This window comes from Lepisma saccharinum, chromosome 25 (assembly GCF_977018435.1).
Source record: "Lepisma saccharinum chromosome 25, izLepSacc3.1, whole genome shotgun sequence".
Lineage (NCBI taxonomy): Eukaryota > Metazoa > Arthropoda > Insecta > Zygentoma > Lepismatidae > Lepisma > Lepisma saccharinum.
Window position 1 is genome coordinate 3530194 of NC_139253.1, and position 144179 is coordinate 3674372.

The following is a 144179-nucleotide window of genomic DNA, read 5'->3' on the forward strand; positions in this document are numbered from 1 at the left end:
AGTGATCACCGTAGAATTATTTTTGGCTATTACAATTGGATCTAACTCCCTTTTTGTTATTCAATAAATATTTAATTCATTATCTATTTAACATTAATTTTCTTGCCAGGACCGTTGTTTTTATACACATTTTGGCAATCTTAACTACACGTAAGCTAGATAATTATTACATGCTGTTATATCTCTATTCTATTAACTTCTTTTTACGTATTCGTGTAATAATAATACAATATTAATTACTACACATATTTAATTAATATTATTTAATGTGATTGAATATAACAATAGTTATTATTATTATTATTACTGCGACATTTATTCGGACCCCCCGAAATGATTTGAAGATACGTGCCTGGACGATATGGCCTGTTATTCAATTCTACGATTGCGGGGAGGGGCGGAATAGATGAGAAAACAATAACAGAGAAAATTATGTACTGTGGGTTCGGAAGGGGGGGGGGGGCGAAGCGTCGAATGAGGAAAGTTGGGATAAAGTTAACATCGTAGCGCCCTGTTGAACCAATGGCGCTCTATTAAACTAATGTTATTGTAAAAATAGTTCCAAAAATTTTCTAGCTCGCTTCGTTCGCAATACAACTATTTCTATGAGTAACAGCAACTATCAGTGGCGCTGGAACGTTTTTCAGTTGGGGGGGTACAAAATTCACCCTCCCACACACACACACACACACACACACACACACACACACTACTTCAAACCAAGAGTCACATTATTATTATATTTAATTAAATTAAAATATTAATTAAATATGTAAATTAATTAATAATGAATTATTATTATTATTACATGGATAGGTAAAATATAGTAAAATAATATAGATATAACAGCACGTATTCATTATCTAGCTTACGTGTAGTTAAGATCGCCAAGATTTGCATAAAAACAACTGCCCTGGCAAGGAATTTTGTCAAATAGAAAAATAATTTAATATTTATTGAATAACAAAAAAGGAGTTGGATCCAATTAATGAAAAGTAAAGTTCCCTGATTAATATTTTATGGATGATATTAGTAGTGTACATAAATCTTTGGAACCCTTCAAAGCCGTATGCGCCAACTTCCTTGCCTTCCAATAAGTTCAACGGAAATAGCCATCGATTATATAACAAATGCTAAACAATATTTTGATTATTTACTTTTACTACTTGGTAAGTCTCGGGGAGGGGGATCAGGAACCCCCCCTTAAATACGTCCTTGATATCTAGGTATAATGTGAAGCCGTGGGAAATATTATATTTTAGAACACACACGAATGTCCTGTTATTTAATGCATATTTTGCATAAATATTTTTTTCTTTGTTTTTCTTATAATTAAAAAATAAAAAACAGATTTTAAAACCAGATAAAAGTTCTGAAACATATAAAGCTCTGGACCTCGTTCTAGGTTTATTTGAATTTAACGGAACGGAAAATCAGGAGTTTGAAATGTAAAAATTGCGAACAAAGATGCATCTATTCATTTTAATGCAGGTTGAGATTAAAGGGGCTGAGGAGGATCTTGAGCCACCCCAACCAGAAATAATCATCTCCCACCCACTGGATATAGAAACCACATGTATAATACTTATGTAGTTCCACTTCAGTTCTTTTCATTCTAATTTTAAAGTCCCATAGCTACGCAAAAATATCTTTAAACAATTTATGTCAGATGTGTACCACATCCAATGCCTTTTAGAAGTCATGTATTTGGTATTTTCTCAGACATCTAAAGTCCGCCCGGCCAAAGAATGGACTTGAGGAAACCCAGACTTTTCGCCTCCAGATCAAGGAGGCAAAAGCGGTGTTGCTACCGGTTGCTACACGCGTGATTTTTGTCCAGTCATCCACGACACATCTTCCTATCAACAAGCTTCCTTCGATCGCATTTCAGGGAGAGGCAGGGAATCGGAGACCCACTCGCTTGCTGCGCTGCGTCAACCATTAGAATTTGCCGTGCTTGGCCTTGTTGAGAGTGCCACCTGTTTCGAAAACGGCTCGAAACGAAAATTTTGGCAACGACTCACCACGTCAACTGGACAAAGCCGATTGGTTCAGCGACTCATGTGACCCTCCTTGACTTTCGACAGAAAAGATAAGAATATAATTTCCAAGTCCATTCTCTGGCCGGAACAACTGTATAGGGCGTTGTATTAAAAAATTAAAAAAAAACTCGAGTTGAGATGGTTCCCGATCAACTCGTAAAAAGTCTAACTTTGAAATATTTGTGAAACATTTGACAAAGCATGTATTTGTTATATAATTAGCTGTACCTAATGACACTCTTCAAGCACTTTATCATTACATATACAAAACAGAAATCCTTCAGATCTCAGAGGAAACAAGGAAAGTCATACGCTCAAGACTTTATTTTTTCTTTTCAATCGTTGGTGGACAATATGAAGAGCCGGCTAAGGTTTCTTTTCGTATGTAGTGGTATTAAATGCAGGTACATGCGTGTGGTTTTGGGTGACATGTCAATTTCTCGTTTATGTGAAAAGGTAAACTTTAATGTAAGCAAAAGCATGTGCGCGTCACAGTTAAAGATTTTCGCATCTACAAATAAAATCCAAAACACATTCCCACCTCACCAGCATCCGTGGCGGAGGGGTTACCATAGCGCGCTATGACGTCAGAGGTCCCAGGTTCGAATCCAGGCCTGGGCATGGGTGTTATTTGTGAGTGTACTACATCAATTTCATCATATCATCACTCTTCCTCATCTTCGCGATTAGTCAAAAGTGGCAGAAATGCGAAGTAATATAAACTAAATAAATCAATCAGACATCACTCAAAGACCTTGTGAATCCATCCAATCCAAAATATACCAATAGAACCTGCAGCGAATCTCATGTAGGGTAAAATCGGGTAGCCCCGGACATCGGGTAACATCGGACAGTGTGAGTTCCGAAACTGCGGTATGAGCTAGGAACACTGTATCAGCAGAAAAGGAAAGGACTTTGTTCTCCCCTGCACGTGCAAGTAGTAGGAGTTGGTCGGTGAAGAATAGCGGACGTGCTGCAAGCCGCTCTGTTTCTGCGTATGCGGTGTTCGTCCCGAAGTAACTTAAGGAAGGTCATTGCTATTATAAAGGTAAGTAAATGAAACACAAATAGTTGTCAGTGTACTGGTTAGGGTTTGAACAAATCGTGTGTGAAACCGCAAGTATATATTTGACTGTGTGTTAGTATGAGGCATGTTATTGTCGAATGGTGCGTGTCGGGTAGCCCCGGACAGGCAATTGGAGGGTAACACCGGACAAAATGTAGCAGTTCTTGACACTGTGTGATAGCGTTCCAGTTCTGCTAGTTGATGATGGACATTGCAGTCATAAGGATTTGAAAGTGATCCAATATGCGAGGGATCACAGTATTCATATGACCAGTACTCCTCCACATACCACGCACAAGACTCAGCCCCTTGACAGGTATTTTATGAAACCGTTTAAAGGAGCATACAATGAAGCTTGTTCGATGTGGATGCGCAAGAATGCTGGAGTAAAGATAACCGATTATGATGTAGCGCACCTTGTTGCAGAGACATACCGTAAGGTGTGTCTCATGGACATTGCTCTCAATGGATTTGCGTGCACTGGAATATATCCATTCAACCGTAATATATTCACAGACATTGACTACCTGCCCGCAAACGTTATCCGCGTTGAAAGATGTTACACTCCGCAAACCTGTGAAGACCCAGAACCTTCAACTTCAGCAGCGCTGGAGGCGACGAGGGCTGCTTCTTCTCCGTCGTCTGCAGTGGATCCACGACATGTCACCGAGGAACCTGAATCTCCTCGTCCATCAACTAGCAAAGGGCTCTCCATTATTGAAAAGTTATCACCATTACCAGAAAATTGTAAGAGACGTTTAGCGTCACGAACAAGAAGAACTGTAGTGAGTGAGATACTAACATCTTCAGCATATAAGAAGCAACTTGAAAGAAAGGTGACCTCAACACATGTACTAGCAAAGAAAGGTCGCAAGAAGCTAATCGGCCACGATCAGCTTGCTTGTGACAATAACAAAGAGGACATACGACCAGACGAACAGGAAAGCACAACTGAATGCATCATTTGCGGTGAAACGTTCAATGAAGGCTGGATTCAGTGTCAATCCTGCGATGGCTGGGCCCATGACAACTGCACCGATATCGAATCAACTGATATCCATTACACATGTGATTACTGTAAACTTCCTGGGTAGGTGTTCTTATTGTTCCTTCCAAGTGTAGAATATGATTTTTTTTTCAATTATCTTAAGTGTCCGGTGGTACCCGCCAATATGTGAAAATATGTAAAACGTAGCGATCTGTATTGTCATTTGTTTATGTACTTCTTTCTGCATTTCTTTCGATAACTTTGCTTTGTCAATAAAGATCACATTCCAAATAAATATTTCAGGCTTGTTTTAAAACAATTTTGCATCTTCTTACCAAGAAGCACATCACTGTGTGAACATGTCCGGGGCTACCCCATTTTCCCCTATGTCATTCATTCATCTGACTAATGTAATTTTCTTACAGTTTGACTTTAGGGTTTAACTTAAAATGGCGTTGTGTTTGTGTTACATTCGATATCACAATTAGATTATAAGCAATTAATGTCCAATTATAAGTATACGCTAATACATAGGTAAAAATAAGTCCCCTTATAAAGTCGCTTCCACTGAAGTTCCTAAAATTTATTCTAGATTCACTTCATGTTCAAATAGGCTAATCGGGACTCTATTTTAAAATAAAATCTTAAAATATAGGTTTAAGTATAGTTTTCCGTACACCATCTTACAAAGTTATGAAAAATATGGGTACAGGAGTACATTGTACCCCCCAAGTTGGTCTGTCGTGTCTCGTCTCGTTCGTGTAAATATTTCGTTTCGGAAAATTACATTTTAAACATTCAAAAGAAAATGGAGTCAATCATATACTCTTTTGATGAAGATTTGTATCTTATCTTCGAATCGACGCGACCACTTCTTTAGCAAAGTGTACCCTCCTTACGCAAAGGAGCATTCGTCTGCAGCATGATTTTCTGAGAGCAAATATGGTTCCATCGTTCCACACACATTTTAAACAATTTTCATCTCCTTAAGGAGGTTACCAAGAACACAGGGCAATGAATTAACTAGTAGCAAGCACAATGTAGTAGAATGAGTTTGCAATGGATTGAATTTCTGTGGTAAGAAAGATAATGCTCATAAGTTATAAACAATATACACTTTTTTTTACCGGGTGAATTGAAAATATGTTATTTTAACAGTAGCACCTTCCGTCTGCTGTCAAATTACCAAAGGGGGGTACAGGGGGTAAAACTAGATTTACGGATTTACGGGGGTACAGTACCCCCTTTCAAAAATTGGGGGGGGGGGTACAATGTACCCCTGTACCCCCCGTTCCTGCGCCACTGGCAACTATTAATCAAAAACAAATATTGCCTGCAATTCGTTCATCATGGTGATGTGATACGCAAGGTACCAATGATGATCACTGGCGTGCAGAGAGGGGACTGATGGGGCTACAGCCCTCTCCGAAATTTTGAGAAAATGAACATTTTCGAATGAAAGCAGTGAAGACCTTGGAAAAGAACAGAGTGGTAAATGCAAACTTCCCTTAAAATGCCCCCCTTGTCATTTTTGAGAGTGTAAAGTTCTAAAAGTACGAAATACCTTATTGTGTATGTAGCCCCCCTAGGAAGGAGCCATGTACTTACCCATCTTTACAATTGCAGACCCTCCCGAAAACTAATCCTGCGTACGCAAATGATGATGACTAAGTAGGCAGAGTGGAATGTATTCAAGCAAATTGTCCATCACCATGTTTATTCGCTTTGTTTTACTCAACGAGAGTTTCAAGAATTGAAACAAAACGCCAAAACAACTGCTGACAACTTCTCTGCATGAACATACGTAAAAATCCATTCCTTAAAAAAAAAAAATATAAAAAACAGGACAAGATAAAAATTAATGAAAATAGTAATGGACAATTTGCAAAACAATACTTGTGCATCCAACTCTACATGGGCGCTTAGTGACAGCCTCAGAGGGAGGTCATACACAAATAATGGCTATTTTAGACTATAAATGCATTTCTCTATAGCATTTTGGTAGTGGTATATTAAATGTTACTGCTCCCAGAAAATACTCACGCCCCCAGCCTGCCCCCTTACTTATTTCTTTTTCTGATGCCGTAACAGAGGCGGTTTGAAAATCGAAAAACACTATAATCGGCAATGTGTGAAAAGATATTCTCAACAATAATTAATGTACACTTCGTCATGGTGTTCTATTAACACAAATCAAATATGCATCATTGTTACAATCTTGTTCTATTAGAAATTGAGCTTTTGATATTTTACGTCGCTTTTCTTCCACTTTTGGCTAATCGCGACCATGAGTGTTCATTGGATGAAATTGATGAAGGGGCACTCACAAAGAACACGCATGCCCAGGTCGAATCTGTTGTGGAAGCTATGGATGTTTTACGGGGCGGTGGGAGGGGGGGGGGTTGTGCACAAATCTTAAAGAAGGGCAGGTTGGGTGAAAACATTTGTCCAAAACAGGAGGAGGGGTGCCAAATTCGACTGAGAGACAGCAAAAAAATTATTTTCGCCCCAGGCAACGAAATCTGTAGGTTAGGTATGGTGGCTCTTTTGGGGGAATTTATTATTTTGCAATAATATAATAGATACCATGTTGTACTTGTTTTGGGGGGGAGATAATACTTATGCTCTATTAGATAAAAACAATATAAACAGGATAAAATATAAATGATTACATTCCAACAACAAAGGAATGCAGAATTATGTAAAATAAAACAATGTAGTGCGTTACAGCACAAGGAAAATACATAATAAAAGATATCACGTGCTGCTTTCCGATTGTGACGTGAATCAACTACGAGACACAGATACGCTTGTCTGGCCTTGCAGACAGAGGCAGACGGTAAATTAAATACATGACTCAGCACAAAATGGCTCTGATGCACGGCTGAATGCACGTTTATTCGAAGAGGGGTGGACATGAAAGAGGAATGCCTGTCGATTGAACATAATGCACAAGTTCTTGAAGAGAAGATGCTTTAGCTGAGGTTTTGTGGAACAAAAATTACACGACGCGTGTTAATAGCAATTTCATAGCTCTCTCAATGTTCTCTTTCTTTCTTCTCAAACATAAGCTTGTACGATTTGTGCATCTATCGACCCGAAGTATCGATTAAGAAATTCAAGGTTAAAGCGATTGTTCAACTCATCCTTTTGCGTCCAATTTGATGAGTTGCAACTCTGCTAAAACACCTGACGTAAGTCAAGTGAGTTTAACCAAATGTTTCGTGTTGGGAAATGCAAAGCTTACAAAACGATGTAAGCGATCAACTGTCGGGATTATTTTAGCGGAACAGAAGTTGCATGGTCAGTAATTTATAAATGGGGACAAGGAGGTGCGATCGTTTTCAAACTAAAAGCAGCGATAAAAGCATGTATACAACAATATATAAAACGCTACAACACTACCGAAACTATTATTGTACTTACTTAACTGATAAACACAGGCAAAATTCCGTTGTATCCCGAATCAAAAAGCAAAATGCACAATCCACCACAGCACATGAAACTGGAAGTATCGCGCCAATGCTGCAGAAGCAGTGTTGGTAACTGAACAATGTTGACAAATCATGCCTTTGATTTGATTTACATGCACTCAAACAAATATAACGGTGATTAAGCGTCTTGATTTTCAAAAAACAGACTTCTCATGAACAGGAGATTATATAGACCTACATCTGCGTGATGTAAAGTAGCTTAGGAAGTTGTTTTGTACTTCATCACAAAGAATAGTACACGTGAAATGTTATGCCAAAAAAGCACAGCAAGTTCTTTTTACTTTTATACAAACATACATACGTACGCGCACAGAAGCAATGTGTGTAGAGGGAGCTGATGGGGCTACAGCCCATCCCGAAATTTTTAGAAAATCAAAATTTTCAAATGAAAGCAGTAAATAACTTTGGGGAAAAAGAAACAAAATTGATAAACGCAACCCCCACTTAAAATGCTACAGGTTTACCATTTTTATATTTGACAACACTGAAACTGAACGTGGTAATTACGTAATATTTTATTGTGTGCTCCCTATAACGTACCTATGTAATATCTACCTTTACACTTCGAGGCCTATCTGAAAATAAATCATGCATTCACTAGTGTGTGTGTAGGTCTACACATAAAATTTCTGAATTATATTTTTGCAGTTCTTAGTTTTGTCTTTTTATTTTCATATTTATCTGTATTTTCTTTCGATTTATTTTATAATGTATTTATATTCTATTCGTAGTTTATATATGTAATCTGTATCCTGATAGGGTTAGGTGGGAGAATAGCAATCCACACACACCTGTAACACTCCTCCAATATTTCCTCAATACTCCCTATAATTTTTCATAAGGCCCGATTTATGGTCAATGGCTATAAATATACATTTACTCCCCTGAACTTATAACCCCCAGCAAGGGTCCCAGGTTCGAATCCCGCTCGGGCTTGGTTTTTTGTGAATGTCCATTCATCAATTTCATCATTTCATCACTCATCCCCATCTTCGCAAATTAGCCAAGAGGCACAAAACGAGTAGTAAAATAAACTAAATCAATCAATCAATCAATTATAACCCCCAGACGAAACCTTGGGGATAAATTCCTGCAGAACAGCATATGCCGAATCTCACCCACTGAATATGAATATATTATGTGTGTGGGTGCGCGCGCGCTTGTGTGTTGAATAAAAATTAAAAGCAAGTTTGTATTTGCTTCTTCGTTATTTAACGTGTCGCTTGAGATTTTCACCAATCGAACACAGGCTTGTGCGTCCTGTCATGCCCCTGCGGTATGACGTTGATTAGTTCCTGCTCAAGTGAGTCTGCTCAAGTGAGTCTGTCGCATCCCGTGTGAAATCTCCGTAAGAATGAATATATCTGCCTAACAGACAGCGAAGGAATGTTACGAAAGAACGACATCATAGAATGTATATTAATATCGACGGTTCAACTCAACTGCCTCAGCGTTCACCGCTCGCAACCAGCCAGGTGGGGACCATCAGAGTGACACAATAGCTTAATATTTCAATTATATGCCCCTGGTAATCTTCCCGGTGGGTGCCTGTGGTGGGAGCATAGATGAGTCCTTCAATCACTTACGCTCACCTCCAAAGGCAATCTTCGATTCCTGCTCTTCAGCGAAACGTAATGGTGCAGTGTTGCCAACTAGCTACACTAAAATTTCCCCAGTTCACTATAGAAAAGTTTGTACGATTTAGATTCCTGATGGTACTGAAACGAGATGAAGTCTTGTGCTTGTCCGATTCTCGGTTTCGTCTCGAATAGCCTGTTTGGAGGTGACGGTGCTAGAAGGTTGGGGTGGGGAACTAATTCCTGTTGACCAGTCCCCCCACTCCCCATTTAAAGTTTGATTTGATTTTGATTTAGTTATTTTATGTCGCTTTTCTTTCACTTGTGACTAATCGCGACGATGAGGATGGGTGATGATATAATGAAAGAACACTTACACAAAAACATCCATACCAAGGCCGAAATTTGAACCCGGGACCTCTGGCGTCGAAGCGCGCTGTTTCGTGCTCCACGAAGGCCAGTAACTTACATAGCAGAATCTTAGTGGGAATGACAAAATGTGTAAGGTCTATTCACTTATAAAACAAGGGGTCCTGGGTTCGAGGCTGGCAGGGGACTCGCACTTTAAACTGCACGAGGACCTCCCCGATGGCGTAGTGGTTCAATACCCGGTAGAGGTACATAGTGGTTCGGATTCCACTTTAAACTGTAGGTGCAGTCCCAAGTAGCCTTACTGTGCATAAAGTGAACTTAAAACACCAACCCAATCAAAATCTTACGAATGCAACTAATAAAGTCCTTAAATATAGGGCGCAGGATACAAAATTTGAGGGTGGATTCAGTTACGCTTACGTTCCCTTGAGTAACATGAAGACATGCAAGGGTCTATCAGTTTTGAATCATCCCAAAATTTGAAAAAAAAATCTACTTTTATTTCTGTAAAAAATTATATTGTAGAGCAGTATAATTTGGAATATTTAGGGAGGGTCCCCCACCCGCTCCGTCCATGCCTGGCTACGTCAATCACAACCGTAACAACTCACAAGAAAACGTAGTGGTAACGTTGTCGCCTTGTAATCAAGGGATCCAGGTTTTGATACCACATAATGGTTTGGGTCCCACTTTAAACTGTAGGCCCAGTCCCAATTAGCTTATCTGTTCCTAAAAGTGAACCAGAACCAGACTAGCCTTTCGGAATGCAAAACGATGCTCTGGTGTCAATTTGTCGCAGTTGGCACCACTGCGGCTGAGTCTGTGGCAGCTGAGGCGAACGAACATCCACCGCAGCAAAGGAATGGGATGTGAAAAAGAGGGAAGCAGGACATTGAGACAGAAAACGGCTCTCCCCGCCCCACTCCTTCTTTAGCTTGAACCTCCCCTAACCAGAAAGTGAAGCAGAGAAGTGCAAAGCACCAGCATGGGACAATACCACACGAAAATTGGCTTTAGAAGAGCAAACACGAGAATGTTTTTACCCACACTCGCTCCCCCCGCCCACCTCTCTCTCTTTTGCCTTGTACCTGAAGGATTTAACTCTGGAAGCACAAACCAGTGGGCTTTGGGAGGAACGGTACATGACCAGCTCAACATGCTTTATTTTAGAGTAGGCGGGTGATAATCTCACTGGCGATAGGTCATTGTTATTCGTTCTTGAAGAATAACTGTTCCTAAAAGTGAGAGACCAAATTTTATTTCTTATTTGTAGTAAGAAATAACCTTCCTGTAGTAGTTCCTGAGGAATCAATAAATATAGAATGTACCTCGCTTCAATCGAAGATTGAAAAGATATTCAGTTTTAAGAAACGTAATACAAATAAACATATGTCATTCCAAATTTACGTGGGTAAAACTTACTGATTCCCAAAACACCTTAAACTCAGAAATATAAAAGTAGTCCATTAAGTAAAATGTGTAATTTGTATTAATACGCTTTCAATTAATAACCAGAGCTTAACTTTCTCATTGCTTTCCAAATTTCATAAAAAAATGATAGAATCAAAAGTATAATGACAAATACATTGTAATCATTTCGGTACAACTATTATATCTCCTAGTATATTCTACAAATCTATGAATATATTAATTATATGTAATTATTATACACTCTTTGTTCTTGTATCGTGAAAGACAAGTGAAAGATCCCGATTGTTTAATTTAATTATTTGTGATTAGATTATGTAATTGATTACTTGTATTATCGGTCTGTGCATGCTTGTATATATGTTAATTGTATTGGTTCCAAGTTTATGTTTTGTGTATAAACTTATATTTTGTGTGATTCCTTATCTGTATTCTGTAATTGGAGGCAGTAATTAAATAAATAAATAAATCTTCATATCTTAAATAAAAAAAATAGGAAAGCATTCTCTGTTGAACCAGGTTGGACCTTTTCTTGTAATTAACATTTATTGTGTGCACTTGCACCTTTTCTGTTCAATACACACTTTTTATAAATACATAATATGTAGTATATTAATTTAAGAATCAAGCCGTGATATCATATTATACATTGACAATCCACATTAATATGTTTCCGAAATGAACACAACAACGATTCCACATGTATTGCAAGAAGAATATTAAAATTACTAATGTCATCTTGCATGAACAGGACATTCAAAATGTATTGTGTATCTTAAATAAAGTGTATATAAGTTTGAAATGCTACACCACATGTATGGCATGTTCATTGTTGGTTACAAAAGACAATATATAAAATGAAATAATACGGTGAAATCCTATTAAAGGCAACAGAAAAGTTCATAAAAGTTTGAATTAGAAGTTTGAGAAATAAGATTTACTTTTATACATTTCGTTACGACAAACGTTCTTTTACTTGAATGTGTAATGGTAAATATAAGGAAGTTCATCTGAAGCAAATCATAATTTTCATTGTAAATTATTTGACTACTGTTAAGGTAGGTGTTAAAAGTAACAATATAATTCGTTTACAATTCACTGTCGATATAGTCGTTGCTACGAGTTGTTTTGATTATTAAAGTACGTCGACCTCCGTGACGCAGTGGTTAGACAGCGCGCTACAACGACCAAGTCCCAGGGTTCAAATCCCAGCCTGGGCATGGATGTCCCTTCATCAATTTCATCATATCATCACTCATTCGCCATTAGCCAAAAGTGGCAGAAAAGCGTAGTAAAGTAAACCAAATCAATAACATTGTGGCACCCTATACATCCACTCCTTATGCCTTATTTGTATGGTTGTGCACTGGATACAGAAAAACGAAATAAAAATTAGTATAGTAGTGCTTTTGTTTATTCAAGGCAGGCAGGGCCCAGGGTACAAACCTTGTCCTTATATCCAGTACGCCCCTGGCTTGATGTGTTGAATGCCGTTCCACCATTACAGTTTCGATGAAGTAACTTTTGCGTGTACCGCCTAGAGGAGGGTGGCAGGTGTTTCCTCCGAAGTGCGTGATAGATTCTTCGTTCCACTTCAAATTATAACTTTTTCTTCACCCTGGCGTATCTGACTTTCCCCAGCTGGAGTGTCACTACAATGTGGAGACCTAGGCCGTTCCTAAACTCGTATAGCAACATCTGTTCGTCAATCATCATTCATCACTCATCCTTACCGTAGCAATTAGCCAAAGGTGGCAGAAAAGAGACGCTACATAATAAAAACACACAACACGTGTATACATGTATCCCGGTACGCGGTATCGGGACCTTGCAATAGGTGAGAATTAAAAATGGTGTTTTAGGAAAGAAGTGTGTGTTCAATGCAATGTGTAACTACATGCACAATAATGAACATAGCACAATATTTTGACTGGTTTTTACATGGGTAAGTTAGATTTATATCGGCACTATGTTTACAAAGGCATCATAAGGAAGAAATTTTTAAGGGAGTTTTTTATTTATTTATTTATTTATTATTATTAAACACAACAGGCGAATCCCCAATTACAGTTTTCTACATTTCTTGCTTTGAGTTTGTAAATTTACAGTTTGGTAAGAAATATTATTGTGCAGAAATGTAAATAAACATAAAACATGTCAACGCTAAATTATATGTGTATACAACAGTTAACAAACCGAGTTATAATAACACATGTTAATTGAAGAGAGTGGAATAAAATATCTAACTATTATCTACAAAAATAGCCTACATGAATACAATATTTCAATTATTAAGTACAATGCACAACATATTTGTCTTTACATTCAGTATTTCAGATCATTACCAATTACCACCATGTACAATATATGAATGGCTTATTGCAGAAAGGGACCTGAGTCACATTTTTGAGGTATCGGAGTTAATTTTTTCATCTCCACTGTGTCTAGCAGCATACTGCAGGGGGGTGCATTGAGGGTTGCAAAATTAACTATTCATTATGTTGAATATTTGAGCCAACAACGGCAAATTTCTTTCTTACACTATTAATATTATACGATTTTTCATTGTTTTTCTCAGAATTGTGCAAAAGTGACTCAGGTCCCTTTCTGCAATAAGCCATTCATATATATATATATATATATATATATATAAGGAAATAGTAATATAATATATTATAAATTACATAAAATATGGAAATAAAACAAACACAGTATAAATCAAGGATAGAAGTTATTTACCTTGAAGAAATACATTAATTATGTGTGTAATAAAGGACCTGTAAATAATTGACACTCTAGAAAGTACGTACGTAGTTGAGCATAAACTACGAAAGAAATATATACGAGGGTCGCTATTTATATTTTGAGCCTTGGCAACACTGATTGAAGTTAGGTGCGATTTGACGTTTGCACGGAATCGTCTGGCATTATTGACCATAACGTACTTCAAATGTTTTGTCAATAGCTTCATTTGTGTTGTTTATGTTGCCTTGGAGATTGCGCGACAACAATAAAATGGAATTAACTCGTGAACATTTTCGTGCGATGATTTTTTACCATTTTCGACGTGGATTATCAAGACAAGAGTGCATCGATCAACTTACTTCCACATTTGGCGATGAAGCCCCATCCTTTGCCACTGTGAAACGCTGGTATAACGAATTTAATCGTGGCCGCCATTCGCTCACCGACGAGATTCGCGAAGGTCGTCCAAAATCAGTTGTTGTTCAAGAAAACATTGATGCTGTGCAAAACCTAATACTGCAAGATCGTCATGTGACATACTGTGAGATTGAGGCAACCATAGGCATTAGTTCCACCAGCATATATAAAATATTACATGATCATTTAGCTGTGAGAAAGGTATGTTCTCGTTGGATCCCACACAATTTGACAAAAACTCAAAAAGACGCTCGCGTCAATTGGTGCAAACAAATGCTCAATAAATACAATCGTGGTGCTTCAAAAGACGTATATAAGATTGTAACAGGTGACGAATCATGGATATATGCATATGAGCCGGAACGTAAACAGCAGTCGACTGTATGGGCGTTTCAAGATGAACCCAATCCAACAAAAGTTGTTCGCGCTCGAAGCACATCGAAACAAATGATAGCCTGTTCTTTCGGGAAAACTGGTCATGTGGCATCTGTGCCTTTAGAGGAACGTAGAACGGTCAACTCTGAATGGTACACAACAATTTGCTTGCCAGAGGTCTTCGGTCAAATACGGAAAACAAACAAACGCCGTCGGATCATTCTTCATCAAGACAATGCCAGCTGTCACACATCTCGTCTAACAACCGACTTTACGAACAGTCAAAAAATCGAATTGATGGGTCATCCACCGTACAGTCCTGATTTAGCACCCAATGACTTCTTCTTGTTCCCGAATGTCAAGAATAAATTGCGTGGACAACGATTTTCGTCGGCGGAAAACGCCGTTGATGCGTTCAAAAACCATATTATGGAGGTGTCTCAAGAAGATTGGAAAAACTGCTTTGACAAATGGTTCGAACGAATGCAAAAGTGTATTGACCATAAAGGAGAATACTTCGAAAAACAATAAAGCAGTTTACAATGCCAAATTCCTGTTTTTTCATTGTTAGGCTGAAAATATAAATAGCGACCCTCGTATTTACAAAAATTGCGTTTATGTCTACATTGTTGACATTTATTCTTCCATTCCTTGAATAACTTTTTTGAATGTCCCAATAGGCATGTGAAATATATCTAATTTTGGTTCCCTTTCGGAACATCTGTTGTACAGTTCACACATTCTCCTGATAGGTGATTTATTTATAATGTTCGATCTTCTGTTACTACAGTAAAAGAGGCCCCCTTTGGATCGTGTCTTGGAGATAGGAACACGTAGGAAAAAGGGAGATCAAAGAAGCGGAGAGAATGACAGAAAGGAAAAGAATTAATGAAGAGACAGAGAGACAAAAGGAAAGAGAAGATGAACATGAGTGAGAAACAGATAAAGTAAGACAACTGCCCATAATAGAAGCAAGACAACACAGAGAGAGAGGGAGAGAATGAAAGAGCAAGAGGGAAGCGAGAGAGAAGGAAAGAAATAGAGAAGAGAGAGAATGAGAAAGAAATAAGAAAAGTGTGAGAGAGAGCGAAAGAAGGAATAAAAGCAAGACGTAAAAAAAGAAATATAGAAGAAAAGGCAAAAAAGAGAGAGAGCGAGAGAGAGAGAGAAGGAAGAGGAATAGCAGAAGATTGATAGAGAGAAGGAATAAAGAACCTGACAGAAAATGGGAGGGAAAATATATGAAAAGAAATGGTCAAGAAAAGATGAAGTAAACACAAACGAAAAACTGGGAAGAAGATATAAGGACAGAAGAAGACAAAAGATTTAGAAATAAAAGAGAAGAGCAATGCAATTTTTCAGAGGACGCCCATGGGTTGTTATGATGAACACAATTGCAAACCAAGTTGAAGAGTACCGGAAATATTCTTCGCAGAAAAGAAGTACTGTATTCATATCAGTCTATAGGCTATGTAGCTATGTATTGTGCACATTATATGTATATGTGCAATTGTCCATGCGCGTGTATATATATATAATATTTCCAAGTAAATTATTATGTTATAAATAAATTATAGGCATTACCAAGACAATGTCTGTACAATTAAATAACTATATTGTTTTCAAAAAATGAAAGTATGTACATGCACTGGAATACATAGTACAATATCTGTATATGTAAAAATGGATGTGTGTGTGTGTATATTTGTTCCGGCATAACTCTCGAACGCCTGGAGCGATTTCAACCAATCTTGGTACACATAGCTATCACTTGCAACCTGGAAATAAATACTGTGGGGGTGAGACACCGCTGTCACTCCTCGGGTAGGGGATGGGAAGGGGGTGACATGTAAAAATAATCGGAAACGATCGATATTAGTGTGGAATCCATGGTTTTCGAGGTCGCTAAGATGAATAATGACACTCCCAATGCCGCTCAACTCCAAGTTCATTTTACACTATAGTTAGAATTCATTATTTTCCTGTCTAATAGAAGATTGGGATAAATAAATACTCGGGCAACGTTGGGTTTGATTGATTGATTGATTTAGTTTATTTTACTTCGCGTTTTGTGCCTCTTGGCTAATTTGCGAAGATGGGGATGAGTGATGAAATGATGAAATTGATGAATGGACATTCACAAACAACCAAATCAGACCGGGATTCGAACCCGGGACCCTTGGCGTCGCAGGGGCAACGTTGGGCAATCAGCTAGTAGTATAATAAACAATTTAATGAACCATCAATATCTTTGCCAAAACTCTTTGAAACATTGTAGTATAACTAAATTCTTGACTCTAGTTTGTTAAATAGTTAATGCATAATGTTTACTAAAACAGGTGGGTAAGTTTTAACTGTTGATCCCTTCTCTTAAATATGGTCATGCTACCCTGATTGTGATTCGAACCTGGGGCCCTGACGCTGTAGCACGCTGCGCTAACAACTGCATTTATATATAATAGTAGCCTACAGGCAACCGAAAAATTCAAAATTTCACTCAGAAAAATTCTTTGAGGACTTGACAAAATGCGTTGAGGATATAACAGATAGCGACCCAACAGCAGGCATTATAATATTAGGAGACATGAACGCCAGAATTGGAGACGAAGAAGTCATATCGGAAGGGGAGGGGGGAGGGGGAGGGGGGAGGGGAAGAAAAAGCAAGGATAAAACTATCAACACGGACGGCAGGCAGCTATTACAAATGTGCGAAGCGATGAACCTAGAGATATTAAATGGGAAATATTTTGGAGATCGGGAGGGGGAGTATACATTTGTAGCTCAATCGGGGAAAAGTGTCATTGATTATGCTATTTGTTCGAGGGAAATAATAGGGGAGCTGAGGGACTTCTATGTAGGAGACAGAATAGATTCGCACCACTTCCCAATCATATTGTCACTGAGATCAGAACCACATGAGGTGAACCTGGGAGAACAGAGTGCACAGAAAAAGGGAAAAGGGGTACAAACTAGGAAAATTCCGAAATTTAAATGGAACGAGGCGGAAAGGGAAAGGATGGGAGAAATCATGGGGGACGGGCTTACGTTGATGATGGCAGAGCAAATAGAGAGGGAAATGGAAAATGGGGAGGTGGAAAGAGCCGTAGACTTGCTGCAGCACACTATTACAAGAGCAGGGAGGCACATGCGAGTGCACAGAATAAAAGAACCAACGAAAAGAGGGTGGTACAACGGAAAATGCAGGGAAACAAAAAAGACTTTGCAAAAAGCACTGAGAGATTTTAGGATATTAAACAGTGAAAATAAAAGACAGCTGTATGTAGAACTCAGAAGAAAATATAAGCAAATCATAGAACAGGCGAAGCAAGATTGGAAAGTAAAAAATACGGAGATGCTAGAAGCAGCAATGGAGACAAAAGACAGTAGAGCGATATGGGGGGTGATAAAGAAGCTAAGGGGAAGTAAAGGGACCAACAGTACCATAGAGCCAAAAACATGGGATATATATTTTGCAGAACTATACAAAATACCAAAGGAGGAAGGGGGAAACAATGGCGTAAATGGAATTTTCCAACCAATCCTGGGGACACATATTCCTGTCCTAGACAATGAAATAACGGAGACGGATGTCAGACGAGCAATACAAAACTTGAAAAGCGGGAAGGCTGCAGGGGCGGATGGAATTTTGGGGGAAATGGTAAAAACAGGACTACAAAGGCCCAATATGGTGGGAGTAGCTACACGTTTGTTTAATAGTATGTTCAACAGGGGATCATTCCCCGAGTGCTGGAGCCAGTCTATCATCTGTCCCATTTACAAAGGAAAGGGGGATATGGACAATCCAAACAACTATAGGGGGGTCTCGTTACTTCCAGTATTAAGTAAAGTCTACACGAGCATACTGTACTGGAAAATTAAAAAATGGACTGACATATTCGACAGAATAACGTCATTACAAACCGGATTTAGAGATAAGAGCACCACGTTGGACAATATATTTACACTCCAAACATTGATGGAAGAAAAACTAAAGAAAAAGAGAGGGAAGCTATATACCTGTTTTGTCGACTTCCAAAAGGCGTTCGATACTGTAAATAGAGAAAAACTTTGGGACAAATTGTGGGAAATGGGAATGTCGGCCATGATGATAAACGCAATAAAGGCAATATATTCAAAAGTAGAATTCTGTGTACGGTGTCAAGTGGATACCGTGACAGAGAAACGAAAATCGGAAGCGGGGGTAAAGCAAGGATGTGTTCTGTCACCCCTGCTCTTCACTCTCTATATAAATGATATAGTGGCGTATGTAGAGGGTGAAGAAGCCGACACCCCCAAGGTCGGGACGACAAGGGTACCGGCGCTCTTGTTCGCAGATGATGTGGTTCTGATCTCGGAGACAAATGCCGGCCTACAAAGGGCTCTGGACGGGTTGGAAAGATACAGCAGAGAATCCAAATTGCAAGTAAATCTTACAAAAACAAAAATTATGGTGTTCAAGAACGGATATGTATATGGAAAAGACGAAAGGTGGACTTTCAGAGGGCAAGAATTAGAAAGGGTAAAAAGAATAAAATACTTGGGATTAGTTCTCACTATGGCAGGGACGTGGACAAGACATATGCAAACGGTACAAGGAAAGGCTGGGGCAATAACAAACGAAATAATGCGGACAGTATGGAAATTGGAGAAATACGATATACATTTTGTGGGAAAACTGTATCGTACATTATTAATAGGGTCAATAGGGTACGGGAGGGAGATATGGGGAGCAAAGGGGGGCGATGCACTAAACAGAATCCAATGCACATTTTACAAGAGGGCTTTGCATATCAGCATGGGCACTGCAAACTGCGGCGTACTACGGGAACTTGGATTTGTAAGGGAGAAAACGTGGGGTATGTTGAGAAGGGTTAAATACTGGGCGACATTAATATCGAGAAGGGAGAACTCGGTAAAAGGGCAAGCGCTGATGCAACAGGTACAAGGGGAGGAAATGGGAACGTGGGCGAAAGAGATCAGAGGTAAACTATACGAAATTGGACTGGGATGGATCTGGGAGGGGGAACACGTCGACCAGGGGACATTGCAATTAGTGAAACAAAGATTAGAGGATATAGATAGGCAGGAAATAATAGCGGAATGTGAAACCAAGAGATCGCTCGAACTACAAAGAAGGGGACCGCGGGAATGGGGACAGGTACCGTACATCAAGAAGGTGAGCATGGTGGCAAGAAAGGGGTTGGCATGGATCAGGCTAGGGGGATGGAGACACAACACAGTAAAAAATGAGGAAGGGATATATAAATGCGTATTATGCAATGGTGATGATGGGACAGAACATTTATTCTTATGTCAGGACACGCGCGTTCTGCAGGAGGAGAAGCTACGTAACATCAGCTTGGAAACTGTGTTCAAATCAATCGTAGTGCAGAGGAACATGGAACTATTGGAAAAAGTGGGGGTTTATTTACAAACAGTTAGGGGAAAAAGAAGTGTTGCACAGAGACGGGATAAGGAAGAGGAATAAGTGTTAGTTTAAGTGAGATCAGTTAAAACAACCAGAACTGCTATTTTACACCTATACGAAATGTAATGGAAAGTGTAGTGTGTAAGAAAAATCATAGTTGTGTAATACGAATAGATGTAGTGCGCATAGCCGATGGCTCGCACATGAGATGAGCAATAAATACTAACTACATCACAGGGTTGCAACATCAAATAAACAAGAGACTCTCCAAGAGACTCGTTGCAAGTAGTTCCTTGTTTTGAACTCAACCCGCTCGTCGAGAGCATAAAGTGTTAGACGAGGGGGGAGGGTTTACAGGTGCCTCGCCTGGAGTCCTGCGTGTTCCATAAATCAGGCTCCAGGACCAACAAGAGAAGCACTGACCTAGGCTAACGCACTCTTACTTGACTCTTCTTTACTTCCAGCCAGGGCGGTTGGAAGCGTGGAAGTCACGTGATGCAGGCAGATGTTCCCTCTTCCATATCACGCAATTGTAATGTTCTTGCTAGAATCCTTAGCGAGCTTATCTTTTCGTTGATAGTTTTTGTCGACAAATAGCTGTAGTTTACTCACTTTCTATGTTGTTGTTTTTTGCCGAAATAAGAGTTTTTAGTTTTTTTGTGGATTAATTTATGCTGGAACAATTTACAAGCGTATTCATGGTGTTTGCTAGTAAATAACCATTCTCATTCGTTTTATCATGTAAAGAATGCCACGTTCAGAACATGGCAAATATTATAAGATAACAGTTGGGCTGAAACGTTAGTAGGCTGACTCATAGATGGCGTTACTAGAATTAAATCCATGTGATTTTTACTTAGTACTAACCTTCAAAAGATACGTGTATAAATTTCACAGCTGCCGGATAATTAGTTCGTGAGATATAGCATTGTGAGTGAAGCAGCTTTTGTTATTGTGAAAAAATGGATAAAAAAGAATTTCGTGTGTTAATAAAGCATTGCTTTTTGGCGAAAAAAAATACTGTTGAAGCCAAGGCTTGGCTTGATAAACATTATCGGACTCTGCACCAGGAAAATCAACCGTTGAGAAGTGGTTTGCTAAATTTAAACGAGGCGAAATGAGCATCGAAGACGATGCACGCAGTGGACGCCCCAAAGAGGCTGTTACCGACGAAAACATCAAAAAAAGTCCACAAAATAATTTTAAATGATCGTAAAGTGAAGTTGATCGAGATAGCTGAGACTTTAAAAATATCAAAGGAACGTGTTGGACATATTGTGCATGAATATTTCAACATGCGAAAGCTGTGTGCAAAATGGGTGCCGCGCGTGCTCACAATCGATCAAAAGCAACAACGTTTTGATGATTCGGAGCAATGTTTAGCGATATTCAACCGTAATAAAATTGCTTCCCCATCCACCATATTCTCCAGATCTGGCCCCCAGTGACTTTTTTCTGTTTGCAGACCTTAAAAGAATGCTCGCTGGAAAGAAATTTAGCACTGATGAAGAGGTAATCGCCGAAACTGAGGCCTATTTTGAGGCTAAAGAGAAATCGTACTATAAAAATGGCATCGAAAAATTGTATGACCGCTATAATCGCAACTATATTGAATAATAAAATCGAATTTTGTCAAAAAAATATTTTTTACTATGTTAGCCTACGAACTTTTCAGCCCAACTGTTACTTTCAAAAAATTAGTACAAGACTCGAGGAAAACCGGCATAATAATAAATAAAGCTAAAACAAAATATAAGAAATGTTCAAGAAACCCTTCAGTTGACAGATCAGTTACAATCGAAGAAAATAAAATTGAGAATGTTAATGCTTTTAAATATCTAGGTTCAGTAGCAAATGGAGTGCTTTCGCTCGAACGCCAGAGTTCACACGGACGACGCTAGCGTATGGAATCGAGAGCTTCTTGGCTTGAGCGAATAACGCTCGAACAGGCAAAACGAGCGGTACACACTCGAAGCCCAGTAGTACAGATATAACCGTAATTTGTCTGTGGTAGTGGGACCTCAAATATGGATTGTGAAGTGAAAAACACAGTCATATTGAAACTCAAGTGAACATACTCATCATCTCTATGTTAAAATGTAGCTTAGTCTACCTCACCAATACACAGTGATATATGAAAATGAAACATCATTGTGGGCTGAAACTGCCTGGACCGATATTTTGTCTCTACGATTATTGTCACATTAAAATGATTCGATTGTATACGCTCGAGGGTGGGAGATTCGAACGATTACGATAGAGGGAAACTGGTATGTTGTACAGTTGTAAGAAATTGTTATTTTATAAATGAAGTGTCTATTGAGGAACATGCAGAACAGGCGATGGAAAACAATTCTCTGCGCAAGTAGTGACGCGAGTCGGCTCCAAGAATGAACACGTGAGAGGAACGGATTGCATGGAGGGGAGAAAGCAACTGCAGCTACCAGCCTTCCTAGCAGGGTGTACTGGCTCGCTCTGGCCACTCGATTTCCTCCCCTTCTCTGCCGCTACGAGCGGCCTTGCTCCAGAGATAGTTGGGACAGGGTATACATTCTCGTTCTTCTAAAGCACGCTCTACTAAATCTATTTTTACCTCTGATGATTTACCAAATCTTTTTCGTAGTGGGAGGATAAACTATAAAAATATTTTGCAATTACCATTTGTAACGCGCAAAAGTAACCGTTACTTCGGTTACTCGTTACAGTAGCCAAGTTACAGTTACTCGAACAAGTAACTTGAAAGTGCATACTCTGAAAGATTTAACTATTTCCAAAGCGATTTTTTTCTCAGCAAATCTTGTCCCTCAGACACCTGTCGAATAAAAGTTAGTTATTTACCTGACGGTTATTCTTCAAAAATATTCATTCATTCGGAACTTTTCTCCATTTCCTAACACGGGTTCGAATTTCATGATGCGTGTTGCGGGCCCGGGAACGTGGATAAGAACCGAATTGAAAATTGAGTGATTGTGAAGCGGAACCGAAAAATATGGACGCAAAACTCTCATATGTATACATCCTACAAAACCCAATGCCTACACCAGCGTAGCGTGTAATCGGAGACCCTTTAAAGTAAAACCAGAGAGTGAATTTCGAGACACTACTAAAATCAGTGTTGCCAACCGTTGCAGGTAAAAAAAACCCTATTATGCGTTCGAATTTTTTTTTGTTTGGTTTGATTCTTTATGTTTTCCTTTTCTGCCACTCTTAGCTAATAGCGACGACGAAGATGAGTTTTGATATGATGAAATTCATGAAAGGGAACACACAAAGAACATCCATACCCAGGCCGATATTCGAACCCAGGCCCCCTGGCGTCGTAGCACACTGCGCTAACCACTCCGCCACGGAGGTCGGCTATAATAGTTTCGGAAATGGTATAGTTCGGATTATGGAGCCACGGTGAGGCAATTGGTATGGTTCCTGACTGCCACGCGGGATTCGATTCACTGGATGGGAGATCTCTGGTGGGAATTTTCCACCAATATCCCGCATAGAGAGGCCTCCGGCTCAATCGAACGAATGAGCTAAAGGGAAAAGGCGACCGGATCGTGGTGCTGAGCACATCACTTCCAATATTGCCGAAATCGAGAATGTGTAGGACACTACCTCTACACTCACGGCACGGTGCAATGCACAGGGTATAACTTATTATTCCCCTTATCAATAGTGTCTTATGGAAGTTTGGTAAACAGTGGTGTGCCTGGGATTTGCTAGTAGGGGTATAAATCCCCTTTCCACGTTTTTCTAGAAAAAATTAACATGGCATACATACACTGTTCTCTAGTTATTTTTTCCTGAGGTTGGCACCACTGCACTAAGGTTGCTAACTGCCAGGTGCGTCTTCAGTCGTCCGTCAACATTGGCCAGAAAGCTCTTGGGAAACCAGTAGTAGCAGGCATTTCCCTAAGCGTCAAGGAAAGACAGACTGCTGTAATGAAGGTGGATAGGCGGGGAAGAGGAACATCCGGATAAAGGACGTTATTTGAATGCATTGTTAACATCCAGCTTCCCAACAATGCAGCATCCTTCCCCCCTTACCATTCTTGTAACCGTCTTCCATTTTGGAGATGCGCGCCAGTCTCCACGTGAAAGAACTATTGTCGAAAACGCCGAACGCATGTAAGGCTAGGAAGAGGTGAAAAGGGGGAGGTTTAACTCACGAACGGGTGCACGGAGGGGTGCTTTTCGAACCCCCTCCTCCCCCCTTTCCACCATCGAAAGTTCACCTGTTATGTAAGCCAATATCAGCCAAGGTGGGTAAATACAGGTGAGTACGATCAGGTACTTCTTGTGTTCAACGGTCATACATGTATGCAAATCGTGAATGGGAAAGACACAATTTCCAGAAGCCGAAAGTTACTAAAAGTTGGGGTTGGAATACCTCCTGGATAGGGTTACCAGATCGCTGTAAGGGAAATGTAGGACATGCTGTCCCAAAATGTAGGACATTAAGTCAAAATGTAGGACACAACACATTCTCAATAAATAAAACATATTTCTATAGAACACGTTAGAAAATAGTTGAAAAATTACACTTTTCAGTTTAAAAAAAAATTCTTAATGAATTTTTAAATGCAAAATTTCAAAACTTGCAATCTTACTAATCAATGCACCTCTTACTACATGATTTAAGTGGTACTTCTCAGAGGAGACAATTTTTATCAAAATTTCAGGTTTAGTGAAACTATATTTATGTTAGAGTCGACAGTCAAACTCTTTGAAATTATAGGACCAGTAAAAAAAAAAAAAAGTAAAGTGCTCCCCTGTGCTATGCACCACGCCATGAAGGCGTATAGGCTGATGTGCGGTTAGGGCCCCCTCATTTTCTTGATCCAGAAGGTGGGCGTGATGTGATCAGCACCATGCCCCTGGCCGCCATTACCCCACTGAGTTTCCTCCAGGTACCCACTTTATACGACGCTCGGTGGGCGCCGGAGCCGCTTGAACAGGTGGAAAAATCCCGGTTCTCCCTCGCCGGGGATCGAACCGGGTCTCTCGCATGGTAGTCACATGCCCTATTGAGCTACCGCGGCTGTTATAGAGACCAGTACCAAACATTTTACAGACTTTATGTAAAAATAATTATTTCGTGTGTCTGTGGTGCTGATGGTAATGAAAGTAGTCTCTCAACGTTTGAATTATGACCTGTAATGGTAAACAAATATTCAGCAATTACCGTAATTTAAAATGGTTCCAGAAGTTTCATCTTGGGTAGTTTTTAGTTCAATAACAGGCTGTCTACCAAAATAACACATCCAGAATTCTTGACTTTTTCTAGACCCTTTTTTTTTCGTTTTTCTTAACGTTTATTTAATCGACCCCTACAAGGCAAAGTTGGAAATAAGTAATGAAGAAAATAAATATTTACTTAACGAAAACTCCTACAGAAGGGTCAGTTAAGATGAAAACTGAAGCTGAATTTAAGAAGAGAATTAGATCTGCTTTTTCGTATTAATGCATCCTGAACTGTGTTTGGCAGACAAGCGAGGCTTTGGCGTCTGGACTGACAGTCAGTATAACGCCGGCTTTAGACGAAAGCATTTCCTTTAGCATTTTTGCTAGCATAAATGCTATGCAAATGCTTCAAACAATATAATAGCAGATAGTACTTTACTTTACACGCAAACATTTCATGTAAGTTTTCGGCTAGCTTTTGCGATTACAATGTACAACATATACAGCATGAAAGGCACGTCGAGTTACACCATCTATGCTGAGTGCACGGTGTTTACATTTGAAAGAACTGAAATATTCTTCCATACGTGTACAGTAAACGTTGTAGAGTATGTATGTAAGCAGCGCCATTGTTTTGAACCTAATATGTGAAAAATGTGAAGTGATACATTGTTTACATCTCACTCGGCCTCCATTACAACTTCACCCCTGACCTAGAGGTCGCTTCTGATTGGTAATGCTACGAAATATGTTACAGAAATAGGACGGGTTCTATCCTTGAGAAATGCCATGAAATAATCCATGGCATCTGAAATGCCATAACATGTCTCACTTTACACGGTAGCATTTTGGTCATGGCACGAATGTTAAGAAAAATGCTAAGGAAAATGTTTCGTCTAAAGCGGGCCTAAGCCAGGGGCTTATGTCGGTTGTCCCTATATGTTTGTGACTGCCCCTTCATCCATCTTATCGTACCACCATTCATCCTCATCTTCGCAATTAGCCAAAGGGACAGAAAAAAGTGAAGTAAATTAAACTAAATCAACCAATCAATAGCAAAAATTCTTGACCAGAAGAATAATTTATTACTTTTTATTAACTTTTTGACCTACTTTTTGATTTCTTCACTTTTTCTTAACTTCCATGACTTTTTTGACTGGCAGATACCCTCAATAACTTTGCTCTCTATACCCCTGCTTTACAATCAAACTATATTGAATAATAATGGGCAACACCGTGTTTCATCAGTATAAACCCAAAGGCAAGAAATTCTGCTCAGGTATTGAACAGTGACGTTATCAGAAAGTTGTCCTAAAACTTGATTCATTAATTGCTTTCGTTTTCCCATTTGTTTAATAGCAGGACAAACTTTTTTTCTTTTTGGGCAATGCTGAATCAAAATAAACTTCACTATTGAGTTTGGAAGCGCAGTCCATAGACTTGTAACTTGCATGATTTTTTTCTGTTACCTATTTTCCTAATTAATATTATGGGATGCTCAAAATGTAGGACATTTATGATATTTTTCAAATTCCTCCCGGACGCCGGACATAAGGCTAAAATGTAGGACATGTCCGGGGAAATCCGGACGTCTGGTAACCCTACTCCTGGATATTCCAGAGAGGTGCCGGAATATAGTGCTTTGTGCCCGAGTCACGAGGTAGGTTTGCAAAGAAAATAGAGACACGTTAAAAAATAATATGCAAATCTAGTTTAAAGTGTAGCTATAGTTGGTATCAAGACCATACGAGACGAGACTTTACACTGTCTCGGGTCATCTCGAGTTGTAAACGCTTGTCTCGTTCTCGGTCTCGTCAAATTCGTAGAGAATAACATTTGTATGTAATAATAAAAAAGTCTCTCGTAACCATATATTTGTTTAAATAGGACAGTTTTTATTTTATTGAGTTGATGTTTTAAGTCCACTGAGCAAGATACATATACTCTTTTCCATCCCTACCGATTTCCTTTAGGTCCACCTAAACCTTATCCCTCCATCTTCGTCTTGGTCTTCCTACTGGTCTCTTACCATCAGGTTTCCCAACAATAATCCTGTAAACTCCTCTTTCCTCTCCCATTCGGGACATATGGCCTGCCCACCTAAGTCTTCTTGATTTAATCATTCTAATAATATCTGAACATGAATACAAATTATGCAGTTCCAAATTATGTAACCTTCTCCACTCACCCGTCTCCTCATCCCTTTTAGGCCCAAATATTTTCCTAAGGATCTTATTTTCAAATACTCTCAATTTACGTTCCTCTTTCAATGTAAGGGACCAAGTTTCGCATCCGTATAACACTACAGGCAAAATTACTATTTTGTATATTTTAACTTTTAGTTTCTTAGATATTAAAGTAGAAGACAAACGTTTATGAAGAGAAAAGTAACATGCATTTCCTGAATTAAGCCTGCTTTTTATTTTCTTATTTAATATCATTTTCGTGAGCCTGCCGCCCGGTAAATTAGTTTGTTTTTTTAAAGTAGATGACCCGGTCCCAAAAATATTACTGGAAAATAACTTTCTAATTATTCTTAACTTTATACGTTAATTAATGTGTAGCCTTGAAATTTAATATTAATAAAAAAATATGGCATGATCATATTAGTTCGATTGTGTCTAGGCTTTCTGACAAATGTAAAATTTGGTTAATATTAATTGAAAACGACTGCATCTAATGGAATCTTTAGTTTCCTCTGAACAATATCACTAAATTTATTTGGTAAGTTCTGATTTTCATTCGCATGTTCCATTTCAGACACCGATAAACTCTATTTAATCAGAATATTTTCACTAATGGTAATAAAAACTGCTGCGTAAAATAAATTGGACGTAGTGCGCCTGCGTCAACCTCCAAATTTGGAGGCGGGAAATTACGAGCGCCCCGGTTACATCGTTTGATCTCTCACCACCACAGTCACGAAAATATTTTCTGTTATCGTAGTGGAAACCCGAAATCCAGGTGGTTTACAGCTCGGGCTGCAAGTGGCTTCACTCTTTCTGCCCCAACGTTTGTCAACTCTCCTGGAGTGAGTGCTACGATGTCCCGGGTTCGAATCCTGGCCTGGGCATTGATGTTTGTGAGTGTCCATTCATCAATTTCATCATGTCATCACTCATCCCCATCTTCGTAAATTAGCCAAAAGTGGCACAAAAAGCGAAGTAGAATAAAACAAATCAATCAATCTCCCGGAGTGAGTCTCTCAGAGTCGACCTCTCTCTCCCTGGACAAACTTTGTTAACTTCAGGAATGTGAAGACTCGTGAATTGGTTGAATTGTTGTCTTAAGTCCACTTTATGCACAGAAAGGCTAATCGGAATTAGACCTGCAGTCGCAGTTTAAAGTGCGATCCGAGCCATTGTGTCATGTGCCTCCACCGCGTCGTTGTTTAAGTAAGTAAATTGAAAGAGGGATTTATAGAAAGTTAGAGGTACATTTCCCCAGAAGTGTCGCCTGACGCAGAAGGAAAGAAAGCATTAGACAGAGAAACAGAAGATAAATAAGATAAAGTACGAGAGATAGAGGAAAAGGGAGATACGGAAAGAAGGAAGAAATACCGAGAAATGAAGAAACGATAGAGTGAATGGTGGTAGAGACAGATAAAGAAAGACGGAAACAGTAAACGGAGAAAGAGAATGCAACAGACAGAAGAGAGAGATAGAGAAACAGAGGAAGAAACAAAGAAACAGAGAGATAACCAGACTGAGAATGATAATTGAGATAAAAAAAACAAAGAATAGGATAGAGAAACAGAGTAACAGCTGTAGAGAACAAAAACTAAGGAAGATATTGTCGCGTCAAAGCAGTACCTCGAGACTTCTTTCCAGCCAATTTTGCTTCATTACATAGATTTAATTCGTAGTAAGGGATTAAGTGCATTTCAGTGTTCGTGTTGTCATAGCCAGTTCTGAGTCCAGTTTCAAGTTCGTAGGGATTCTATAACTTCGAGAACACTGTGAAAACTTAAAATTTGAGGTTAGTCCTCCAGGACATGTAATTTAAAGGGTTGTTTGAAGGATGCAAGTAAATCTTCCTGAATTTCATTTTTTAAAGTTGGCAAGCCTGGTTGTAATTCAAATTTGGAGGCTGCTCTCCTCTCAGAGACTTTGATTTCTCGCCAGCAATGGTGAGAAAGGATCCCCCTTTGGGCCTAACTTTGGGGGGAGGTGAGGGGGTAGATTCGAACTTGTAGATTAATTTGAAGGGAAGCAGGATCTAAAAGTTTTTTCCATACCATAAAAATTGTTTTCTGTATTATTTGTTAAATAACTGTTACATTTGCGAAATCACACTTATTAATTTTTATTACTTTGCGTCTATGATTGGAACCAACGTATCAGTCCAGTGTATCTTTACCTTTGTTCTTTCCGTAGGATGAAAGAAACCAGCGGTTTCGGAATTAATATACATTAAGCTGACCTCCGTGGTCGAGTGGTTAGCACGGCGGGCTACGACGCCAGGGATCCCGGGTTCGAATCCCACAAATCCCTTCACCAATTTCATCATATCATCTCTCATTCCATTTTCGCGATTAGCCAAGGTGGCAGAAAAGCGAAGTAAAATAAACCAAATAAATAAATTAATATGCATTAAGAGCAAGTTCCATTGCTTTAGATCTCAAAACCTTATTAGATTTGTGTATTATGTTATATAGATAGGTCTCTAGTTCTCTATGAGGAACTCTGAAGGCAATAGATTCGAAGCCTGAGTTCAAGATCCAAGCCTGCGTATTACGGGGTTGTTCAATCACACGACATCGAATAAAGGGAGAGGAAAACGGAAGGGTGCTTGGTGTGAGACTAGTAAACTGCGAGAAAAAGAAGAACGGAAGCTACAATGTATCTGCGGAACTGGCAACTATGATTCATTTAGTTTCTGACTTCAATAAGTGATTTATACTTTCCTTTCTTCGCTTTTTACACTTCAAATCCTTTATTAAAAGAGAACAGAAAGAACAGGTTTCCTTCATCGTTCACCCTTATGCAACTCTATAGCACAGAGCAGATAAATGTAACAGAATAAATCGATTTTAGAGATTTAAGATCTTGATGATCAAGAACGACATCTGATCTACGTTCCCAGGTGGCCAAGATTCGATCCGAAGTGCCAAGGGCAAAGACTGTTGGAATGAACAATAGAATGGAAACTGATAGAAAATTCAAACGAAAATCACATCTTTAGACATTCTTTCAAATCAACATGTGTGTGCTATTTAATAGCAATGGATAATTTGCCTACTATGTTCTTTGTACGGAATGTACAGAGTCGTGTTCTAAGCTATTCATGAACAATCTCACAAATCTATATCGTAATTATTTTATACATCTTTATGAGGATGGTAAAACATTATAAACAGGAAAGCTATTCATGAATATTGTTTTGAAATTTCCATTTCCACCATATTTGTATTTGTGAAAAACCTCACATATGCAACAAAGAAAAATATGACGTAATGTATATTATCATTAATGTACCCAAAATTATGCCTTTTTTCACAGGAGAGAATTGTACTGAAACAGATACTGCACGTTTCAGCCCGAAAAGGCCTTTCAGGTCAACTTTAAAATAAAAATATCAAGCAGGTGACTCTATAATGGTCCACGAGAGTACTATTACAAAAAAAATATGTCCTCCATCACCCTCGCCGATATAAAATAATATGCACATAATGACATAATATGTTAGAGTATCCACTTTGATGGTAATAAAAAAGATAGAGGATTATGATGAAAAGATTATCATCGGATTTAAATTACCCGCTCTTAATGCATTTTGAATTTGCAGGGACGAAACGTTCCTGCAAATAATGTAATAAAATTGTATCAAAATTGGGAGTGACTTTGCCACAAGACTTGGGATTAAACTAAGAATTAACCTTGATGTTAGCAAACCAACGTAAAATGGAAACTAGATACAATGAGCGAATCTAGGACAATTGCGATGAAGCCAAAATCACGGACAATTGCGATGATTTTGACGGTGAAGGTTATTTTACAAATTAATGGTATAGGACAATTGCGAACCTAACCTAACCTAACCTAACCTTACCACAGGTGCCACAGAACTAATAATGCTGTAGATGGTTGGAACAACAAAATGAATAGGTGGCTTGGAAGAACGCATCCAAAAATTCATAATGTTCTGGTATAAAGCTGGCATGATGTGGTTGTAATGCAAGTACGTTTACAAGCTATCTTGCCAGTCTCAAGCCTGGAGAAAGTGTGAGAGGAATCAGGGTTCTATTTGAAAGTATCAATATTTCACATAATTCTCTTGTAAGAGGTATTGTACGGGGTGTTAAGTCACAATTCAATTTGATAGAAGATTTAAAATGTCATCGAAATTCTCCACCCGCTCTTTCACTTCTAACTATCCATCGCAATTGTCCGCCATCGCAATTGTCCGGCTATTCAAATTCAAATTCTTTATTTGCGTGAGAGAGGTTCAGCCTGAGGCTGTTCTGCCACCTAACCTGTGTCATCGATTACATTTAAATTTACATTTCTTATACATATGTTATTACAGTATGAATACAGTGTGCAATAAACTGTATGATTTAGTTACAAAATCTATTGATATAGTAATTGTAATAAATGTATGAATATGAGCAAGTGGCAAGATTAGACAAAATATGATAAAAAAATGTAATGAAGTGAAACAAAATGTTCACCACTTATAGTGCCTTCTGATTTTTCTTTAATTCTGGTTATGTTTAGCGTTTGAAAAGTAGAAAAATATAGTTATCCAATGTCCAATTCCCCATCCTCAGAGAAAATACCAGCAGCTTTTTGACATTAATGAGAAGAAAACTTAATATTTAGAATTCCTTTCTGATCACCTGTTGCTCAATTGAATCATTTTGTAAGGAAAAGAGAGGGAGAAAAAAGATATCCGCTCTTTTTATCTTGTCGAGAGGGAAGCAGAAAAAAGTGGCTATCTGTTGGATCCCTTTACGCTTAATCCAAGTTTCATTCGTTTTTTTCCTCTTTACTTCAGCTTCTCTTCCCCCTCTCTTCATACTTGTTCCCACTAACCTTCTTCTCTTCCCTCAGTCACCTTCTCAAAGAATCTGCGCAGGCGCAATTGCCAGATTTTTCGAGCAAAAAGAAGGCGAGAGGAAGAAATGTGGCAGCGTAACTCGTGGTATTTTTCGGGAAAGAGGAGGGGTGCGGAGTCCTGCTAAGTTACAGTAATAACTTCCGTATTGCAGCGTTGGTTGGACACACAAAAAAGTTGTCTCACAACTTCTTCAGTCTTTCCTTCCGCCTTCCTTACTTGTAACAAAAAAAAAAATGCCTGAACAAACCTAAAAATCCCCTCCCCCTTCTTTTACAATCTATCCACTTCACCTCTTTGCTTTTCATTCTTTTCTGGCCAGAAAAAAAGGAACGAAAAGAAACAAAACGAGAATGAAGAACTTGGAAGGGGGGGAAGAAGATAAACACCCTTGCCCTTCCACAAGGAAGAGTCAATGTTGGCAGATTACTACACTTGGCAACGTGGCCTGTAGATTCCCTCAACTGCCACATGAAGAAATGGTGGCAGCACTTACGCGGAACGGTAAGCGAGCAGTAAGCGTAGCGAAACAACAGATGGCTTGGAAGGCAGCGAAATAGTGCACGCAACGTTGCCAACTCCTGTGAAATAAAATCGCTAAGCTCCACATAAAAGTAGCCAAAACAAACTTCCAACAACTGGGATTCTCAAAATTGTTCCAGTTCTCGAAGTGGAAATTCCTAGCTGGTGGAGATGCTTGGTCGAGTTTTGGAATATGGATGAACATGGAAAAACAATGCAGTAGGTAACTAACTAACTAACTCTCTAGCCTTCTTAAACCCGAAGGTTCATGGCTGCAGCTGCAGCAGTAGGTATGGGGAATGCTATTGCAAATGACAGCATCCAAGCAAAATTTCCATTTTCGAAAAAAATATTCCCACAATATTATACCACGATATCAGTGCAATTACCAAACAGCCCCATTAATTGCATTATTTATTTGCACTCCTTCCCTTCATTGCACCATTTTGTTTTCTTGAGGATCCAATTACTTAGTGATTGTTGTTACCTACGTATTTCAAAATGTTAGATCTGAAATGTGATATGTGCAGTGGTATCCATATTGTAATGTCAATATAATGATCCATGCATGACGTATTATTTTTTGTATACAATTATAAATAAATCTTTTGAGTTGAGCTCACCTGTTGGTTTTCAACAGTTAGTGTCACAGGTCAGTCTAACAAGACGCTTTATCTTAATATTTTAATCTTTAGGTTGCATGGAACTCAATTCAACTGTAACCTGCTTGGAAATTATAATTCATTCTTTTATTCAGATTTCTTACATCATTCCTGTGTAAGGTATTAATATAGTCTACTTCATATTCACCTTTTGTGACCCTTTTCACTATTATTTTTCGCAGTCAAATTCAGTATTTTTTCTTTCTACTACAATTTACATGAGAACAGCTGACTGTGCAGATGTTCTTTTGAGCGTAGCGGTTGACCACGCTCCGTCGGTCACTGATGATATATTTCACTCGGCCCACCAAGCTGACGTCATCCCTATAAGGTTGTGCGAAGCTAAATGAGAAATTCGACGCTTGATGTCGCTAGTGATCCAGAACGCCATCGCAGGAAAAGAGGCACAATGGAACATTTAAGTAATATTTAAACAGTGAGAATCAAATTTATTCAATGTAGCTGTACTTCATTTACACTCGTGCCAGATACCCTGGTCTTGAATTTATATGCATGTATCTCATAATGGTCTGTCGTTTGAACAGTTATAATTTCGATGAGTTGAAGTTTCCATCGTTTTCCAAATCTGTGACAAAAACGTCTGCATTTTGCCGCGTTTCAATGCGTTTAAGGTGAACAAACAAACTTTGACTTCTTGTTTTCCTATGCCTTACTTTTCAACTTTTCGTCATAAGTAACACAGACATTCGTGTTTTACCCAAGAATCCAACCCGGAACCCGCAGAATCGAATCGTGCTACACTCACCATTTCGCCATATATAGACAGGCTACAGTGACTCTCGCAAAGATATTATGGGAACTTTTTATAAAGTTATACCAGAGAGTATACTTCACATAGAAGACATAAAGTGTATTAAAAACCAAGTGCTTTGTGTCGTTGATTCACCGTGTCACTACAAAAGGTTCCGGGGTCGAGCCCCCCCACCCCCATTCTAGTGTTATTTTGTGAAAGTCAATTCATCAGTTATATTTAATCATACTTTATCTTCACCATCCCGAGTGACGAAAGCGACTTAAAATAAGTTAACGTTCGCTATATTTACGTTACACAAAGGCGGAATATTTGCTGAAACTTGAAAGTTTAATTTTCTTACAGAAACATCTGCAAATACATGCATGTACGTTTACATTTTCATTCAGTTTGTACGTAACGAACTGTGAAGTTCGTGGGATCTTACCAAGAATGTTAACCAATTAATCAATGGGTGATGTAGCTTATTCATCATTCATCCTCGATGATGAGATAATTTGTCATTAACATGCCGAGTTAACGCTTGGCAGTGCGAAAGGTACAAGTAAGATTTAGGAACTTAACAAGACAATGGTCACTCATTGGGTTTTATGAACCTTTGAACCTGAATCATTGCTGGGTTAGGATAATTACCTGTCTATCTGACGAATGAAGACAATTTCGAAGAATAAAAATGAACTAAGTCCTCTGTTGGTTTCGTTACAGGTTGACCAGCGCATTGCCTCAATTTTGCTCCACTCTCTCCTAAGCTCTTCTCTCTCCTCAATCCCAATCCAAAGTCAGTCCCCTCTCAGCCTGTCTCACCTCTATATTACCCAGGCCATGGAGACTTTCCTCCATGCCGAAACGTGATTTTAACTGCAACTATGCAAAACGCTGACTCCATAGGCAGATGGAACTTCATATTTCCTGAATACCTCAGGAGGTTTACATAGCACAACACTGTGCATTATTTACATGCCTCAGAGGTTGAGACGACTGAGATAAACAAGTGAATGCCCTGGTCAACATGAAGCATTCAGAGAGGCTTTTAAAATAAAATATAATCTTATGGATTGATACGTTCTACCGCCGCGGAAAAAAATTTCCATTTTGAAAATTTAAAAATCAAATCTCAAAGCTTGACATGACCCAGGTTCTCCAGTTTGGTATATTTTCTTTTTTTTAAAAAAAATAAAAAAATAAAAATTAAATAACAACATATAGCTTTCTCTTTGTTTTCCTGACCCCCCCAAAATAAAATAAACACTATTTGTTGCTAGCATTTCATAATTGGCGCAACTGCTGCTTGTTGCGTCCTTGTATTATGGTGCATGTTAAGAACTGGCTAGCATGCATTCATTTCTTGTTGCTAATATAAGTATATACACCTTGTTTTAACTACGAACGAGCACATAGAGTACCCACGGTCATTCTATGATGCTAGGTCACAACTTTGGGAGCTTTGTTTTGACCTTAAAACAGGAACATCGTAACGGACAAAATGAGGTTGGGTTGGTTGACGATAAGCTAAAGAGCGTGTTAGCTACTGATTTTTATAGTATATATATACTGTGGTAGTTTTTTCAGCATTTGGTGGGTGTTCACTGTTCAGCATTCTTTTTTCAATGTGGTAGAGTGGTTGAACGGGGAAAGAATGTCAGATTCGTCGAAGGCTGGTATTATCGTTCGCTTCCTTCGAAAATTCTTTAACAATGTTCATAAAAATATAAACAATTTTGAAATTTTATGTAGAATTTCGTGCACATTTTCAAATTAAATCCATGATTTAAAAAAAAATGACGGCACTCCTTTCGTTTCTTTAATGTTACTGAAATGTAATGTAAGATAATAAATAATACATAAAATATATGATAAGTAAATATAATAGGCGGACAATCTACCGTAAGCGCATGTCTTGTAATATAAGCCGACGTCCATGACGTAGTGGTTAGCATAGAGCGCTTCAACGCCAAGGTTCCCGGGTTCGAATCTCGGCCTGGGAATGGGTGTTCTTTATGAGCAGGGAACGGATTAATATGTAGTAAGAATGTGCTAAATATGTATTTACTTACTTTCGCCATAATATGGAGTTAAATATGGACCTAGAATTGTAAAGATTTACCTTTTTAATAACATAAGACACTACACGAGCTACATAAAATACAGTACGCTTAAATTGACATTATTTGTAAAACAAACAACACAAAATAGGTTTTTCATTTTCTATTTCCAAAACAATAAATAACAAAATTTTATTGTAAGTGTTAGAACGTGAATTTTCTCCAGTTGTCTTTTACGATGGATTTATATTGACCAAAACTGCGTTCAATATCGCAAGAAGTAATAGGAGTGCATTTCAAATTTGTCAGCTATTCGCAAGAAATAATCAAATTCTTACGGTCACACGGGACATGTAGTTATTGCGCGAATATGTAATACACATATGTTAAGAAATGTTCTGAAATATGGATATAATGTGTATATATAATAATTAAAATATGTAAAATATTATCCAAAACTTACAAATATGGAAAATAAAAACAGAATTTTTAGAGTCTACATACCATGATGCGCAAAGATAATACAAATTATAACTGATTTCAGCTTCATACATAAATATGTATTAGGCCTACCCGATGTCGCATCGTCGCCTTGTAACCAAGGGGTCCCGGTTCGATACCCGATGGAGGCACAGGTGGTTCGGATCCCACTTTAAAAACTGTAGGTTCAGTCCCGATTAGCCTTACTGTGCATAAAGTGGACTTAAAACACTAAATCAATCGATAAATATGTATTTACATATATATCCGTTCCCTTTTTATGAGTATCCATCCCATCGTCACTTTTATCATCAGTCATCTACATCGTCGCATTAGCCAAAAGTGAAAGAAAAGCAACGTTAAATAACAAAAATGATATCAAATCATAACTTGTAAAATAAAATGTAACGGAAGTAGTGAAGGACCATTTGCATCTACGTAACTTTGAACTTTACCATACGTTGAACCATAGAGTTTCAGTGCGACGTGCGACGCAGACGCGACAGAATGCCACCACATTCAGATTCGACAAAGTACACAGTCGCATGTCGGGGGTCTTAGTGGAATTGCACTGTACGACTTGGCAATCTATAACTGTACGAATAGATGTCTTCTATACATCATGATTGTTTCGAAGGTAAATCTCATATTTACACAAGAAAGAAGTCACAACGCTTTTAATGTGCTCGTTATTGAAATTCTAGAGTAATGTACATTCTTATTTATTAAAAATGACACATATATTATGAGAACGATATCTTCTGACAATCATAGTGTATCAATCCAATCAGAATTGGTTTGTCAAATTATGGTGGATTATGCGTACGTCTGCAGTGATTGCTTTTTGATGTAAGTTTTTGTGTACATGTTTTGGTTTGAATGGGAAACAACATGTATGTCACATGTGTTTATTATGCTAGCCTGTTGTTGTTTTTCAAATTACTTGCGAAGAATTTTAAGGTGGATTATGACAACGTGTGGTATAAGTTAATTTACACCAAGTAAATCTTATCGAATATTTTCTAGTCGACATCAGTACAAGAATTATTAGCTCAAGTTCCGATTGTTTAATTCCGAAATAGTCGCGGTGTGTAAGCATCTTTAACATGGTTCGATTTTTATTTGTCTGTTAACATACATTACTTCAAAGTCGTCGTATTTACTTATTGATTGTTTTCTAGAGGATTTTTCCCGTCCCCACACTGCTGTATGATTTTACGTGCGGTGGTGCGAAGAGGTATTACTTCTCTAAATGCTTTTGTTGTTAGGTTAGGTGTGTTACATTTAGTGCTCTATGCTTGTTGGATTAGGCGTAGAGTTCCTAGCATTAAAATACTAGCTTCCCCGATTGCTTCCAATATCTGGTCTGAAGCACCCCCCTCTTCTTTTCGAGCTTCGCATGAATGTACTCCCAAGTGCAAAAGCGTAATATGCACCTGAGCATGATGAGTTTTACTAAATATTAAACTGATCTAACAATTATGCGTCATTTGAGATTCCCAGAACCTGGGCTCGTGTTTCTCCCAAGGCCAAACTCAATTCACACAATCTTCTGATTTGCTACACCTAAGACACCACACCAAGGACGTATTTAGGGGGGTCCATGGGGTCCGGAACCCCCCGAAAGATTTATCAAGTACTAAATTAAATAATGAAATATATATTCGTTTATCCGTTGTTGTATAATTTCCTCTGAACTTATTGGAAGACAAGGATTATATTGGGAGTATACGGCTTTAAAGGACAGGAATGATGTATATAAGGAGGGGTCCAGGGGTCCGGACCCCCCGAATGACTCACCAAGTACTAAAAATAAGTAATGAATAGGGCCTGGATTTATAAACACAATCAAACAATAAAATAAGCAAGTTAATAAGCACAAAAAATGAAAAAAATAAGCATAAACAAATACAGGAAAATCTGAAAAAACATTTGTTTATTATATCTCTTATCTTATTCAAAGCTATTACAGTATGTAAGGAAGGTCATCCTGAGATTTTCTTGTGTAAAGCTCCTGTGTCTGTCAGTGAAGAATGATTTGTACAGTGAAAATGTTCTTTCCACGTAGCATGCCATCACAGGCACATGTGGAAAACACCACAGTTCTTCTTCGGTGAATTCCTCTTCAATGTCTTGTTTCTTTGTTTCTTCACCAGAAATATTTTTATAAATTTGACAGTGTTTTGTAACCGGGATTTTTCAGTAATTCCTGACTGAGCTTGTCGGACACAATTGTAGCAACACCATGAGTTTCTGAAGACAACGTTACTGAAATTTCATCAATGAGAGAAAGCGAATGTTGCAATGGATTATTTTGAGCTTTCAACTGTGTTATAATATCAGGTAATTTGGAAACATGATTTTGGATGTACTGCAGGCGCGGTTGGCCCTATAGCGCACAGGATCAGTGAACCCCCAGTAATATACGATAATCACCTCGAGAATGAACAATAAACAATGTCTTTACATTTTCACATTATTTCGCTAAAAAATCTACACAATAAGTCATGTATTTGTGCCCGTAATACGGCGAACTCCTTTGCTGAGAAGAAGAAACCGCGAATCGGCCGCCCTGATACAGACCCTCAGTTGAACCCCCACAGGACAGCTCTTGCCATTGTGAAAGCTTCGTGTGGGAGCAGTAGCTCGAGAAGGGTATAGGACAAAATACATGGAAGATGATATTGCAGAACCTATGTCTCCACCCAACGGTCATGCGCAGTTCGTTCTCTCGAAGAAGCCGTGGGACAAGGCTCCGTTCTCGCTGCTTCCTCCCTTCCAGTGTTGCTGTGTGGGGTTCAAGTTTGAAGCGTACACATTACATATTCAATCTTCTCTTGAATCATTTTTGCACCGAACTTCTTGGAATAAATGCAAGATTGTGTCAGAGATGGATGAGTGGAAACAAATAGAAGCTGGAATTAGATGCGATGAATTAAAATAAAGGAGATACATTACCAAAATACCTTGTGCATGCATTCAGAGGTTTTTCCTTAAAGGTGGAAACACTTCGGGTTCGCGAAAGAGAAAGAATGGCACAAAGACGTCGCTCGGTGTCAATCGTCTCAAGTTTGTTAGTTTTTGAAGTGCTTGGATACTTGTTGGAAAGTATTAAGTGATGCTGCGAGTGAAGCGAGGGATTTACTTTAGCTAGGTTATGTCATTTGATGCAGTGTAGGCGTTGCTGTCTGCGCAGGTAAGAAATGACCGATACAAATGCACATAATTAACGTAAACAAACTTCCTTGTCCACTGAAAAAAAGCGTGTGCTGGTCGACCAGCCCCAAATTTGAAGAAACCTGTCGCGTATCAATGAAAGGGTCTCAGGTTCGATTTCGAGTATGCACATGCCATTAGTTGCCATTTCCCTTTAATAAATGTAGGACCAGTTCTGATTAGTCGGCATGGAAATTGAATGTAAACCAAAAATTATATATTATACGCATATAATTTAATTTCAGTCACAGTAATTTTTGGTAATTATTATAAAAGTGTTGCAGTAACTTCAGACTGAAGGAGTTTTTATTGCTCCTCCTGGGGAAAAAAAAAATATTACTTGCCCCTACTTGAGGACATCCATTCCAACAAAACTCAACTTTTTTCATAAAGGCTCAATTTATTGTAGTTTCAGCCCTAAATTTATTCGCACACCCCTAATACAAAACCTTATACTCCCAGATAAAAAAAATTCTGGACAAATCTTTTAATCCCTTCCCCCATCCTTTTGTTAGGCGAAGGAAGTTTATTTTGCGGAAACTGAATACATGTCACATGACTTCAGTGAACCCCCGGGTAAATAATTTACGAGCCGCGCCTGATGTACTGTATCTTTTCTTGGATTCCGTTTCTCCCGTGCGGCTATTTAGAAGCATTGATCTCATCATCCCAATGCCGTCGTGTGATTGAAATATGACAGATTTGAGTAAAATATGCTATTTTAAACCAAAATCATAAAATAAGCAAGCATAACCGTTCCCTGCAGAAATAAGCATTTATAAGCACTTTCAACCTTAGTTAAATAGCTCATCAAGGTATGTAATAAGAAGTATAACCTTTCTCCTTACCATTAGAAGTCTGGAAAAGAATATGCATTTCGCTTACAAATCCGGGCTCAAGTAATGAAAATATTAGAATTTGTTGCATAATCGGTGGTTATTAATTTCCTCTGAACTTTTTCAAGGCAAGGATTATATTGGGATCATACGGCTTTGAATGACATTACAAAGGAGATTTATATGCTACTACTCAATATGCATAAAATATTAATCAGAAACTTACTTTCCTCCAACTACATGTAACATCATTTTTGTTATTCGATAAATATTCAATTATTCATCTATTTGACATTAATTTCATTTGCCAGGTCACTTGTTTTTATGTAAATTATTCCAATCTTAACTGCAGGTAAGTTATGTAATGAATATGCACTCTTATATCTGTATTCTTATACAGTCTTTGTACCTAATCGTGTAATAATAATATAATATTAATTTATATATTGTAATTAGTATTAATTTGATTTATAATTATTTTAATATAAACATTATTATTATTATTATTCCTGGAACACTTGGTTTGGACCCCCTGAAACATTCTAGATACGTGCCTGCACCACACATAATGCATTTCATTAATTTCTAGCATGCCACCAACTGCCTTCCATCTACTGTACTTTTTGTGATGATGATCTATGCTTGTTGAATGTAACTGGATTTTTTTTTTTAAAAAAAATGTTGCTTTATTGTTCACTTGCAAGCAATTTCTAAGTCTTTTAATTGTTAAATTTCCCATTTTCAGATGAAGAGAGACTATACTTTGAAGCAGGAGGTATAGTGTGAAGAATACGGGATCATGGAGGAAACAGAGGAGCTACTTCAGACAAATGAAAATGACAGAGAATTCTGGCCACCAGCAGTCAGATTGTCATCGGAGAGAGTGCAGTTTTTTGTTACCGGACTTTTGTTAATTGTGTCATCATTCCTGTTGCTGATTCTTCTTCCATTGTATATTGAATCTGTTAATGTGAAAGGTGATGTATACACAGCTCTCGTTTTTATATGCACTGTGACCGTTGTGGTGTTTGGAGCTGTGTATGCTCTTGGCCGAATATACGGATATTGGACTACCATGCTACCACCACTCCCGATTAATGGACTGCTTCGTGCTGGAGTCCTGAATGGACTGGGTGGGACTCTGGTTCTGTATGCCCTGGACAGGAAGAGGGTGTTGTGTCACCTGCAGGATCCTATAATGGGACTGGTGCTTGTTTTCTCGCTCATGTTTTATTTCTTCTTCTGCCAGAAGAGTAAGTATGTTGGTCATGTTAAGTAGCTTAGATTTACTTTCAGATAATTTTTATTTATGAACCAAGTTTTAAGAGGTTAACATCATTATTGTTTTCAGGACCAAAATTCTAGTTTAATGTACCTGTGCTCCTTATTTTTTCTTTATAAGTGCCTAAAAGGGTAAAACTTCGGTATGGTCCCAACACCTCTCACTCGTTTCTTTCGTCGTTTTTAACATTCGTACTTATGTATTCTGCATTACGAAAGATTCCTCAAGGTGTAACACCATTAAGCCTTGTTTCCATGATTATGAAAAACTAAATATGCTGACCAAGGCAGTAATTTATTTTATTAAAAACATAAACAAAACGTAACGTTTCAACCTTCTAGCAAGGTCTTCTTCAGACTCTGTATCAAGTACAAAAGGCTTTTGTACTTGATACAGAGTCTGAAGAAGACCTTGCTAGAAGGTTGAAACGTTACGTTTTGTTTATGTTTTTAATAAAATAAATTACTGCCTTGGTCAGCATATTTAGTTTTCCTCAAGGTGGTATTTTGCTTTCATGAAAATAATTTCAATTTGTGACATGACGAGTAATTATTGTTGTTCCTTATTTTGCTACCGTAAGACACAATATGGCGAGACAGCTTGACTAGCGTGGTACATCATCATTGGGTATGCAGTGTTTTCAACCTTGTCAACCGAAAAATCCCCACGAACCATTCACGGATAGCCCCAATTCATGAATAGCCCCAGAAACCGAAAAATCCCCATGAACCATGCACGCTTAGCCACACAAACCATTTACAAATAGCCCCACGAACCATGCATGGATAGCCCCACAAACCATGCAGGGCAAAGTTAGGTTAGGTTCGGTTACGTTAGGCAAACATAGTTAAAATTGCCATGTTCTTGCAAAAAACGGCGTGGTTGGAAACACTGACAGGGAGTTACGTCAACAAACATTCGCAACATTTGATTCACGTAGTGCAAGGAAATGAAAGGAACTACAATTGTGCGTTGGAGAGATATTTCTGTTCAAAAATACATGGTTTCCCGGTGAAATAGATTTCACGATGAAAGCAAATACCTCCATGAACTTCTAAATGCTACAGAAACTCATTTCCGTAAATAGTGTCTTGTGTAAAAATGAAGAAATCCGTTGGGACTGTATCGAAGTTTTACCCCTAAAAGAAATAATTACTGATAGTGCAGTGTACCTGATGGTCACAATCAAAAGTTTCCCATCTCGGAGCCCTCTGGAGCCGATTGAAAGCATTGAATTTAGGTAAAACTTGATGTAGTGAGTATGAAAACCATGGGGTAGTAAATACTGAAACAAGAAAGTTCAAATGTTGGCCCAAGTTCCTTTTTGTTTTATGGCAATTTCATCATGCTACGAATGCAATTTTTACATCTTTCGAGTTCGATGCTTTCATGGTTAGGTTAGGCATGTCAGGTTTGCCTATCTTAGCATTAAACATTAAAATTAAGTCCCTAAATGCATGCTACAAAGGTTCCAATGTTCTTCTACATTCATTCCTGTAGAGTCTACAATATTTACTGTTGCTTGTCAATGGAGAATACTTTGTCCATGGGAAGCACGTATGGATGCGTAAGGTTTAAGTTCTTTTTTTCAACATAAATACCTTTTTTCCGAATCCAAACAGTGCTCATTACTTCAAGGAAAGTTCAAATTTCATGTGACAATGATTTCCAAAATTCTACGATACATAGTCTTTCTGCTAGGAGAATTTGCAAAAATCATAAAACAATCTGAACTGTTACCCAAATGTTTACCACAAGGTGGAAATGTGGCACTGAATTCTGGTGAACAGCATCCCAGGAAGCATTTCGTGCAACCATTGGTCACATTGTCTGAACTGAAGAAGAGTCATTCATGTTGACAGCGTGCATATGAACACTGCTGGACTGTCATGAACTAAAAATAAAATGTCTGCCTATACATTAAATTTTAAAGATGGTGGCTTCCCCGACTTGTGAAAAAGGAAACTCCCTAGTGGGTCTATGTTGCTATTCTCATTATTTTATTCTTCCAGTGTTGTTGTGTGATGAAAGAAGCCTCCTTGACATTAAAATCTATGACTTTTTTTAAGTGTATATTTCTCCTCAATGGTGTGAGCTGACAAGCCCCTTTTTTGGTGCATTCCAGCATTTCATGTGAGACATGAAATTCTAATAAAATATTCATAATGAACCAAGGTGGATTGATTTATATTGCAATTTAAACCACTTTCAATAAATAATTTACCAACAAGAACTTCTAAATGCTACAGAAACTCATTTCGGTAAGTAGTTTCTTGTGTAAAATGAAGAAATCCGTTGAGACGCTATCAAAGCTTTACCAATATTTTAAGTTATAATTGTAGAGTACATCCAGAATGTTTTATTTTCACTGGTAGAAAACTTACTGAAATTATTATAGTTTCATTAACACACTCAACAAACATTTCCATAGTAGGTTCATACATACAGTACCAGAAACTGAAAAATGTGTATTTACGTGACATTTCTTATTTGCTTTAATCAAACTGTTCAAATATTTTACAGGACAGTTTACTAGTTAAAGTCTTTCAATAAAGAAACGGTGGCTCAGTTGGTAATGCGTCTGACTACCATGCTAAAGGTCCCGGGTTCGATTCCCGGCTGGTTCAAATCCGGGAACTTTTCTAACTATGGAAGCGGCCCCGGCGCCCACCCAGCGTCGAATAACATGGGTACCTGGGGGAAACCCGGGGGGGTAAAGGCGGTCAGGTGCGTGATGCTGATCACATCAGCCCCACTCATGACCGGATCAAGAAAGTGTAGGGCCTTACCCCCACACCCCCTATACGCCTTCATGGCATGGTGCTATGCACAGGGGAGCACTTTACCTTTTTACCTTTTATATCTAGATGAATGGTTCCAAAAACCATACAAGCAATTTTAATCATGTTTAAAAAAAAATCAATGTAAATAAAAAAAAATGATTTAACTTTAAAAAATTATCAAAAAATATTTTTATTTCATAGAACTATGATGTACTTTACGGTGTCTGCTAAAAACTGTAAAAAACTTGATCCTGATGAGACAGCCTAAATACATGTAAATCACTAATGAAAATGCACTGTGTGTGATGCTTTAAAAATGTAGGAAAATTTGACTTCATTTGCATGTGAAGCATATAGGCTACAGATGCTGATAATTTTTGTTGACAAAATATGTAAATTATATGCATTCACAAACATTTAAACCTGAATGTAATTAAAAATTAACAATTTTCAGATGAAATCATTTTGATATTTACGTGGAGTAGCACCACTTTTTGTGAAATACACCCCTCTTCGGTTTGAATTTGTAATGTCAAAATCACGTTCATGCCATTGTATGGTTATTTTTCATGACGTTTGTCGTGCATAATTTTTAGAGTATGAACAACTTTTGCAATATATGGATTCCACATCTGGAATTGATTTTCTAAGTTTACATTCATTAAGAAAAAAAAGCTGCAAAAAATTAGCAGCAACTACTACAGAATCAGTAAATTCTTATTTTGTCACTTCACTATAGTGAATGCATTTTTTTCTGGGGACTGGCCTTGGGATCTACAGTGCGTTTCCCAGTCGGTTATTACAAGCATAAGAAAACAGTTTTTCGTTGTGACGTTTCAGGAGAACACACACTCTCTTCATCAGACATTTATTTTCATTTTGACTAAAGATGCAGTTATAAAAATGGTTAGCAATTTTTTAAACAAAAAGAATCCGTAATATAATGGATGTTGTTAATGTTACGTTGTTGTAATATAGCAACTTAACTGTGAAAAGAAGCAGTCTGTTCTATTTTTATTTCAATTATTGTAATAACCGTAAACTACAGGAAAATAATTCTACAATGCAAGCAATGCGTACATACAAGAAAAACTATGTTAATTGTTACAGGGGATGTTGTCCTCATGCATCCACTCATTTCTGGCATTTTTTAAAGGAAATTTGTGGGCTGATCCCGGAGATTTGCTTTAAATTTTATACAATAATAGGCTAAAGATTTGCCCTAAAAATGCCTTTTTTTTGTTCCTTGGCCAGGTAATGTAAATGCTTTTTTTTTTGTTCCTTGGCCAGATAATGTAGGCGTTTATGCTTAATAACCATCTGGTGCCATTTCTGAGTGTAATTCATGTTTTATAATGTTCTTTTGTACCCGTTTTAGTTACAAGTGCTTCTTTTGAATATAACTGCTTTTTCAGTGTCTAAATCTGCGTCTAATCTAATTAGTGCCAATTTTGTATTTTTTGCTTATTGTGAGGGTTTTTAGTGCCTATCAATCCTCACCCTGTTTATAAGCCCTTACTTTCATAATAACGATGTGACCACGGATGGTGTAAATATAATAGGACACTAAAAACAAATTATGAAATATTTTTAAAACAGCCAGTAATTAAGTTTTTGCGAATTCTTTAAGTGTATAATGATGAAAACTTTTGTTTTCTTAATCACAGAGACTTTATTTCTAAAATAAAATATAACAGGTAAGTTATTGGGTGTGCTCCAGCTCCACAGGCTCATTTAAGTTGGCGCCACTAGCAGTGTCTCTTATTTACGTTTCACTAAACTACGTATAATCATTTCTTTACATTGAGTGTACTTCAGGCTTCATGGCAACACTGGTGTCAAAGGCATATGGACGGGAGGGCACGGCTCTTTAATAATTGAGAAAAATTATTTTGGAAGCAGAGATGCCAATTTTTACTGTTCCTACGATGTTATGATAATTATTGCAAAATCATGCCTGCAACAAATAGTTACAATAATTAAAGTGTCAATTACATTTACAATCAAAATAGGCATGTACCTTGTCACAAGAGATGCTGGAAATGATTTCTTCCTGCCCACACATTTCTGGCATCTTTTCAGGAAATTTCCATTTACACACAACAGTTCAGCTTCTGAAATTGCTTCAGTTTCTCTCCTGATATTCTCCTTCCTTTTAATGTGTAGGGGTTTGTTTCATATACTTTCTTTTCCAATGTCCCCCATAGATAAAAATCACATAAAGTGAGATCTGGGGACACAATCCTTTGCTAATGACTAAAGTGTAAATCACCAACCCTGAGACCTTCTGTAAACAAACAGTCTCACCGATACGATGTATCACTCCGCGTCAGCTGATTCATGACCGCAATCATCTGCTGTTACACTCATAGTTCGCCGCACCTGTTCATTTTATATAAGAGCCTCTGAATGTGAGAACCCGCTCTCAAAACATCAGATGAATATGCAGCTGCATACATTGTTACTCTCCCGGTCATTCTCTCTTTCATAACCCTTAAAACTGCAGACACTGACACACCACTGCACTGGGATACCGACTTAACCACTTCATTTACTGGTTTCTGAGGATACCATTGACAGAACGTTACATAAATATTGAGTAGAATCTGTTTCTCCCCCTTTTTCAAAGGCTGTCCTTGCTGGTGTTTTGAAAACAAGCTCGGAGAACACATAGACCTTCCCGCACGCATAGAACTCGGCATGTTATTTTTCTAAGGATAAGTCAGGCAATATTACTAAGTTGCACTACTTCCTTGCTGTTCACATGATTATTTTTAGGAAATAACCAATGTTATAAAATATCATTATGTACACAAATCTCTAAGCTCATTGAAAGTTACAATGCATATTACTACAAAATGTTCACACTTATCTTGCCTTGCCATGTCACCAAGTTATTTTATGAAGTGCACTATATTTGGTGGAACAAAAATCGTTATTAGGATGCTTGTCAAAGTTTCCAACCGCAATAAATTTACGAACTTTCTTTGTCTTGTTTTGATCATCATCATCAATATATTTATTGGACTTACAGCATTGCATATGGCTGTTTATGCCAATCATATATTTTATTTACATAAGATACAATTTACATAAAATCTACAAACAAATTTCAAATACACTCCTATCTATATCATCCTTAGAAATATACATTACCATGTTATATCATTTTGTCTAAAAATATGCAAGTAAAATATATTCAGTTCACATGCAAGAAAGAAGCCAAATTTATGGGAAATGATTACTGGTGCAAAGAGTTAACCATAAAGGTGAAGCAATAAGTAAAAAAAGAAAGAGCATTGGGTTTAAAGTGAGACGTCATTTGCGTGCGGCATCATATCCCATACTACAAATTGGCCATTGTTTAACCGTACGTAATGAATCCTGTAACAACGCTGGATTTTCGTGTGGATTATTTTACTTGTATGAGTTTGCAATGCTTTCTGCATGCAGGTGGTTTTGTTTACAGAAGGTCTCAGGGTTTGTGATTTGAACTTTAGACCTCAGATTTTTTGGTTCTCAAAACTGAGCTTTTAGGTTCTTAAAATATGTTCGAAAAACCATAAAATAGTTCTAGAAATCCTGAAAATAATCTTTCAACAAAAACAGTCAGTGATGCAAACTTCATTGCTGAAATGTTATTTTGCAAGTTGTGAATGGCACAAAGCACCGAAGTGAAGCGAAAGTGAGCAAGACCACCAGAGCAAACCACTTTGGATTGTACAGGTAACAGTGGCACCAGACATTTTGCTTTGTTTAGTTTTGAAAAAATCACCGTGGACTTGAAGGAAGGGAAATCGACAGAGAGTACGTTTCAAACACGTTAGTCATTGAATTTTCACGTTAGTCATTGAATTTTTTCGTGAACAAACAAAGCAAATGCCTCTGTGTGACGTAAAACCTTTAAAAATATATAAAAACCTAAAAAAAAGGCTCGATTTAGGTGCATATACCTAAAATAGGTTCTAACAAGCAAAATCGGTTTTTTAGGCACTATGAAACTTCATCAGTTGTTGCATTTTTACATACTACTAAATTGTTTTGGGATCTTCATATTATTAATATTAATTTATAACAAAAACATAAATATAAATTCGAATGGTTCAACCAACGGCATGGGTTCGACGTTATACGTGAAAAGTTTGAGAGAATTGAACCACAACGAAAAGTGTCCCTCTTGTTTTATTTATATCCCCAACTTACAAATGACTTTTTAAACTTGTACGAGATTTAGCACCATTATGCTTGGGTTGGCTTCACTGAATATGTGCCAGCGAGAGACAGGTCTTGCAAGAGGAGGGGCTCCAGCATTGTTGGGTATGAATGGTTGACTGCAAAGGAAATTTGAGCCGGTGGTGCTTCAAGGAGTTTTTTTTTTCCAGGAACAGAGAATTCTGAAGCAAAAATCTAACAGGAAGGGGGAAAAGGAGAAACCTAGAAATGAGCAGGATACGGGAAAATTAGACACACATTGATGTGCTAAATTCTTGTTGTTTCTGTTTTTCGCTTGTAGGAGAGCATAAACATTAGACATATTAAGATCTCTGTTTTCCGTTTATGTATGAACTCAGCTGGTAATAATTGAGCTAAAAAAAAAAAAGTTAATGAAAGCTGAAGATTGAACCAATTTTACAAATCTCATGTCAAATGTGAATTATATTAATTACATAGTCCGTGATTCAAACACTCTTCGAACAATGTACGAAAAGCGTGTTTATAATATTTTAGGTGCTAGATTTGCTTTTACTCTATCTTAAGAAAGTACTTACATGTCCTTTGATAGAAATTTCTGGATATGTCCCTACAATTAGTGAACATTTCTTTTATATTTTATATTGTATTTTTTTTTTTACTAAATATAGGGAATTTTAAGGCAAGAGAGGGAATTTATTTATATCAGAAAGGGATATTCCATTCACAGTCCGAAAGATCACTGCTTCGAGCAGTGATCGATTTTGGATCTGGTTTCTTTTCTTTTTGTTTCCCCCTTCTTGTTGTGTATTTGTTCAAGTCTGAGGTATTGTTTTTTGCGAATTCCATCTATTGAAAAGCGGACTGTTGTCCCTGTGCTGTGGTGTGATAGTGAAGTGCATTATGAAATAAAATGAATGTGAGGTGGAGAACTTGTTGAAGACGCTGTTGTCCAGCAAGGATTTTGCTGCCAAGAAGAAACTTGTGGATGTAGGTAGGCCCACCCCTGCTTTCTCTAGCAGTGGTAGTAACAGAAACGAAAAATAAAGTGCGCCAATTTTGTGATTCAGGGTACGAAGCTGATACTTGGTTATGCGGTTGTAAAAAGTATTCAGCACTTTTCTGTTTCCTTCTTTTTTCATTTCTTTATTATTATTATTCATTTTATCTAACTTTGGATATTTTTAACTGTTACGTTACTCATTGTGATAGGAATGAGACTGACTTAATTATCAGTTGAAATGTTGGAGATACACAGTGTAGCAAAGAAAACACCAATCCCAGGAATTTATCCAGAATTTTTAATTTGGTGAAAAATTCCAGGGAAGTCTTCTGAAAAAATGTGGGGAGGTCGATGTGTGTGGATAAATCACTAACCATGTCAGTCCAAAAATAACCACAACGGGAAATAACCTTCATCATGATAGGCTTACACTGTTGGAAAGGTCACGCTCTGCCACTGGGTGGCAGTGTTTTGTTGGAGAAACCCTGACTGATATTCAATGTCAGTTAGTTGTTTGAAAAATGGTGCAAGTATGCCATCCCTGTATTTCTTGTCATTTATGGTATTTTTATGCATTTACTGCATACCAAACACCAATTTTCTGGTCATGCTAAGGAATTTCGTGTATAAAATCGGGTTTATCTGAGCTCAGTCATTAGTATCCGACTACCATGCAAGGCCTGGGGACCTGAGATTTTTTCCACCTGTTCAAGCAGCTCTGGCGTTCACCCAGCATCATATAAAGTGGGTACCTGGAGGAAACTGGGGGGTAAAGGCAACCAGGGATGTGGTGCTGATCACATCATCTCACCTTCGGCCGTGGTCAAGAATAAATGGAACCGTGCTTCGTCAGAGAAGAATTTTAAACGTGGATCTATTACCCCACTATTACCATTCCCAAAATCCAGTTACAGAAATTTACCCAACTCTCGTTATCATGTGGTAGCAGTTCCTGGACAACAGTGACTTTGTACGGTTTCAGTATTTAAAAATTTGATAGTTCGCCATGCTGTTATTACAGAAATTTTTGTTTCCTGTGCAAGATGTCAGAACAATTTTTGAGGAGTATGTTCTAATCTTTCTCCAACTTTGTCCAATTTTTCCTCAGTAAGTAGATGTCATTTTACCATTCACTTCATATTGAGAATAGATCTTGTTTCCCTCAATTTGTTCACATGGTTTCACACTGTATTTCTGTGTGGAACAGGCACACCTGGGAATTTTGTTGAAATTCATCTAAGAACATTCCTGCAAGAATTTGTAATCACATACGAATCGTACATAAAAACTTTTTGTTGTAATGTGTGCGAATGTGCCATTATTTAAACTATAGCAAAACACTTGGAATGCTAAACACCTAATAAACACTTTATGGAACAATAGAAAATCACAAGAACACTTGTAACACGTATACACTTTAAAAATACGACAGAACTGAAATTGCGAAGTTACTGAAATGGAATGGGGTTAAGGAATTCACAAGTTATGCACAAAGCCATGTGTTTCAGTTGGACTGTTAGAAAACTAAAGTGCCCTTTTAGCATATCTTGTTACCAAAGCTTCGCAGAATTTCCTAAAAATATGCCAGAAATATGTGGATGCATGAGGACAACATTCCCATCTCCTGTGACATTTAATGTCCTTATTTTGATTGTAATTATAACTGTAATTCTGAGAACTTGAAGTCATTCTGAAGCTACCGGTTTCCACAACAGAGATATTACATGTGATATGCTGAGAGTTGCTGGCTGCCGACAGGTGGACTAAGTGACAGGGAAACGTACTGTATTTCCATGGGTTAGTCATCTTTGGTGTGTATGCTACAGCAGGGGCAATATCAGTTGCAAGGTGGGCCCAACTTACCTTTACCCAAGATGGATTGATTTAATTATGTTATAAAAAAGTCACTGATTTATATCACTTTAAATAAATAATTTATAGAATAATGTACATAAGAAATTTGTAGATATCAGAATCACTTTTGGTAAAAGTACATTAATCTCGTAATCATCGAATGGGTCTTTTAGACCTTCTTTTATGAAGTAAACAAAGTATATGTACTGATGGGATGAAGCTCATATAAAAGGTAATGTCATATGTAAACACTAAACATGCTTAAATTTCTCTTGAAATAAAACTCAATAATTTTCATAGGCAAAAATAGCAACAATTTTGCGTAGAATAATATGCAAAATGCTAAGCATGTTAAACGGTAAATAGTGTTATCATCATTAAGCTGTAAATAAACTATCATTAAAATTCAGCTACAAAGACTAAGAGAAATATTTAAAGTTACAATTATATTGTACATCCAGATGTTTTATTTGCTTTAATCAGACTTTTCAAATATTTTACAGGGCCATTTTCGAGAAAAAGACTTTCAACAAAGAATGATATATATGTGTATGCATGATGCCAAATATAAACATACAAGCAACTTTTAGCATTTTTTAAATATGAAAAATAGATTTAAAAAAAATCATCTTTATCCACCCTGCCTTCCCGTGTTTTAAACTTTGCCTGTTCATGTCGTAACTCCTGAAGAACGCATGATGTGGCAAAAGCTTGAGTAACTGAAAAAGTAAGTGCATGTCGAAACTGGTCTTGAGCTACTTAGATGTATCTTTGTTGTACATTTGAGTATTAGTTACCCTTTGAGTACATATATTATTCCTAATTTGATAAGGATGAACAATTATATAAATGCTGTTTAGTAGATACCATTACTTAATTTTTTTTTTATTACAGTGATGGGACTTCAGCGGATATTCTGTGCCACAACTGTGATTGTGGGGTTGTTTATTAGTGTTGACTTTCAACTGTGTGATGAGTTCCATTGCCATGGGAACTCGAGAGAAGTGGAGACGGACGATTCAGGAGTTTGGACATGGGAAACGCACTCCGCCTGGACCTTGGTGTATATCTTAGGTTTGGGTTTGTGGACTCGCAGTTTTACTATACTGGAAGGAAGTGTGTACCGTCAGATGGTGAGTAATTTGTCTCGAATTGTTGTATTGAATGTTCATTATAGATATGGTTATTTGTTCATGAAATCTTTCATACAGGTTTCAAAGTTCAAAGTTTCTGGCGGGCAGCGGCCGACGGGCTGTGGTGGTTGCGGAAGCGCCCGGTAGTTTTTGCAAGAGGACCGTCTCTGTCAGTTGTGAGCGAGATGGCGACCTTGGAGCACAAGGTTTTCTGCGTGCTTGAGTTCGCGAAAAGTGAGTCGCAAATTGCAGTGCAGCAGCGGGCATTCCGTACCAAATTCGGTAGCAAACCACCAACTAGGAAAAGCATTACCCGTTGGTTTCAGCAATTTCAAGCAACTGGAAGTCGATTCAGCAGATATGCTTACGCGTGTGTGGAACAAGTTTGGCTACCGCGTCGATGTTTGCCGTGCAGCCAATTGTGGCCACATTGAACATTTATAACAGTTACAAACATTGTGGTAACAAATTTTGAACCTTCCTCTTTCCATTGGTATATAGCTTGTTCACTTTGGATTTGTACCTCAATAAATATGCTGTTTTGAAAATGAGCCCATCATTTATAATAACCTTGTACTTTAAAAATTCCAGTTTTGCAGTGTATTAAAAGACTAATTTGTTTATTTCCATATTCAATATGCAGCTAAGAAACCCTTTATTTGATAAATAAAAATAATTCAAATATGTTAATTATATATATATCTATAAAAATATATATGTACCTGAGGTAAAGTTTTAGAGTTTTTCACTTGTAAATTGACCTTAAACTTTACAGATGTTTATTTTGTAGTATTTTCTAATTATTTACCTGTTTTTTGTTTTTCATGATGGTTTGGATTGTACTCAACGTAAATACTATGAATATAAAATTAATATTGCCACTTCGTTATTTGATATTCTGGTTTCACTTTTCAGAGAATTGCCCTATACTCAGATTGAAGATACCATCAAATCCAAGGAGCACCTAAATTTTCAACATCCAAAATCGAAATAAAGGGTGTGCCTTAGATTCAAAGAAATACTGTATATAAAATTTTCATTGCAGCTATATGATAGCAGTCTACCAGAGTTTTGCTTTAACCCTGCATTGGTCGCGCATGGTCTCTCGTTCATGGTGTGAGATTTTAACGTCATTATTTATCAACAATTGTCTTGTCAACACCCTTCCTCTGTCTAGCTGAGTTTCTAACCTTCCCCTTTTAGACCACGATTTTGTTTTCAGTGTTAGGAAGATATTTGAGCCGCTAGGGAGGGTTCGTTGAAGCCCTTGCTGTCTTGAGTCCATACACGTTCGTAGATTTTATTGAAAATCCGATATGCTGTTCCATGCCCAATTAACGAAGAGTATGTTTTTATAATTTTATAGAATTTCAATTTTTATAGGTTTAGAGAATTTCTATTGTTGAAAGAAAAGATCTAATCGTAATAATTGAAGATTTGGTGTTTTAGATCATTAATTTGGCATATTTTAAAAACCCAGTCTGAGACCATGCACGTAACTTTTCTCGCGCAACCCACAAAGGGTTAAAATGAACATTCATACTTTCACATGAGATGATCAGTTTAATCACAAATTCCGTTTTCTGTCTACAGAGATATTGAGGACTTATTTCAGAAAGATTGAAAATTATGCATTTTACATTTATTAAATTGGTTCCTCCCTTTGTTTCTGTATATGTATGGTTGTGGCAAGTCACGGTGGTGTATCACTTTGAAAATCCCGTCTAAGCTGTCTTTGCACTTTACTACATTATCCCTTTAGAATAAATTTCCTTTCTTTTCCTCAACATTTTCAGCCATTACTTGACATCAGTTACATCTCAAAATAATATTTTAGGGAGTAAAAGTGTATGCATTTTAATGTGACACCCTGTACATATAGCATGCTTCTAGTTAAGACAAGTGAACATTTTTGTAACAAAGCAACTGTTCCTTGATAAAAATTAATCATAAGATTAAAATAGAAGATTGCAATATTTATTTGTTAATAAATAGGGCTTGGAAGTTGATGACTTTAATAATCTAAAAAAAATGACCTGAAGAATGGCCTTAAAATGATTAAAAAAAATGACCTTAATTGGTAAAATATATGACCTAAAATAATTTTCAGTTGGCTTAAAATGATAGCTGGATTTTTTTCATAAATTAGAACAGAGTAGTTGAATACGTGGGTTGTAAATAAAGTAGTGGCAACACTGTTAGGAAAAGGTGATAACACCGTGCATGTGCTTATCAGACAGTGAACAATGTCAGTTTGGGCCCATGTCGATGTGTGAAGTGCCAAAAGTGGTCGGTACAGCAAGTGCTGTGGTGTATGTACGACGTTGAAATGAACACAATTTTCTGTACTGCTCTAAAGCATGTTTACAAAGGTAGAACATTGATTGTGGATCAAAATCCAGGTTGCCTGTGGAAAAAATGCACGACAATGTCAGCAAGACTTGCATGAAGCCAATAGCAACGATACCTAGCCGTATCTGATGGTTACATAATGGGTAAGTCCATTTTTTAGGAGGTTGCGATGCGTCCATGAGAACAACCTCAACATGAGGAAAATTGCATCATGCTGGGTTCCCGATATTGTCACCATTGTCAACCATGAGGTAAGGTTAGTTATTGTTGCTTCAGGCTTCATGCAAGTTTTGATCACATTCTTGTGCATTTTTGTCATGGTCAAACCTGGATTGTGGTGCACAATCACTGTTCTACCTTTGTACAGGGGCGGTTACTGATATTGTTGTACTGTTGCACGACGACCAGATATTTTACAACAAAATTTCATTCTTTTTGGTAGTAAATTTTTTCATATGTTTTCCTATTAAGTATATTGAACATAAACAAACAATTTTGCCCTTCATTGCTTCATAAAGCAAATTCCATTTTGATCTGTTAAAAAAGGAGGCAACCTGCGAGATTTCACAGTGTATGAGTAGGTGCACAGGTACTTGTTGCAAAGCCAGAGCAACGGCCTGATCTATACAGCGAGGAGTATTGGAGCGAAGTTCAACGCTGTTCTTCCTATCCCCTGCTTCAGTCGGCTTGGTTGTTGCAATGGGTTTACAACACAGCAAAGTCAGGCAACCCGTTTCGGATCCCCCGGCGGGTGAGGGAAGAAGAGGATGGACCAACAACAAACGCTTGATTGCTAATTCTTTCATACATCGTTAGAGAGCAGCAGTGCAAGTTCTCACTGCCCTGTGTTGTAAGAGCAACAGACAAAATGTCCACGTTAAGCAAAGATAAATATTTTATTTTGGGGAGAATCTTAACCTAATTTAAATTATGCTTGAAACTTGTAACAATTTGATTTGATTTGTTGTTTCCTAAATCCACTTTATGCACAGAATGACTAATCGGGACTGTACCTGCAGTTTAAAGTGGGATCCGAACATTAAAGTACTTCTTATATAATCACAAAAAACACAATTCTGCATAATATTGCAGCCGAATAAATGGAAACTTCAAATTTTGTATGATGATTATTAATTGTACTCCTCGAAAGTGCCACGTTTCACTCACATATAAAATTATAAATACATATAATTACATTATAAACATATACAAATTAAAGTTATATAAATTATATATTTGCTGCAACCACCAACATTCTGAACCACGAGCTGCCACTGCCTTTGTAAACATGTTTTAGAGCAGTACAGAAAATGGTGTTCATTTCAACGTTGTACATACACCACAGCACTCGCTGTACTGACCACTTTTGGCACTCCACACATCAGCATGGCTCCAAACTCACATTGCTCACTGCCTGATAGCACATGCACGGTGTCATTATCTTTTCCTAACAGTGTTGCAACGACTTTATTTACAACCCACGTATTTAGACAAAACCTCTTGTATGGTGTTTTAAACTACTGAAGCAAAGGGGAAAAGCAATTAAGTGCTAATGCAGTTTTTTTATTTTTACTTCAAGGTTTATCTATGTGCCATTCACCTGCTTCCAGAGTGGGTCTTGGATGATACACAATAGCCAGTCAATATATGAAAATACAGTTGTATTTTGCGTACACCAGATTGTATATTTTTTTTATTTTGTGACTAAAAAACATTTATTTTAATTATTTAATCCATTGCCAAACTTTCAGTTAAAAATAATATTATAAATTTCCATTGACCATATTTTTGATTAATGGCAAACTTGATAAGCTAAAAAGAGCATGTCAGAAAATTTAAATACATAAATTATGGTAGCAAATGCATTTAAAATTCACGAAACAGGGAGAAGAAAAATGCAATAAAGATGCCAAGAAGTACTGAAAAATGACCTAAATGCCAAAAAAGGCTGAAGAATACCAAAAAACTGCAAAATAAAAACGATGTTTCTGGTTGTAACTTATAAGGAACGGACTGATATCAGGTTTAGCATTTCAAGTTTAGAAGAAAATATCATTTGTTAACTTCCGAGCCCTATTAATAAAAATGTTTTTCCAGCTCTGACTAGAAGTGTTTATAACCTTATTTTGTGTACACGTTGCTACAAAATGGATTTATCCCAATCAATTTGTTATTTTGATGTACACATTTTTATTACAGGCATTTTCTTCTCGTACATTGGTCTCAACAGTGTCTCGACTTGTAGAAAACATAGATGTTAACAGCGAAGGCAGATCATTACTGGTGAACGGCAACGGTGATATCCGACCTCTAATTCCTCGTAATGAAGATGAACCGCAGGTACCACAGAACCGACCAACAGCATTAAGTTTATGGGTTCACGTGTCTTCCCTAATCACACTTCTTTTGCTGTGTTGGACAGATGCGATCGACAGTGTTGGCAAGGTGCGTACTTTATTTATATCTGATTTTGATGTATTGTTTGGATTTGTTATGTCATCAACATTGCAAAGAGTAAAGTAAAAACATGTCTTCAGGACTTGAAAATGAAGCAAACCTTACATAGGGTAAAGTAGGATAGGATCCCTTGACACCAGGAAGTCACGTTCAGTCGACTCTTCCTTCCCTTTAGAGGAAGGACACAAAATAAGTGAAGCTAACCTCTTTGGTGTAGTGGTTAGCACAGTGTGTTGCATAGCCATGCATCCTGGGTTCGAATCCCAGCCTGGGCATGGGTGTTCTTTGTGAATGTCCTTTCATCAATTTCATATCATCACTCATCCTCATCTTCAGATTAGCCAAACATGGCAGAAAAGCAAAGTAAAATAAGCCAAACCAACCATGAAATAAGTGGAGGAAACCATATAGACCAATGCTGAGGACCTTTATTAATGTTTTTATCCTATTTTTAACTTATTTTACCCTATATCAGTAACTGCTTTCTCATCACGAGGGGGTGTAAGGAGTGAACTTCGCAGAAGACTCAAAAAGTCAACCTCACTTCCGCATAGTACACCCTGAAGTGTTGCAGGCCAACAATGCTCTGCCCTCTGGACCTACAGCCAGTATAATCCTTAGTGTTATATCATTATTTGTGCCGAGTGCCCATTTACAGCCTAAGCCTTTATCAAAACTAACGAGGTTTAAGTCCTCAGAGGACAGTATACAGTAGCTCTAAAATTTGTTTTAGCATTGGTTTTTATAAATTGCTTTAGAAAGTTCTTAACAAACATGCTTGTTTTCTTATTAGGATTCTGTCATGAATTTTGTCAGAGTCACTTGTTTTGTCAGCATACAAATCAAATATATTTATTTTTCTTCTTTCTTTCACTGCTCTTATGTTTATTTAACAAAAAAAATGCAAATACTGCACGTAACCATATTACATTGGAATGCACTACATAATGTAAAATGAATGTGAAAAAGTGACTTAAATTTTTAAACAACATGCTTGTAAAATGTGCTTTATTTGAATGTGGGAAAAGGTATCTGGAATGTTTTCATCGTACAAAAACTCACCCTAATTCTTTTGCATAACTTACGTTGAGTTTTTGTAATAAATTTCAATTTATTTCCATGTGTTTCCATTGAAATGTTTGTGACATAAGCATAAGCCTAATTTGTATTTATTAACCTTCAGGGTGGCTACCAGTCTGGAAAATGTGGAAAAGTCAGGGAAATTTACTATTTTCTGGAAAACTTGTATTTTTGTTTCTGGGCCGTACCAAAGCTAGTGACTTGCTACTGGCATTTCAAGAAGGTGTAAAAGGTATCAATTTGAAAAACATAGTGCAAATATCCATGGATGGACCAGCAGTTAACTGGAATTTTCTCGCCTTTTTCAAGGAAAACATGGCTATTAACGAGGCAGAAAGTACAACATTGCTGGAAATGGGAATCTGCGGACTTCATGTTCTTCATGGTGCTTTCAAAGCATCTTTTCAGAGTTCTGGTTGGAACATAGTGGTATTCTTAAGAGCAGTGTACAATTTATTTAAAAATGTTCCAGCTGAGAGAGCAGATTTCACAAGAATTACAGGATCAAATGTTTTTCCAAAAAAGTGTTGTCCAATTCGGTGGTTAGACAATGGAAGTGTGGTAGAAAAAGTACCTTTTACCATTTCTGAAACCCTATGCTGACAGAGTTTCTGGTACCAAGGAACAACCAAGATGTGAAAGCTTAAAACTATTAAGTCACAAGTGAGGAATCTTCTGTTACAGTCAGGCTAGCTTTCAGACTGTTGCGACTGATATACCGTAGAACCCTTTCTTGTCACGTTTCAGTCTGATTCACCAGTGGTGCCTTTCCTTGATGAACATTTGATCAAGTTACTGAAATCTCTTATGTCCATGTTTATAAAGATGTCCATTCTGCTTGAAGCTGTAAGTTCTGAAGATCTTTTGAAACTAAATCTAACTGATCCAGATTGGTGGGTGTTCTGCAAAGAAGTTGACATTGGATTTGCAACCCGAGCAGCATTTAGATCTGTGCAACCATCTGACGTTCAGGTGTTACATTTTCGTGAAGATTGTCTGAAAATATTACAATGTTCATGTAAGAAGATATGTATGAGATCACCATTGAAATATAGGTTCACATATGGTGCAGCATGTCTCTCTCCAGCATCTGTTTTCAATGGAAAAGTAGGTGAAGACCAAGTAAATGTGGCATTACAAGTCCTAGTTGAAAAGCGCCATTTTCCTGGCCCTGCTGCAGATATATATGCTGACTTATGTAGTAATGACGGTGTGATTGCAAGAATGAAAAAAATTGACGTTGCTGTTGATTGGCTGGATCAGATGTGGATGACAATTCTTGAAGACTGTAACAACAGTTCCTTTATACTCGAACAAATGTTCTCGGGTTACCAGCCAGGTTAAATTGGAGTTGGCTTCCAATGTTTTGAGGGCATACATTGCTCTCATCTTCAGGGAATGCAGAAATGGAGACCAGTGTGGGTTAATATACATGACTATAATGTGACTGAGTTTGGATTCAGTCTTCCTATTGGCTCTCTCTGGATCCTGGTGTTCTCATTAGCTGGTGTCTTGTTTTTACGGAGGAGTGGGTTCCATGCATGACTCAGCTGGAGTCCCACATCCCTGTTGAGATTGGTGCTTTCCCGTGATATGGCTATGGCTTCCTTTACCCGTCGGTCCCAGTAACCAGCATATTTGGATATTAATTTTGGGTCTGCAAATAAAATTCTATGTCCCTCAGTGATGCTGTGTTCCGCAAGTCCTGACTTTTCAGGTTGGAATAATCTGATATCGCGTTGATGTTCATTCCGCCGCTGCTCAATGGTGCATCCTGTCTGGCCTATGTATGGTGTTCAACACTCGCAGGGTATTCGGTATACTCCTGGAATACGGAGTTCCAGGTCATCTTTGACTGAACGGAGTAGGGCCTTGGTTATCAGTGGCAGCCTGTGAATGGTCTTCACCCCGTGCCTGGCTAGAATTCTGCTTAACTTCCTGGATGTGTGTCCTACGAGAACACTTGTTCGAATCACATTGTCAGGAGAGCTACAATTCCTATTTCCTTTATACTGTTTGTCCTGAATATTTCAATGCTTTCACTTGGAAATGCTTCTGTTGAGTGCAGTTTCTATGTAAATAAGCGATGCTTGTGGATAATCTTGATGAGGACTCACTTATTGCCCAACGATGTATACGTGATGCAATTGTAAGTTATGGAGGGTTGAAAAAGTCCCTATAACGAAATCTTTAATCCATGCAGCAAGGAATACAAATGGAAAGTGGAAGGAAGCACTGAAAAGGAAGCATGATACAACAAAAACTCAGAAGACTCATTTAGAAAAGAGGAAAAGAAGTATATCAGAACTGAAAGAACTGAGTACAAAGAAAGCTAAAATCCTTGAGAGATGAGCAAAGGAAATCCAAGAATTTGATGAAAAGATGAAAGCATTAAAGAAGAAAATACTGTAGGTGTGTTTTTCAAGTAATGTGTTCTTTTGCATTTATTCATACTATGGGAATGAGAGTCACGGTAATAGATAATTATTGCATTCCCAAAACACACAAACCAGGAATTCCCATGCGCCTCATAATAGCTGGCTTCAACCACCCTACCATACATTTTACCAACTGGCTCAAAAACAAAATATCTCAATTCAACCACAAGCTCTCTTATGTATTTTGCAACAGTGCCGATGCCAAAAACTTGATAACATCCAAGTGCAAGCAGATAGTGCTAAAATCGCAAGCATCGACATAGTGGACATGTGCAATTCAATACCCATAAACCTAGCCCTATCATCAGTTGAAAGGTGGCTGACCATAAACAAAGTCCCCGCACTGGAAGTAGCCGAAACTGCCAATTTGCTAGAAGTGTGCTTAAGACACAATTATTTTCAATTTAAAAATAATTTCTATGACCAATCTGAAGGCCTTGCCATGGGAAACCCATTATCGGCTCCCGTAGCAAACATAGCAATGCATTTGGCTGAAAAAAGCATACTCCAAACTCCGGAACTCAAATTCATCAGATATGGACAATATGTGGATGACACCATAGTCATATATAAAAGAACCCGAAGAGATCAACCTGTTGTTGGAAAAACTAGATAGCATCCACCTCATGCTAAAATTCACCATAGAACATGAAAACCAGGGCAAAATCAATTTCTTGGACCTCATCATCAGCCGCGGGGGCAACAAATTCACAACCACAGTTTTCAGAAAACCAGATGCAGGCAACCAATATATCCATGCACTATCCAACCATCCACCCAAGCAAAAGGCCAACATATGGCTAAACTTCTTCCGAAGAGCCTTCTCCTACTGTTCCACAGAAAAAGACCTGAGGGACGAGATAGCAACCATCACGGAACTGACACTAAAACATGGATATACTGAATGTCAACTCTCCACATGATGCAGCAAAGCTGAAATCCAAGTCAGTCAACCTGCACCATCGCAACCAGACCCCAGTAACAAAACCAAGTGGTTTGCCTTTCCCTGCCATCCTACCACATCCAACCACCTTACCAAAGCCCTACAACGTCCAAATAGCACACAAACCAACCTCCAAAATAGCTGATCAACTAAACAAACATAAATGGTACTTCCTCTCCCCCCTCAACAATCCAGGCGTTATGATGCTGAATGCGAGTGCAAGGCTCATTAAATCGGCAGATCCATCAGGCCCATCAGTGAGAGAATTCAGCAGCACCTATCAAATGCAAAAACTGCCCAACCCACCACCGGACTTGCCAAGCATACCAAATTCCACAACCATAAAATTGAGAATTGTCAAATACAAAGCACACACTCTCATAGACACAAAAATTAAAGGAACACATGCCATCGTGCACTACAACCATGAACTGAACATACATAGTGGTGAAGCACACCACGCCTGGCTTCCGTTACTGCAGCAATTAACCCGGTGAACAGCAGACGACATATACACAGACATACAGGCAACAGCAGCACACTTAGTGGCAATTTAGGAAAAAAAAACAACAGAAACCTGCCAAGCAACAACACAACAAATTCCAACGAGGATGGTGTCAGTGGCTACCGAAATTAAATATATTGCCAGCATATTGTTAAATTCCCATAAATATACAGGTACAAGAGGATAAAGTATGCTTTGTGGAAAAAAGATTAATCTGATATACTACAGTTTATGGTTATAAGCTTGAGTGTGACTAAGTGTGAATTTTCATCTAAGTGTTCTGATTTTCTTACATATATCACCTTTGACTCGGTGCCAAAACTTTGTGGTTGGGGCAAGAACAGTTAATGTTTTCATGGTAGATAAGGGATAGCATTAAGAGATCATACTGGTGGAGTAAAAAGTAGGGGGACAATCCCCCCACACACACTCCCGTAATCGCTGCTCCTGTACATACATGTTCATGTACATTAAATGCCCTAATGACTTGGTCTGGAAAACCTGGAAAAGTCAGGGAATTTCATTTTCACAAAATAGTAGACACCCTGAACCTTGTTACTGACTCCACATAATTAGTTTTTACAGTAGTGTGGTTAACTTCTGTGTTATTTACATAATGTTTTTACTGTAAAAGTAATTGGTTAATTTTGTGCTGTTAATGTATATTTTGTTATCATATATTAACGTTTTTTCAGTGTTTTTGCCTACGGAATTTTTACTTTCATTACTAATCATTTGTGATGAGAGAAATAGTATAAATACTGGCTGATAAGCACAGATTGGGAAACATTTTTCTGTTACTTCCTGTAACATATAAATGTTGTGTGTATCTGTGTTTCATGTGGAGGACTAGCGCAGTGGAATACATGTTACTGTCCATTTGCTGCTTATGTGGGTACTAGGTTCAGTGGCGAAGTGTGACATTTTTACGTAGTCATCGCAAGATTTGCCAAATGTCAGGGTCGATCTTTTAATGGAAGGGGAGGCGGAAGGGTGAGGAAGTACAATATATCTCTGCGATAAATGCCAAGGTCATTGCCAATTCAATGCAAAAGCTCATACCACAGACGTTACGACTACAAAAGACATAATTCTATCCCATACGATGAGAATTATTAAATATGATTGAAACTGAAATGCAAACACCTCAATTGTTGTGTTTAAAGGTAAGAACCTTTATGATCCGCCTCCAGTTGTTTTGATAAAGAAAAGCAGTTTGATATCCTTCAATATGTGCTTTTCCTCTTAACAAGTGGAAATAGCAGACATTCGCAGTGGCGTGCCCAGGATTTTCGAAGGGGGAGGTGTTACGTGTACTTTTAGTAGTCATTTCCTCGATTCCTCATTTTGCCAGCTTTTCCTGCCTGTCACAATTTTTTTTTTTTTTTTTTTTTTTTATTTTTTTTTTTTAAGAATATTGAGCCTAAGCTGGGATTATGATCCTCACCAACCCCTCCTTGAGCACGCCACTGGACATGTGGAATAATCTTGATGGCTCCAGAGAAACCCTGCCGTGGCTGTAAACACGGGGATGGGGCTAAAAAAGGGTCTGTTATGACCCAGGTCTGCCTGTTCGGAAGCGTTCGGCTGTTCTCGGCACTGGCAGAGACCAGAGGGATTCGCACCATTTCTGCGATGAGCTGAGGCTTCTAACACCATTGCCTCCAATAGGAAACTTGACGGGAGGATTCGGCACAAGGGGTTTTACTGGGCCCTCATTTCGATGCGCTAAGATTAGCGAATCTCTTGCGTATTTCAAGCTGTTTCATGCTGTCGCTTGGCTTATTTCACACAAATGTGCGAGTATTCTGACTTATTTTTTTTACTTCTCTAAAATATTTAAAATGCAAAATTCAGCTCTGACTAGGTGCAATATGAGGAAGAGGCAAATGGTTTGGACTCAACTTTAAATTACATGCCTAGTCCCGATTAGTCTGTGTGCATAAATGAACTGAAAAAAGCTGATACAAACTCTTTTCTTATGTGAACTTTTTTTTTTGTTCCAGCGCTTGTTGAGCCTTTTTGTTGCATGCTGTTTTCTGTGTTAATTTATTATGTATCTTGTTCCAAGACCCCTTGTTAATTTGGTTCATGAGGAGAGCTTCTTGCTGGTGAAATAAATATGCCCCACATCTTGAACACAGTACCCAGTCTTGAACCTTAATTGCTTGTTGAGACTGTCATCGAGTGAGGATCAGTGCCTAAAGTGGAAAACGTTTAAGGGGGGGGGGGGGGATCTTTGGTTGAGCCTTGGGGTTAGCTTTGCAAAATTTTTGCTAGTGGGGAAATACCATCCCCCCTCTTTTTGAGCTCTGCTGAGGATGCTTTTACCATCTAACCATATTTTTATCTGGATTGACAAGGGAAGGTTATTTAACATTTGTTCATTGCTATACAGGGGGAGCATAAAGCATTTTCTGATTTTAAACATTTATTACACAGAAAGTATGCTAGGTAGACATGTTTTTGTGGAAATGGCATCAAAACTCATGACATGTTATGTTTTCAAAATGTCTCTCCAAAATCACAAGCTTGTTTTATTTATATACTTCAATGTGTGTACCATTTGTTGGACGGAGAATGTCTAAATGATACTCACTTCTCTCCATGTGTTAGAAAATATCTCCTCACTCACCATTGCTAATGCTTCTGTTATCCGTGCCTTCAACCTTTCAACAATGAAACTGCTGAACTGTGCACTGTCCTTAGTGTATCTCTATTTGAAAAAAAAGTCTAGAGGCATAATATTGGGAGAACATGGAGGCCATGACTAATAAAATGCTTGTAATTGAGGTGTAACGAAAAGTTCGAAGCAAATGTTTGATAAAATTCTGTACTCTGGGAGAGGGGAGTGCACATATCTTAATCAGTTCGTTGCAGAATCTTGATAGCAAACGCAAAGCATTAGGGATTGTCATCTGGCTGCAAAGGTTGAAGGATTTGTACTTAGCATGCATGCAAATGAAACTGTTTTTGTACAGTTTTAACCACCATGCTCTGAGGAGCTTTCCATGCCACATGTCCACGTTTTTTATTGTGCATGCAGTTTTCATAATCATTTCTTAATTTATCCAATGCAGTATGGTATTGTGATGACATGTGGTATTCTGGATGAAGCATGTGGCAACATGGCACTTTTTTGTTCACCATCCAGGCTTGTGCCAGTGTACAGCTAGAAACCCACTTTGTGACCACACTGTGCATCATACTGCTATCTCTTGAGTCTGTTCCTGGTTGTTGCTGTAAACGAACCAAGAAATGTGAAACCATGAGGCTTGGAATTAACACACTTTCAGATGCCAGAAAACATCTTTCTAACTTTAACAATGAAAATGAAAGTTTCTCTTCTATTTCTAAGGCATTCCAAGTAAAGAATCAGAAAACAAATATGCAATTCAAATTATCTTAACAAACTGAAAACGTTGTTCTGAATTTTCTCTCACACTTGAGAAATAACAGATTAAAATTTGAAATAGTTTAATGATATGTATCGGCAGTATTTCTTTTAATGAAACTTCCCTAAATGTGTGGGAAAAGGGATGGGGGAGAAATATATTTTAATGTCTTTAAAGGCTTTATATTATTTATTAAAATTCATTTGCATTGTAATAAGTAAATTAAATTTATAGGTAATTGTTTTAATGTCTTTATTTACAGATTTTTTAAGTCCTGTATTTAGATTTTTTAAGTCATCTAATCTAATGTATGTATGTTAAATAGTGTCCTTGAAAGTTAATAAATTGTTAGATTTTTGTCATAGTACAGGGTGCCTAAAAAGTTGCACATACAAGACTTTGAACATTCGTAACTTTATCATACAAAAATACTAACTTACCTACACCTTAGTCGTTTTGTACAATAAATTTCAGCTCTTTCTTTCTTTCATCTGGGCATTGATTGAATAACATTGCCATATGTGAGGCACACCTGACAATGCCCCCTGACATGATCAATGTTGCCAGTTCACTTACGTTCATACGTTTTTATGAATATGCCATAACTAATTCCGTAAATCATCTGTAGTTCTTGAAATGTGTAGAAATGTATCGTTCTTTTATCAATTCAATAATCACTCACAGAGACCATCAATACACATCAAAAATTATTGCAAGAAACTCCACAGCAATCTTTTATCATTTTTTTTGCTACGTACAGTATCTTTTTTTGCACCTTAGTAACTTTTTTCCACACTGAATGTTCATGTAGAGAATCATTTTTGTTTAATATTTAAAAAAATATCCACATGGACAAAGTTAATACCCAATGCAAGGTTCATGTTTCTATCACTTTTTGTACAAAAGCTACGTATGTTCAGTCTTGGTTCCGAGACTTTTCAGACACCCTGCATCAAAAGAAAATATATTTTTTTAAAACATGTCGTCTTCTGTTTTTTTGTAGGGCTCTTCATGGAGTTCTTTCTGGAATTTAACAAGTTCCGGATTCACCTGCCATTTCAGTCAAGATGAGGATTGCAGCAACGTAATTCTCTATGCGTGGCCGTTCGCTTTCAGCTATATCCTGTTCTATTTGTCTGCAATGAAGTTCCTCGTTTTGACCGAATCATCTGTTTTCACCGTTGCCACCATGACGGTTGCACTGCCGCTGAGTGGGATATGGTGGTCGCTCTTCACGAGTAGAGATGGCCTTCAATGGCACCCGCTCGTGACTGGCGAGTTAATCTGTTCTCTTCTTGGTCTTCCGATCGTAATCATTGGTCTGGGATTGTTCAGTAAGTACCACTGGCTTGATCAAAGCTTCCTGCAGTTGAGACATTCTCGATTAACTTGAAGTATTACATTCCAAAAATGGCGTATTTGATGTTTAATTCTCAAATTTTTGTCTGGGCAATCACAATAATTCTTCCAGTATTGAGTGATGACGTGAAGAGCTCTTGCCAAATCTATCTTGCTCACAACCAGTTGGTAGTGAGGTAAAGTACTACACATTAGCAGGAATGCTGCTAAGAGTTTATGAGACAAAATATATACACTGTGCCTACATTACAATTGCCAAACTAAACAATAACTTTCTTGGCAAAAGTTATTTGTAAATATTGAGAAAATTTAATGAACTAAAAGTAAATGGCTGATCTCTCTATAATCAGAAAGGCATAGTGTAAAATATATAGAAAATATATTGTTAGAATTATGCTTGAAAATGAATTTTATGAAGTATTATTATGGAACAAGGAACCATCGTGGTTGGGTAGTGGCAAAAAAACTTACCATACATTAAAATGATGTATAATTTGTGCAATTGCATACACTTTACTTATATTGGTTTTATTTTATCTTAAATCATTTTTGATAATAATTGTTTGCATTATATGAATATACAATTGTTCCTACTAATTTTTTTATTTTGACTGTGATGTCCATATTATATTATTGTCTGTGATTTTATTTGAAACATTTGAATATGGTATACATTTATTATTATTTTCTGATAGTTTTACAGCAGGATTTGTGTGGAATTATTATTAATATGTAGCACTTTGTAATTGGTCAGAGTCATGACATTCCAAGGGGAAATGTTTTAATATAAATATATTCGTTAAAGACGTTCGTAGGTAGGTAATTAGTGGCATAATATGCAGAAACATCAGTTTGATAATGAATTCAGTACAAACTGTTATCAAGTATCCAGCTCCCTTCAAAAATAAAATGTGCCTTTAGCTACGATTTCTTTGTACATCACAGAACTGCTGCTTACAATCCTGCCAGATGATTGAACAGGCTGTTTTAGCTTACATTTTTTTAGATTTTGGAATGTTAAATGTAGAAATAAATTGTATATAGACTATTAAGTAAGTTTTGTGTAGTATAATTGCACTTTTTGGAATCATTGTGGTGTAACTGACATAAAATACTAATATGAATGGTAATATTTTGTACGTATGCATGATTTAATAAGGAATACATCTTCATTGTAGATGATAGGACTAAGATTAATGTAGTTTATAAATATACAGGGTACCTAGTATTGTAGAGACCATCTACTTGTGTATATCGTTCTCTTTCCTCCAGAGTAATGTCTTTAAGAATTATTGCTGTTAGTGTGTGTTTGTAAGTACATTTGCATGCATGCGTTCTATTGTAGGGAAGCATTTGGAAATAGTGAGTATTGAAAATAAGCATATTTTTACTATAATTAAAAATATTGAAAGTTTTCCTTAGGCTGAAGGATTTGTTAAGCATATTAACTTTCATGTAAATATTACAGCTGCTGCCAAAATTGAAGTTTTGTATTGCATAGGCTGGGAATTAGTTAAAACTGATTTTTTCCCCAAGAAACATTTATTGTTGGATTTAATAACAATATAATTGTGTTATTATATAAAAGTTACACATCGTTGTGGCTGTAATTGTGCTTGTTGATCCTGTATACTTTTGTAACATCATATATTTGTAATGTACATTCACGTCCATTGTTCCACTGGTTTTGGAATGTGCTACGTAAGTGCATTGAATAGTGATTTATAGTGTATTAGTTTATACAATGAAGTATTGGAATTGCATTGGGAATTATATGCTGCAGTATCTTAGAGAAATTTCCCAACTTGCACTGAAGAGGAATTATGTTTTCTTCATTTTAGTGGTGGTGCGTAACCAAATGGTTTGTGCTTGCCTTTGGTGCGAGCAATCCCAGGTTCGATTTCCGATGGAAGCCTCCAAAATTTTGATATTGACCCAGTATCATGAGAAAAATTGGGGAGCTACTTCAAAAGAAGTAGTGGGCTCCGGTCTCAAAAGCCAGAAAATGGAGGCCAGGGGACTCGATGCGTTGACCACTCTGGCAGGCCCTGGTCTTTAGAGGGCTGTTGTGCCATGGAGTGGAGTTTAGAGTTAGTTTAGCAGCTGGAGCAGTATTTAACCCATCTTCATGCATCCTTTGCACATCTGTTTTCTTTCTCCATGCGTTCCTCTCATTCCAGTCTCAATTCAACTCTTTTATATTTCATCGTGTTCCGCCATGTAATTCTTGGTACCAGTATTTTCTTGGGTAGTCTCGTCTTTTAGTATCCACAACATGTGTCCGAAACACTGTTTGTTTCGTAACATTTATAAAAATCACAATATGAAGCAGCAGTAAATAGTTTGGAACTTTAGATCACTTAATTTCTAATGCTAACATGTTCCTGCAGGGTTGTGTACGTGCTTGTAAACATGGATTATCTGATCGGACATAAGTTTCACTGTATTTTTGGAGTCGACCAACTCGTTTTATTTTAATCAGATGTGGAGGATTCTTTTCAGCCTTAATTTGTTGTAACCGGTCATTAATTTTGTTTTGCGTGTCACATAACCATCAGTCCAAATCTGTCATCACTGAGGCCAGCATTGATCCTGCACACACATACACCTGCATCACATCACTGTACAACATGTGCAAATATTGACAGCATTCAGAAGACATCATGGCAAACAAAAATTAAACTCCATTGCTTAATGAAACCAAGCAATGTTTCATTGGGCAATGCATGGTCAGAGCATCGAATACCATTGTTCTGTTATCAGAATTTCAAGACTGGCAACAGGTTATTGCTTTCAAGTAGCTACCGAGTTTTTCTCTTGATGCTGGGTAAAAATTTGGTTACATGGAAACTGTTCATAGCAAATTGCTTTTCTTAATTATATTTTGGTCGTGGAAGCATTATTTTGATGCCGCAAGTCCTTAAAACGGAATTTTTATTGTGAATATGCATGCAGCGATGCATTCATGCTTGCCAGTAATACATATGTATATTATGAACGTGATCAGCATACACTGTCCTCTCAAATTATTAATTTCTCTGTATACCTATGTTAGTTGTACTATTTACTGCTTTTGAAGTAGTAAGTTTTGAAGACTTATTCACAACCAATATATATGAAATATAATACCCGCAAATAGAGAAACGTCCATTCTGTCCAAAGTATGCAATGATCTGCTGTGATATTCCAATGAAAAATTACATACGCGTAGAATTCTTTCTAGACGTGAATTTTTGTGTAGTTTTCTTTCACTGTTGTCTAGATATTATCAAAAGTTTCGTGATTACGTAAGTCTATTAAACTTTTGATAATATCTAGACAACAGTGGAATCAAACTACAGGAAGATTCACGCCAGTGCTCTAGAAGGAATTCTAAGCATATGTAATTTTTCATATTTTGAAATATCCGAGAGGTTTTGGGTGTGGGTGGCACCATAAATAGGTCCTTATGTTCTTCAGAATTATAATGCACTTAAGTAGGTGGTTGAGAAATATTTGAGAATGATATGCAAATTAATTGTGGTAAAATCTGAGACAATTAGCTATTGATGAACATCAGTATCATTTGAAATCAACGTGGAAATGTAGAAAATGTAGTGACTTTGGAGATATCCTGTATATTTCTAATGGTTATCAGGTTGAATGTAGTACTTTGGGTTTCACTGTGGTTTGAAAATAAAATACACACATTTCTTTTCATAAGTAACTTTTTGATTATTGAAAATCCTGTAATTTAAGTAGGCTAAAAATATTTTACCCACTCTGATTAGAAAATTGATTATGGTAGTCTGACAGAAGTGGTATGTAATTTATATTTTGTATAAATAGGTAATGGTGTATATTATGTTCCAATATACAGAGTGTTCCACTTGAATTTATCTAATTTCATTACGCTGTGAAAAGCTAATGGCTCAAGATATAATGAAATAACAGTCCCAGTCAAGAGAGTTCCATTCAGTCAAACCACACTTGTTCCAATAGTTGCAAAGTTGACATGAGGACTCCCTGTCATTTTCCATTGTCTCTTCCTGATAACTTTCTGTTCACCACCATACTTTTTAAATAAACTTCCATTGGCTAAAAATGTTACATGCAATTTCATAATCCTTTTAAAGGAGTTTGTGTATCAAATTTAAATGCTTGCCTGAACTCCTGTTACACATGGACAATACATTTCAACGTTGCAAAGCTCAACACCACCTGTTCCTTCTGTAGTGGCACTATAATTGAGAGCACTACTGGACTAGATCCATGACTAGCATCCCAAGATTTCATTTGTTTACGTCTTTCCAACTCATATTTTTCTAGATTTCTTTGTTTTCTTGTTAACAGTTGCATTTATATCAATGGCAGATAAAGTAAGAGTTTTTTTTTTTAATAATGAAAACTTTTTGTAGCAGTGAGTGTGGAAAAAATACATTGCAACTATGTTTTTCTCAAAGTTAAACTTGCACCACAATATGATCGTATGTCTTGGAGAACATATGTGCACATGTCACTAGATGGCAATGTGATGAATGGTTATCATACAGAGGCCAGTGGTAATTCATTGTCGAGTCAACCACTGTGCCACAAGGTGAACATAGTTCGTGTATCAAAAATGGCTGTTCTTCGGGGGAGAAATGACAGAAAAGGCCACAGGGAAGCTGTGGGGCATAGTGTCCTCCTGTAGTATGGGCCTGTTTTGTTCCTGTAAAGCTTGTATGCTTTCTGACTTGTAAACACATGTGGCATGATGCTATCGTTAAGGATGTTTTGTTTGCTTTCCTGTCCTACACCTGGTAAACATCTGCATTGTTCGTATATTCCACAGTACCGCACCCACTGCTCCTTTCCATTTGTATATTTCAGATTTTCATGCAGGACCTGCATTCTAGTGAAAAATAAAGTAGTTGCCATGATTTATGCCGCAACCCTTGTATTTTAGGGAAATCTTATTATATTTTTAATTACTTCACTATTTATTAAATATTTTATGTAGTGCTTCGTTTGTAGGCAAAAAGGTTCCAGTACTCTACATAACTACATAAGTTGGTTTGCTGTGGTTACACAAGTAATGATCATGCTAAGTTAATCAATCGAGCTGAAAGAAAATGTGGTATGTTCATATATATCCATATTTCTTTCATTAACATATTTGATTATTAGATTTTATTCTGAGATATTGTTTTGCTTCCTTTTCCGTGTTAAACAGTAACCTGCCTTGGCTCTACCTGTTTCGTGTTCAGTTACTGCCACAGGTGAATAAGATGCAAAAACATAATAAACTAACAATATGGTTCATTCGAAATAACACATCTTACAATAACTACCATACAATTTTGAGTTATTTTTCTGTACCATGGATATACGGGAAAGTCTCTTTTCTCATGAATGAAAGCTCGCTCGGATGTTCAGATTTAAAAGATATAAAGAGACTATTTAATTCTTGTTTAAATATGTACAAATGAATTACAAATGCAACAAATGATCCAAATTAATTGAAGTGACATATTCTTGAAATGTATATATACAGTATGTAACATTCTTATTCGTACACAGGGATTTTCAAAGAAAATGCTTTAATATCTGAAAGGAAATACACTCTTTTGAAATTGTTTCTTTACAATTCAATAACTAATATCATTAGGAACATAAAATCTTACCCAAATTCTGTATAACCAATGACAATAATAAATTAAATGAAACTGAAAGAGAAACATGCCATTTTTTGTACAACTTTTCTATTCGTACACTTAATAATATAAAAGAAAAAAGTATATTCAGAGCAAATTGACTGGCAGTTCTAATACTTTGATGCGTATCCTTTGGCTTTAATTACTGCTTGACACCTGTTCTTCATAGAATTAACCAGTTTCCGGCATGTTTCAGAGCTTATTTTATTTCACTCGGCTTGCACAACAGTTTTCAACTCTTGTTTGGACTTAACGCCTGCTTTATGGACTCGCCTCTTCAAAATTGCCCATAAATGCTCAATGGGATTTAAGTCTGGACTTTGAGCTGGTGTTTGTAGTAGTTTGGGCACATTCCATATTAGCCAATTCATGTTAACTCGCGCCTTATGCTTACTGTCATTGTCTTGTTGGAATCTGTAGATAGGCGGAATGTCCATATTTTGGGCACTCTGCTTTACATTGTTCTTCAATATGTCCAAATAGACATATGAATCCATGATACCATCAATAAACTGGATGGTACCAACACCTTTGTACGTCATACAGCCCCAAATCATTAATGACCCACCACCATGTTTAACTGTTGGAACTGTGTTAATGTGATCATTGTCTTTATTTGATTTTCTCCAGACTCTATTTATCCCATCTTACCCGTATATATTAATCTTGGACTCGTCTGACCATATGACACTATCCTAAAATTCCTGGTCCTTGTGGATGTGCTCTTTCGCGAATGAAAGTCTATTCCTGCGATTCACCTTATTTATATACGGCCTCTTTCGTGGCATTATGCCATGATATCCATGCTTCCACAAGGCACGTCGGACATCATCTTGCCAGCAACATTTTCTACTAACGGTCGTAACTGAGGAACACTGAGGGTTTTCTCGCACTCTTTTTAAAATAAAGCGTTCATCACGTTTATTCAACCGTCTCTCTTTTGGTTTTCTCGGCACATTCTGTGTTGAACCTTCCTCTCTAAATTTATTTACTATGTATTGAACTGTGGAGTGTGATCTATTGACTGTTTGTCCAATGTTTCTTAACGAATAACCTCTAAGGGCCAAATTTATAATACATTTCGAACACGCTGATAGATAGACGATAGACCTACAACAACACCTACGACAGCATTCCGTCTGACGGGGAGCGCACCTGCGTGTTCAAACTTGTTACGAAGTTGCAAACTGCACGAAATCGCCCGAATAGCGGTGGCGCTGTATGTGAGGAAGATTGAAACTCTTGCCTGTACGAATAACAATGTTGCATGAAACAGCGTGTTTTTCTCTTTTCACACAAATTATATGCTCTGTTTATACACTTTGAACATACATTTTTATTGGCATTTGTTGGTGAAACCTTCATTAACATTAATTCCCAGGTACATATGAAAATTATTATATTTACTAGTAGATATGACATTTTTTCCTCGGAAATTCTATGTGTACGAATAACAATGTTACATACTGTATATATATATATACATAGAATAGAGGTTCGTTCGTTGGCCTCGACCATCAGAACTATCTCTATTTAAATATGTTTACCCTGTTACCGCTAGACCTCTAGACTAGCCACAGCCACTACTAAAAATGCAGTTTCTTTAATATAAAATTAAAACTTGGGTGCAACCGAGATTTGTACGTTGGCCGAGACCATCAGTACTATCTCCATGAGAATGGTTGACTCGTGACCGTTAGCCCTCTTAGACTAGCCACAGCCACTACCGGCATCGAGAGAACTTCCAAGGTCTCTCCTCTTGCCCAAGCAACGAAAAGATGTCAATCCCCACTACTCAATAGAATCCCTTATATAGGCGATTCGAAAAAAGAAACGGTAAACGACATCTTTTTCACCCCTCCGGGTTTTGAAAGGACAAGTTTTTAAACTACCCGCTTTCTGAGCGACTGGCTTTCCCAGACATGTAGGCCAGCTCTGTAGCAGGTTACATTAGAAACTGACTAACAAATATTACCTTCACCAACCCATGAAAAATAATAATAATGAGCATATACCAACATTTAATAAAGAAAAGGATCATGTACTGGTTCTACCATTACAATATGAAAGAAAAGGGCAGACGTGGTGTACTATTGCATACCGCCAGAGGTAAAGAAATGGCTGTGTAATATGTACAAATAAGATGTAGGTTTGAAAGAGAATAATATGAATTTAGCAAATATAATACTTCAAGTAAACATGTAATGCATAAAATAATATAGCATGCAAATTCCAGATTAAGCATAATATTCATTTTCCACTCTTGACACATCTGAAATTAAACATGCCTCTCCCTTCCTCAAAGTTAAGTTCTAGCTATAGACTTGTGTTGTGCAACTAGCTATAGACTTGTGTTGTGCAACAAGTAGTGAATCCCTCCACCTGCTGCATTGTCTCCATGTTGACCCATACATACATCCCTCCCATACCGCAAACTTGCCCAAAAAGCAGCCCACCTGTTAGGAATTTCAAAGTTGAACTCTGTCAATACAATTAACTTTTCCTACACAACAACCAAAATTTACCCAGTGGAGGCACATAGTGGTTTGGATCCCACTTTAAACAGGTCCAGGCCCAATTAGCCTATTTGTACATAAAGTGGACTCAAAACAAAAATCCAATGAACCAACAATTGAAATTAGATATTCTTGTGGAGCACTCTTCAGTTGACATGTTAGTATTTTTCAGTTCCAGACTGAATTATACAGACTGAATTATACAAATTCATGCATTTATGTTGTACCACATGTGTATTTTGATTTATGTTTACTTAATAGATGATGTTAATATGCTAGCAGTTCATATGTCTAGTCTGCACAGTATTTCTTTATTATGTGTACCAAAGCATAATGTAATATTTTTGTGCCGAATATCTACAATATTGTCTTCAAATGTTCTACGTGAATATATTGCACTGGTAATGGTGCTGTCATTCACTTATTTACTGTTGAAAATATTCCAGGCTCCAGAGCTCTGTTTTGTAAATATATTGTTAATGTTTTTCTTGTTTGGGATTTTGCACAATTGCTCAATGTATATTGTTTCACGAATATAATTGTGACGAGTATTGGTGTGTTGGGGATACTGCAACGTGCCTCCGTTTGTTGTTATGGATGTAAACATTTAATGGTTTCTGACTGTTTGGTGTACTTGTTCTTGTCTGTGAAACATGTTGTCTTCCATGGAGTTTACGATGTAATTGATGTTACATGGAAGTTGCCATTCTTTTTAATTATTTGAAAGCAACCTCTATATGTTGAGAAGCTATGAATTTCAAGCAGGATATCAGGAAATTTGGTATTACGTTAGCTGTAACAGTTGCAATAGCACATAATCTTTACAACTTGAAACCTGAATGTAGAATTGCATTGACAATAAGTCTTTGATTTCATTTACAGAATTTTGCATTTTTAATAGGAGGAGCAAAATTTGTTATTTGATGAAATGATCCATGAGTTACCTTCCTAGCTTACAGGAATTATCCTCTTTTTTTTTTTTGGTGTTATGTTCTTTAAGCATGTAACATTTTTATACCTAATGCCAAACAACCAAACATTGCGTAGTTGAGAAGTTACATAATGTAAGTAGGGAATTATTTTCCAATAATTACATTTGTACCATGTCCCGTAAGGTGCAAGTTTTGGACTCCCGCTATGGGACGTGTTTGAGTCTCATTGGGGAAGCATCACAACTTTTCTCCAGAGATTTCGGCCTGTGTATGGGACCAGGTGGCCACTCACCATCATGAGGAAATTGGGAAGCTACGAGTGTGAAGTGTAACTCCATCATGAAAACGTATAACAAAGACTGGAGGTTCATCGTTCTGACCACATATCAACCTGTAACTGGTTGGATTATCCCCCCTCAGCAGTCGGAAGTGAGGCTGGCAGTCTGTAGGCAGGCGCTGGCCCTCACAGGCCGTTACGTCACGTCCTATTATTATTATTATATTTCTTTTCTAAATAAGCATTCTCAGTTTTAGGAAATTATTATAAACATGAAGTAACCATACTAAATTTTGAAACTGATAATATGTGTTACTCACGTGAAATTTCGTATTTCCACATTGCACAATTTAATGGATATTTCCGATGAATTTCGAAGACACTCTGTCTTCATTCACTAAGGGTGACGCCATATCCTTAGTGAATGAAGACAGAGTGTCTTTGAAATTAATGGGAAATATCCATTAAATTGTGCAATGCGGTAATACAAAATTTCATGTGAGTAATTCTTAAACTGCGTTTACTGCATCCATCATGATAATATGTTGTTTTTTTTGTGAAAAACGGAGACCTCCAGCTCAACGTTCCTCTCTTTTTAATGCTGTGAAAGGAGGCACTCACTCATCCACAAATCTGATTTTTTTTCATTTGTTTTGGTAGCCACTACCACCATCCTCGTTGAAACTTGTGCTTAAGTGCACCACTATTTATAGTTGTTCTAGAAAAACTAAAAACATAGTGAGCTACAAAGGTAACTTGGAAGAATCAAATGTACTACAGTATTAGACATAAAAAGTGCTCAATCTCTGTGTTAGAACTAATGAAGAAACATGATGTAGTGACCAAACTTATTTAATTACTCAACATTTCAATACGTTACACCTATCTTTGTGGACCGTTATAAACAGTGAAATGTATTGAATCCTTACAAGCTCAGTTTTATGATTAATGCAACTTACAGCGGATCAAAACAAATGCTTTCTTGAATTTTGTTAGGGTTGCGGAGGAGGAGACAGATTAATTGGCATCTTATCAGTGTTGGCTAATATAGGTACGTCAGTTCTCAGTAATATTACTGATAATTATATGGATCCAATGTTTCTATAAATAGCCTGTATGTAGTGCAGAATCATGCCATTTTATTTTAATTCATAAAAACGTATAATTTGTATGCCTTTTTTTTTAAGTACATGTAAAATATGCAGATGAATTTTCAAAGGTAAAAGCTATTCCAGTCACCTGCTTATGTGGATTAATTAACTAGACACTGCCTTCATGGAATGTTTGCAGTTTTATATTGGATCGATAGAATATGGGTTATTGGTATCAGTAAATTTCATATTCGTACTTTATTAATATTGGCAAAAAAAAAATAAAAATCATATTGGTCCATTCCTCATATTTGTTTTTTGTAATTTTGATCCAGAGAGTTGGTTTTGAAGATCACATAATTATAAATGAATCAAGGTGTAATTAAACCAAAGATTTCTTTATACTCATATAATTTGTATATAATGTAAAAGAGTTACAATCTTGCATGTAGTCCATGTAGTTACTGCATCAACCACAGATATATGGGTACATAACATTTGACCAATAATAGTTTCTGAAATTTTAATTGCGTATAACTTTCAGTAAGTATAATGACTAGTTTTAGAAGTAGTCCCTGTGGTATTTAAGAAATTTCCAGTGAGGGAAATTCTAATGACTGTCTAGGGACAGCATGAGATAATGATTTTATGCCATATAACATCCCCCCCCCCATGGATGAAATTTATCAAGCAGAAGGGGGGACAGAGGTACCCAGAGGGGGAAATCCCCCATCAAATACCACCCTGGAAGTAGTTAAAGTGTATGAATAGTAACTGATTTTATTATAATGGTTACAACAATGTTCTGTGATTGATTTGTTCAAGCTACTGCAAATAAATTAAAACTTGCTGTGTGTAACTGTCTTTCTGTGCACACATTTAGTTAAAGCGTTGTTATGCATTGTGTCAATGATTTAATGAATACATTGTAACACATACATTGTTTTATTGATGTTTCTTGCACATATATTACACAATATTTTGATTGTTTGATCAAGTGAGTAGTAACAAGGGTGATTACTCAGATGTTAAACTGATGATGGGCTAGTTCTTGTTTTTTATGTAGTTTCTGATTTTAAATCTTTTCAAATTGACTGTATATCCAAATTCATCTTAAAAACTAATGTCATTGGCTGAAATTTTAAAATTTACTCAATATTTATTTCTGTACTTATTGAGAAAATTTCAGATACAGAACGAATGCCCATTTTACGCTGAAAATGTGAACAATGAAAACAACACATTTAAAAGTAACAAAATATCACAAAAGAAATAGTCAAAGGTTGCACTATGTGATATATTAACCAGTAATTGTTCTGATGGAAGACCGAAAGGCATACCCTATGGAAAATACATCAACACTTAATGGGAGGTCAGTGTAGTTTTTCCTGTGTGAAACTGGTTTCTGTTGTGCGCTATGTGCATAGGAAACAGCCCATTGAGGGCCCGGGTCTACCTACCGACTGCCAGCCTTGCTCCCACCTGATCCTACTCACTCACTGAGCTGAAGTGGAAGTTTATCCAACCAGTTATGGGGTGACGTGTGGTCAGGATGACGAACCCCCAGTCGACATTGTAGGTTTTCTGTGACCGGGTTGTGCTACTCATTCGTAGTTCCCCAAATTCCTCACAATGGTGGGTGGCCACCGGTCCCATACACAGGCCAAAATATGAGGAGAAAAGTTGTTATACTTTCTCCAGGAGACCCAAACCTGCGTGTCCCATAGACGGAATTCCTGGAATTCCTGAAGGAGCATCTTGCAGTGGATTTTGCCATTGACAGTTTTGTGCAGATAATTGAAATTGAGCAAAGGTGCTGGTAGTTTAGAAAGGACAAGAGATGCTGTGGGGAAAAATTGCATAATGAGGGAACCCTGTCACGAACTACAGCTAGGAAAAAGTGAAAGGCCTATTAATTCTAGAGAGCTGAGGGGACATCCAGACAGGAGAGCAGTATTCTATTATTGGGGAAATGAATAACTTGAAGTATAAGGTGATCGCTAACACAGCAATTCCAGTAAAATGATATTGTAAAACTAGGATATGCTTGACCCTTTTTGTTCCGCCTTTGATATGTTCCTCAAATATGATCTTTTGGTCAAAAACAATGCCTAGGTCTTTGTGAGAGGATAATATTTTGATGCCAGACACGTAGGGCATGTTACATCTTTTTCAAGAATCAAGAATACAATACAGTGTTGAAAAGCCCAACTCGCTACTGGTCTTGCTAAACACATGAAATACAATAGCCATAAAATACAAAAGGTACAAGTCGAGCACACTGCCCACGGCACACCACACGTGAATTCCCCTACTACGACAGTTAACGCCAGGAAATAGCAGACGTACAGTTGACAACAGCGTGTGTAGTGGCAGGCAGAGAACTACAAACAATAGAAACACGTCAAGCAACAGTACAAGTTCCAACAAGGATGGTGGCAGTGGCCACTGAAATTAATAGAACAAAAAAGAAAAAAACAGTTTCGCGGATAAAGTGAGTACTAGTTTCTCCGTAAAAATATTATATTCAAAATGAATGTTAGAAACACCAATAAAACACAAGTGTTATTGTTTATAAAATATATGTACATTGTTACTTATCATTCCAAAAAAATAAGTTAAAGAAATGTCAGGTTGTTAAAATCAAATAATTATGATTTCGTAGTTGCAGGACTTTCCCTATGTAAAATAATCGTAGTTAATCACGTTGTGACTGCATTTATCAACTGCTGATTGTGATAATATGTTGGAATTTATTTGGTCACATCGCAATGTTGAAAGGTTTCTATATATGTGTGTAACTATTATTGTATTGTCTCAGCGCACTTCTTACTGTGGGTTATGAAGGAAATTATTATTATTATTTTGTCATTTTCAGCTGTCGAAAATCCATGTGATTAGAAATATTCCACATGAGTTGAAAAATCCAATATTCGGAGATGTCTTGTTTACAATACTAGTGGAAAATATTCCTTGCAGGGCTCTATTTGTAATTGAGATATAATGATTTTTTGTTTTGGTAAGAAATAACATTTAATTCAGTGATTTAGTTTTTTCAGAGTGGGAATCTTGCAAAGAAATATGTTACATAACTCCTCCATACATTATATGAGCATGCATATGCTGATAACAAAGGAGAGATGAATAAAAACTATTTGTTCTGGGCTTGCACTCACTAGGTTAAATCAATTTGGTAGATTATGTTCTCTCCATATTGATAACGTTTAACTTTTTCAAAAGTTCTGAAACTGTTTGGGAGATTTCACACCAAAGTTACAAACGACACGTGCTGTGTGTTGTTTGAGGGTTTCACCAATGGAACGCAAGCTTGTGTGGCTTCTTATGCTGCTATGGTGTGAAACATTGCTGTTGATTGACTTGTTCCCAATCAGCATATGTTGCTTTGGTCTGGATCCTTCCTTAAATATCCACATTCCTCACAAGAGATCGAAACTTGTAAAACACGTCATATTCCTACATAAAATATCTAATGGTAACATTATAGGTGATCGCAAACTCCAGGAAATACACTTTTGAGTGCCACATTGCACTAATAAAGCACTCAAGTTTTTGCTTGTCCAAAGCCTACATTCCGCCTCAACCAGATCCTGCCCCACAAACTATCCAGCCAAGCCAAATAGACATTTTTGAAAATCAGGCATGTTGTAGAAGACTGCTGTGTAAAAATTCGTAAGTCACTTAACAGCATGTACAGTAGTATTACTTTATGTTGTTATTTTTTCATGTTAAAACATTCCAACGTAAAATGGCCGATTTTGTATTCAGAATCATTTGTTAAATAAATAAATAAAATACAAAAGAAAATTGGGCCTACAATATCTGCTGGATGTACCTTCCTTCAAACACCACCAGGGGGTAAATTGAGGAGTTCCGAGGAGTAAAACATGATTTACATTAGGGATACTTGGCATTGGTATTAGTATTCTAAAATTCAAACATGAGGAATCGAAGTTTTGGTAGCCAGTTGTTATTACTTGTTGCAAGAAATATATTTCAATCAATGGCTGATGATTTGTTTTAAGTAATATTACATTGTATTGGAACCAGATAGAGTTGCTTTTTACGAAATCTAATCCCTGAGCTACTGTGTACTGTGCAAAATAAAAACTTTGCACTTGCTTCTGAATTGAGAAATCTGAACTCATGATGAGTAATTATGTTGGAAAATAAAATTGTGTAGATAATAATTAGAAATGTTTATTCCACAAAATGCATTCCTTATGAAGATGATTGTCCTGCAAACTATGTTTAATTTCAATTCAGTAACAATAGGTCTTTAATTCATTTGTGTGTTAATATGTGCCAAATACAGATGACTATTTTGTAGAGTTCTTTGTTGGAAAACACGAATTTGAAATACTGTTTGTAACTGTAATTTTCTAATAACAGTGTAGCTTTACAGACCGTTGCATGAAGATTTACCATTCATGCTTTGTTGTGTTGTATCAAGTTGGCATTTTTGTGGTGAATTTTGTATATATGTGTATCTTGTTTGTACACTAGTGTCCAAAATTAAAGCAACAAACAGAAATCCTTTCCTCGTGTGATTTTTTTTTGATAAATTTGCCAAGTTTAACCTGTTGCTATCGTGATTTTTTTGTTGATAAATCCTGACACATTAAGGTTAGTTTATTTTCTATCTTAAACCAGTTGTCTGTGACATCATAAATATTACTATCACCTGATCATATTATGTGGTCAAATGGACACACAGGAAAGAATTTCAGTTTGTTGCTTTAATTTTGGAAATTAGTATAGTTGTAATATATCTTGCTCTTATTATGAATTATTATCAAATAAAATGTTTTTGCTTTATGTAGATCTATTTTCTTAAAGAAAATATTCAAGCATCTTCCTTGGTCTGCATTCACGTATTACAGCAAAATTCATCTACTCCCCATCCTCACTTCATATTTGTTTAGCGACAACTATGATGGTTGTGTCCCCTGCCTGGATATACAGGTTGCAACAAAGGGCCCAATACCCCCTTCAGTCCCGAAGCCAAATTTTTAGTCAAATTTTCACAAATTTGAAGTTTTGGGACATTTGCCACCTACCTAAAGATAATATTGCAGTGTTTCCCCCCCTTAAATTTAGCAATATTTTTAGAAGAGGTATCAAATATGATACCTGAGGATTCAACAAGGAAAATGTTACTTCACAAGTGGTATCATATGTGATACCTTGGGACTCAATGAGGAAATTTAATACATGACAAAAAATGATTAGTAACATTTTTATTTAAAATACTCTACTTTCATACACACACAAACACACATGCGCATGCACTTGATGTAAATTAACATTCAACAATGCAGCGCACTTTGCACAAGAATACTAGAAGCACAACAGGTTGATTCTGAGGCTAGACGCTTTCACCCAGCGAATCGGCAGTCCCCTCCACTTATCCTCTCCCACCTACACAGAGCTCATGCTGTAGCTGCCCTTTACCGCGAGGCTTTTCGTCAAAAGCCTCACAGTTTGGACCGAACGCGCGCTCCTCTTTCTGGCCTGACTGACGAGACATCCGAAAGCTTCGGCGGAACCAAACGTTCGGATTACATAGTTTAATTCGTTTTAACGAACTTTGATTGTTACAGGGTACAAGAACATTTTAATTTCAACATATTTTGGGTAGGCTAAGCCTCAAAAGACTCATAGGAGCTTCGCCACTGTTTTATCTACTGATTGTATTTTTGCGCTGCAGTCGAAGTGCAATTCGAAAGACTTTCACTTCCAGTCCACGACTTGAAGACTGCACTGCAAGAGCATACTCGGAGGTTGCTCGCTTAAAGTATGGTCTTGCACCTTTCGGACAGGGCCTGATGCTGCACTGTATCAATCGATTTGAATTCAGCATACCACAACACACACTGTGCTTTCTGCTGTACACTCGCCATTATTGCAGTGAGATGACTGACTAGTGAAAGAGGCGGCACGATAGCGTCTGCACATGCTCCTAGCGATTTCAAGGTCAACACAATGATAAATAAAACTCGTACACTTGTTGTACATACAGTTGCTTCTTGATTTTAAAGAGATCGCTTGCTTTTTGCTCATAAAATTTACAACTGATATCACGGATACCTTTTTCAATGACCCTGCATATCTTCCTCGGTGGAGGGTTTTTCCATTAAAACGACAAAGCAATACTGTCGCCAATAGTCAATAACAGAACACTTGAACAGTCTTGTTCATTGCCAATACATTGGTTCTGTTCTGACCAGGGGTGCCCAGAAGGGGGGTTTATGGTGCAGGCTGCGCCATCGAGACTTTTTGGGGTGATTTTTTGCCTTCAAATAATGTACAATTCAACATTTATATATTTTTCCAAAATATATGTAAAAAATTTACACCATAAATGCACCAAATTTAATTCATTAGATGAAGAAAAGAAAGCGTTTATGAACATTATCAAAGGGGGTGGGGGAGAAATATTCAACTCTTAAGGCTGGTTTACATTGATCGAGTGAGCGGGAGAGTTACTGGCCTGTCTGCTCGACTCGACCCTTCTATGGCGAGTATCTGTTTACACACTCTCTACTCGGCTCCAGTAGCTGCAGCTGCTTGGTGCTCTTTTCACAGAATGAACCCATCGACGTCGTCGTCGATTTAATAAAAAAAAGTTCTGAAACTGTTTACACACTTTTTTCACAAAAAATGAATACAATAATTCACGTGGACATGTCTGGAAAGAAAACTGATTTCTTTGATTTTTCTATTTTCGATCATTCTTGGTTGAACGTAAATTCCTTATTTTTAATTCTCCTATGCCAAATCTCTTCATATAACCGTAGTTTATTTTGTTTGTTCCTATAATCGACACAAATTCCACGGACACTCGCACAACACAACACCGACTCTATACTGTCCTCAGAAAGCGCGTTTACATTGACCGAGTGGTCTGTAGAGTTTACGCATGAGTGAAAGAATCGATGGGAGAAGAAGCAACTCGGTTGAGTCGCTGTCCTCCATGGACAGCCACTCGACTGTCCTGACTACTGGAGCGAGTGCTAGCTCCAGTGCTCTCCCCAGTTGTTTACACGTGGAGAGTAGCTCTACTCTCTCCAGCTACTCTCCCTTCTACTTGACCAATGTAAACCAGCCCTTATACTTGTATATTGGCCTTAATTAATACGTGGGTTCTGCGGGGATTCTGAATTAAATTTGGAGGGGGGGAGTAGCCAACTCTAGTGCCCGGTTCGCTCAACCATCTTTAAAACGTTCTTAACGAGTTGATAGTTAATGCATCACTAAAATCTTAGCAGCCTGTTAAACTTTTAATGTTCGCTGAAGTGATTTTATAGGCCCGTTAACTAACGACATGTTAGAGACATTTTGCTTCGATGCCTTGCTATTTTCATACTTTGATACGAGAAATGCAACGTTTTCATTGGTTACACTGTGGACAGTAGATTGTGCGTAAGCGAATTTGGGCTTTTTGTATGAAATCCCAGGAACAACAATAAATAAAGTAATGTGTAACACATAAATATATATTTAAGAAATGAATGTTAGTTAAGTATTTACGTCCGCACACCGAAAATGTTATGTATTAGGATTAACAGTTACATTGTAATTTCGTAAGTTAGATTTAAATGAGTGCCTACCGACTGCCAATACAAGATCATAAATATATAAATAAAAACTACTGTTCTAGGTTAGGATAATCTGTTTGAAGTTTGATAAATTTAATTATACACTGCTCTCCATAAATTAAGCAACAAATGGTGATCATCCAATAGAATCAAACACAAGGCCGGAGGGTGTACATATTTTATTTGTAACGAAAGTGACCGTTGTCTGACACTAATAAGGGATATAATCCCTAACGCATTCGTTGCTTTCTTTCAGCGTGCCCACCACTCTTCTTCTCTTTTCTCCAACTGTTTTCTCTTTTACCTCACATTTTCTTGTTGTTGCTTAATTTCTGGAGGGCAGTGTATTAAAATGGCATTTCAAAAGAGGCCTAAAGGTGGAAATGAACGTGTGTTTGCTATAATAATTTTCCTCAACAAAAGAGAACATTTCACGAAATGTACACCATGCATAACTTAACTTACTGTGCCATGGCAATTAAATAATATGTAAATATTGCAAGTCACTTCTTTTGGCATTGATGTGAATGTGGCATTGCAAACAAGAAATCTACTGTTTCCAAATAATCACTGACAAAAAAAGAAGGCACGTAAAATATTTACCAGTATGCTTGCCGTTCATGCATATGTACAAGGGACGTTTCTGAATGGTTGTGTTTTTGTTTCGTACAAATATTTTTTAAAGAAAAAATATATATATAATCTGATATTTTATATTTGATTTATCATAAATGGTAAAAAGAAGGACAAGTACACTGTTAGACAGTATCCTCACCACTTGTACAAATGTACCGTGCAAAGAATAATTTCCGAATGCGTGGTAGTGTGTTTTACAAACAAATATGCATACTTTTACAATGTTCATGCACAAAACTACATTACCAGAAACAGCTTAGGATTAAGCTGTTTTCTTAATGAATCATACATGTGTAGTACGGTTCTTTACATTATGTTTGGTTATTCATTATGTGATGAAATTGTAGTCATTCAGAAAATGTACCTTGTACATGGAACGGTTGATTAATATGATTGGTTAGGTTTGGCAGGCCAGGTTTGGTGCTTTTAGCATCTCCAGTTTGCTACAGCTGTCCCTAGCCCCTTGTGATTCAGAATATAGAATGATGAACATTTGTGTCGAGCATTCTCTTCACTGCAAAATATTTTTTTCCATTATGTTAATTGGAGTAGGTGGATAATAATTTGAAAAGTTCGAAAGATCAATTCCCTACTACTTTGAATAGCTCTCTCTTTCCTCTTGAGTCGCCCGCTGTGAACCGCATGTAAAGAGGGTCTGTCTACCCAACTCGAGCTTGTACGGAGGAGGGGATACTGCAGCAAAAGTACTTACTCTGTCGTAATTTTTTTAATTGTTAAGAGCAGTATTGCCCGAAAAATGGGAATCAGCAAAGCTGAGTGGCAACGGATTGAAAACTCCATCTCGACAGCCATAGCGAAGGAACTGAACCAACAGTTCGGAGACCTGGACAGACGCATCGCCCTGGCATTTGAAGTGATGCGGTGTTGAAATAAATTAAACCAGCGCTGACCACTGCAATTAAATCTGCCGTGGAGGATGCCATTCAAGAAGTAAAAAACGATCTCGAGAGGAAAATCTCTGAGCTAGACAAGCAAGTGAAGCAATTGCGAAAGGATCTGAATTCCCTGGAACAATATGACCGTCGCCTGAACCTTGTTTTTCATGGCATGAAAGTGAGGGTGAAAAGTGTGAAGTGATTGCTTCAAAAATCATCAATGAGCAGGTGAAAGTGAATGTGCCACAAAATGTGTTTCATCGTGTTCACCGACTGGGAGCACCGCGACGTGATGGTAAACCCCGGCCGATCATTGCGCGCTTTGTCACCTACGCCCAGAGAGACGTGGTCTACAAGAACAAGAAGAACCTCGAGGCTACAGGGACAGGTATTTTCATAACTGAAAACCTCACAAAAGCAAATTTGGACCTTTTTCACAAGGTAAGGCTTAGTAAAACATTCGAAGGAGTATGGACAACCAACGGAAACGTGGTTAGGATTAGTGACCCGGAGGACATCGCAAAGTTCAGCAGAAAGTAACACTGTCCCGCCACACTCCCCTCCTAACGGTGGTTGTGTTTATTTTTGGAACTGCTTCCCCATCAATGACGTACGGGCAACGGTGACCAGTCAAAAGTAGAGGGGAGGGGAATGCAGGAGAACATTCCGCGCCGAACCATACAAACCTGTCGCATAATAGACTGTTATATAAATGTAAACAACCCTCAGCTAGTATTCCAACTCATGCCAGAATATATCGGCAAGCTCAAAAATCTATATTTCTCCCATTTTTAGTTAATCAACAAATATTTTAATTTTTTTTCATTTTTCTTCTTTTGTGTCAGTATTCACATTTTTATACTAATTTTTACTTTTTTATTCTTAAATTTTTCATTTATTTTTTACATTTTTAATAAATTGATTGTAGTAATAAGTCACTATGATAACTAGCACCTGTTTTTTTGAATTAAGTGTTATGCGTATGCACATTTTCATTGTTATTGCCATATGCAATTCACACTCGGGACAGAATATATATTTCATGACCAACAGTGGAGGAAACGATAAATATAAATGACTCTACCAATGTAGTCAATGGTGCAGAAACGCCAATCCCAATCAGAATTCACTCCAGTTACTTTGATGAGTCGCCCATTAATATCCGCCACAGCAATTACTATATAAAGGAACAGCTCGAAGCTGAAATAAATAGATCTGAAAATGGCTTTAAATTATGTCATCTAAATATTGAAGGTTTACTCAACTCCATAGATGAATTTAAAGAAATGATATCGAACTTAAACTTTGACCTGATAGCCATTACAGAAAACTGGTTAAAACCGAATGTTAGTAATAATATAGTAGACATCGAAAATTACACATTAGTTCGACAAGATAGATTAAACAAATCTAGAGGGGGTGTGTGCTTATACATATCTAAATCGCTTAAATGGAAACTTTTAGACGGGTTCGTTAATAATGATATTGGCGTAGAGTACCTTGTAATCGAACTAACTATCGATAGGAAAAAAATTGGACTTATGGTAGCATGTAAACCACCAAATGTCAGCTATACTCACATCAGTCACGTAGCAGATATCCTCCAACACCTATACTTAAATTACGATTACTTCATTGCGTTAGGCGACTGGAATATCAACATGTTAAGAAAAAACGAAAGCAGTACTAGACTCCTTCAGAGTATAATCAAGGAAGTTCACGGGAAACAATTAATTACCAAGCCAACCAGAGTGACAGCGACGTCAAAGTCATTAATTGATTTAATCGTTTGCTCACAAGATTTAATTGTAAAGCAAATTGGGCAGAGCGAGTTACCTGGAATCACAGATCACCATATAGCATACTCCATATTTGACCTGTACGCACCAAAACAACCTAAAAAAAATTATCAAAATTAGAAATTTCAAAACCATGGACATGTGGAATGGTGTAAAATCGAAAGAAACAAGCACGTAGATGCAGCGGTGGAGGCCTTGAATGATAACATTATCAGATTAATAGATAAGCATGCACCCCAGCGAAAAATTCGTGTAACCAAACCTCCCGCCCCCTGGATTTCAAATCAAGTAAGGGAATTCTGGAAGTTGCGTGACTTCTTTCATCTGAGATATGTAAATACAGGAGACCCAGACGCTCTCCTATCGTACAAATACTTCAGAAACAGAGCCAAAAAAGCAGTCAGAAACGCAAAATTTAAGCACTATAACGAAACGGTAAATATGAATGTAAAAAATGCTAAAAATTTATGGTCTAACCTCAGAAGCCAGGGACTTTTACCAAATAAAAAGAGTAATGCGCTCTCCTCAGATACATTTCGGCCAAATGCGGTAAACGAGTTCTTTGTTAAGCCGAGTGCACCCTCAGATAACAATGCAGCGGTGATTGATGAAACTAACACGTATCTTGAGCAACCCAACAATGACACGTTCTTTTTTACCCCAGTAAGTAGCGAACAAGTACGTAAAATTTTTAACAAAATGAAATCAAAAGCGTGTGGTTATGATGGCATAAACCTAACTGTTTTACAGTATTGCATCCCTTTTTGCTTAGAAGTTCTTACGCACATTATTAATCTTTCCCTTTCCAAAGGTTGGTTCCCCCAAGAGTGGAAAAAATGCGAAGTAACACCTATACCTAAAAAATCCAACCCCACAGAAATAAAAGATCTACGACCTATTAGCATTCTATCCACAATGTCCAAAATACTTGAAAAAGTAATTTATGAACAAATACTTTCTCATATTCAAGGTTTCCTACCACACTTTCAATCTGGTTTCAGAAAAATGCATAGTACATGCACTGCGCTGGTAGATATCGTAGACAATGTAAGTAAAGGAATAGATGAAAATGAAGTTACACTTTTAGTCTTGTTGGACTATTCAAGAGCGTTCGACTCGATCAATCATGAATTGCTATTGGCCAAACTGTATCACTATGGCGTTACCGGAAACGCGTTAAATTGGTTTCGATCATATCTCGGCAACAAGAAACAACGTGTGAAATATCGGGAACCGGAAGTCACATACTCTAAATGGTTAGTTGTTCAACAAGGCGTCCCTCAAGGAAGTATATTAGGTCCACTACTATACATGATTTACGTAGCTGATTTCGACCGCGCTGTCCAATATTGCCACTACCATCAGTATGCTGACGATTCGCAAATCTATATTCAGTGTGTTATATATTAGTGGAAGTTTAGTTATGAAGCTATGGGCTGAAACAGCCATAAATTTCAAATGATATATATATTGTTGTTATAGTTACTTGTTGATTTTGTTATACATGTGTAATGGAGTTAATATAAAAATGTTCGAACCCAAGTGTTTCATTCAATAAGTTCTTCGAATCAATACAAGATAAGTGGCGACGATGGATGGGATACATTTGTGAGTTTAACAATTAATAAGATTATTGTAGTTGAATAGAAGATTCAAATCTACTGTAAGAAGTTTGAAAAATGAATACGTTGCCATTCTTCGAATCCTATGAGGTAGGAAGTAATATTAAAGCTTATGTACGAAGATTTGATTCATTTTTAAAAGCACAAGAAGTTAAAGAAGATAAAAAGGTTCATTTATTGTTATCAGTGATTGGAAATAATGCGTATGAGGCATTGTATATTAAATTAGCTCCAAATGATCCTAGTAGTTTTCCTGTCGAAGTTTTGCTGACAACTTGTTGATATTTATGAACCTAAAACAAACAAGTTGCTTGAGATATATAAATTTAAAAGTGCTAAAAAAGAGCATGGTGAATCAATGGTTGACTACATATCACGAATTAAAAAGTTGTCATTAACATGTGGGTTTAAGCCAGAAGATTTTGATGAAGAATTAAAGCAGCAAACCATTTTTGGACTTGAGGAAGGTACATTAAAAAGGAAGTTAATTATGGAGACTCCAAAGACGTACAAAGATGTTTGTGACTACATTAGGAATCATGAAGTACTAGACAGATTTGGTAGCCATATTCAGCAAGACTCAAATATCCACAAGGTTAACACATACACACCAAGAAGTATGTACAAGAGCAAATTAGAGGTAAAGAAATGTTATAAAGGACAATTGCAACAGGACAGTCCAAGGAATGTTAACTGGATTTGCTATAGATGTGGTTCGAAAACAAAACATGGAGCTGAAGGTTGTCCAGCTATGGGGAAAGCTTGCAGATTTTGTGACAAGATAAATCATCTTTCTAATGTTTGTAGATACAAGAATGAAATAAAAGATGTAGATAAAAGATCATCTGGGAAGAAGGCAGATTTCATGCATCAGAAACAACCTAACTACACTTCAAGGGCTTGGAAGTCAGCACAATATATTCAGTATAAATGTAATAAATACTGTACAGCTTAAAAGTGAAGAAAGTAGCAAGCATGTTGAGTTATTATGCAATGAGATTCAACCCTTACATGTTCAGCTATATATCTGCAATGAACCAGTTAAATTCATAGTGGATACAGGAAGTTATGCTAATATTCTACCTAAGAGTAGTGTATGGAAAAGCAGCGACGTTTTACGGTTGAATCCACTCAAAAATTGCTATGGTACTATCACAGGAGAAAAGTTGAAGTTTGAGGGTCAAATTTCCTTACCTGTAAAGTATAACTCACTGAGTTATGAAATGCCGTTTATAGTAGGAGATTTAAATGGTTTAAAACCTATACTTGGTCGAGCAGGATTGCGTATTCTCTTTGGCGATTGGAGAAGAAGTTTGGTAATTGATACTATACAAGGGCAAATGGACAAAATATTTTGGAATAGTATTACAAGGAGCTTGTACACAGACACATTGAATGGGGAATCAGCGAAGTTGAAATCTGATATTTTAGTAAAATTTAAAATTTTGTTCAATAATGACATTTCAGAACCTATAAGAAATATTAATGTTAGAATTCCATTGAAGCCTGTATTTGTACCTGTGAAGAGGAAAGGTTACAATCTACCTTACTTTATGCGTGATGAAGTAGGCAAGGCAATAAAAGATTTGTGCCAGCAAGGAATCTTAGAAGAAATAGAAAGTTCTGATTGGAGTAGTCCTGTAGTTCCTGTGCGAAAAGCAGATGGAAGTATTTGTGTATGTGCTGACTATAGCAAAACTGTAAATCCAAATGTAGATACTTTACAATATCCACTTCCAACTTTTGACGAGCTTTATCATAAGTTAGGTTCACATAAGTGGTATACGAAGATTGATCTACGTTCAGCTTTTCATCAATTGTTAGTCAAAGAAAAGTCTCAACGTGTTCTTACCATTGTAAATGAAGGTCATTTGTATGCATATAAACGTTTACCATTTGGAACTAAAATAAGTTCTCAAGTATTTCAAAGAGCCATGGACACAATACTTGGTGGTATTGATGGAGTGGTATCATTTATTGATGACATTCTTTTAGGAGCAGATACATTGTATGGGCCAAATCCATTTCAATTCAGGCAGATTTGAGAAAATCTGTCCGGGTGATGTCACAGATATCCATGAAACTGAAATATATTATTCTAGATACAAAATGATGAGACACATATTTTTTTGTTTCGCAAAAAAAAAAAAAAAATTGTTGACTTAGGCTGCCTCAAAGTTTGGGACCAAATTTTCACGAGTTTTGGCGCCAAAAATTGTAAACGGCTGTTTCTCAGGAACTATTAAAGATATTTGGATTCTGTTTTTTTTATCTAAGTTTATTGAAAGCCTTTTCAAATGCATATTCAACGAACTTTATATGCAGCTTTTTGGGTGTGCTATGAATGAAATTAAAAAAAATTAGCCCCCTTTTGGACCCCCAAAATCTCGAAAAAGCCACCCTCAAAAATTTGCAAAATTTCAGGACAGTTACAGCAATACCTCAAGTTGAACATATATAAATTTCACGGGGTGTATATGCCTGGTTGTAGTTTTACACAATATTTTAATAAGCATATTGACAAGCTGAAAACTTAAACGCAATCTTAATATTGAAGGAGACAAACTTTATTTCATCAGGCTATTATTGGTAAACAATATACAAATTTTAAATGCAAAACAATCAAGACATATACATCATAAGAGTCCATAACCAAACAATTCATGTAATTGGTTTATATTATCATATTGCTGATCACACTCAACATTTCTTATTTATAGAACATACTAGAAGTAATTTGTTTTTCATATTCACATGTTCATTTGTTTCTTTTTGTTTGTGACAAATTGCTGTTACTTCCTTCTGACCTTGAGTTTTGAGTCGTTTGGAAGATGTCTACAAGTGGAAAAGCAGTGTTTTCTGAGAAAAGAATAAAATGTCCTGACTTTGAGAATAGGCATAAAAAATGTGTGTATCAAAGCAAGATTTGGAAGTTCAGGCAACTTGAACATATGTCAGTGTTGCTGAGAACTGATTTTAAACGTGAGGACATTAATCATGATACTTTAGTTTGTTTTAACTGTTACCGTCGATACTCTGACATGTATTCTGTGCGGACTGATGTCATTGTTCAGGAAGATGGAGTATGTGTAGAATCTTCTGAAGGTTCAGTGTTTGAAGAAGGAAGTGTTACTTTGGGAAGAGAATTTCGAGTGTTTCATGATGATAATCTGTACAATGCAAAACAGGAAGACACAGATACATTGAATGCAACCATATCTAACCTTGAAATGAATGTTAGTCCCTTAAAAACACCTCTTCTTGTGAGACCAGACAGAAGAAAAGCCTACGTAAGCAGGAAACGTCAGCAGCTGGCAACAGAATTTGAGACTAGTACAGGTTCCAAGTTATCGAAAATCTATGATATCAATATTGTGTCAACTAAAGCCAATGAGTCTGAATCAGAAGAATGTGGTCAATGTGCAGAATGGTGCCACACGATCAGTGATTCTTTTGCTTCATGCAATTCGTATCATGAAAAAGTGCGGCTACTGACAGTTGTGCCAACAGGAATATCAAAAAACCAACTACTAAGCACAATACCAGAGACAAAAAAACACATGATCGACAAATCACGGCAAATTAGGAAAATGAAAGGAGTGTACCACACACCAGATCCCTACCAAGGACACCCACTCCCATTTGCAAGTATTGATTTAGTAAGAAGCTACTTTCTGAGTGATGATGTCGACTGTTCTGTTCAAAGTCCAAATGCAAAAGATGTGATTGCAATACGAGAAAATGGTGTGAAACTTCTAAAACCAAAACGTTATTTATCTAGGACTGTTCAAGAGGTTTACCGCAAATTTACCAAAGACCACCCTGATGTTAAAGTAGGCCGTTCCAAGTTTTATTCTCTACGGCCCAGATGGGTTATTCCTCATCCTGCACGGCAAGTATGTGTCTGCATATACTGTGCCAATTTCGATCTTTGTTCTATAGCAGTGAAAAACAACAGCAGTTTTTTACCCACCAATATGAGTGAATTAATGTATCACCTACAAAGGCTTGTGGTGTGTTCTCCACCAACAGATTCCTGTCTTCTTGGCGAATGTGGTGAATGTCCCAGGAGTGATGGAATCAGTTTAGAGTCTCTGGGATTAACTGATGAAGAAGAAGACAGTGAGGAAATATCTTTTGCACTCTGGGAGAATGGGGACCTTATTAAAAAGACAGTTCCAGTATATCTGTTCATTAGTGAAATTGCTAAATGGACAGTCAAAGCTGTCTCACACTTGCATGTGAAAGACATTCAAAGAAAAGCAGTGGCAGAAGAAAAGATAAGAGCACAAGTAGAAAGTCAACACTTGGTGCTTCATGTTGATTTCGCTGAAAACTGGACAGTTCTTCTACGAGATGAGATACAAAGCTACCACTGGAAAAACGACCAGGTGTCTATATTCACTGCAGTAGCGTATAAGGGAGATTGTACAAGAAGTTTTGCCATTGTAAGCGATGAAACGCATGCTCTTCTAGCTGTTAAGAAAATCATTACCTGTATTAGTGAGAATGGCAGTGCAATTTCATCACTAACAGTTATATCAGATGGGGCTGCAAGTCACTTCAAAAATCGTTATCAACTGCATGAACTTGGATCACTCCAATATCCAAGCAAGAAATGGATTTTCACAGCCACTGGGCATGGAAAATCAGCATGTGACGGTGTTGGAGGTTCAGTTAAGCACCTTGCTACACGGCATAATTTATCATCAGGGCATATTAAGTGCATTCAGACTGCAGAGGAATTTCAGACTGTTGTTCAGACATATACATCAGCTGTTACACTGATTTACATTCCATCTGCAGAGATTCAAACATTCCGTGATGAGAAACACAAAGAGTGGGTACATGTGCAGGCAGTGCGAATGATTCAAAAAAGCCATGTGTGGCATGCAGAGGGAACCGGAAATAATATTGTAGTTTCCATTGCAAGAACTGCCCAGCATGAGAAACAAAAAGTGACTGTTACTATGGGAAACAGCTCACATGTTATGCAGTATTGTGGAATTCACGACATCAAAGTGGGAACGTTTTTGGCTGTTATATATGATGACTGTTGGTGGGTTGCAGAAGCAACTAAAGTGGACTTTGAGATACAGGAAGTGCATGTAAATTTCATGCTGCCACGTGGACCTGCAAAGGGCTATAAATTTCCTGATAGAATTAGGCAAGAAGAACATCAGTGTGTGATATTTTTGCAAAATATTCTGCAAGTTCTTTCTCCACCACATCCCCTTGGACAATCTGGAAGACTGCATGCCATCTCTGATACTGAAACTGCCTGTGTGGAAAAAGCTTTCATGAACAGAACAAAGATATGAATACCGGTACTGGGAGTTCACATTGCCTAGCATGCATAAAAAAATGTCTTATGCTTAAGTTTTCAGCTTGTCAATGTGCTTATTAAAGTATTGTGTAAAACTACAACCAGGCATATACACCCCGTGAAATTTATATATGTTCAACTTGAGGTATTGCTGTAACTGTCCTGAAATTTTGCAAATTTTTGAGGGTGGCTTTTTCGAGATTTTGGGGGTCCAAAGGGGGGCTATTTTTTTTTAATTTCATTCATAGCACACCCCAAAAGCTGCATATAATGTTCGTTGAATATGCATTTGAAAAGGCTTTCAATAAACTTACAGATAAAAAAAACAATCCAAATATCTTTAATAGTTCCTGAGAAACAGCCGTTTACAATTTTTGGCGCCAAAACTCGTGAAAATTTGGTCCCAAACTTTGAGGCAGCCTAAGTCAACAATTTTTTTTTTTTTTTTTTGCGAAACAAAAAAATATGTGTCTCATCATTTTGTATCTAGAATAATATATTTCAGTTTCATGGATATCTGTGACATCACCCTGACACCCCCTGCCTGTCTGCATTTGGAATAGGCCTATGACTGTTACAAACTAACTGTATTAGTTTTGGAAAGATTGATGCAGTTCAATGTGAAAGTAAATTTGCAGAAGTCTGAATTTTTTGTTCATGAAGTAAATTTTCTAGGAAGGAAATTCACGGAATATGGAATTTTACCTACAAATGAACATGTTCAGGCAGTGTTAAAATGTAAGGTGCCTGAGAATAAAAAGGAATTGGCGACATTCATGGGTTTAGTGGCGTATCATGCACGATTTTTGCCTAATTTGAGTTCTAGGATACCTAATCTTTATTTATTGCAAAAGAAGAGTGTACAATGGTTTTGGAATGAAGAATGTGAGAGGGAGTTTCAGCTAGTTAAGCAGCTATTAGTTTCTGCACCTGTTTTAGTAGCATTTGACACTCGATTGCCATTAGTTTTAGTCACTGATGCAAGTGGATATGGAATAGGTTGTCAGTTGACACATGAAATAGAAGGAGTGCTGAAACCTATTGCATGTTTTTCAGCTACTTTAACAGATAGTCCAAAAAGTTACTCTCAAGCTGACAAGGAAAGTTTGGCAGTAGTGGAAGGTATAAAACATTTTCATATATATTTGGCAGGAAACAAATTTAAAATTCTAACAGATTCTTCAACAGGTAAATCGATATTAGATCCGGACAAAGCAATTTCTCCTACAGTATCTATGAGATGGCAAAGATGGAGGTTACTTCTAGCAAATTATGATTATTCCATTCATTACACGAAGAACGTAGGGATAGCTGATGTCTTGTCCAGAGTACCTGTGTCATGTTTAGTGAATGAAGAAGAGGATTTACCTATTTATTTTTTTGGATAATGAGACATTGATGAGTGAAGATCCTTTAAGAGTTGGGGAAATAATTGAAGCAATGAAACAGGATGAAACATTGTTACTAGCATATGAATACACAGTGAAGGATTGGAGGAATGTAGCACGTAAAGAAGCTGATGGAGAATTGAAAATTTATTCTCAGAATAAAAATGTCTTAAATTGCAATAATGGAATGTTATGCCATGGTGAGCGAATTGTAGTGCCAAAATTATTGAGAAATAAGGTTCTACAAGAGTTGCACAAATTTCATTCTGGAGTTGTGAAGTCCAAACATGTTGCAAGAAAGTACTTCTGGTGGCCGAGCATGAACCAGGATATAGAGAATTATGTTCTGTCGTGCGATGTGTGCAGAAGACATTCAAGAGCACCAAATAAACAAGAGTATGTTTCATGGAAGCCTGAAAATGAACCATTTCACAGAGTACACATAGATCATTTTTTCTTTCATGGATATACATTTCTTATTTTAGTGGATGCATTTAGTAAATATGTAAATGTTTGGCAAGTTGTTAATTTAACGGCTGAAGAAACTGTTGAGAAGTTGACAAATCATTTTTCCATATTTGGAATACCAAATACCATATGTTCTGATGGTGGCCCTCCATTTGCCAGCAGGGATTTCCAGAGATTTTGTAACAATCATGGAATCAAATTAATTCACAGTCCACCGTATAGACCATGTGCAAATGGAGAAGTTGAAAGGCACGTACAAATCATCAAAAGGTACATGACTTTAACAGGAGAGATAACAAAAGGCAACGTCAACGGACGCAATGCTTCTGTGGATAAATTCTTAAAGAGAATGTTGTTCTATCACAACAATACTGTAAATGTGATTATGGGGAAATCACCAAATGAAATTTTATTTTCATACAAAGTAAACGCCAATAAATTAATTCATAATGATAGAACAAGGGTTATTTATGAGGCAGAGCATTATAAGAAAGGATCTGGAGTATATTATTATTGTCCAGAAAGAAAACAGTATGAAAAAGGCGAGATAGTAGGACAATTATCGCACTCGATTTTCAAAGTTAAGAGGGACAATTACACAAGAAATGTTCATTTTTCGTTTTTGAAGCCAGAGATTCCCAGAAGGAACGAGAGTGGAAGATATGGAAATGGTGAACGCTCGACACGATGTACAGAAGAGTTTGGTGGTGAGCAAAATCAATTTGCTAACTTGGACTATATGGAATTACCTTCTGTGGCTCACAATGAAGAAATGGAGCAGCAGAGACAAGGAGGTATGCAGGGCCTGGAGAAGCCAGGATGTTCGAAACAAGAGTCCACTGCAGCAGCATCATTTCCACGAAGGTCTGCAAGGATACATAAACCACCTTGCAGATATGAACCAGATTAGAAATGTTATGATTGTTGTTATTATTATGTTTCATTTTGCAACCAAGGGGAATATTGTTATATATTAGTGGAAGTTTAGTTATGAAGCTATGGGCTGAAACAGCCATAAATTTCAAATGATATATATATTGTTGTTATAGTTACTTGTTGATTTTATACATGTGTAATGGAGTTAATATAAAAATGTTCGAACCCAAGTGTTTCATTCAATAAGTTCTTCGAATCAATACAAGATACAGTGTAATACAGAAAACTAAGATAATGCGATGACCAAACTTCAATTCGACCTTGATGCTATAACAAATTGGTCACGGAGAAACTCTCTTCAATTAAATCCATCAAAATCTTGCTTCATGACCATAGGAACTCATGGTACCTTAAGAAACTTCACAAAAACGCACCTTCTCCTCCAACTCTTGGCAGTATACCTCTAAGCGAAGTGGATACAAGCAAAAACTTGGGGATTGTGTTCGATAGACACTTAAATTGGGAGCCACAAGTCGAATTTATTGTGAAAAACTGCATGGGGAAACTTAAATCTTTGTATCATTTAAAACATACTCTGGACGCTAATGTTAAAGATCGTCTTATGCAAGCACTCGTCCTATCCACATTAGACTATTGCGCTCCAGTGTACAGTAATATATCCCAGGGATTAAACTATAAACTTCAAAAAATTCAGAATTGTTGTATACGTTTCATATTTAACCTAAACAGAAAGGAACATGTATCCCCCTATTTAAAGAAACTTTCTTGCCTAAACATTAACAATAGGAGAAAATACTTAACACTCACCTTGATGCACAAAATACTTAAGAGTGGCTCCCCAAAATACTTATCCGATAAGATCTGTTCTCGTAGAACATCAGCCGAACATAATATCCGCAAGAAGCACAATCTAAAAATCCCCAAACATAAAATCGCTACATATAAGAAGTCCTTCGTTGTTACAGGGATAAGGGAATGGAACAAACTGCCTGCACCATTGACTAACATTATTTGCCATCAAAGTTTTAAGAAACAACTAAAGAACTTACTCTTGTCCCAACAACTACATTAACCTTCATATGTTAACAATTGCACCTGCACTTATACATCATATAATGCATACCTAACCTACCCCCCCTCCTCCCGCACACACATTGAACTACCGAAGACTTATTACTTATCTTTACTCAACAGTATATATACTAATCTATTCAATGTATTATTTTATCATTGTATAATCTTTATATTATCTTTATTGTATTATCATGATCATTATGTGTTTTTTTCTTTCTTTTTGTTTTATTCATTTATTGTATCTGTGACAAGGGTTGGTTGTGAGAACGGCCCATGAGGCCGAAACACGCCTGCTTAAATAAAGACCATTCTATTCTATTCTATTAAATGAGAGTACAGGACGTGTATTGCCTATTTCTAGGACAGTTGCTTCATTTTAATTTTATCTCTTACGTTTTCTGACATTTTTCAGTTTAAAAAACAACATACAACTGGAATGGTAGTTATAAGCAGACATAAGCATAAACACAAGAAACCACGACCATGCAATGGAAACACCACCATTCTCCACCCCCAAAGAAATTCAAGGTTCAACCATCAAAGGGCAAAGTGATGGCATCTGTGTTCTGGGATGCAGAAGGAATTCTTTTGATAGATTATCTCCAACAGAGAAAGACAATCACAGGTGTTTATTTTGCAACCCTAATTGAAGAATTACGTAGTGCCATCAAGGAGAAACGCCGCGGAATGTTGGCCCGTGGTGTGTTGTTCCATTGTGACAATGCTCCCGCCCACACCTCCCAAGTTGCGGTGGCTGCAATTCATGCAGCAGGGTTCGAAATTGTCCCTCATACCCCTTATTCTCTAGATCTGGCCCCTAGTGACTTCCACCTGTTGCCGAACATGAAGAAACACCTTCGTGGAAAACATTTTGCCAGTGATTCCGAGGTTATGGATGTTGTGAATGCTTGGTTTCAGGACCAACCAAAATATTATTTTTCTGCTGGGATTGAAGCACTGGAAGGCCGATTGGAAAATTGTGTTAATGTTGCAGGGGACTATGTTGAAAAGTGACAGTGATTTGGTTTTCCTACGAAGGTTCCTTCTATGTCAGGGGCGGAGCATGCTGAACCACCCTCGTATTTATATTTATAAACATATATAAACAAAATTACTTTGGTACATTTATAAACTAGCAAATTAATTCCTTTAACGACTGGTTCAAAATGTCAAGAAATTAGAAGATAGGTGAAATGTTTCACTTATTAAAAACATTTCACCTATCTTCTAATTTCTTGACATTTTGAACCAGTCAAAGGAATTAATTTGCTAGTTTATAAATGTACCAAAGTAATTTTGTATTGCTTTTTATTAAAATGATAATTAAATTTTCATACATTTATTGTGTTATGCTTCTATAATGGTATAAATCTATTAATGGTCTCTCGAAAGGAAATATTTCCTTATCAGAGTTGTAGCTAGAGATTTCAGTGTCCAGGACGAGAATGATTTTCGCATCCCTGCACCAAATTTGCACCCTCCCCTACCTAGACGTAGCTGGCATACTTAGACATTGTAGAAATTTTATGCACCTACTCTTTTCCGTTGAATTCGATGAAAAGAGAACATAGCATTCAAGAAATGTGACTAATAGACGAACAGTCTTCATTAAAGCAGTGTGTGTTATTGTTCACATCTGCAACATCGATTGCAAATTAAAAATAACTAGGTGGATGTATAAAAAATTAGAAACTTTAAAGACATTAGTTTCCTATTAAATTAACCTGTAATGCTATGTTTTATTCCCGACGAAGGGAGGTGAGAAATGTACGAGAAATAACAGGTCGGTCTAATTTCTATGATCCAGTGGCCTAGGGTGACAATGACAACAACCTTCGCAGCTACGGCTCCATTTCTTACTAGTCCAATTTGATATAATTTTAAAGTCTTATCTAAGACTGTAGAAGTACGTTTTTACCCCATGCTGTTACCAGCCTTAAAGAGAGAGAGAGAGCAACATTCACACAGGCTGACATCATTCTTTGTTATTCCTTCTTTGTATGTATTCGTACCTTGAATGTATCCACCAAAACTATGGAATTATCCTAATAATGAAGAACATGTCTGAATGTGAATTAACCACAAAAAGAGAGCATTTTCTGAAGACTGCAGTTCGAAAAAAGTCAAAAGAGGGAGCAAATATGGTGAACTGTCCCGACCAAATTGGAACATTTACTAGCTTCGCAGAAATTGTTATAAAACTAAAATTACTAAGAAACTAAAATTACTAAATATAGTAGACTGCAGACTTCTGCATCTCTTTAGAGACAACCTATTCATTTATACAAGAAGAAAATCTAAATTATTGCAAAATCTTAAAAAATAATATCCATGTTATTTTTGTAGGTTTGCATCAAAATATTTAATGGTGATGGGGGGGGGGGGGGTGTGAGCGGCTGCCACTTCAGGACCAAACGCACAGTGGACAGGAACTTCGACTTCGTTAAAATCCAATCTGCCACACCATCTCCAACAATTAACTGTAAAATTTCTTCGTGAATATTGGGCTTCTAATTTTCTCTGAACTTATTGGAAGACAAGGATTATATTTGGATCATATGGCTTGGAAGAACAGGAAGAACGTATTTAGGGGGGGGGGGGGTCTGGACGCCCTGAGAGCCTTACCAAGTACTAAAATGAAGTAATGAAAATATTAGCATTTGTCGATGGTTATTAATTTCCTCTGAACTTTTTAGAAGGCAAGGATTATATTGGGATCATACGGCTTTGAATGACACTACAAAGAAGATTTATGTGCACTACTACTCAAAATAATTTATGCAAAAAATATAAATCAGAAACTCACTTTTCTCCATCTACATGTAACATCATTTTTGTTATTCGGTAAATATTCAATTATTTATCTATTTGACATAATTTCATTGCCAGGTCACTTGTTTTTATGTAAATTATTTCGATTTTAACTACAGATAAGCTACGTAATGAATATGCGATGTTATATCTCTATTATTATAGTCATTTTACCTAATCGTGTAATAATAATATAATATTAATTTATATATTGTAATTAGTATTAATTTAATTTTATATAATAATTTAAACATTACTGTTATTAAATATTATTATTCCTGAAACACTTGGTTCGGACCCCCCCGAAACATATTTCTAGATACGTGGCTGATATATATATACAGGGTGGGCCAAAAGTCGCAATACATAGGACAAATAAATATGTTGTAATAAGAAACAATGTATTCATATATCCTCTACGTGGTTACCATTGGTTTGCAATACGTTTCTTCCACTCTTGATGAACACGCATTAGAAAGAACACTTTAAAAAATAAATAAATAGAAAAACTTAAAAACAAAATGTTATTTTCCTATGTATTGCGACTTTTGATCCACCCTGTGTGTTTGGTAGTGTTGTCCACGGGACGAGACGGGACAGGCTTTTAAAAATTCGAGACGAGACGAGAGTGACCATGTGTCATGAGACAAACGAATATTTTCGAGACGAGACGGCATTTCCACGAGACTTCCACGAGACGAGACAGGCCAAAGTCTCGTCTCGTGGGCAACACTAGTGTGTGGGTGTGTATGTCTGTATATATAATATTATTATAGAAATAATATTATATATACAGACATACACACCCACACACTAGTGTTGCCCACGAGACGAGACTTTGGCCTGTCTCGTCTCGTGGGTGAGATAGTGCAACGAGTGGGGAGATATTTGTGGGAAGTGAGGGAGCGACGAGGAAAGGCGTTAGCGGTCAGCGATAAGAACGAAGAAACCGCACAAAGTGAACCGAGCGTGTAATACGTGTACTGTGGGTCTAGCAGTGTGCAATGTATATGTGTTTTGTTTTGTTCTGTTCTGTTTTGTTTTCCACATTATTCAACAAAGTAATTCAAATTCAAGTAAGTCTCCAGACAGGAGGCCGAATGAACCGGACACACAACTTTATTTGCATGTGCAATATTTCGATTGTTAAAATATACTAATTATGTTTAATTTTTTCTTTTGTATCTGATCAACTGCTAAGAGTTATTTGTATACTAACGTAAAGAAGGTACAATATTAATACACGACTTTGAGGGAAGAGAAAGTGTGTGTAATGTAAAATTAATGTAGTGCGTACAGCGTACAGCTCGCACAAGGAAATAAATACAATACAATACAATATATATAATATTTATGCATATATATAATGGTTGTACACACGCACACACATCTCTCTCTCTCTCTCTCTCTCTGTGTGTGTGTGTATTCTTCGCATTTGGCTGTTTTTTACTTTTCGGACGCTCTTTATAGCTCACATTTTTAGATTGCGACTTTCAAATCAGCACTGTTGGAGAAGGACAGGAAACTTATAATTCGGTAGAAAACGATAGTTTACCGGTTGACTGAAGGGCAGGTTTTGGCGACTAGTCGATCGAGACTGAGATGGCTGTTTGATATTCGATACCTGACTTTCAAGACTAGTCGGTATGGTATCTGACTGCCACGCGGGATACCCGGGCTCGATTAAGGTCGGAATTTTTCCGGCCTTGTTCTCACTTAAAAACGGATCCGGTTTTCACCCAGCCTCAAATCAGTGGTTACCTGGAGGAAACCGTGGGAGGTAAAGGCGGTCGCAGCGTGATGCTGATAACATCACCTCCAAAGCTGCCGAGATCGAGAATATGTGGGGCCCTATTCCCCACATCCACTAAATGTACCTCCTCGGCACGGTGCTACATGCACGGGGAACTTTTCCTTGACTTCCAAGACGAGACCAAAGTTGAGACGTGCTTCTCTAAAGACTGAAAACACTGAGACTTACTGTTCGACACTCTCGTCTCGTTGGATAGTTGGTTAATCAGAATGTGTGACCTTTAAAAAATTAACCTAAACCAAAGTCGCACGAAATCTCAGGACTCGAAGGGATTGGTACAAGTTTGTTACATCTTAATATTCAAAATTCGAATGAGAAAACTCTTGAAAATAGAGACAGGACCGAGAACAAGACAAACTTTGTAAAATCGAGACGAGACGGAGACTTACTGTTCGATAATGTCTCCCCGTTGGAGACTTTGGTAAACTGTAATGTAGGCTATGGGGTTTGAACAATACCCAAAACCATAAATACATTATTATTTGATTTATCACATAAAAATAGGAGTAAAGTTAATTCATTTCATTCCTCAGACGACCTAGGGCACCCGAAGGATTTATTCTGCGGAGGGAGGAGTGGCAGAGTAAGATTCCATGTCTTGACTTTCAGTCGTTAAGAAAATACGTATTACGTATATTAATATTATTATTTTACAAATCATAAAATTGTAATTGAATTCATAATACTTTATTGTTGAAAAGTTCATATTTGAGTCCATTGTTATTATAAAAGAATCGAGGTCTTATTATAAAAGAAAAACATACGGATATCACTTTCTCTGCTCGCCTTCATGGTATCCCTGATGCATGATATTACGCGTCGAAAGATACTGTAGAAAAAAAAAATAATTGAAAATACCGTCGCGTGTATTGTCAAAGTCAGTTTCAGACTTCCGTAAATGATTTCTGCACTTTCTGGATACCGAAAACGAAAGTCTAGAAATGTCAGCACAAACTCAAAATTTAAATTTCATGAACTTGTTCCAGTTATCTCAGGGCAAGTTCTCTCTCTGGCCCCATCTGGTGGCTTCCTTCTCAGATTGCAAGAAAATTGACCGAGGACTTGTTTGGGTGTCCCTCGCTCCCATCAACAGTCATAAATTATATTGGGCGCTAAGTGGACGAGGGAGGCAGCTGTGGACATGGCCTGCTCTCGCAGGGCCACGCCTCCTCATCCGTTCCCTTGGTCAGTGTTCCCACAAACCTCTGAGATTCTCTAATTGTCCCCCTTCGCCTTAAATCCTTCGAAATAAGCTGGCCATGGAACAGCTCGCATCCACCTGTTCCGCCAACTCTAACCCCGAAGTTCCAACGCGAGCAGCTGTAGGACAAGAAAGCAAGGGTCGCGAGTATTGTGTGATAGACCAGTTGGAGGCGAAAGCTTTCAGTTCATTGAACTTTTCAGAAAAGACAGCGGTCCTTTTAAAAGGCAAATCGACACCTGATCTATGTGAAGTAAAAACTAAAACGAAGTCATAGACAAGGCATTTTCAAACGAGCTATTATAGCTCTGTAAAATGGTTAACCGGGTGTTCGTCCAGCGGCAAATTATATTGTTGGCTGTTTGTTAGTGAGAAGAGAGTCTGGAACGGTACGGGGTTTTGTGACATTAATAATTTCCACAAATCTAGTGGACGTCATTAAAAATGTCAGAGCCGTCTGCATGTCATTACTGCATTAAAAACATTTGAGTTCACAAGAATTGATATGCAACTCGATGAGCAACGTCGTCATGATGTAGCCATCCATAATGAAAATGTAAAAAAGAATAGACAGGTGTTGGAACGTTTCATAAAAGTCACTTTTTTTTTTTATCAAAACAGGAATTGGCGTTTATAGGTCACAACGAAAGCAATACTTCACTTAATAAAGGGAATTACATCGAACTAATAAATTTCTTTGCGGAATATGATGAAAGGCTTTCAAACCACTTGTCTACTAGAAATATATTCACAGGAATGTCCAACAGAATTCAGAACGATATGATTAATTCTGTAGCGGAAAGTTATGTTTGATGAAATAAAAAGGGAAATTACCCAAACTCTATTTGTTGCGATATTTATTGATGAAACTACGGATATTGCAAGCAAGTCAGGGGCGGCGCCAGAAATTTTCGACCGGGTGGGCAGAAGCTGTATATTGATAGATTAGGGTGGGCAGGTATAAATGTAAATATATATATATGCATGTAAGACACATATATGTACGACATGCATGCATATGTATCCCCTTCTCTCTTACACTCCCGAGTTCCCTTCTGTTTTCCCTTTCCTTTTCATCTTTTCTGTTTTAATCCCTAATGCCTTCTTATACCTTTCTTTCTCAGCTTGTTACCTCTTTCTCCCTTTCACTTTCTCTCGTTCCATTCTTCAAATGTTTCTCTTAACTGCCATGCGCAACACATCACATGTATGTGTGTGTGTGTTTGGTATCTTCCCTCTTCCTTTTCTAATCTATTCTCGCATCTTGTTCTACTTCTTTGTCTCCGATGGACATAATTACTTCAAGGAAGTGTTTGTGTGTGCGCAGCCATACATTCTAATCACATTTTGTCCTTCAAGTGCAAAAATGCAAGGCTCATACCTACTCCACTTTATATATTAGGCGACACTGATAGAAATTGTGTTTAAATCCATGTTCCTGATCATATTATTTTCATCATACAGGGTCTGTATTTTAAGTAATGAGAATAAATCCAGAAAACAAAATTTATTACAGATATCGCTATAAACCTTTAGTAGTCTTCAAAGTATGCCCCTTGAGCGTCAACACACTTCTGCAGGTAAGTTTTCCACGCGTCGTACGCTCCCTGAAAGTCAGCAACTGGGACAGCCTTCAGAGCACGCGTGCAAACAGCTTTGACCGCATCCAGGGTTCCGTGGTGGTATCCTTTGAGGGCTGTTTTCACTCTGGGAAAGAGGGAAAAATCTGCAGGGGCAAGGTCGGGGCTGTAGGCAGGCTGAGGAATCGTTGTGATGCCAGATTTCGTCAGGAACTCTCTAACCACGAAGCACGTGTGACATGGCGCATTGTCATGATGGAGCTTCCAATCGGCGGCAATTTCTGGTCGCACTCGGTTGACCCGTCTCTTCAACCTTTTTAACACCCCCACGAAGAAGGAACCATTGATTGTCTGTCCTGCAGGCACAAATTCCGCGTGGACCACACCTTTTTCTTGTCGAAAAACACAATCAGCAACGCTTTGATTCTGGACTTGGACATGCGCGCCTTTTTTGGTCGAGGCGACTGCGCAGGGTTCGTCCTCCACGCTCTCCCGGCCTTCTCTGAACATTTTGTGCAACCGAAACACTTGCGCTTGTGATAAACGGTAACTGCCGTACGCTTGTTGAATCATTTCCAGCATTGCTGCACCAGATTTTCCAAGGCACACACAAAATTGGATCGCATACCGCTGTTCCATGCTGTGCTGCATTTTGCTCTTGCACACACTACTTTGCAGACGTCCACGCCACGCGTGATCATGCCTCAACGGACGCCAGCAGGCAACTGCCGTTTGGAGCGCTTTCAAGGTCACATCCCCCACTACCAACTCCAACCGGTCCCAGCGCGCTCTGACGTCTAGTCGCGGCAGAAAATAAATATTCTCATTACTTAAAATACAGACCCTGTACGAGATTTTGACTGAAACTTGGGGGTTAATGACCACTCTTCTTGGCTTACAAGGTTATTACAACTGACAAATGTATCTGAATGTTTGCAATACCGGCTATCGGGTGCCAAAACCTCTGGGCAAGGACAGTTTACTTCTTTGGTAGCATTATGAGGCCATACTGCGGGTGCAACAAGTAGCAAAATGTGGCGCGGAACTTCTCCCCTTGCTCCTCCTAATCGCCGCCATCGGATATTTGGATTAAAAGTTATGTCTTATTGGGAATGTAAACACACACACACGGAAAAACCATTTTTTTTTATTCTGCATAAAGTATCCCCAGGCTTATGAAAGGCTATTTTGACAAAAGATCGCCCAAAAGTAATAGTCAAGTAACATTGAAAAATCTGTTAGCTAAGTAGTTATTCTGTTTCTGAAGTAATCTTCGTTAATCATGCGGGAGAAGTGATACACGTAGGGTTAGATGAACACATACACTGAGGTAACAAATAGTTTACATTTTGTAGAATGTGATTTTGGACACAAGGAATTCATCGAAATTGGTCACTATACCGGTAACTTTTCGAAAGCGCTCAAATGTCAACCTCTATCCTGAGCAGTATACCTGGAAACTTTAATCTTGCAGGCGAACGAGTCTCTGGCGCCTGGAACCACAGTCAAAATAATAATTTGTGGGGGGTTGTATTTTCAATGCCTGCGTGTATTTGTTTTCTCCCCTTCGTCACTTTCATCTAATCACCATTGAACCTCATTGTCGCCATTAGCCAAAATTAGCAGAAAAGTGACTTCACATAGAACAAGTCAGTCGAATCAGCAACAACTTCCAAAAGTGGAGTTTCATTAGTTCATACCACTTCGAAAGTTGAGGTGGTAGTTTCAATTTCACAGTGTTTCATTGTTGGATCAAGGCAGCTAACTCCGTGAAAAATAACGTTGTTTTCCGAAAGTCTCAAATATTGTCTCTGGTAATACACCCTCTTAAATTAACTCATCTTCTATTGTCATAATATAACACGTTTCCTGCGAATTCTTTCTGTATATATTTTTTTCTCCACTGGCATAACGTTGTCGCCTTATAATGAAGAGGTCCATCTACTGCCACCTCTCCTGGTGGAAGGTCTTAATATTTAATTGCTTGTTGCTTAATATTATCCATCAAAGGCAAAACGTTTGAAATATAGGCAAAATGTATAATTTATTTACATGTTGAAGAAATATCTTCTGATGTAATATCGGTGAGAATATCGCTTGACACTGCATGACTTTTTTAACTTCCAAACGAAGTTAATGATTCTTTGTAAATGTAAAATCAGAAGAGAATGTTATATTTTATGTTAGGCATAATCCTAATAACTACCGTTTTGAGATCATTACTATAGCATAAAATATACGTAGCTTAATATGGATTATATCTGATATCATTAAATCAATATTGCATAAAATGCTCTATTTTCATTCCTGTAAGTTAATTTCCAAACCTACGAAACTCGTGCTATTCACATGTACAACATCGGAATGTTCATTACAAATCAGTAGTTTGTTTAAATGTTTTTTACTTTGTCCTTGTACATGGTTGAAACGAGTACTTGCTGGCCTATTTTCTACAAGAGTTTGTCTCTTTTTATTTTTGAACCAGCTCGCAAATATTCAAATGTATTAAGTAGGTCAGGCTAAGTTAGGTTTGATTCGAATAGATGTAATGTGAGATCCCTGAATGTTGCAAGTTTCGGACACAGTTCTGTTATCTTCCTTTACAGAAACACGTCAGAAAAACGGTTTTGTAAACTGTATGAAGCTCTTCTGTTTTCTTATCCTTTTATAATTTAGGACGGCTCATAATGAGAGTGCATTTCGTCCAATAACTTGATGCTTTATATATTTAAAGTGTAAAAGTACACCCTAACAGTTATGAGACTAAAATCTTACCGTCTATCGAATACAAGTCTGTATGTTTACTGAGAATTTCAAAATGAGTACCGGTATAGATAAATGTTCCCATACTTGCAAGTACAAGGGCAATAATTTAATTGTGGATGACACAGAGCTTCATAGAAATCATAATTTGTCCTGATTATGCTACGTATATTTGGTTGAATATCAGATTGGATTTCAGTAGCCGTTTGTACTAAATAGTTTACTTCGAATACCTGTGAATTTGAAGCTTGACTAGTTTTTCTCTTAGACCTATGACTGATTGATTTTGCATGGATGCCTATTATTAACATTCCATGCAGATAAAAGTTTTTTTAAGCTTTTTTGCTTCTTGGCTGGTCTACTATAATAATTCAATAAAAATATAGCAGGAACTGAATTTGCATTTCATAATGTATTTCTGTTATTTTACCTCCAACTTCTGCTCCTTGGAACAACAATGATGAATAATGATTTGATAAAATGGATGATTGGAACAAAGATAATGATTAAATACATACATGAAACCATGATTCGAACCTGGAGGAACCTCACTCCATATAGCGTTGCAATCATCACTCTACTATGAAAATATTTCTAACAATTATTTTGCCAATTTCTGTTTTAGGCTCATCATATTTAACATTCATTATAAAGTTAGATCATTGAAGTGAGCTCATATCGTGAACCAAACTGCCCTTTAATAACAGGACGATATCGTTAAGCATTATAGTGCAAATTGGATCCATTATTTTCAAATCCATTTACTCAACATCTGTAAGTTCTATTATTAACTCAACTTGTCTAAGGTTGTAACAATGTAATATCAATATTTTTTAAACATGTTTTGTAAGTTCATAGTCTCATATACGATGTTAAAACTATTTTTATTTGTTCCTTTTGCAGATGAGCATTTGAGAAACTAATCGAAGTGTCTTCTACCAATAGTAAAGAGCACTATTGAAATTTGTACAAAAGGACAATAGGTTTGACCGACAAGGCAGTTGCGTTCCATGGCAGTTGGTGTATAAGCTTCTACGGAATATACTGTAAATCAACAAAGTGGACTGTTTGAACTTTACATGGAAGAGTACATACATTTTTGCTTGCTAGCGTCGACACTTGATTGAATGGTGATGATTTACTAGAAATCAAGAGTCCAAAATATGCACAAGAAATTATGTTTCAAGCCTTAATAATGTCTGATAGCAAGTGGTCATCAATTGTAAATTGTATATTAGGGGAAACAGGAGAAAAAAAAACAGTGCCAGGGGTGTGACTTACTTGTCTGTCAAGCATTGGTACGCATTCATTGATATTCTTGCAAGTTTAAATTTTTAGAGGTATTTTCAAAAATCCTAAGGAAATAAATTTCTTCCTGAATACGATGATGATTTGCAAAAAGCATATCTCTCAGACAGTGGCGGCAATTAGGGGGAGGGGCAGATGGCCCCCACTTTTACCCCAATACTATACAAAACCTCATCTACCAATGGAAATTAATGTGTCCCTGCCCTCTCCCAGTTTTAGAACCCAATCGCCAACACTGCTCTCAGAGAACGCAATAATGTTTTGCAGGGTATGATGAAAAAATAATAAATATGTGTTGAAACAACAACGTAAATATGATTTTATATATCCCGAAAATCTCGTTTTAGTAGTCCCTGTAAACAATTATTTTGTAAGCTATTGAACTTCTATTCTAATGGTATTTATTACTGTATTGTATCTTCCCTCGAAATACGTTTTTTAAATCTTCTTTATACACAGAAAGGCTAATTGGGATTGGACCTACAGTTTAAAGTGGGATCCAAACCACTATATATAGTCACCGGCAATAAAAATGGGACACCTATATTCAGAAATACCTGCATCCCTGCAATGCGTTATGTGTGTTGCCTAACTCAACGGCAGTGACAGAACTTGCCATTACATCACTCATCGCCGTAGATTTAGACAACACACAAGACGCATTGCAGAGAAGGGAGACTTTCAGGATCTCGTTGTCCCATTTGTATTTGACGATCACCGTACACTCACGTCTATCGAACCTTGGACTCCTGTATTACAAGGCGATTACGTTACCACTTTGCGAAGGGGGAGGCTCAACTTCCCTCGCAATTCATACCAATATGTTGCTGAACTCGATGATATATCAGCAGTATTTGAATAGTTACTCTTTAAAAGTAACTCCGAGCAGGGACGTCGTTAGGGGGGGTGGGGGGCTTTGGCCCCGGCAGTTGTAACTCTGGCCCCCGCAAACAAAATTTTGATCGATTAAAAATTATCCTAAATTAATACTACATATTATTTTCTGGTAAATTTGTAGCAGAGTTAGAAACACTGTTCCGAAGATAATCTTCGGAAGCAAATGTAGGACAGCAAAATTCCACCCTTTCCTTGCTTACCAGATTATAACCAAGGTCATAAAATCTGCCTGCTTAGAGGTTATTATCCTTGCCCTAAGTTCCTGGAAACCAGAGATCCGACCCTTTTGTTGCAAATGACCCTTCCAATACAGATGGAATCAAAGACTCCGCCGTGGCCGAGCGGTCAACAGTAGGTGGTCGAGCGACATAGGCTATGGAGAGAGTTCTCCAGTACTGACATTGTTCTGAGATTTAAAATTGCTCTATGCTTCAGCTTCAGAGCCACAGATTAGCTTTGTGTTCTTGCTTGCGAGGAAGGTCTGCTATCGGGTTCCTACGGTCACTGTGTATTTGTTCGTGTGTGGGAAGAGTTCTAGCGTTGTTGTGCATTTCCATCTTGAATGGATAAATTTATCAAAACCGGATATTTTAAAACTATCTCAAAACATGTGGAAGATGGCGGCAATGAAGAGGGTGTTGGTCCAAGTTCTGACGTTCCAAAGTTAGACAAAACAAGTGAATGTACTAATGTGAAAACAATTACTGATCTTGGGTAGATAATCCTAGGCAACCACTTTTGCAAAACTATCCAAATACTACGTTCGGAAAGCGAAAGCGGTCATTTCAAAAACACTGGTTTGCATCTGCGCCGTGGCTAGAATATAGTGTGGAACTTGACGCATGCTTTTGTTTTCCATGCCGTAAATTTGGCACAGATTCAGGATATGCAGAACCAAATTTCAGGAAAATAGGGGTGCGCAACTGGAAGAAAGCATGTGAAAAAATCAAGGAACACAAAGGAACGTCATACCATCTAAAATGCATGGAACTGTGGGCGAATTACAAAGTGAGTACCAATTAGTTTTGTAAAACAATTATATATATGTGTGTGTGTGTGTGTGTGTGAGTATGTTCGTAGATTAAATTTAAAAAATGAAATATGTGTATGTCTGTATCCAGTGTTCAAATTGAAAAAATGCTGAGGGAAAAATTTCACAGCTTCCCTATTCTAATTTTGAGAATTGTACCTGATAGAAAGCCAACTGCGTTGGGCAGAAATTTCTCTAGGGGAGGGGTTTCAAGAATCCCGTATCTAAAACATACGGACTGATTTATATAAATTTCTTGGGTTCAAAGTAAATAACACAAATTTTCCAATTAGTGTACAAGGTTTCAGTAATCACTGATCTCGTCTCAGTGGACTTTTATTTAATATCAGAATTATTTTTCTTAGAGGAAGGCAAATTAATCAGGAAATATTTTCTCATTAAATATATATTGTAATTTGCAAACCAACAACAGTATTAATTTTAATGTAAAATTTAGTTCAGAAACTGACAATATATATGTTGATATTAATTTAACATTTACTTGAAATTGAAAGAAATGATTGCGTCAAATTCTGAGCAATGGCAAAATATGATCTAGAATATACTTATGAGGGTAAATTCTTTACATGGTCAGGAGTTAAATTAAAAACTCCCCCCCGATTTTAATTCGAACACAGTATGTACTTTGATTTTCGTCAAAGATATGCAACGGTGATACAAGAAATTAATGAATGGACAGTAACAAAAGACACGCCTGCCTGTCCAGGGGAGGACATCGCGTAGTGGTAATGTCGTCACCATATAATTCCATATATATCCTTGGTTCGATATCTAGTGGACGCACATAGTGGTTCGGATCAAACTTTAAACTGTACGTCCAGTCCCGATTGGCCTCCTATTTGTGCATGAAGAGGACATAGAACATTTGGGGACAAAATCGTAATTCGGGAGCTAACGTGCTCAGCCACTGAGGCGGCTAAAATTCAATAGGTTTCCATTTTGGCTATTTTACCTTTTTTCCTACCTCGTAGGTTAATTTTTACGACAAGTCGATGTGGATTGATGAATGATGGACGGATGGAAAAGTGATGGGAGCATAGACAAACAGAATGAGTCACCAATGGCTGGTGGAGGTTTGAACATGGGATCTCTGATTTCGTAGCCCTTTACGCTTACCACTCCGCCACGAACACTGGAATAAATTAAATAAGTAATGCCATGGTTTAGAATGAATGTCGGAGAGAGTGGAAGCCGAGATAATAACATGTACACTAATGCATTGTTGGCATTGCTAGCAGATGTTAACGGTCTACCGATACCTCGCAGAACGGAGAAATAATTTTTACCTATATTTGCATTGTTTTAAAAAATATATACAGCACTGACGAACGAAGGAACAAAGCTGTCTAGAGCAGGGGTTCCCAAACATTTTCGTTTCACGGCGCCCTTCGTGTTTCAAGATTTTTCCACAGCGCCTACGTCATGAATGTAGGCCTATCTAGTACTTGCTTTGATTGACTGAATTGATGTTTTAAGTCCATGCATAGTAAGGCTAATTGGGACTGGACCTACAGTTTAAAGTGGGATCCGAACCACTATGTGACTCCACCGGGTAACGAACCCGGGACCCCTTAATTACAAGGTGGCGAACTCTAACACTACGCCACCGGGGAGGCCCTATCTAACACTTGTAACGCTCTGTTAGTGTGCTTACGTTGCTTGCCTTAAGTTAAAAAATAAACATATTTAAAATTCAGAAACATTTTTTATGTAACAAGTACAAAATAAGAACATGTATTTGGAACAATCATATCGATGACTGAATTTCATTGAAAATATTGGAACATCACGCGGCGGCCCCGTAAGCCTACCAGGGCGCCGCGGCGCACACTTTGGGAACCACTGGTCTAGAGATTACAATTTCTGTAAAACTGAGTTTGAATCCTGAAGGAGATATTATTTTCTTTCATTATTACAATAACTTGTCATCGTAATCAAAAATAGTTTAAAGTCCATTTTATGCTCAAATATATTAATTGGAACTGGATTTATAATGTCAATTGGACTCCGACCCATTGTGTAATGTGCCTCCATCGGGACTTGAACCTGGCACTCTTTGGTTATAAGGGAACGTGGTAAACCAGACCTGGGAGGCCCGCCGTGGTGAACGTGTCGTTATAAGAAATATGCAATATAAAGCAAAAATGTGAATTTATTCTTGAGAATGTTAAAAAACAACAAGAAAAGCCATAATATTTGAGTCGCTAATAATATTCTGCATATTACATATAATTGTGATGGCCGTTTGCGAGTTTTCCTTCATTAATTGCCATTCATAATCGTCAACATTGCGATTAACTAAAAGTAACAAAAAAGCGGTACAAAATTTGAAAAATAAAATATACATAGAATAAAAGTAAATGGCAATTAATGAAGGAAAACTCACAAATGAACTGAAAAGAAAGGTAATAACAAGTTGATATTTACTACCTACTTTTGGGCTTTTTGAAGTTGTCATTTTTGGCGCCAATTTACCTGTCTATTTAGCATGGTTTGTGGCTATTATAAACGCGCTCCCTACTGATAACACGAACTGAGACAGAAATAAACAAAGTGTGAAAATACCTAAGTCAGTGTCTTCATGACACTTGTACAAACCACCAACGTCGTTTTGCGATAATGCAGGGTGCAAGTTTAGAGGTGCACAATTTTCGAAAGAAAAGTGGCACGCGTCCTATTTTTCCTATTACATCTCGAGGCATTGGTGTACACATGGGGGAGCTGATGAGGCTACAACTCTCCCGAAACTTTGAGAAAAACAAAATTTTGAAATGAAATCTGTAAAGAACTCGGGGAAAAAAACAAATTGGTAAGTGCAACCCCCACACCCCCTAAAATGACCCTAGATACCATTTCTCTCTTTGAACAACTTTAAAAAGGAATCCCAAAAGTGGTAATTACCAAATATTTTATATTGTCTCTCTCCACCTCCCCTCCGAAAGAAAATCCTGCGTACGTTTGTGTCTGGAGGAGAGTTACAAATCACTCGCGTAATGTAAAGTGCTGCTTGCGCTGGAATACTGCTAGAATTTAAATTTGAAAATAATTTCAATGTTAAAGGCGTCATCATTATTACTATTATTAATATGATTTTGTAACGTCCTATTATTGTTATCATTACGTCCCTGCCTAAATTCGCAGCCAGAAATACGATTGATTGATTGAGTTATTGTTTTAAGTCCACTTTATGCACAGTAAGGCTAATGGGGATTGGACCTACAGTTTAAAGTGGGGTCCGAACCACTATGTGCCTCCACCGGGTATCGAACCCGGGACCCCTTAATTACAAGGCAACGACGCTACCACTGCGCCATCGAGGAGGCCCAGAAATACGAATAAAACGCGAACTTCTATCTTCAGGAAAGCAACGTCTTGACAAGGCACAAGGCGGTCCTAAGACCAGCACAAAGCTTGAATGGAGACAATACAACAAGCTTGTTCAACAAATTTAGGCGCGAAGGTTGCGGACAACCAAAGGCGGCACTGCGTCCCAAATACTCTCTGAACTGCCTGTCATAAAATATTCCTGCGAGAGGACAGTCGTCACCTGTCGAACCTGACAAATTGCAAGGAGCGGTCTTTCTTGCTTTAAGGGAACGAGGGAAAGATGGAGAAGATAAAGGGAAGGAAATGACAATCAAATGGTAGAGAAGACTTATCCCTGGGTTGTACCCCTGCTGTTTGAGAGCACAGTTTCTGAAAGGCAATACGCAAATATGGTTAAATTTTCCCTTCCCCAGTAAATCTTTGTTTCCGATTCATTTTGTTCATTCTGCTAGATTTTGCTTCTATCCAGGGTGCCAAGTACCAGAACGATCCAATGACCTCGGTGCCCTCGAGCAAGGAATAACTTGAGTGAGGAGGCAGGAGGGCTTTGGGGGAGGGAGGCGGGGCAGATGCAAGAGGACGAAGAAAATGTAGCAGTTTACTTACATGATGACTCGTGAAAGTAAAATTGTTATTGCTTGCTTGAAAGAATGAAAGATATGAAATTAGTAATATTTTTCTAGTTTGCTTCGCTCTCAATATAAGCGTTTCTAATAAGTAACAAATTATAATTGTTATCCCAAAAAACTGTGTATGTGTGTGTGCGTGTATGTAATATGTTTTGTTAATGATGACATACTGGATAGCAAATAATGTAAAAAGTAAAGTGCTCCCCTGTGCTTTTCACCACGCCATGTAGGCGTATAGAGAGTGTGGAGTTTGGGCTCCATACTTTCTTGATCACGGCCGAAGGTGGCCGCCTTTACCCGCCAGAGTTCCCTCCATGTTCCCAGTTTATACGACGCTGGGTGGGCGCCCGTGCCGCTTGAACAGATGGGAAAAAATCCCGGTTCACCTCCGCCGGGGATCGAACCCGGGTCTTTCTCATGGTAGTCAGACGCCCTAACGATTGAGTTCTAGGACACCAAATAATGACTAAAACTATATGCGGGAGTGCTCTGAAAATACTAAATAGTTAAAATCTGAAAATGTGTTGTGCTTATTGATACATAGAAATTATTCTCAGTTGTAATTAATAATATTAATTATGAAAACATTTCGTTGTGGAATTGTATTACAATTAAAGAACAGGTATAACAGTTTTTTCAGTGATTTTATAGTAAAAACAGTATGCTATTCAGCGCAGCTTTGTGTTTGTGTGAATTCACTGAAAACCGCAAAAGTAGCTTCTCTACGCCTAGCTGTGTCTTTTCTTCGTGTTATTATTGCTGGAGCCAGAAGTGTGTTTTCTTTAAAAAATATTTATTATTATTTGGACATAGTATCTATCTCCCAATCGATTCCGGAGAATTTTCTTGCCTCAAATTCATAGTGAGATATCAAACAAATTACAATACATTCAGAAAGCTCTAGACATTGAACCTTCGACCATACCTGGCCTGTCTGCAACACGGTGGGCATCACACAACCGTGCTGTGGATGCTGTTGCTAAAAACTATAAGGTAATTTGCTTAGCTTTGGAGGAAGAGCACGGACAAGCATCTGCTGAAGGACTTCTGAAGAGCCTGAAGTCCATTTTCAACGTAGCATTCTTGTTTGTATTCCAGCACATATTAGGAATTACAAGAGGATTAAACGACTTTCTGCAAGGAGAAGATGTAACTCTGGCAGATGCGCATGCATTTATTTCGTCTGTTCAGAAGACACTCCAAGATTTAAGAAACGAAGAAAAGTCACGTGACATGTTTAATAGGATAATGGAATTTGCTGAAGATAATTAAGTTCAGGTTCCTCAGCGAGGTACCAGGAAAGCGAGTTCTTCAGCCAACTCCCAGCTTTCAAATTTTTTCATCACCTCAAGTATCCCGAAGAAAGTCGGAATGCATTTTGATGAAGTATTTTTTCGTTGAAGAGTGCTCTTTCCTGTACTGGACGATATAACAAATGAATTCAATAGACGCTTCTCGGATGAGAGTAAATGTGTCGTTGCTGGAGTGCAAGCCTGCCATCCCCAATCTTCCAACTTCTTAGATAGAGGCACGCTTGAAGCCTTCGCACAGAAGTTTGATATCAAATATAAGCAACATGAGATTGAGGTACTACAAAACTATGTTCGTAATATAAAACAAACAACCACACCAAACAGCATTTCTGACCTGCATTCAGCTTTGCCGGAAACAATTTTTCCAATTACAGCAGAGCTGTTACAAGTAGCATTAACGTTACCAGTATCATCTTGTGCGTGTGAACGATCTTTTAGCGTGCACAAGAGATTAAAATCTTACCTCAGAAACAAATCAAACCAAGAGAGAACATCTGCTTTGGCAACCATAAACATAGAACAAGAAATTTCAACGTCATTAAATGTTGATCGTGTCATAGACTCGCTTGCATTACAAACGAAGTGACGTCATTCTTTGATAGTTCCAAGAATGTAACTTCCGGTAATGGCCTCGGTCTCAAGATTAGCAATTGCTACGTAAGTAAGCACGAACACAAATGTGTCAACAGTCCACAGCTGCGACTCCTGTATATAGTTTAAAACTGTGTTTACAAGCTTCGTTGTACTGATTTTTGCATGTCTCAGCAGAGAGGAATTTTCAAAAACATCTCTCCTCTGAAAGTGCTAAGCAGATTTCGTAAATTCTGAAAAATGAATATGTGTAAGATTTCATCTGTAGGTTTGTTTGTTTGATTTGTTGTCTTCACTTTATGCACAGAAAGGCTAATCAGGACTGGACCTACAATTTAAAGTGGGATCCGAACCACTGTGCCATTATCTCCACCGGATATCGAACCCGGGACCCCTTGATTACAAGGCGACGACCTTACCACTACACCATCGGCGAGGCCCTTTCACCTGTAGGTTTGGAAGAATCCTCATGATGGTTGCATTTGTAGCTGTGTTGAAAATAAATGTAGTAGTTTTGTCTTTCCGCAAACTTAATATCAAATATCTTGACAGACAATAATGCAATCCACAGGAGGATTCTCCAGAATAGCTAAATAGGAAAAATCCTGCACAGCATAATTTATCAGATGTCAAGAAATCAGCTTAGCACTTCCACAGTAGTTTCGATAAAAAAGAAGAAGTTGTCATTGAGACAGGCAGAAAGTAAAATACATTAAGAAAACTGTAAAGTAATAGTTTAATAGTAGTACTTTCATAAATTGATTTGCTTCCTGAAAATTCTTGAACTGTAATGTTTATTTGACCTCCAGTATTCACATATATATTATATACACTTCGTAGTAGTTTTATATACCAATGCACTATATATGTAGCAATATTATAATGTAATATAATGTACATATAAAACATTATATATATATATATATATATATATATATATATATATATATATATATATATATGTGTGTGTGTGTGTGTGTATGTGTGTGCATCACACAGAGTTGTTTAACTTTACTGTCTGGTAATATTTGCATAGGAACAAATTTTAGATTTGGCCCCCCCGAACTGATCAACCTAGCTACGTCCCTGACTCCGAGTTAATCACTTGAGAAAGTAATTCGCATATAATTACTGTTATTACTGTTCTTTAGAAAGTACTTGACATAGTTATTATTACAGTTACTTTACTCTAAATTTGTTTCATCTCGTAAGACGTTGTTCGGATCATGAGTTGCAAGCGCGATGTCCTTATCACCACCGATGACCACTAAATGCTAAGCATTAAGTTTCATGAAATTATAACTTATTTCTTACATTTCATGTACAAACATGAGGCAATAAAATTCACAGTAAACTTCTGTTACAAAGCAATGACGATTAACATTTCATTTCATTTTGTTGAGCAAACCAAATATTTTTTAGAATTTTTGTTGAACTATAAAGTTACTGTCCATGAGGATTGTTGGAGATTATGTATGTAGTCTTATATGGTAAGTGTTCTAATAAAAATTAACTTGGGATACATCCTGGCTCTTGACGACAAAAAAATACAAAATTGTCCTCATGGTCTCGAGATTTTAATAATCATCAATTGATTGATTGATTGATTTGCTTTATTTTATTTCGCTTTTTGTGTCACTTTTGGCTAGTTTACGATGATAGAGATGAGTGGATATGATGAAATTGATGAATGGACACTCACGAACATCCATGCCCAGGCCAGGATTCGAAACCGGGACCCCTGGCTTCGTTGCGCGATGTGCTAACCACTCTGCCACGGGGGCCGGCTTTAATAATCGTCAATTTACCCATTCTTTGAGGAGAACATTTGGTTCAATTTAATATTTCTTTCCATGCAGTAAAGTAATTATACAACTTACTAGTTAGGTGGAAAAATAACTGAGTTACAATTACTAATTTCATAACGTAAGTAGTTTACAGTTACTGTTACTTGAAAATGTTACTGATACTTCCAAAGATTCTACATCAGCTGCAGAACTGAAAACCAGAAAGACCAAATCCGTAAAGAACTATGAAACAGGACATTGTGTGGTGACATGTCATGCAAATAAATTAGATGCGCTACAAAACTGTATTTAATATTGAACTATTATAAAAATAACAAATATGTCTTCTATTGAGTTGTGGTGTGCTTGTATGTGGGTTTTTCTTGTGTAGTAGGTGTGCTGTCTAGTGTGGTTGGGATTGTCTTGTGTAGTAGTTGTGCTGTCTAGTGTGTTTGTGTTTATCTTGTTTAGTAGTTATGCTGTCTAATGTGTTTCTGTTTGTCTTGTGTAGTATCGGAGGTGTGTATGTATGTGTCTTGTGTTGTAGTTGTGCTGTCTAGTATGTTTGTTTTGTCTTGCGTAGTAGTTATGCTGTCTGATTTGTTTGTTTTCTCTTGTGTAGTAGTTGTGGTGTGTAGTTTGTTTATGGTTATATTGTGTGGTAGTTGTAGTGTGTTTGTGTTTATATTGTGTTATAGTTGTGATGTGTTTGTGTGTGTGTCTTGTGTAATAGTTGTGCTGTCTAATGTGTTTGTGTTTGTCTTATGTAGTAGTTCCTCCATTCATATTGGGGGTTAGGCGTAGAGCTGACAACTCTGCACTGTAAAAAAAAATGTCAAGAAACAGCAATATAAGGCCATGGATGTTCCCAAGGTAAAATATTCCGGAGGTAAAATAGTCCCCCATTTGGATCTCCGGGTGGGGACTACTTTGGGAGGTCCCTGGACTAAGGATAAGATCTACGTTAGGAATAAGGATATTAAATTAGGCACCTGGAATGTTCTGAGCCTTTGCCGGCCTGGGGCATTTCAGTGTACAGTTAATGAGATAGTTAAGTATAAATTAGATGTAGTAGCTGTCCAGGAAGTTAGGTGGCCAGGAGAAGGGGATTGTAAAACTAAAAATTATACTTTTTTCTATGGTGGTACTGAAAATCATAATTTTGGAACAGGCTTTTTCATAAATAATAGAATTATCTCGGCTCTTAAAACAGTAGAATTTATTAATGATAGGATATCATATGCAGTTTTACAGGGTAGATGGTGTAAAATTATTTTAATAAACATACATGCACCAACGGAAGATAAAGATGATAATACTAAAGATGATTTTTATACAGAGTTAGAACAGGTCTTTGATAAATTTTCTCAGTATGATATGAAAATTCTGTTAGGAGGCTGTAATGCACAGATTGGCCAAGAAGAGACATTTAAACCCACGATTGATAAAGAAAGTCTTCATGAATTAAGTAATGATAATCGTATAAGATTGATTACTTTTGCAACCTCAAATAATTTAATTGTGAAAAGTACCACTTTTAAACATAAAGATATCCATAAATATACCTAGTCTTCTCCAGATGGTAAAACTCATAATCAGATAGATCATATTCTCATTCATAAGAGAAGGCATACTAGTATAATTGACGTTCGTACACATAGAGGTGCTGACTGTGCCAGTGACCATTATTTAGTAATTGCTAAATTAAGAGAAAGACTCTCAGTGATAAATCATAAGCAACAAAATCTAAAAGTTATAAAATTTGATGCACGAAAGTTTACTGATGAAAGAATTAAGAAAGATTACCAAATTAAACTGTCAAATAGATTTGATGTTTTGCAGGATTTAAATGATGATGAAAATATAAATGAAACAGACGTAAATATGAATTGGGAGCACATACGTAATGCAATAGAATCAGCAGCTAAAGAAAGTATAGGATACCATAAACCGAGAAAAAGTAAGCCATGGTTTGATAATGAATGTCATAATCTAATAGAAATAAGAAATCAGGCTAGACTTAGGTGGTTAAATAACTATGATGATACAAATCTAAACAATTATAATATAATAAAGCGAGAAGTTAACCGCACGTTTAGAAGTAAAAAAAGAGATTACTTGAAAAGCAAAATTAACGAAATTGAAACAAACAGCAAAAATAAAAATATCAGAGATTTATATAAAGGTGTAAATGAGTTTAGAAAGGGGTGGCAACCTAAAGTAAACTTGATAAAAGATAAATACGGTGATTTTCTAGCTGATCCAAGCGATATCCTAAATAGATTGAAGAACTACTTTAATGACCTTTTAATTGTCCATGTAGGAGATAAATCAGAAATAAATGAAGTCCACACAGCAGAACCTTTAGTTCCAGAACCTAACGACTGAAGTTAAAGATGCTATTAAAAGGCTAAAGAATAACAAAACACCTGGCATTGATTTAATACCAGCTGAGTTAATTAAATATGGTGGAAATTCATTAATATGTCAGATTCATAAATTAATTTGTTTAATATGGAATAAAGAAGAAATCCCTCAACAGTGGAAAGAATCCATAATTGTTCCTGTGTTTAAAAAAGGTGATAAAATGAACTGCAATAATTACCGTGGAATTTCTCTACTCTCAACAACATATAAAATATTATCTAACATTCTTTTAACAAGACTAACCCCATATGCTAATGAAATTATAGATGATTATCAATGTGGATTTAAACGTAACAGATCAACTACAGATCAAATTTTTCACATCAGACAGACACTTGAAAAAAGTGGGAATATAATCAAAATGTCCATCAGCTATTCATTGATTTAAAAAAAGCATATGATTCGGTCAAAAGAGATAAATTATATAATATATTAGTAGAGTTTGGAATACCTAAGAAGCTTGTTAGTATGATAAAAGTATGCACCAGTGAAACAGAAAGTAAAATTCGTGTGGGTATTAATATGTCTGACAAATTTACAATTCATGATGGGTTAAAACAAGGAGATGCATTATCTCCATTGCTCTTTAATTTTGCCTTAGAATATGCTGTTAGGAAGGTAAAAGAAACTAAAATTAAATGGTGTGACTCAGTTGTTAGCATATGCAGATGATGTAGACTTACTGGGGGATGATGTGAATACAATTAAGAATAATGCTAAAATATTTTTCAAAACTGCTAAAGAGATTGGTTTGGAAGTTAACAAAGAGAAAACTAAATATATGATTACAGGCCGAATCCAAGTGTTAGGTAATAATCAAAATCTAATTATTGATAACAACTCGTTTGAACCAGTTTTCAAATTCAAATACTTAGGAATAATATTAACAAATGAAAATTATATTAAAGAGGAAATAAAAAATAGGCTTAATTCAGGAAATGCATGTTACTTTTCTCTTCATAAACTTTTGTCTTCTCGTTTAATATCTAAGAAACTAAAAGTTAAAATATACAAAACAGTAATTTTGCCTGTAGTATTATATGGATGTGAAACTTGGTCCCTTACATTGAAAGAGGAACATAAATTGAGAGTATTTGAAAATAAGATCCTTAGGCAAATCTTTGGACCTAAAAGGGATGAGGAGACAGGTGAGTTGCGAAGGTTACATAATTTAGAACTACATAATTTGTATTCATGTCCAGATATTATTAGAATAATTAAATCAAGAAGACTTAGGTGGGCAGGCCATGTGGCACGAATGGGAGAGGTAAGAGGAGTTTACAGGATTCTTGTTGGGAAACCTGATGGTAAGAGACCTGTAGGAAGGCCAAGACGAAGATGGAGGGACAACGTTGAGATGGACCTAAAGGAAATCGGTAGGGATGGAAAAGAGTATATAGAACTTGCTCAAGATAGGGACAGATGGAAGGCCTCTGTTGCTGCAGCCATGAACCTTCGGGTTTAAGAAGGCTAGGGAGTTAGTTAGTTAGTTAGGTGCAAAGGCATTTAAAGTTCTGAAAATGTCATCGCACCAGACCATGTACAGAATCTGCCGTATTCTCGTCTAAAGGATAGTCTTTTGTCACACTATAAATCTGTAACTAATAAGTTTGTTGAACGATATAAGTTTCGACGTTGTGTGCAAGAGGAAGGTGAAACAGTTTCTGATTATTTCATAAGACTGAAGCAACAAGCCATAAAATGTAACTACGACAATTATCTGGACGAAGCTTTGGTTGAACAGATAGTATTAGGCATAAGATCTGAAGTTACTAGAAGAAAGTTGCTTTTAGTACAGTCACTAACCTTTCAGCGATGTCAAGAACTGGCATTACAAAATGAAATGTTAGAGAAAGAAACAAGATTGTTAATACGATCAGAAAATGTAAAGCCAGAGTCAACAGTTTCACGCACCTCGACCCAAATTCAAAGAAGAACAGTACAAGGAGACAAAAAAACAACAACAAAAAAACAAAAACATTATGGTTCATCCGCTCTAACGAGTCAAGGAATGAAATATACTGCTTACAGCTGTCCTAACTGTACATACAGACATGATTATATAAATACAACTGTCCAGCCAAGAATTCTGTTTGTTCATTCTGTAAGAAACGTGGTGACTGGCAGAAACGGCGTAGGAAGAGAGAGAAGTTTAAACAGAAACACAATAGTAATAATAACGTAGGACAAACTACTGGACACACAAATTTACAGATGTCAACATCTCAAAGTTCACTTGATGAGCAAACAACATGGTTACCTAGTGTCTCCTCATACAGTTGTGACTCACACGTCATCGGGTCACCTACGTCGAATTATCCTTTATCAAAGAATCCAATGTTAAAGGATTTACTTATTAACGGCAAGTTTATTCAATGTGAGCTCGATACAAACTCTGCCGTAACTCTGTTCCAAGCGGATTCATTCAGGAATTGGTTTCCAACGACTGACTATAAAAATATATGGCGTAGGGAAACATGCTCTTTCAGTGCAAGGTCAGGCTGAACTGGAACTTACACACTCTGGATCGACTTACTCACTTCCCGTTATTTTATGCAAGGATCTTCTCACTTATCCACTCATAGGTCGTTCATGGTTAGATGTCGTGAAGCCGGATTGGAGAACATTACTGTTATATTCACAGCAGACTAGTTCTATGCTAGTTGTCCTTGCGGGAAATGACCAACCACAAGATTTACTGGTGAAAATAAATAAAACATGAATTTGCTTCTTTCTGCGATGGTGATTCGATTTCGAAGGTAACAATTTATTTCAGAATATATTATGCATATAAATACTAATCAAAATTGAATCAGTAGTTTTAGATGTGCTTCAAAAATTAATTTTCTTACACAGAATCTAATTTGTTTACTCTGACGGTACTGCAGAAGTTGTTTTCTAACCTTACAAATGATAATTAATTAACATGTAACTGCGAGCAAGCATATTGATTTTCGCACCTGGGCCTCCCTGATGGTACAGTGGTTGTGTCGTCGCCTTGTAATCAAGGGGTCCCGGGTTCGATACCCGGTAGAGCCACAAGTGGTTCGGATCCCACTTTAAACTGTAGGTCCAATCCCGATTAGCCTTACTGTGCATAAAGTGGACTTAAAACACCAAATCAAATCAAACTCATGATTTTCGCACCGTATTGCAATGATTAGTTGATTTGATTTGTATTACGGTCCACTATATGCACAGAGGTCCTCCTCCGTGGCCGTGCAGCCTAAGTCGCTGTGCTTTGAACTCCGACTGCGGGACGGCATAGGTTCGAGTCCGCCTGGGTTCTCGGCCTGTCTCGGCCTGTGTATAGGACCGGTGGCAACCCACCATCGCGAGGAAATTGGGGAGCTACGAGTGAGTAGCGTAATCCGGTCTCGGAAATCTCCTATAAGGCTGGGGATTCGACGTGCTGACCCCACGTCATCCCATTACCGGTTAATAAACTCCAGACCCCTAGGGTAGGATTGTGGGAGGGAGACTTGCAGTCGGGAGATAGGCCTAGGGCTGTCGAGCCACGGATTATTATTATTAGAGGCTAATCAGGACAAGAGCTAAAACTTCCAGTGGAATCCGAACCACTTCATGAAATGTTACCTCCACAGGGGATAGAAACCGGGACACCTCGATATCAAAATAACCGTTTTATCGCTAGACTATCTGGGCTGGGAGCCCAATTTTAATATTTCGAATTCTTAGCATTTCAAAATTAGGTAGTTGTGTACTCTTTGATTCCTTAACATCGTATTTCTCCCTCTCGAATATTTGCAGCGAAAAGAATAGATATAACGATGAAACCAATGAGGGAGCATCGCTAACACTCATGCAATTGTCAAAACTGGAATGAGGAACTAACGAACAGAAAATGAATACTGTATAACGTTCTTTAGATTTTGAACGTCGTCATAAATATTATTTTTTTATGCTTGTTAGACCTACTTCGAAATATACTGATACGATTTATAGAGGCTAATAATGCCCCAATGGAAGTTTTATAATGGAAAATGTAAACTTCTACTTTTTAAGTTTTCGGTCCGCAGGTTGTTGCCCCAAAGATGTTTTTCCCTGATTGTACATATTATCCGTTTGACAATAAATAACATCATTATAATGTATAATGCATATGTTTAACACACACGCATGTAGGCTATATATACTAATTATATTTTACATTGCAAAGGTTATGTGCAAATGTAACTGTTGATCAGTGTGTGATTGGGTTCCAAAACTAGGGGGGCAAGGTGCAAAAAGTGGGGGAGGGGAGGGCAAGAGCAGTTTACTTTCCCATGGTATGTAAGATTTGGTATAGTGCTAGGGTAAAAGTGGCAAAAAGTGAGGGGAGGGCAACTGTTCCCCTAATCGCCGCCACTGCTGTTGATACATAAACAAAATGAAAGATCACGAAAAACAAATGGAAGAAGAAAAATCTCTTTTTGTAAAAACTGTGACTGACGACTCATTGCGAAGGTAATTATTTAGCCTACTCTAGGCCTATTGCGAAAATTGTTTTTCAAATAATTGTTTCATTAAAAATAGCTCAACATTGTTTGTAATAATATAGTATATTACAATTATAGGACAACCTATTGCATTTGCTTTTGTGATGCAAAAATAAAAATAATAAACAATGAGTAAAAAAAATAAGTATATTCTTCCGACTATAATCTTTTTTTCTTTAGTTTGAAACATTTATTTTACATATTATGCTGTTCATTAGATAACATTTTTGTAATCTGTAATTTTAAAGGCAGTGTATTGTTTGTAATAAAATATTCCAAACCATATCAAGGGTAGAACTACAAATATTGTCAACAGACCCCGAACATATGGTCAACTAACTCCACATACGAGGTGAATTTACATTACTGACACTCTTCGAAAATAAAGACAAACTCTTACAAGTTTTAGAAGTATGGTGAATTTTTAATTCATAGTGATCGAAGAAACTAGAGGTATTGTTTGTTCATAGCATGTCGTCAATAGTAGATCTTATTTTTTAAGAACTTCAAAAACAGAAGGGTGCCTTAGAAAAATTGTTAAATGTTTCAAATTTCGCCACGACAGATAAATGGAAATAATGGCGATACACTTGAAATCATGGAGTTTATTGTTAGGAATATAGTCGAAGTCTTACTTTCAAGTAACTTTCAAGAATTATATGGCACGTTTGTTATTCTGATTTAACGATACAAGTGTTGCAGAAAACACATGCTGCACTCATGGCCGTCCGGAAGGGGGGCCGTGTCCCCTTCCTGGAAAATGAAAGTCAACAAAAAATTATCTATTTTTCACATATAATTTCATTTCAGCCACAGTAATATGTGTTAATTATTGCATGAATATGATAAATTCAAATTTAAACAATATTTTTTGAGGGAACAACACTATAATTGGGGAAAATGTGCATTGTTTGCCATACCCCCTGGAAAAAAACTACTTTCCTTGCCCCTCCCTGGAAAAATACTGTGGACGTCCATGGCTGCACTCCATATTTTAAAAATGATAATGAAAATTTCCATAAGAGAACTTGAAATATATATATATATATATATATATATATATATATATATATATATATATATATATATGTGTGTGTGTGTGTGTGTGTGTGTGTGTGTGTGTATGCATATATACAGTGGCGTGCCCAAGGGGGGGTTGGTGGGGGTTATAACCCCCCCCTTTGGACCAGCATTCCTAAAAAAAGAACATCAAATGTAGGAAAAGATGGCAAAATAAGGGCAGACTACAAATAAAAGTGTTCATAACCCCTCCCTTTCAAAAATCCTGAGCACGCCACTGCATATATATTGAGAACTGAATTTGAAAATTCAGGCGCCAGTTGAAAATCCCTACATTTTACATTACCAATTTCGCCTTAAAATAAGCACTCAGGGAAGCTATTATCAATTACACAGGACAGGCAAAGGCAACCTTATTTTCACGTAAAGATTCGGAAGAGTTTGTGGTGGATGACACGCATCGCACACCCAAACCCAGAGCTATAGATCGACCACAAGGAAAAAATCCTTGGGACGGGAAGTCCCCGCGCAGCTTTCCCTTCTTCCCTCCACCTCGGGCCATAAGGAAGCATGGTCCACTCTCCCCCTCTCCTCTCGCGGGGGTAGGGTGCACAGGAGTCGCGGCTTCGTCGGGTACAAGACATCTGACCAATAAGGACGTTTGAAACCCACGTGACTGTCACCGAAAGAGCTCTCCCCCCCATTTGTGCTGGAAACAGTAAAAGAAGACGGCCGCGCCATCTACTGGCCACCGATGGAAATGCAATTTCAAAGCACAGCGAGGTTTAAATGTGGGGTAATCCTCTACTCCCTAACTCCTCTATGATTGACACAATGCTATGAAAGGACACTTCTAGTCTTCTCTAAACTTCAGCAACATAATGTGAAGGCTAACTTCAACAAATGTACCTTTCTATCACCGGAAGTCGAATACTTGGGATACTGCTTATCTTCGAAAGGCATTTGTCCTTCCCATAAGAATCTAGAAGCAATATTGGACTGTCCAGAACCGTTGGACATCTCACAGTTGAGGTCCTTTATCGGCATGTTAAACTTCCATCGAAGATTTATACACAATCTCGCTTCTAAGATACCACATCTTACCTCTCTCTTGAGGAAATGGACTACTGAAACATCCGAAGAATTTAGGAACATTCTAAAGCACCTATTGTGCTGATATGCGATGGTTCTCCATACGGTTGCGGCGCCCGATTATGCCATCGTGTAGAAGGTGAGCTCGCTACTGTGGCATGTGCATCATCTACACTTAGTGATGTGGAGAAATTATATGCACAGGTAGAAACAGAAGCATTAAGTGTAGTATTTGGCGTGAGGAAATTTGAAAAATTTCTAAGAGGACTTCATTTCGAGACAATCTATGATGCTATGGCCATTAAGTTCATATTTTCACCAGGAAAGTCAATCTCCAAGCGCGCCTCGAACAGACTATTGCGTTGGTTTCTCTTTCTACCCGGATTCAACTACGACGTAGTGACATCATCACGTGTACCTGTGACGGACATGCTCAGCAGGTTACCTTGTCCCACAGAAGACCCAGTAGACGAGGAAGCTACATTGTGTTACAGCATGACAGGCATCAAAGCGCAAATTTCTCTACAGATGATCGCTGATCACATCAATGCTTGTCCAGTGATAACCGACGTTGCAAAATATATAAAAAGGGGTTGACCGAAAAGGTTTTATCAACGGATGAGGGATTCCAATATTTACCCTTACCACGAAAGGCGAAACCTTATCTCGCTAGAGGCAGGATGTCTGTGGTGGATGGGGAGGTTAGTCATCCCACAGTCGCTTCGCTCGAAGGTTGTGGAACTCTCCATTCGAACCACCCTGGGGAAAGGACGATGATGGAGACCTTACGATCACAAGCATGGTGGCCCAAGATGACAAGGGATATACAACATTGTATCCAGACTTGTGAAACATGCCAATCCACACGTTCCAGGATCAAGAAAGGTCCAGATAATAGGTGGCCGGAAGCTAGATTTGTAGGACAAAGACTCCACGTAGACCATTTCTTCTTGGCTGGGAGAAAGTTCCTATTACTTGTGGATGCTTATAGTCGCTGGGTAGATGTCTGGCCAGTATCATCCTTAGATACACCGGAGACCATACGCTGGATTCTTCAGTCATGCTCGACTCTCGGAATTCCACAAACAGTAGTTTCGGATAATGGTCCGGCATTTATCAGCCTCAAGTTCCGTTCCTTTTGCTAAAAGTTCGGGATTGAACACATCACAATACCGTCGTACCACAGTCCTAGCAACGGGCTTGTAGAGAGGTACGTACGCACGGTGAAGACTGGCATGTTGAAGGCGTTGCATGAACATCCACATCTGACTTCCTTACAGTTCGATGCAAAGTTAGCAGAGTACCTGCTGTTTTTGAGGAATTCCCGGTTGGGAGAGGATAAAGGCTCAGAAAATATAGTAACATAAGGTTTTAATACTTGACTTACCATAAATTGAAATTACAAGGTATGACAATTGAAAATCTGCGAAATTTCATTGCAAAAGGTTTGATTTATTAGGTACCCACGACCAGTTGGTATTGTCAGCTCCAGTTTCCTATTCATTCTCTTTGTTAAATTAGGCAGGATTATTTGTTCTTTCACTAAGTTCCTAAGTAAATTATCAGAAACCTTCAGTTCATCACATATTTTTTCTTGACCAAGTGGTAGCAATCAAACTGATGATTCTGACCTTTTCAACATTAGTTTTTTGCTCATTTACATTTTTCTTAATTTCAATTATATGATTGTACTGGCCACGCAAAGGATTGTCACACTTGCTTTCCTTTTCTTGAGTTTTAATACTTAGTGAAATGCAACTTTCCAGTTTCCTTTGCAGTCCTTGTAGGATGTGAATAGTTTTTCGAGCAAGATCACTTTATTGTTTTTCTGCAATCAGCCTCCTCAGTTTTGAAACAGGAGATGCATAAAAAAAAGAACAGACTTCAAGCATTTCCTTTAGTTTTCCTTGGCTTGGCACAAAGACATGATTTCAATTCTGGCATTTAAGTGAATCACTTTCTCCACATATGAAACTTTTACTCCAACAGGCATTTTGATTTAACTGGTATAAGGCTTTCTTGACACTTTTCATCCTTACCTTACTTAACTTTTTCTTTAAGTGGTACTTCTGAAGATCACAACATACTTTACCATATAAAAAACTATATTTAATGGTATCTGCATATTGTCTGTAAGCCATACACCTGTAGTCTTGACCTAAGAAGTGTTATGATTTTTACTGACATTGTTATGATTAGTTAGGTCTTTGGGAACCTTACCAAAAGAGTATTTATGACAGTCCTCTCCAGTTAAAAATATTACAGAACACTCCATTTCCTGTCACAGATAACGAACATTCACAAGTAACTACTCTCGGCACATTAGGCAAAGGAAGAATGACAGCAGAGATTGTACATGCATAGATCAATTCCAGGCTTACCTTACATCCTATCAAAACATGTCTCTGAATATTCTGCTGTGCATGACTCACATCTACTTCAACGAATGTCTTTTCTTGAAAAAAATATATGGAAAATAAAGGAAACAAAAGATAATATATTCTACCAGCTTTGACACTCCAAAATAAATAGCCTACTTTCAGTGGAGTGCCCAAGGAGGGGTTTGTGGGGGTCATAACCCAATACCTTTGGCCTAGTATTCTATAAACAATTACTCAAAAGCAGGATAATGTGGCAAAAACAGGGCTGCATACTAAAAAAGTATATGTAACCCCCCTCCCCTCCCTTTCGAAATTACTGGGCATGCCACTGCCTATCTTAAGCTGCATGTACTGCTACATTGATAAAAATTTGGGGGAAGCTCAGTTTTGGAGCTGACAATACCAACTAGTCGTGGGTACCTAATAAATCAAACCTTTTGCAATGAAATTTCGCAGATTTTCAATTGTCATACCTTGTAATTTCAATTTATGGTAAGTCAAGTATTAAAACCTTATGTTACTATATTTTCTGAGCCTTTATTTAACCCAAATTTAAAAAAGAAAAAGAAAAGACTTCATTATTCTAAGTATGGAATGTAGTTTAACCTTACTTTGCAACGTCAGAAATTAGGTGAGATACATTACCTCATATTGACCAAAACGTGTTGAATCTAAAAGTTGAGATTTTTACTGTGAGTTAGGTTCATGAAGGGCTTCATATGTGCCAAATTTCAGAATTTTTAAAGGGGACCCATCTGAGATATTTAACCCCGAAAACTGTCAAAATTCAATGAACGGCAATGTTTGAGCCCATGCTGTAAAAAAGGGGTGCACTTCTAAGCACTGATATTTTATTTACAGACACCCTGCAGGTAGGTCTACACATTAAAAAAAATCAAGCCTTAGACTAAATCCCTTCATTAAAAAAATCAGGCTTAAAAATGCAATTTTTTAACTATTGTTACCCCATTTTCCACCATAATTTTCGTACTTACGATGCAATTTCAAGCAAAACATACATGAACATCATGGGAAGTACACTTTATTAGCTACAAAATGAATTTTGTTTCAGGTCTCTAGTTTTAATGGTTTTTGAGATATTAAGGTTTCTGTATACTGCTACATGAGCAAAAGAAGCCATGCGCCATGTTGGAAAAATGGCTGCCCCAGGAGAACTAAAGACAATATATATTTTGAACATTGGTTTTGATATCTAGAAACATGTATAGTGCCTCTCAAAAGTTTTAGGACAACGACATTTCAAACTAGGCAACCCAAATTACGTAAGGCGCTGGTGGGTTGCGTGTAGAGTTAGGCTCAATTTCAGGGTTGCCATATTCACAACAGATATTTATGAAATACGCGAAAGGAATAAAACCAAGTATTAATGTATAAAACTCTTTTAAAAAAATATCAGTATTACATTTGTCGCAAATAAGAAATACTTTCTCAAAGAAAGAAAATCGATTTTCTAGTATTTCATCGCTGATGAGTCTACACAACGGAAAAGAGGAGAGAGGAAACGGAAGGGGACAAAAAATGAGAGGAGAAAGGAGAGAGCGAAAGGGGAAGAGGAAAAGTAAAGGAGGGAAGAAAAGATAGGACAGATGTGGATAGGAGAATGAATGAGGAGAAAGGGAAAAGATGCGAGGAGAGATGAGGAAAATGGAGCATAGAGGAGAAGAGAGGAGGGAAAGAGATGAGAGGAGAGGAAAAGAGGAGGTTTGAGAGGAGAGGAGGAGACGAGAAGAAAGGAGTTGAGAGTAGAGTAAAAGAGAGAACAGGAGAAGATCGAAAAGAAGAGTGCAGTGGAGTCGGAAATCTAAGACAGGAGAGGAGATAAGAGAGTGGAGAAGAATGGGATGGAGACAAGAGGCGAGAACATGAGGGAAGGCGATATGAAATAGCAGAGGAGGAGAAGGGGAGAGAAGAAGGAGAGGGGAAGGAGAGAAGAGATAGGAGACGAGAGAAGAGATGAGGTATTTGTAGAAAATATCTTTCCAACGTCAAGAATTTATGCATTGATCAAAATATCGACATGAAACATTCAATAATATTTTAAAATGAATTGGAGAATTAGATCGGTGCGAAATGCCTTTTGGCTGAGTTCAGATCGAGATAAAATCTGCCACGTAAGATCTTTGATTCTACCTGCGATTATACCACTAAAAACATGAATGTAATTTTCTTATTTATAAGGATTGTCCAATTTTTCTCCACTTCTCAGTTCATTGAAATTGAGGTCTTGTTATTTAACATTTACTCCTCCCCCCCATCGTTAATTCCAAACAGAATCATTCCGTTTCACACTGCGTGGACAATGGACACAATGGGATATGTCTAAAACGTACGAAAATTTCCTGCCACCGGAGGGGTTTGAACCTACGACCATCAGGTTGAGAATCTACAACGGTAACCACTACCCTACAAACTTTCGTTCCTTAGAATAGCTAGGAGGAGCTGACCAATGTGAAATGTAGATACAACACTCCTCCTACATGTAATGTGCAAAGAATACTTGTTTGTAACAAAGAAAACGAAGGTAGTACGAATCGGCGCAAACATTTAATGGAGAATTGCACATGATGAAAACTTTTCATTCGATATTTGCGGAGGTATCCTTGCATTGAACTGGAGTGGGTAAAGGGATAAAATTAGTATGTCCTAAATTACCACAAATATAAATAGTTATTTCATTAATATTTGTCAATGTCTTTGAAGCAGTACACAATTATCGTTAGAGTATAATAATTCACGATCATATACGTAAAAATATCCCATTGAACATGTGTCAATTCATTTATTTCTATATTGTTTTTAGTAAATTCCAGACGCAGAACAATGTAGCTACTTTACTTTAATTTCTTGATCACGTTGGCACTACCCATCATACTAGCTGCCATCCGTCACTGCAGATAACTAGTGAGCAAAGGAATGTAAAGCCACACAACTGGTTCGCAATACACTGAGCCTCATGTGCGACCATTTGGACTATTTTATTATCTCCACTTATTTGATATCTCAACAGAGTTAAGGCATCGAATCTGCTTTCGCACCTTGTGGCACTCAGTGGTTTTAAAGTGAGACTACTTATATGCTCCTTCAAAACGGTGGCATATATTAACTCCCAAGTTATATAATATAATATTATAAGTTTCAAGTTTTCAATAGGCTTATTTTTTTCTTCTCTTCAAATTTTGCCGCCCTGAAAATTTGCCGCTCTGGGCGGTGGCATGGTTCGACACCCCTTCCTCCGCCTCTGGACGCACATCACTGCATGGACGTCTGGAAGGGCGAGCAAGGATCGCCACACCTCCGCCTAGAAATCGAATGTCGAGCTAAAAGTATATATTTTACACGTATAATTTGATTTCAGTCATAGTAATTTACATTAATGCGATAATTTCAAATTCGAGTTTTGTTTTTTGAGGGGGGCAACACTATTATCGGGGTAATACTCCATGGAAAAATACCTTCTTTGTCCCTCCGTTGAAAAAAATGCGGACGTCCATGATTAGGGAGGGCAACTGCCCCCCCCCCCGTGCGAACGCCTGTGACGAGACGAGTCGAGATTTTGATCTGTCCCATCTCGTCTCGTGCATGAGGGACATTGATGTTATTTGTTAATCATAGAAGCATCCCCAGCTGTCTCCTAAGGATCGAGCAAGCAACCCCACCCAACAATGAAAGAACATTCACAAAGAGGAACAATCTGTCGAGTATCAAACCTGGAACATTTGTTTGTTAATCCATATATTCCCTTTCGTTGATAATTTTTGTCAAATGTATGTATTTTACTCTATTATGACTACAAATCATCAGGAAATCAAAACTAATGAAAAATCATTTCGTGTTCAGGCTAGAGGAGGGTGGGTCAAAAATGACCCATTGGGAATACCGATGCTAACTGCATGAGTCGTTTTCGACCCAATGGGAAAATAGGGATATAATTCGTAACAATAGAGGCACTGGCGATTCATGCAATCACTCACTCACACACATGCTCTCTCTCTCTCTTTCTCTCTCTCACTCACTCACTCACTCACTCACACTCGCATACACACTCATTCACTCACTCTCTAACATTGATACCAATAAATCAAGAAAACACATATATTTGATGTCCGCAGTCTTTCACTTTTTATACAGATTTATGTTCTGTTGGCAGCATATCACAAGAAAATAAAACATAGCAATAGTTACTTGATTTTGAACAAATATATTGTAATATCACATATAAAATATATTTCTCACTTCATGAGTACATTGTTTCTTGTGAAATTTTCAGAACTTTTATCGTAGAGAAATACATTACACTGGCCACAATACCTATTGGTTATGTTTTTACAGCTGGAACATCTTCGCCTATATTCCTTCTCTTTGACCATGTGATTTAGTCTGAAGTACTTTATGCTAGATGGTGGCTCTCAAGATGTGCTTACAGAGGAAGGCCTACCCGAAGAATCCCTTGTTATTCCATAGCCTGCCAAAGTCACTGTTGCAACATTTCTCAACTGTAACATATCTCCATTGTAGCCTGCATGTTGAACTAGCAACTAAGAATTAACAAAAGCCACATCTACCACTCAAGAAATCAATGGAATGTACAACGTTTTACCTCTTCTTGAGGTACATATAGTTCATATATACGTAGTACATATAGTATATAGAGTACTCCAAGTTGAGGTCTAATCGATCAACGCCACCTATGTTCGTATTATGCAATCCAATAACATAATGTATTTTGGTTTGTACTCTCCCTCCAGCAGCAGATGAACGTATACTTGTCAGTTTGGAAGGCGAGACAAAGTATCAGTTGTCAGTATATCTTCTCCTCCTCATATCTTCATTCGTTTCCACTCTTGCATCAAGAGGACCAAGACAAATACAAATAGTATTTCCTCTATGTTGTGGTTCCTCTTCAACGTGAACAAGTATCTCAGCTAGCAACAGAGGTCTGTCAGTAAAGACAACTTCACTCCTCCCATATCCTACTCAATCACTCACCCGATGTGGGAGATAATTCAACCAGTTATGGGGTGACGTGCGCTCAGCACGACGAACCCCCAGTCGTCGCTGTAGGTTTCCATGATCAGGTTACGCTTGTCATTTGTAGCTTCCCAATTTCCACAATGGTGGGTGGCCACCGGTCCCATACACTGGCCGAAATCTCAGGAGAATAGATGTTACGCTTCCCTCAGGAGACTCGAACCAGAGCCCAAAGCATTACGCTTTAGACTGCAGGCCAGAGTGCGGGACTACGGAAAAGTACAATGCATAAATTAGTACAATATATGAAGTATGCATGACCTTACAAACATAAAAACATAGTTGAATAAAGTGAAGAATTCCAGAAGACAATACATAAAATGTGCAAACTCTATTAGCAACGATATTCCCATTGGGTCAAAAACGACCCACCTGATGAAAACACATAATTCTTTGAGGTAATGAACACATGTCACAAAACTGCAATTTAAAACAACAACTAGCATTCTTTAGTAATCATATAGTAAAATAAATTTGGTAAAGTATGAAAAAATAAAATTGCACTTAATTTTCTTTTGACAACGGTACTTTGGCTTTTGAAAAATCAGCATCAACTTTGAACAATTATGAAAATTATAGTATGCACATTAATTCCATCTCATAAATAACAAAGATAAATTAGTAACAAAATAAACAATTACCATAATAATATTGAAGTGTGCAATGGGTCGAAAACGGCCCAATGGGAATATATTTAATATGGTTCGTACCGAGAAGAACCCGAGATGGGCTTTGTGACGATTTTTCGCGACGAAAGCTTGTTTGTTTTGAAGCGTAGTTCCGCAAGCAGTCGTCAGATGGCAGCACCATACCAGCATCTAGATCCTAAATCTGCAAGTGGTCACCAGCGATGCCAACCCTAGCATAATGGTGCTAAACCTAACATAATTTAACGTTTTAACCGTCTCTGGCATCTAACACCCTGTGTTTGGCATAACAGCCAAATCTAGCATAATCTGCAACCGTCGGTAGATATTGAACTCAAAGGAAAGTGCTCTGAAGAAGTAAAAATAAAAATAACTGCACATCTCTATTTCAGGAGCGGACATGTTTCCAAGAAAAGTGCGTCCTCCCGGGCCCCGAATCATGTCATTCGTTCCGTCAAACCATGTTATAATCTCTATAATGTATTTAATTACGACAGCGTGTCTAATGACAGTAACTTTTTTTTAGCTTTACTGAACACTATAATTTATCTGTCCCTCCTCTCTAAACAGGGATGTCCATCACCCCAAGATCATGAATGCATTACCCCACCTTAATTCATTCATCAAAATCCCCCACAATAGTTTGGATGAATACATAATAGTTTATGTTTATTTGAATGCAATAACATTTTGAACTGTCCAATTTAATTTATTTTATTTAATATTAATTGTTCACTTTTCGAAATAACGGAAAGCTAGCACATTGATTGCTCAAATGTAATAAATTAAATTATATACGTAAATATGCATTTAAACAGTGTTTGTGAATTGGAGAATAAGATTTTTAAAATCCACACATTTAACACAAATTGTTACACAACTTAAGATAGAAAATTAAACTTAGCCAAACAAATAACTTGCTGCAGCCCCGCGACAGGTTAAGTTTGCAGCAACGTTTCACACATGTAGACCCAAACGTGCGCGCAGAATATAGTTCCGCTGCAATACTGTTGATTTTCTCGCTGCCTGTGACATGAACAATCGCTCCCTCTGCTTGAGGTAAATATAATTATTTTGGTAATCCATAGCAATAATCACGTGAATTTTATCTTGAATGCAAATTTCACTTGTTAACGTAAAATTGTCCTGTAACAAGAAGTTAGAAATGTGAATTTGAAAATATTTATTTTTCTGTTTTATCGGGTAACGTACAAGGTGTTAACATATGAAGTACACTTAGTACAACTATTACAGCATACAGGAAATCAATAATACAATAATATTGCTAATAGAAGTACACCATCCAAATGATGCATCTGCTTTAATTTAAGCAGTATACCAACACTAAGCATTATATTTTAAGATGTGATATTATTAATCAATATCGAGAATATCGTCAATATCTTGTAATGTAGTGATAGTATAAAACTTCACAGTCACCCGAGTAAAACGTCAAACACATGTTCCCTTAAGATAGTAATGCCAGCGAAACGAGCAAGAAAAATTTTGCATCCATTTCTTTGCAGGCTTTCAAGAATATTAATTTAATGGGGTGTCAATACTTTCTTAGGATCCCGTGATATTTACTCTTTTCGAACGTTCGGCGCCGAAAACGTAGAGCGAGGCAGTACGTACACTCTGCTGGGAAGGCTGGTAACTAAAGTCGCTTCCCCCCGCCCCCTTCCATCAATACTCTCACGTCTCACGTGTTCATTGGTGGAGCCGTCTCAGGCCACTACCTGCGCAGAGACTTTTTCTCGTTCGTTTGCTGCAGGGTATAACTAAAATACCCGCCATAATCGAAGACTTAACGCTGATATTGAAGAGTTGGATGTAATGTCCCTCCAACATTTAATTCTCAATCCTCCCCCCAGAATCCAATGGCCAATTTAAGGCATAATATGTAAGATTTGGATTTTGCCCCCCCCCCCCCAATAACTCATATTACCCGTTACAATTCCCTTGGAAGTCTACAAATTGATAACATCAATGGTTATAAAAAAAACGACGCTCGCTTTTATAAGCGATATCGGGCGGGGCCACGCAGAGGGTGTGCGTGGCGATGAGCCAATGGCAGGAGTGCAACGTTGTACAGTTAGGAGACTGCGGCGCGGAAGTTAAAAGCCGTGTTTTGTATTTTTCTTGCGCGCAAGAAGTTTTCATAAAATTCGCCACATTAAGGTTCATCATAAGATGGGGAAATACATTTTGAACCTGACTGTCCAAGTCCCATGAATTTCCGTCGCCTACAGCCGGAGTTATCGTTTCTCGAAGAAACAAGGGAAACATCACCTTTCATTTCCTTCCGCCTGTTTTCTTCGTTGCCACCGTGTTGACGCAGCTGAGTTGTTGTGTCTAGGGAAAACTGTGGGTGTTAAATTCTCCTCGATATAAACAATGATCCTTCATTGTTCTGGGCGTTCTTGAACATTGAAAGTCTGGGTCAGTTTGAGTTGAGCGTTTTCGTAGCAAGGCCGGTGTCAAATTATTCGCTTATCGTTAACTCATGCGCAACGAAGAACAGTTTGTGAAAAGATTAAATACAGCCCTTTCGAGCAATAGTGTGTGTTCCGTGTGTTCTTTTTATCTTAAATAATGTCACTCTCAAAACCTAGCACCAAGGGTGCAAAATCTAATCATTAACCTCCAGGAGAGTGATTCGGAAATGAGTGAAATCAGTGACACGGAAACCGAGGAAGACGACGAGAGAGGTGATGAATAAATACCTTGAAGCTTCTTTCAGGTATGGGTTTCTCGCACATGCTACAGTGATATGATATTATAATCCTGTGTAGAAATATTCACTACATTATTTCACTGTACGCATATATACTGTGCATGTCAAAATAATGGACACATCGCGAATTTTCTGTCCTTCCATTGCGCTAGCAGTTAGTTTGGCAACAGCGCAGTAGCATTGGCCGAACTCATGTTCCTTATAAAAGTGTGCGCCGTATAATTGACGTGAACAATGTAGCATTGGACACAAGTTTGAATTACCATTGAAATTTCAATTATAAAAATACCCCCCTCCCCAAAGCTCCAAAGTTGAGTTTACACAACATGAATCCAGAAACTCACCTGTGGGCACCCTTACCCCTATATACTTTATTTTCTTCATCTAATGGATTCAATATGGTGGATTTAAGGTGTAAACTTTTTACATATATTTTAGAAAAAATATATAAATGTTGAATTTTATATTATTTTATGGTAAAAAAAAATCCCCCCCCAAAATCTAGATGGCGTAGTCTGCGCCATAATGCCCCCCCCCGTGTGCACCCCTGGAAGTTCGAACCTTGGTAAGGTATGGGCATGTAATTCAGGCCCGTAGCCAGAATTGATTTCTAGGGGGCTCACGGGTTATCAGGGGGGGGCTTTGTAAATAAAGTCCATTTTTCAAAAGTTTAACAGTGTTAAATAAAGGTAAATTAGGTGTGGGGGGAGGGGGGTCATTAAGTTACATAAAGTTAGAAATATCACACAAATACTACATTTTTATATATCTTTTGAAATATCGCTTGAAGTGTTAATTGGCTGCTACTGAAATCACCTTTACTACACTTTGCATACTACGTTTGATGATAAAGATATTTATATCACCCAAGAAAAGATGGACAATATTCAATCATAGTGCCTAGCGTACTTTCCACTCTCCGGCCTAAACAATAAAACTCCCCTTCGTTTCCAAAACTTGGGAGCTGTTCATCTTTGACGCAGATGCGGAGGGATTTTGCATAATGACATGAAAGCAGTGGCGTAGCAGACGCCCCCGCAACACCCGCAATGTAGGGGCCTCGCTAAGTTCTCTTTCTGTGATCCTGAAATTTTATATAATCCAAGAAATTCAGCAGTTATTGTCGCTAATTTAAAAAATGGATTTACGAAACAGAATGTTGGTTCCCAGTAACATATATGAGGACATCTGCGATTAAAAGAAGTGGTGTGTTGTCTCAGCCAGAGGGGCCCGCGCAACTTGACATTATGGGTCTCCTCCGAAATTCAGAATTAAGTTACTTGCTCATAGATGGCAATCGATAGGAAAGTAGTGGGGTTTATGGTACGGACAGCGCAACTTTTAAGTGTAGAAAAGGCGAGGCTATTTGATTGAATAATCAGATTTGCTTACACTTAAAACAAAGCCAAGAGAGGCCTATACCCCAATTCTTCAGGTGTGATATGCTCTGATTTTTAAGAAATTCTGAATTTCTAGTGTAGAAAAGGCGAGGGCTCAACAGATAGATTTACCTATACTTAAGACAATGCCAAGAGGGGCCTATACCCCAATTCTTCCAGTGTGACATGCTCTTAATTTTAAGAATTTTGAATTCTAGTGTAGAAAGGGTGAAAGCCTCTCAGACAGATTTGCTTATACTTAAAATTATGCCAAATTCCCATATGATCTTATTGCTTATAGTGTGTTTTTCTGTCAAAATCCCAGGAATTGAATTTTAGTGTAGCTCAGATTGATTCTGCCATGTATATTAATATAAAGCTTATAGTTACTGGGTTCTGAGGCCCAGTGGAGTGTGGTGCATAGCCCTATGGTTTTTATTGCCTTGCAATCAGGAGGCCTCTGGGTTTGAGTCCTGATAAAATGTGAAGCCTCTCCTGATGGCAAAATGTTAATATTGTTGCTTTGTAAGCAAAAGGCTCGGGTTTGAGTCCTGATAAAATGTAAAGCCTCTCCTGATGGCAAAATGTTAATATTGTTGTCTTGTAAACAAGGGGCTCCGGGTTCGAGTCCTCATATAATATTTAAGATTGAAAACATGTGGCAAAATAATATGTCCACAAGTGGGATTTTGAGAATAGTTGATATACAACTCCCAGATCTGAAAACCTGGTAAAAAGTGTTTTACAATAATATATTGTACAAAAAACTGAATTTTCTTATTTTTTCATGTTTTATAACCACCTCCTCAATACAATAGGAGAAGAGCGGGTAAGCATAGTTAATTGTTTGCGTGCTTTGCCGGCACGCAAGAGACACGCTAGAAGGGGGCATTAATGATTTTTCTGTATGATTCACTGAAGGGGTCATTAATCTTTCAGCACGACAGGGGAAAAAGTGTAACAAATTCCTAGTCGTGCAAGACAACATGTAAAAGTGTAACAAAGATTATTGAGATAAAGATACATATTTTCACACAGTGGCAATGAACTGTACCCCCCTCGTGCTGAAAGCAATTCTGTTCAGATAATATGAGCCTAGGCAAAGACTTAGAAAATATTACGGCAGTTCAAAATCCAATTTTGTCTGCATTAAGGTCTCAGAACCCAGTAAAATGTGGGCATATTCCATATTGAGAAGTGTTAATATTGTTGCATTGTAAGAGGCTTTGGGTTTAAGTCCTGATAAAAGATTGAAATATGTACAACTGTCCACACATGAGATATTCACTGCTAGCTGATAATACAGCTGAGGTTTCAAAGCTGTCAGAGTGTCTGGGACCTCTCTGACAGCAAAGTGTTGGTATTATTGCTTTGTAATCAAGGGGTTTCTGTGTTTGAATCGGGTCTCTAGAACTGCTCTGTGACCCTTTCATTTCTTACATCATAAACATATGATTTTTCCCCTATGAGAATGACACTTCTTTCTCCTCTGCTCAGACAGATTCGGCCATGTGTGTAAAAGTTATATCTGTATGATTGTTGTTTATAAACTTGTCAAAAATATGGCTTTTTTGTATGAAAACATGCAATCCTGAATACAATTCTGGTTTTGTCTTGTTCTGTTAATATAAACACAAGTGAGACTTACAGAATATTTATTGTACAATTCAAAATTGGATTTTGAATTGTATTTAGTTGATATAGAGATGAGGTTTTAAACCTGGTGAAGTGTGTTGTACATCAGCAAAACTATCACCAAAACCTAGTTACTGCTGTTGTTTGGGTATAAAAGCACCAGCTCAGCCATTAACTGCTGAACCCAACTGATATTTTTATTAAGTATAAAGTTTGGAATTGAAGCCCAGAAAATCTTATATAATAAACTACAAGAAAAAATGCCAAAACAAAAATATTGCAATCGGTGTAATAAAAATATATCTAGTTCTCATTGGGCTAGACATTGCCGTATTTGTAACTCTAAGAAATGCAGAAAGGCCATGAAAATATGTCCAAGATGCCATAAAATATTAAGCAAGGCATATTACAAATGGCATAAGTGTAATTCTTATGTACAGTCATCAACATTGCCCCCACAACCATCCACATCTGGTCTGAAAAGGAAGCATGAAACACCTGTTAATGCTGGACCTGCAAAGCAGCCACGCTATGAACCACCTATCCGTAGCA

The 144179-nt window shown here is 37.5% G+C and overlaps 1 protein-coding gene across 2 annotated transcripts; it reads left to right on the forward strand.

Moving 5' to 3' along the window:
* Positions 1 to 37450: 37450 nt before the first annotated feature.
* Positions 37451 to 82754, forward strand: LOC145978812 (uncharacterized). Of its 2 annotated transcripts, none has more exons than XM_083111631.1 (5): positions 37451 to 37496; positions 41445 to 41952; positions 52707 to 52945; positions 57497 to 57742; positions 67119 to 82754. In XM_083111631.1, exons 2-5 carry the CDS (start codon positions 41499 to 41501, stop codon positions 67506 to 67508), a joined length of 1329 nt encoding a protein of 442 aa, XP_082967757.1. In that variant the 5' UTR covers positions 37451 to 37496; positions 41445 to 41498; the 3' UTR covers positions 67509 to 82754. The 2 variants fall into 2 exon arrangements, with proteins under 2 accessions (XP_082967757.1, XP_082967758.1); XM_083111632.1 differs by lacking the exon at positions 37451 to 37496 and adding an exon at positions 37543 to 37607.
* The last annotated feature ends 61425 nt before the right edge of the window (positions 82755 to 144179 follow it).

Excerpts from the sequence above, each read along its gene's own strand:
- LOC145978812 (XM_083111631.1), top strand. The coding sequence starts at position 41,499 with ATGGAGGAAACAGAGGAGCTACTTCAGACAAATGAAAATGACAGAGAA. Across the intron at positions 52,946-57,496 it reads GAAGTGTGTACCGTCAGATG|GCATTTTCTTCTCGTACATT; the intron begins GTGAGTAATTTG and ends TTTTTATTACAG. Across the intron at positions 57,743-67,118 it reads CGATCGACAGTGTTGGCAAG|GGCTCTTCATGGAGTTCTTT; the intron begins GTGCGTACTTTA and ends GTTTTTTTGTAG.